The sequence below is a fragment of the Miniopterus schreibersii genome, assembly GCF_964146895.1.
Source record: "Miniopterus schreibersii genome assembly, chromosome: 2".
In the NCBI taxonomy this organism is placed as follows: domain Eukaryota; kingdom Metazoa; phylum Chordata; class Mammalia; order Chiroptera; family Miniopteridae; genus Miniopterus; species Miniopterus schreibersii.
The window spans coordinates 8,649,914-8,794,092 of NC_138102.1; the positions used below are offsets into that span (position 1 = coordinate 8,649,914).

Consider the following 144,179-nt stretch of genomic DNA (forward strand, 5'->3'; position numbering starts at 1 on the left):
CCTGCTTTGTGCCAGAGCTGCTGTTTGGTTTGTGGGAAGGAGCTTTGGGGCCAGAGTCAGGACTTTGATTTCAGTCACAACACTGAGCTGTGGGGAGTGACCTTCAGGAAGTTATCCTCTCTGTGCCTTGGTGTCCTGATCTGGAAAATGGGAATAATCATCCAGGGTTGCTGGATGGGTGCAGAACGTGTAATGAGCTCTCAGTAAGAACCACGCTCATTCAGGCTGCTTGTATTGATTGCACACAACCTCGATGGGTTTCTAGTCCACCTGCTTTTCAGCCGAGGAAACTAAGTAGAAGTTAAGTAGTTGGTTCAACATCATAGTTAAAAAGTGGTAGGCCACAGTTTTGAACTCAGGCCTGTGGCTCAAAAACTGCAACCAGCTTCTTCCTGCCACTGGCATCTGAAGGTTAACATTGCAGATTTGACAGACATGGAACTCTGCCTTGAAATCTTAGAGACAGGCGTGGGGGGTCCACACCCCCAGTGGGGATAGATTAACTGCTCCTTTCCCCGTATTATCTCCTATCCTAAAACTGTTAGCATCCATGAACAGGAACATGAATTGCCGCAATAGTCGTCATTTTGAAAATTGCATTTTACCCCTGGATATGGCTGGATAGGCTCTGATCTAAAATCACTGCACTCGCTTCTCTGCGGGCCCCGCGTGATGAGCTCTTTACAAGACGTACCTGGTCCAGTGATGCTCTCATTCAGATGTTACCCACTTACTTTCTCCTCTCTGTCCAGCATAATCTGAAAATGCAGCCTCTTCTATGGTCACACTTCCCAACAGCCCAGTGACAAGTGTGCTAATTACCTAAGTGCTCACACAGACAGAGGTTTTCTTGGGAAAAAAGTACTTGTCATTCTTTTCAAGTGGCTCATTCTGTTCGAAGTGGAGGCAGGAAACTGCAGGCGAGGAAATTAAATTCTGACAGACGGCACCCTCTCAGCTGGGGCGCTAATTGAAATGGAACCTGCGCCTTTGACGAAGCGCCATCAGAAACGACACAGAATGTGTCCCCACACGTGAGAAGGCGGCCGTGCTGACCTGCAGCTACTGAGCGGGGCCCGCAGGCCGGGGGCCCCGGGGGACCTGGGGCGAGGGGGTGGGAGAGACTTCCAGCTCTGCGAGGTGGCAAATGTCGGTAGCACATTTATATGAAGTCCCTGAAAACTGAATCACAATGCAAGCTCATTTTACCAAGGTGATGCGGTTCTTGCCTAGACTTTATTTTTCATAGAATAAATCATAGGAGAGACAGCGGGATTCCTGGAGATCTCTGCATCGGAGCTGCCTTCCACGGACGTGCCGACTCCCCAGCCGCCTGGCAGTCGGGAGGCGCCCAGGGCCTCACCATACACGGCGGGCACCTCTGGGTTAGAGCAGCCCTGTCCCTTCCTGCGACGGTGCTGTGAAAATATCATCATCTTCTACACGTGCTGTGACGTGGGAAAGGCGGGGAAAACCGCTGTCCCAGAACTATCCCAGCAGAGCGGCACATCGATGTTAAGGACAGGTGAGCGCGTAAAGGTGCCGCCTCTTACACTGGTGTAGTTCTAGAACTTTGTTCTGTTATATGCAATATTTGAAAACAAGTAAAACACACATCTAGAAACTTGTTCCAAAGAGGAGCAAAAATGAAGATGTTAATGTTGGGGTTTCTGTGAAAAATTAATACGATCTTAAAAGTAGCAACATAGTTAAATGAGTTATAAATCTATACTGTGAAATGTGATCCTAAAATAGATCGATACTGCGAGGTGGGGAAAGCAGGGTGCAAAATTGGATACAAGACACCAAGTGTGTAAACCAATTTAGGTAGCGCCCTCAGAAAACAAAATCAGATTACACACACACACAGATGATATATGTGTTTAAGAGCGAGAGGGTTATAATTCTAGACTTGTTCAAATACTTTTTTTAACCAAAAACAATGTGATTTATAAAATGGCTATTGAAAAAAATCTTGATTATATTCCAGAAATCTTAAGAAAATGTGTCTGAAGTGATCAATTTTGTTTCTACTCTACACACCTGTACATTACATGTTTGGGAATGCAGTATAGACATCTTCTATGATTTTTAAAAATTGAAATATATAAAAGATGTCACAAGACTTTCTTCTTATATAGGTGACTAAATGAGACTGACTGCCTTCCAGCATCATCTGAGATTTGAGCAGGTGTAAGCCGTATATGACCAGGAGTGTCATCATGGGAACTCTAATAAAAGGGCACAGTTCTGCACACGCATGTGCTGGTGTGGATGGCCTGCTATCTGTGCTGGGTCTATATCACCCCTGGCAGCAGAAATGCCAACAGGCAGCCATGAATAGAAGCTGTGTTTCCCCCCTTGGAGTTTATTAATCATTAAGCTCAACAAGCACCTTTCAAATGTCTTATAATGCTTATGTTTCGATGTTTTAAACCATTAAAAGTGTTTGAACTGTCCTGCCTAAGAGAATGATCCCAAGATTCTTGGAGGAAACCAAGAAAAGAGCTATAGTGAGCATATTTGGAGCATGACAGTGCCTGGCACATAGTAGAAGTTCAATGAACAGTTGGTAGATGACTGAACACACCCAGAGCCCCTCGTTTAATGCAAACAGGTTGCAGGAGAAGAGTGTTCAGTATGTTCTTGTCTTAAATCGCCACCGACTCTCGTAAGCAGCTTTGCATTCCCAGGATCATGTTATCATGGTCTTCAAGTTACTCAGGTCCAGCTCCTGAAAGCTCTCCTGAAAGAGGCGGCTCTGGGTCCCAAGCAGAGGGCTGTGCCTGGCACACGTCAGGACCCTGCCCTCCCCCTTCCCAGGACCACGTCCCCACGCTTGCAGACGTCACAGGGGGAAGAGCTCAGGCATCCAAAGCCTCCCCCAATCCCTGCTGACCACGTGGCCACTAATCTGTGTTCCAATGATCAGGAAATAACAGCAGGCAAAATTTCTATGGCAGGTCACGCTGACAATTCAAAGCACTGATTTCCTACAGCTTGGTCTAGTGTTTTCATTAAAAGGAGTATTGTATTTCTGCCCAATTTCTTCTCTTGAAAACTCAGAGCAGGGAAAGGGGAAAAAGTTAAACAGCTCCATTCTCAATGCAAGTAAGAGGCTGCTGTTACAGTGAACTGCTAGCAGTTCTAGCAGTTCACTGGGCTCCACACTGCAGCATCTGAAGACAGATGGCAGAGAAGGAAGCCGACCTTGGAGCCCACAGAGGAGACAGTGTGACTGGTCATACGCACTGGGAAGAGTGACCACTGGGGCGAGCGCCAGGCTTCTGCCTGCTTCGGGACACAAGGGAGACCCCAGACTCTCAGCTCTGTCCTGAGCAGATCATGGGGAGATAACAAGGGTCATGTAGGGTTTTCTAGGTTCTATAGTCTTCCTCTAATATCATACTAAGTCAACAGACAGTCCTAAAATTAGTGACCCAAGGAAGAAACTATATATATATGTATACTTAAAAATATGAAAAGAAAACTAGAAAAACAGCTTAAAGAGCTATGATTAGAGTGCATGAACTTGCAGTTTTTTGTTAAACATCTGATCTCTCTTTGATGTTTAAACTACATATATATATAATTTGATAAAATAAAGAAGGCATTTACATAAAGGGAAAGTGTCTTTCCAAAGTTCTAATACTCGATTCTTTGTAATTCATATCACAGTGGTTGGCACATAGTAGTTAGTGAATAAATATTTGCCAGATGCATGGATGGATTTGACTATAAATACGCAGGGAAAATAGCACCTGGATTTTACATTAAATCATATAAAAGTAGGGCGAGTTATTTGACAGCAGAAAGATAAAATGCTTCAAAAAGACTCTTTCATATAAACCATAGGTGAAAATTTAAATTACAGCCAATAAATAGTAATAAGATAAAGATATATATAAAGGAAAACTTAAGGTTTTAGTTAGAAAATACTTATAAGAGTGCTGTTTACCTTTAGCCTAGAATTCTGAGCCGTATCATGTAGCCATATACTGCCACCTAGTGGTTACATCTGTAATTATTGCCTGGTTTTGGCAACTGCAAAGGGACTTCGCTTTGAAGCCACACAGAGCTATTTCTACATGCATTCTTCCATCCATCCACCCACTCATCCATCCATCCCTCCTTCTCAATTCATTAAATAAATCCTGAACAGGAGTATAAATATGAAAGAAAAACAGGCAATAAAGCTAAAATATTTTATTAATAATTTATTGTCAGTAAGAAAGACTGGCTAATGGTAGTTTTCAGTAAAAACCTTTACAAGACCATTGCATCACAAATATACAGACACTATAAAAACTGTGTCATGATGGTTTTGGTTCTAAACAGGTATGCAGAAGGTCCCCGTTACACTTTCCAATAATGAAAAATGTTTATAATTCTAAAATACAGCAACCCATTTAAGACGTGTCATGGATCAGGTCTTTTCTCATCTTATGTACAACTGGAAATGCATGACTACATTGAAATGTACGAACGAAATGTCAAACTTCAGTGAAAAAGGGCATAGAGCGAAACCCTGGTTATAGTAAAAGATCAGGGTGCTAGGCAATGACACTAACACCACCCAAATTCGGTCCAAAAAAAAACAACACCCCACAAAATGTCCTGAAAATCGAGTTAAACCTATGGAAAATCAAATCTGTACATAAAATTTACACACAAAAAAAGGGGACAGGAAATTTAAAATAATCAAATCTATATAAATACATGAATCATGCTAACAAGATGGTAGGGCTGATTTTCGTTGCATTATTTTAACACAGACAAATGCAAGTACAAAAAAAAAAAAAAAACTTCAGACATGGCACAGCCGACTATACCTGCTCCCGTTACAGTAGGTTAGGACACTGGAAATGGCTAACACGTGGGGGCATGGCCCTCGGCGCAGCCATGCCCATTGCAGCTCACCGAAGGAAGCGGTAACAACACTGCAGAGAACAACGCAGACCACTCATATAACCTCTCGGTTCACTAAAGTCCAGGCACTTCAGGGGGAGTTGGAGCGTCAGACTTGCGTGTGCTGCTGGGAATCCAGTGGAGGAATTGTCACCTCTTCGAAGTGGCCGTCGTCCCCACTCTCATAGTCACTCATCATGACCTCGGACTCCACTTCGCAGCACGCCGACACGTCGGAGCAGGAGGCCGTGGAGTACACAGACAGGGGCAGGTGCTCGACGGCGGGCCCGTCACAGTTTCTGGGATACCCGGGAGGGTAAGGGGCGTAGGGTTCTCTGCGCGTGATGCTCTGGCCGGTGCCTGTTTTCTGAGGTTCAGACATATCGACAGGATAGAAATTGGGCAGGTACTGGTTCAGGTTGAACCGCTGCCGGTTTCTCGATGAGGAACCCAAGCTGCCTGTGGCAGGCATGTCTCTGGGAGGGTGTATGGATTCGAACTGGTCGCTGAACTCCGGAGGCAACGGTGGCAGTTCGTCCGGCGCAGGGAAGTCTTCTGGTGGGGGTGGGAAATCGCTCTCAATGTCATACCCTCCGGGGTAATAGTCTGTGTCGATGGAATTGGGATCTGCTGAGTACAGGGGTGTCTGCTCATCGATGACCTCGTAATTGGGGAATTCCTGTATGTCTGGCAGAGGAACAGTTGGCATCCAATCCGATGTGTCCCAGTGGTAGCCTGGGTAGAAGAAAAAAGAACAGAGTTTAATGCGTTTCCTCCCAAGACTGGGCCACGGAGAAAGTGCTCGGTGCATCAAACACACAAAGGTGCAAAGGCTCACACGCGTGCAGGCTCATCATCTGGAGACCCCTAGGCTTTGCTTTGAACGCATCCCCCAGCCCCAACCCAGTACTGAGACCCTCTCAGAACTAGGTTCACTTTCTAAAAGGTGGTCTCAGTTTTATGCAAGTGCCTGACATTCAAAGAAGCACAGTTTGAACAGAAGCCGTGTGCTAGCATCTAATACATGCACTTTCCCCCAGAGGATTCCAGCCCTTGGCTTCCCTCCTGTGATGCAGAACCCATGGCTCTATATGAAGATGGCCTCAGTCTTAGGGCATCAGGAAAGAAGTTCTGTCCTTTCAGAAAGAGGTCTCCATGTAGTAAAATATCAAATGTCGCCTGATTTGCACTAACTACTTGTCCTTAAAAAATACTCACTGATGCAACTCTTTAAAACAGTAAAAGTAATCTTTAACATGCTAAAATTTAAAAAATAAATTTCCCATATAATAATGTAATAAGCTTCATATTAAAAAATTACACTATTTTTCATTAGCCCTAAAAAAACAATGAACTGTATTAATACAGGTGTGTATTGAAGCATGCTTCCAAATCAAGCAAAATGCAATCAAACACTGAAACACAGCATGTTTTTGACAAACCACATCCATCAATTTGTTACTTTAAAAAAAGTCTACAGACCATTTTAGACGAGATAAAAGTATAATTATTTTTTAAAAACCCTCCCAATGTGGGGATATTTTTCTTCTGCCTTAGGATTTTGAAATCCTTTGGCAGAGAGGGAAAGGCGAGGCAATGGCGTTTAGAATGCAGGGCACAAACAAGGAGGTGCTTGGTTACTGTGGCATCCACCATCCACCATCCACCATCCACCGAGCAAACAAGGGAAGCAAGTCAGCACTGGGGTCAATCTCTACCAACTTTTTTAGCGCATATCAGTGAATGACTGGCATGCATAAGTCACCTCTTGATTTGCTGAGGTCAGGAGCAGCCAAAGACTCTTTTGGTGGCAGAATAGAGAAAAAAGAAAACATTTATAATTAAAACAGAAAGATGGCTGCAAAGGAAATAAAGACAAGTACATGATACAATGCAAACCGTTTATGAAGGCCCAGTCAGCCACCAAGCCTTCAAGCCATTAGCTATGAAAATTCAAAATGCCTGAGACATTTATGCAGCACAAATATAACAATGGGACGTGAGAATGGAGAAACAAGATGAGCGATGATGAACTAGCGACTCTGCCCAAAAACGCAAACATTATTTTCCTTTTCTTTTCCTTTCTGGCAATCTAAACCTGAAAGCACAGAATTTTGTTAGGAATAATTAAAGTATATAGACTGTCATAAAGTGTAAATTCATTTAAAAATTAAAATCACACCTTCATGTTACTGAGAAATATCATGAAAGCATTTTTGTCTAATACCAGGTAGCACTGGGTCACTTAGGTGATAACCCAAATGCATCTAAAGCTACATAACATACTGAATAAAAAAACACTATAGCCTTCCAATGTATATTAAAGTCAGACACACTCAAGAATGGACTTAGACACTTATAAGTAACTAACAGTCAATCTCTCCAACCCCCCACCTGAGTATGATTTGGTACTTATACTGTTCACCTTTCCTTGGAGGGACCATGAGCTACACACTTACTGCTCACGCCACCCAAATCTGGAATTACACTCACTCTTTCCCGCTCTCATTTTATACACAGAGCCCCAGCATGAGTGAGAGAAAGCAGATGTAAATCCCAGGCCCAGGGGGGCTGTTTAACCCGGCTAAGCTTCAGGCTCTCATCTTTGAAATGAGGGAGGAAATCCCTTAGAGTTATTACGAAGATTAAGGAAGATAACGCAGGTCGAGCCCTAACTGCTGGCTATCATCAAAATTCTTATGGTGACAGCTGTGATCATGATAGAAGTTTGGTTACCCTTAGTGATTTTCTAAATGCTTCCTATGACTTTCACAAACCCACGTAAAAAAGTAATTTGAAATGAAAAAAATTTCACTGATGGTTCTCTTCTAGGAATTTAAATCAATAACTGAAAAGACCATGGTGGCTCTAAAAATTAGTAAGCCACTATTTAGTTAACATGTATCTACAAATTAGGTTTTTTTCAATAGTCTAGTAAAAATGCAGTAATTCCTTTATAAAAAGAGGATTGACAACCTCTGTTAATAAATAAGCACTCAATAATTCTTAAAATTTAAGCCAGCTCTCAATTTTAAATTCAATTTACATTTCTAAATATGCCAAAAAAATATTTTCCAATAAACGAAGTTGCAGTGAAAAAACCATTCCAATTCTGCTTCTTTAAACTCCATCTATATTAAAAACATTAGGTTCTCATCATGTTAAAACTAAAATTCACTTGGGCAAAATACAGATATTGTTTCTGATTCACCAAACAAAAGCACGGTCCTTCTTAGGAAAATAAGCGTCAGGCTCATCAGTAACTGTGATCGGCAACACTGAGGCCTCTCGCCTGCCTCCCGCTATCAAATGTGACCCAGAACCATCCCTTCTCTCCCCTCAATCCTGACATACATGTCCCAGCAAAACGGGACCTCGAAGTCTTATGTACTCTTGGTGGCCTATGCCCCTGGTTCTGAGAGTACGATCCCTAGGCCAGTGACCTCAGAATTCCCTGCGCACTTGTTAAAATGCAAATTCTCAGGCCCCCCCACTCAGAAGCTCTGGTGCTGGGACCCACCTTCAGGCTGGCTTTTAACAAGCCCTCCGGGTGAGCTGATTAATCCTGTGCAATTTGCATGATTACACAAACTTCAGTACACTAAGGGCTAATTTAACTTAAAGTAATTTTAAGGGAGGTGGTCAATACCCTTCCTCACAGTCTTGGAGAGATCTATGAAGATCTCCCTTCTGCCAAGCTCACCCATCTTCCTCACGCGCACGTGGGGAAAACTCCAAAAGTGAGGCATCAGCTGTAGGGGTTTCTAGGCACTGTGTGTTCTTTCTCCTGTTCATATGAACAGGACTTTTTTACACTAAAAATATTTTTAGGTGGGCAGAATTACTTCTAAACTTCTTGCCCTATAGAGGTAAGTTGTCGGGATCCTCTGGGTAACATGGGATGTCCTGGAAATTCACTACGAATGACAAAAGGTGACAGAAAGACACAACGCAGACAAGAATATTCCTGTGATGGACCTGGACTGCGACTACACACACGTGCACCAAATAAAGGTCCCAGCCCCTCAGAAGCAAGGTTACTTCTGACACTGCGTGAGGCGGGACGCACTCCTCTAGGACAGCCACCGGCACACACAGGCACACGCATCGCGACTGTACCTCCGTTAGTCGCCGTGTCAACCACAGCGCTGACGAGGCGTATTACAGTCACTACGGAAGCTTGCAAGAAGGGACAAAGGGAGGAGTTAGGAAAATCTTCAATTCGTTAGAACACAGTACATTAAGGTTTCTCTATGTCATTTCTACCTTGAAATTTAAAAATGTGAAGGAAATACATCAACATAACTACACAAAACAGTTATGCACGACTCCTGGGCTCTTTGCTAGGCCCCATCTCAGAGATTTTTCTAATCAAGCTAAATATTTGTTATTATTAATCAAGGAAATAGAGTAACCATATCATATTGTAATTGAGGGGGAAAATTTAACTGTATGTTTTTCTACAATTACAATTATGGATCCAGTCATGACAAACAATCCTTACTTTAACAGCTCATGAGCAAAAGACTTCGCATCTGAAGAGTAAAATACTTCCTAAGACAATTTTCTGGGTCCATTTAATGAACTCATACGTTGTTCCAGGAAAAAGAAATATAAAGAGCTACATAATAAGGTAAAATATGCAATATAAATACCAAAAAATAAAGAAGAGCTTTGTCTCTGTTCTATGTACTCCCAGCCCAAATTTCTTGCCTTTTTGTGGACAGGTTAACAGCTGGTAAGCAAACCCACCAGCAGAAAAATGCAGACTGTCTGCTTGGCTGTTTCCTGTGTAAATTCCTTGTCATTTGTACATTGGACAGTTTTAAAGCGTTTATGCCAAGAGAAGGGGGCGCACATGTGGTAGGGAGAGGGATGCTCTTGAAGATGCCATGTCCCGACCCTGGGAACCTGTGACTGTTATCATCCCCGGCAAGGGAGACTGTGCTGATTCCATCATGTTAAAGATCTTGCAATGGGAAGGGTTTCTGGAAGTATCTGTGTGAGCCCAGTGTAATCACAGGGTCCTTACAAGGGGAAAGCCGCTCCCAGCTGTGCTTGGAGGGGAAGTGACTGCAGAAGATGGCCAGCAAGATGCAGTGTCGCTGTCTCTGAAAGATGGGGGAGAAGCCACGGGCAACCTCCAGAAACCAGAAATAGGAAGGAAGCCGATTCGCCCCTGGATTCTCCAGAAAGGAAAGAGCCCTGCTATACCTTAATTTTAGCCCACTGAGACAAAGGTTAGCTTTCCAAGCCTCAGAGCTATAAGATAAATTTATCTTGTTTCAGCTGCTGTGTTGGTGGTAATCCGTTACAGCAGCCTTCAAAAACTAAAAATATAAGTACAGACTCTTAATACAGACTTAAATTTGCAATTGATAATGAAAAAAATATGATCAAGATTAAAATACAAACTCCTGAGTCTATCTTTTTTCCCCCTCATATTATATTATCTGGCAATTAATTTTTATAACTAATTTGACCATAATTTATTAAAAGTATTTAGGAGTTTTTAAAAGAATGTTTCAAGGGAAAATATTAGAAAAAAAGAAAATTCTGAAATGTATATAAAGAGCATTTAGAGATCAAAATATAGATTATATAAACTGACAGCTGTAACATTGTAGAATTAAATCTAATGAAAAAATAATTCTATTTTGTTGTGGCTGGTTTAATAAGCAAAGCTATGTTCATCTACTGCAACACTAAATAATAAACAGGCACATTCATCATACATAACATGCTTGAAACCAGAAATGAATGGAACGTGCAATGGTCACCTTTAGTTTGGAAAAGTTTGGTTTGCAATATATTACGGGCTACATTACTCCAGATTTAGAAACAAATAATTAATAGTGGGTTATTTCTTTCCACCAATAAGATATTTGAAATTTTAAACACATTATATTTTTATGCAAAAAGAAAATTACAGTCAACCTTATTAATTCTGGAATTTGAAAATTTCCACTAAAAACTCAGTTTACTGAACACTGACTATCTTCTCTACTGTTACGTGTTGTTATGGCGAAGCTGGTTATCAATGCAGTTACCCCAGGGAAACCAGATACACGTGATGGCATCACAGACCCCACTGCCAAGCCTTCTTCATTAGAAAGATAAGGAAACTTACTGGCCATCTCTCACACTGTGCTCTCAGTCAGTACACTCTGATCCAAATGGGAGCTGGGGCCACAGGGAGTGGGGAAGAAACAGATAAAAACCTTGTAATACCAAAGGTGCCACTGAAGTGAACGCTGCAGACCATCCCCTCTCCTCTTAGGGGGGTGGGAGGGGAGGAGTGAATGAGGGAGGGAGTTGATGCTCAACAAAGTTATTAGGGTTTTCTTTTAAAAACCCACAGAACGTCTAACATTTTCTGTTGTGGAAAAAAGTCAATACAAGGTTGGCCACCAAGGTGAAAATTATCCCTCAATTAATTACATTTTCTTCCTTACTACCGGTAAGTTGCTCCAGTTCAAATTCCAATCCACTGCGAACATTTCAAATAGTTTCCCCAGCAGATGTTCATGCACATCTGTACTAGGTGTTATCAGTGGTCCAAAGTGAAACGTGGAACCATCGGGAGACGTAACAAGGGCACCAGGTGCGTCCACAGTAGTATATACGTAACACCACGCGATCAGGATTATGACCAACAAGCAAGCGACCACAGCGGATCACAGTTCTGCTCACTCACCGTTGTCATCACAGGACTCGGACTGAAAGGAGCTGAGGGACTGCACCTCGGACAGGCTCTCCCGGGCACTGTACGGGTGAGAAGGCTTTTCCTCCAGAGGCTTCTTGGAGAGACAGGGGTCCAGATCCACTACTTTAGCTAAAAGGGAGAAACGACAAACAGGAAGCTCCATGAGGGTGTGGCCTGTGTCCTGTTCACGGCTGTACCCTGGCACAGAGCAAGCACTGCCAAGACTGAGGTTTATTGAATAAAAAGCAATGGAAAGAAGGTGAAACATTTGGGAGGAAAAAAAAATCAAACACAGAAATCCCAAACAAAAAACCTATAGCATTCTTGCAGATTCACAGAGTAGAAATTCTCAATACACTTGCCCATGGAAATCATTAGACCATATGGGGAACTAAAGTTTTGTTTTAAAATTGTACATAGAGTTCTTTTGAAAGCATCAAATATATGTTAGGCCACTGATATAAATACAGGGGTGAGCAAAAAGAGGTTTACAGTTGTGACATTCTTTTGAGTCAATAAAGCTGTTGCATAATCATCACCTGCATGTCTTTTTCCACACAAACTGTAAACCTACTTTTGCCCAAGCCATCTTGTCTTTTCTGGCCATGTTTTAAAAAAATATCCTTATCATACAAATGCCCTCCCAATTTTTTTAATCATAAAAGCCCCCTAAATTTATAGCCGAGGACCCATATCAATTACAGAAATGAAATGATCTTTCCAGATTAACCGGAACAAGACCACATTCAATTCCTTAATTAAAATACCATCATCGCCACGATGTTCAGCCAGGGCTCAGGGCATTTGGAAGAGTTTTTCAAATCTTTCCGAGGTCTACGGAGCACATTTATCACTAACAAAGACCACATTTGGACTCGAAACAGCAGAGGCCCTGGCAGAACTTCTCATCTAGCTGTTCCTCTCAGCGACACTCCCCTGAGATGGGAAAAGTGGTTCCTACCGTCATAGTCGAAGTCCCAGTTAGGCTTCTGGATCGAGTCGCTGTCAGAAGGGGAGTTAGATGGGGGTGGTGGCGGCAAATTGGGGGCGACGCTGCAGACGGCCACTGCTTTGCGGTGTCCGTGCACGGACTCGGGGTTAAAGGTGCTGAATTCGGGGTGCTCTGGGATAGCAGACCCTTCGAAGGAATTCCGGTCCAGATTGTTCCTGGAGTCGCTTGGAATGCTCGGCGTGTAGGAGATGGGGCGGACAGGCACCTGGGGTGGTATGTCGGAGTAAATGTTTTTATTCAGTTTTGAATCAAAGTACGGCCTTTGTATGAAAGCTGTGCTGGGTCCCAAGTGCTTGTCCTCCGGCTCGGCCTGCTGTTTCTTCTTCCGACTGACCATCTTGCGGCAGAGAACAAACACCACCGCCAGTAAGAAAATCCCGACGACGAAGACGAGGATTCCTATGCCTTCGGCCAGCCCGATGTTCCACGGGGTCGACACGTACTTGTTGGGAGCCGCGTCCTCGCAGTGCTTCCCGTGGAACTCGCGGCTGCAGTTGCAGTGGTAGGAGCCGTGGGTGTTCTCACAAAGGGCCCCGTTGCGACAGGGGTTCCCGGCACACTCGTCAATGTCGCTCTGACACCTGCCGAGAGAGCCACGGATGAGGAGAGACCCTGGCGATGCGTGTCAGACTCTGACAGGCCTACTGAGTCTTAGAGAGGAAAGGCTAATCTAATGTCCCCCCCTTTATTAAATAAGTTTTTTATTGATTTCAGAGACAGAGGGGGGAGAAAGAAAGAGAGACATCAATGATGAGAGGGAATCATCAATCAGCTGCCTCCTGCATGCCCCTTACTGGGGGATAGAGCCTGCAACCCTGGCATGTGCCCTGACCCGGACTTGAACTGTGTCCTCCAGGTTCATGGGTCAACACTCAGCCACTGAGCCACACTAGCCAGGCTTTAATCCCTTCTTAATAACATATTTCAAAACAAAATCAAATAGATGACAACCCAAAAACACACTATTCACAACGATAACTACAACAAGAAACCTCCTGTGGAGTAATCAATCATTTGTTTCCATACTCAATGGGCATTTGGGAGATAAACATGAGGTCAAGCCTATTTAATTGCCATTTTCCTAGGACTCAGCAGATCACTAACTCATTGGTTGAACATCAATTTGTTTCTAATTCTGATCCAGAAATTTATAATGTGCATTTTGGTAAATGGTTATGCTGTTAACTGTTCTAATAGGTTAGGTTAAATTTCTAAGAAAAATCTTCCTCTAGGGGATTATGACAGTTCCATAAAACATGTGAAAGGCAAGGAAACTCTGTTTTCCATTTTAAATGTGTCTCCCTACTGAAAACCTCCCACAGCTCCTCACCCTCACAGAATGGTTCACATCCATGTCCCTACCACTCTGCCTTTCCAAACGGGCATTTTTTGCACCTGTGTGGATCTACCTGACACTTCTCAAACCCTTCCTCCTTTAATAAATATTTCTACATACCACCCCCTACACCGACCAGGCATTAAAATTTGACAACTGAGACATTTTTGTCCATTACATTAAGTATTAACAGATTAGAATTAGGAAAGTCAATTTATGAATTAAGACCATGTAACTGGTGACAAACTTCAGGACGACAACCACAACTAGAGCAAAACCACATGGGAATACCTACACGCAGGTCACACTTATAGCTTCCTGACAAGACTAAGGGTGAAGGCTCATCGGAATGCCCAGCACTAGGCACTTACGAAAAACACTCACTGCGTAATTTTTTAAACTGAACTGGTAAAAAGTCTAAGATGAAATGGCATCTGGAACACAATCTATCTCTTTCAAGGTGTAAAACACTGCCTCATTTTCTGTCCTGGAAAATAATAATCACCTCTTAGGATTATGGTAAGGATTACAAAAGATGAGAGAGCTGGAAAAGGTTTCTAGAGGCTACAGAAGAGTTACAGTGTATTATGAAAAGACGTCGTTATCATCACTTTCAAAGACAGCAGACCATAGGTGTCTGCTTTAAAAAAACATAATAATCTCACTCATTCCACAAACATTTACTTCCTGCAAAAACCCACACGCTCTTTTTTTTATAAATAATATCTTAAAAGCAAAGGAAGTAGGTTTTTTCCAAGCATTATAACATGATATTCACCTGCTCAAATTTTTATTTTAAAGAGCAGAAAGATAACTAACATAAGAAGCTAGTACGAGAAGTGTCGAGTTCTGAAGCAACGTCATCCCAATTAATAAAAGTTTCGTGGCATCCGTTCATCTTTGTAACGTTACAGAGAGGTGGAAATAAAATCCCGAGAAAAGCCAGTTACCTTTCTCCCCTGAAACCTGAATCGCACTGACAGACAGCACCATCCAGGCTGTCAAAGCAGGTCCCACCGTTTTTGCAGGGCTCGTCCTTGCAGTACGGACTAATCTGGCACCTAAGGAGTAAGTGACAGGCATAAACCCAGCAGTTCTACTGCCAATAAACACGGCAAAGCAGGAACATTAACAAGTGAATGGAGATGTTTCACACAGAAGTTAAAACGGAAAAATGCACACACCTCTGACCGGTATATAACCCTCTGCACTGGCAGATGAAGTCTCCACGGTCCACGATGCAGGTGCCACCATACAGGCAGGGGTTGGAGGAACAGGGGTTGACGCTCACCTCACAGTAGGGCCCTATGTGCAAGGCGCTGCATTTGCAGTAATAACCTAAGTTAGGAGAGGGGAACAAAAAAGTCCCGTCACTCAGTAGCTCACAATGTAAGTCTTAGGGAGTCGGCTTTTGCTTTGAGGTGAAGATTTAGTTTCCTAAGACCCGTAAAAGCCAGTAACAGTCCCATTCCCTCCAAGTAAGACATCGTCTGTACCAAGCCGCTGCTGGTAACAGAAACACAGAGCACTAAAGACAGAACTCATAATTAGCTTTAGTTCATCCTAAAGTATGTAAGGTTACTGGGCCAAGCATACAGAACAGGGAAAAGGTTACTGTGCCCGAGTGGCCGCTGGATTGACAACACGTAGTGCTCAACATCCCAATTTATTTGTGGCTCACAAGCTTTTAAGGATTAAATGACACATTAAATGAAAAAGCTTTGAAAACCATAAGCTACCATTTTAAGAAAGGTGATCTGCGAATTTGTGTAAAGGAGCAAAAACAATGTCAGATTCTTCATTCTGTGAAGACTGACAGGTATGGTGGAGACGGTTTCCAACGACTGGTCTTTGGGGAAGACGCAGGGCTGCACGTCCCCACCGCCACCTCTGGAGCTGGTCATGGCCATGGGATTTTCTTTGGCCACAGAAATGTGGCACTTTGGGCTCGGTCAGAGCTTTAGGAGCCACTGTGTGTGGTGCCTGTGTTCCCTTCTGCCTGCTGCTACAGCGGTCTCAAGAAAACTCGACTCTTGGTCCCAGCCCTGATGACACAGTGAGGGCAGCCTCCTTGTGCACGTGACAGGAGTACACTATAAACCTTTGTTCAGAGTATTACCGTGGGGATAACCTGGCCTACTCTTTGCATCTAGTATGCATAGACACGTTCCAAAGAAAAAAGGAGAAAACCAAGTCTTTTGAAATCTCACTTAATGAAAGGGTTGCTCTGACTTCTGCTCTGTTCATTACACAAAGCTCTATTTACTGGGCAAGACAACTGTCATTTTCGTAACCGTGTTCTGTTACTGATAAGTGGACATACGGGTCCAGGATGCAGAAGCCAGAATCCTCCACTGTGCTAGGGCTTCAAGGCAGGTATGGCAGCACTTCAGGAGGGGTCTAAGGCCTCTGGCACCCCACCTATAGCTAGTGGGTCAGCAGATAAAGGGGGCACGCAAGAACAACTAAATGGTGCCAATTCTAAACCCCGCTGGGTCAGTGTCTGTGTTTGGAAGGAGAGGTCAGAAGGAGCTGTGGTTTGCCCACGGTCCCTGGTGCGGAATGAGACGTGGCTGCAGGAGCTCAGCAGGCAGGCAGCTCCCGTCAGCCAGGCCGCTCTGCTCCCCTGTTCATAACACATACAGCCCGCTTCCAACACTGATGAACGTCTGACGATGACTTGGATAGAGAGAAACAACAGAAACGCGCAGGGCGTCCCCTAAGCGCACACGTGTAACGTTAGAAACCAGCGACGTTGCGCAGCCTACCTCCCGCGGGTGATGGGTTGCACAGGCCCCCGTTCTGGCAGGGGTTACTGGAGCAGTCTTCTGTAGCTGTGAGTAAGCATCCGGGAGACACGTCCACCGACTCCTCAATGAGGGCATAGCTTCTGGGCTTGTTATTTAAGGGGAGCTCCTGCCCATTCAAATAAATGGAGTCCATACAGCCCCTGAATCCATTCCCAACTTGGGGGCTTCTCCCATGCCTCGTGCCTTGCTGACGGATGTGGCCACCAAAAAACACATGGTTATCCAGGTTCAGGGTTTTCAGAGTCCCCGGGGCGGTGCCTGACGCAGTGTGAACCTGGTCCAGGACCAGTCTAGCATAGTTGCCGGTCACTTCCAGGGACACTGCGTGCCACAGCCCATCGTTGACCTGGATGCTCTGAACAGACACGATGCCAGGGCCACTCCCACAGTCAAACTTGTACTGCAGTCTTCCGTTATGAATCTACGGCAAAAACAGCAACACTTCATGTTACTCCACAGAACCTCTGGTTATAGCCTCTGATCAGAAATTGGAGGGAGAGGTATGTGGGGCAATTGACAGACTGTTTGTTCATTGAACACATGATAATGGAGCTCTGGGGATATAAAGTTCAAGTGTGAACTGCACATCCAAAAAGCATCATGAAGTGACTAATAATTAACTACTAACTGAACAACCACCAAAAATAGCATCGAGTAACATCAAAAGTCAAAAGTTAATCATGCTGGAAAAAAAAAGGCAGGTAAGATAATTATCACTTCAAGCTTATGCAGGATCTCTCTACAAAACCAACAAGATGTAATACTGCTTAGAGTTTCGATGTTAACTATCACAGGTGCCTAAACATGTTTGTGAAAAACAAGTAACTCTCTGAAGTTACTGCACAGCAAACAGAGCCGCCTCACCCCACAGCTGAAAACCTGTGGAGGCATCAGTGAACTAGTTACATGAGGAATTCAACCACTTTACTTACTTGAATTATTTGTCAAACAGGGACAATCTGAACACAAAGTGGAATTAATATTTTTAAAGTCTCCGTAACCTGAGGTACAGAAACCTACCTCCAAGATGCTGTAGTCAGTTCCTCGTGCGTACATCACAACCGCGTGAGCAGAGTACGTCCTGAGCCTCATGGTCAGTTTCATCTCCAGCTTGTTTTCATTTTCCTTCAGACGGTATTTCACAAAGCTGTTTCCAGAAAATGTTACAGATGAACTCCCTGCGAATCACAGAGGGGGAAAAATGAATCAGAACCAAGTATAAGCATATTTTTTAAAGTGTGATTTCATCCGCCCAGAGGCTGACCCAAGTCTTTATTTAAGATTAGAACGTGATAAAATGCAATGCAACGGGACATGTCTAGTTGCTTAATAAACAGCCTAGCATAACTGGGTCTCCATTCAGAAGAGATGAGACTCCTGTATTGTAAAGAAATGAATTCTGAAACTATGAAAAAGCTAATTATAAAAACATTCAATGTAAAATTACTACAAGGCACTTAAGGAAAACATTTATATATCCTCAAAGTGGTTTGGGAAACCTTCTGAAACAAGATATAAAAACAATCCGAATTCTACAAAATGATGAAAATGTATGTACAACTGACAACACAGAAATTAAAAAAGATACTATTAAACAAATCAAAAGATCAACACTATACAGACAGTAGAATGCAGACAATGTTAACACTGTAACACACACAGCTCCACACGTGAAAATAAGAGACAAACAAAATAACCCCGATGACCAAGCCACTCACACAGGAAAAAATGTTCACAGGCCATGAACAAGTGAAAAGACAACATTGACAAGTAGCCAGAGGAATGCAAAGTAAAGTAATTAGACCATCATTCCATGCCCATTACACAGGTATTTATTATTCAAGTGAAAATCTTCGATACTGGCAAGAGAATGGGGACTGAGACCTTCACACAAGACTGGGAGAAATAAAAATTGGTATACATTTTTGGGAAACTGACACAATGGTTTGTTTAAAAATTAAAAATGTAGTTAGTTTTTGACATAGTAAGTCCTAGATTCAGAAATGGATGCACCAGCACCAATACATAAGGATACATACATAAGGATTCTTTTTTTAGCAGAAGGAAACATTTCAAACTATTCACTTGGGTGAGTTATCATTTAACAGGAAGGGGAAATTACTAGTTAAGCTTTATTCATCTCTACAATTGACATGTTATAGTAAACTTAATTTTACAATACTTTTCAACTCCATTTGAAAAAATGATTAGAAACACTGAAAGTAACTTTTAAAAATCAAAATATGGCCCAGCCGGGTGTGGCTCAGCGGTTGAGCATTGGCCTAGGATCCAGGAGATCGTGGTTTGATTCCCAGTCAGGGCACATGCCCGGGGTGCAGGCTCGATCCCCCAGTAGGGGGCGTGCAGGAGGCAGCCGATCAATGACTCTCATCATTGATGTTTCTGTCTCTCTCTCCCTTCCTCTCTCTGAAATCAATAAAGACATATTTTAAAAATTAATTAAGAAATAAAATAAAGTATGCCTAATCACTGGACTCTTACCTGGGCACTGACCAAACTTGCCACCTGGACAGACACAGGTATACTTCTCCTCTCTGGGATCAGCGACACATTCCGATCCCTCAGGGCACGGATTGTCTTCACATCCATGACGGATAAGCGGGCATTTTCCCTCTAAAAAAAAAAAAGAGGGGAGGAGAGAAAGCTAATTAATAGGAATTTCAAACAAACGGATCTTTAATGTGTAACTTTCAAAGACTGTACATAAAATCGTGTGCACACCCGAGGATATTTTTTCCACTGATTTCTAGAATGGTGGGGGGGGAACACACAGATGTGAGAAACACTGACTGGTTGCCTCCCACACGTGCCCCAACCAGGGCCCAGGTGATCGAATGCACAACCCTGGTACGTGCCCAGGACTTGAACCTGAGACCCTTTGGTGCACAGGCCGGTGCTCTAACCACAGTGGCCAGGGCATGTACCACCTATTTTCATAGCCTTACGGGTGTTACCTTTGCAGAGACACACAGCCGTCCTGCGGTGGCGGGGGGTCACAAAGCTCAGTCTGGCCGTGCTGTGCGTGGACATCACATTCTCATCCACGGACACCTTTTCATCGCAGAATTTCCGAGGGCAGTCGAGCCCTGCGCAGAGCTTCTGGAACACGTCCAGTACCCTAACTCCAATGATTTCCTCAATGTCAGTCACGGACGCATTGATCCTGTGCAGAAGCTGCCTGGAGGACACCTGGGCGCCGCCTGACTTCTCTACGAACAGCAGCACGTCCAGGTGGGGGTGGGGCTCCGAGGGCTGCACGCTCACGACCTGAATGTCGCTCCTCCGCACGCCCAAGGCGTTGCGCAGGGCGCGCTGGAAGTTGCGCCAGTAGTCCCCGACAAACTCCTCGGGCGTGAGGTTGGCGAAGCGGATCGCGATGCTGTGGTTCAGCATCTCCTGCGTCACTTGCCGGACGTGCACCGTGATGTCGGCCGCCGCGGTGAATTTCCCATCTGTCACGCTGACGTTGAGCAGGTACTGCCCCAGGTCCAGCTTTTTGTGTGCAATCAGCTTCCCCCCTGCGCTGGAGACGGAGAAGAGGTTGTCCATCTGGGGGTCGAGGCTGTAGGTTAAAGTGTCGTACACGTCCTGGTCTGTTGCGTGAATCTTCCCGATGACGCCGCCCGCGTACTCCTCCCCGAAAGCAGTGATGAAAATCTCCAGGGGCAGGATCGCGGGGGGATAGATGCTCTCTTCAATGACCATGATGTCGACGTAGGTCAGCGATGACAACTGAGGCTTTCCGTTGTCAGCCACCTGGGAGAAAAGAAAAAAAACATCACCACAGTCTGCGTCATTGTTTACAGCTTCTTAAAAATGTATTCACGTGTTCAAGATCTTAAAAATGACCAATTATCAGGTACTTATTTCTCCACGTTAGGAGCATATCAAGGACAAGGACATGTGGTCCCTTACAGCCCTTCCACGAATTGGTAGAGTCCAGCTCCATCAATGCCTACGATGAACTAACCAAATGAATCAACAAGCCCCCAAAGTGCCATGGAATAAAAACGAAGGCATGGCAAAGAACAAAAAAAAAAGACCACAACTCTACACACTTTTTGTTTTCTCAGGCAATACAAGCTGTTCACATACGAGACCACCAAGGCAGCGCTTCTCTGTGAAGCCACAACAAACCACGAGCACAGACGTGGATACCTGCACACGCAGTGAGTAGCGATCCCTCACTTTCCTCTCCAGGGCCGCGGACGTCAGCAGGACTCCTTGCTGGTTCACTTCGAACGCGCTGTCGTCGTTTCCACTCTCGATGGTGAAGAAGAACGGGGGGCCGTTATGCGAAGAGTCCTTGTCTGTCACCACCAGCTGGAGCACACTGAACCCCACGGGCTTATTTTCCTGCACAGGTAAAAAACAAAAAATGCACACAGCTCTCAACAAAACCACACCTTTAGGGTAAGAGACCCATGCAAGTTTACTATAGTATGAAATTTATGGAAAGAAAAACCTTATGGCTGGTCTGTTTAAAAGGGAGAGAGAGAGAGAAAAGGAAGGGGGGCTATGATGGGAACGAAGGAGGGAAAAGGGAGGACTGGAAGGAAGAAGGCACTGTGGTGGGACATCAGAAGGTCAAGAATCAGACTGGCGAGCGCATCTTAAAAACCAAAGCACATAAGGAGATAAAACGCTTGGTTGCATCTTGAAAATGCTCCTCCTTTAGTATTGATGAAGACCCCTCTAATTTCACTCATCTCATTTTTCTAAAATGCAGTGTTAGGAAAAGAAAGACATTTCAGGTGAATAACTGAGGCCAATGAAAGAGCTCATTTCAAAAGGACTGCGTGCAAGGATCCCTCGGGGCCCCGAGATTACCTGGATGATCACACTGTAGTTTCCCTCGGAGAAGACCGGAGCGTTGTCGTTGACGTCAGACACGTCGATGTTCACCGTGGTCGTGTTGGCTCTGGGTGGACTGCCATTATCCGACGCCTGAACCGTGAGCGTGTAACCTGAAATCTTTTGGGGGACAAGACAGAGAGATGGCATGTCCCTTTTCACAAGGCCGAAGACCAGGATTTAGTCAGGAATGTACTCCTGACAGCCAAGAAGGGCCGATCTGAACGCCTGTCATCCTTTGCCATGTCCTCACGTGGGCGTTTCCCTAACCTAACCTACAGCAAGTGCGCTGCCAATAATGTAGCTGCAAAAGGGACTGTCTTTGCTCAACAAAGATGCCGACGGTGATTAGATCCTCTGATGCTTCTCCAATACGCACTCATTCTGTAAAGTGTTCAGACTTGAAAAACGTATGGATCTATTTCTTAAGACAGAAAAGTATCTCTAAGGCTGTGATAACAAGGGCGGCAACCTTCCCTAATGTCCCTCCCGGCCAGAAGGAGACGGACATTAAGCGGTTTCCCACCCCGCGGGCTTAGTGATTTCAACACCTCAGGCCTTTCCACATCAGCCTCTCCCATCAGTTTTACACTTGGATTGTGGTCAACTGTCTACAACTCCAGAGATTATCCCTTCATGACTTCCTATTAAAAAAGAGGAAAAAAAATGGAGTGAAATAAGGCAGCTTCTTTTCCAGGGCAGTTCCCTGTTAAGCTCTCCCTTCCAGAACGAGAGGTGGAAGGAGCCGGAACGCTGCCGAAATCCCGGAGTATGTTCTGCAGCCCTTATCTCAGCACCTGTGGTTTTCCAAATGTCTACTATTATTTAAAACCCAGCTTCTGGCTCCATGAAGTGCCTCAAAACACTGGAGCCAAGAGTCATTTCTTCCTGACTGTAAACTCTTATCATCTAAACTTCATGTAAGTATGAAGCACATCTCTCATATTCTTACTGTACTTTTTTTTTTAAAAAAACTTGTTTTTATTGATTTGAGAGAGAGAGGAAGGGAGAGGTATAGAGAGAGAGAAACATTGGAGAGACAGACATCAACTGGCTGCCTCCTGCACGTTCCCTACTGGGGATCGAGTCCACAACCCAGGCATGTGCCATCCCTGGGAATCGAACCCGGGATCTCTTGGTTCATGGGTAGACACTCAACCACTGTGCTACACCAGCCGGGCTCTCGCTGTATTTTCCTATTGTCATTGCTTTTCCAGTACTTGTATTTCACTTGTCAGTTCCGAAGGACAAGGCTGGCTGCACCCTCTCGGCACTCCCCACCACGCTGGCAGGTATGAGTACCAGGCACTGCTGGCTACTGATCTGGTAATCGGTGAGCAACTGGAGCCGAACTTTTTCACTTACTGTTTCCCGGTCTAGAAGTTTGGTCACTTTCACTTCTCCCCTGGCAGGGTCGATTGTAAACGGGCTCCCTTGATTGCCATCTATGATTGAATAGTGGATGTGGCTGTTTAACGGTCCATCGGCATCATCAGCCATGACCTACAAAATAGGACACTTTTGCTTAGGAGACAGTGAAGGAAGGGACAGAAGTCTTGAAGCGAATTTCTGGTATCAACAGCTAGTTGTCGTAAGGCAATTATTTATAATAGCGTCAGTAACTAGCCTAACAAAAGACATTGCCATACCTTCTAAATATTTTCAAGTAAGGCCACGACAAAAAAGCTGGATCAATCTTATTAAAAACAACAACAACACACAAAACCTCCTGCAGAGACCTAGGAGGAGAAAACTGTAGGCAAACACACGCACCGTGATGACGGGCTGCTCGAGGACAGCGTCCTCACTGATCACTGCCGTGTAGGTGTCCTGGCTGAACACCGGGGTGTTGTCGTTGATGTCTGTCACATTGACGTTCACAGTTGCCACATCACTTAGTGAAGGACTGCCTCCGTCAGTGGCTTCCACAGTCAGGTAATATTCGTGTGAGCTTTCATAATCCAGATTCTCAATGACAAATATGGCCCCTGTGCGGAAAATCAAAATTACTCCCAGCACTTTACAAATGCCACTGCTTTCTCGTGACTGAAACAGATGCTTTTAGGTAAATTTAACTTTCACTTCAAAGGTTTACTTACCACTTATGTATGTTTTCTAAAAAATTCAACAATTAAAAATGATGACTTTGCCCATCCCTGATCCTTACTTATATCTATTTTCCTGATATTCTCTGTGATATTTAAATCACTTCCCCAATCAATACCATCAACATCCCTGCTATAAAAATGATTATATTTCTCATCTCTTCTAAATCAGACTTCACCCCGATTTAATAAAATAAAAATATAAAAATTCTCTCTTTGGCTTCCAGTTTCCTTTCCCTTCTCATACTTTTCTTTTATAGAAATACGCATCCTTTTAAAAAAAAAAATCTCTAGAATAACTACTTCTCATCATTAAAAGAATTCCTTTTTAACAACTGTTTAACATCTTTCCTTTTCATCCCCTTACTGTCCATACTACTTAGAGCCCCCAAAATAAGTTTTATGCTGTGTTAAAAATAAATTTTAAAATAGCATCCTCGCACACTTACTCTTCACCTGAACTAGTTACATAGAATTAAATACCGTACAAAAGGAGCAACTTTTCACAATGTTCTAAGACTTACAGCTATTCAGACCACAGGTTAACAAGACTAGGAAAGTATTTATGCAGCAAGAGTCTAAGCTCCTATGACTTCTGACTTTGTTGGCAGTCATCCAGCCAGTGTGATTCGAAGAACTACAACTGTTATATGTAACAAGCATAATAAAAAAGTCAACTGGGACATAACTGGGACAATTATCAGATGTCCCCATAGAAACTAAGATCAAAGAGGTGGGAACTGCTGTTTCGCTGGGAAGCTACTTCCCAGGAGTTCCACAACGGGGATGACTCTACTATCTTCCAGTCTTTATCTTCACTAACTTAATGCATCTCACATCTTTACTAAATCACTGGAGTGTGATACTTTCGTTTTCTATTTAAAGTTAACTTGCTTATAGTTATAATGGATATATCAGAAATGTACAAGGTGTCTCCCAAAAAAGTATACACACTTTAACAGCTGATTCTATTACATTCTGAAAAATGAAACGTATTTTAATAAACACTGCCTTTATAATTATTCAAGCATGTAGACATTTTTTTGGGACACCCTGTATTTTATTATGTAGAACTATAAAGTCTTCGAAACCACTTTAAAAACCCCACTCAAAATAACAATACAAAGAGTGAATTTTATCTTTTTCATCCAATTCAAAGGTTACCAATTTGATTACCAATTTGTTAGTAGGATTATCTACTAACAATCTATGACCAGTCCCCTTTGTATCAGGACGAGTGCCGGGCAATCTATACTTTTTTACAGAATAAAGGGCATCCTCTGATTTACGTGGTAAGTTACCTGTTTTAGAATCTATGCTGAATTTCCCATGTTCATTCCCACTGATTATCGAGTAGGTGATCTCTGCGTTTGCTTCAATGTCCCGACTGGCTGCATACACCTGAAGGACTTCTGTCCCAATCACAATGTCCTCAGACACCGAGGCACCGTACTCCCGGTACTCAAACACGGGTGGGTTGTCATTTATATCCAGAACTGACACAACCACAGTGCCAGTCGCTGTCAACCTCCTTGGCAAACCCTGGTCCACGGCTCTCACAGTGAGGGTGTACACCGCCTGCAGCTCTCTATCCAGAGGCTTCTCCAACTGAATGATCCCGGAGAACTCATGAATGGAGAACTGCCCGTCGGCGGAGTTAACCAGAGAGTAGGCTACCTTCCGGTTCAGTCCTGTCAAGAGATGGCACGATGTCAGGATGTTTTATTTCAAAGAATTTAAATTATATTTCTGGAAATATAAATTAAAAGGAAAAATGCTGAAACACATTTTAAAAATCCTTATGATTATGATCTTAAATAAGTAAACTTTTAGATTAACAATTTACTGAGTTCAAGTACGTATATTTCAAAGTTATCCAGCTTTTAAAGACTATGTTTTATACGAACTTATGCTATAATACTCAGTAGATCTTTTTTTTTTTTAATCTTCACCTGAGGATATGTCTATTGATTTTATTTTTTAAAGAGAGAGAGAGAGAGAGAGAGAGAAATATGGATGTGAGAGAGAAACATGGATCGGTTGCCTCCCGCGTGCACCCTAACTGGGGACTGAATCCAAAGCCTAGGTATTTGTCCTGAAAGGAATGGAACCCGCAACCTTTCTGGTGTAGGGACAACACTCCAATCAACTGAGCCACTTGGCCAGGGCCCCTGGTGATCTTTTAAAGTCTATTTATTATTTACCTTCAGTGACAAAGATTTATTTGAAAAGTGGCATTTCTGCTAGTCTTCGAATTCTTCCGTATCAGTGTGACTGAAGTTATTTTTACTCTCTCATCAAAATGCTATGGACAGCCTACACTTTTATTTCTCCGCAAGATTTTGAAAGGTCTGTAAAACTGTAACAATACAGCATTGGCTGCTGTTACGTTCCTACGATACTAAAATATCTTAATGTCACTAACAGCTTAGTCACAAAATAATACTTCATTAACTCAATGGGAAATGAAGTTCCGTTAATAAAGTCACTGAGCAGAATTTTAGGGACACCCGATACCTTATAATAGCAAGTTTAGTGGGCACAATTCAGAGGCTTCAAATACTCATTTTAAAAGTGAATTCATTATTCTAAGTATTTCATTTTTAATTCTAAGGAATGAAATAACACAACAATGATGAGTTATTCGACATGCATGAGGTAAAATAATTCAACAGTCCAAATCTGGGAGGTGTTTTGCAAAGGAGGTTCCTAGGATCTGAGAGCACAGTCTGAAGACAAAGTGCCGCCCAGGTGGTACCTGCATCCGCATCTGTGGCCTGCACTCTGGTCAACAGCGTCCCTGGCTCCGTGTTCTCGAACACGGTAATGGTGTGAGGGTCAGCAGAGAATTCGGGGGCGTTATCATTCACATCTTCTAACGTGAGCACAACGTTAGCCTGACAGAATCTTCCCCCTCCGTCTGTGGCCTTGACTAGAAGATTGTAAACCGCTTGCTCCTCGCGATCAAGGGGGGCTAATGTTTTCAGTTCACCTAGAAACAAACAAAAATAAATGGACTCACCTGAAATTTGGGATGTGAACTGCAATACCAAATCTTAAGTCTTCCCCTTTTCGCATACAATTGCAAAATCTGAGCAACAGCTTTCCACTGGAGAGCAGTTTTATCAATTAAAGGGTCAGCAGCTGTGAGTACAGCGAGTTCCAGGTTTCCAAGCCCTGCCAGGTCCCAGAGATCCCGAGGCTAGAGCCTCCTGCGTTATATATATAATGTCACGAAAGCAAAATAGCTACCTGATTTGTCTGATTTAAATTTTTTTAAATAACTCAATATTAGATTCAGATGTTCATAATTAGTTCTTTGGTGGGGAAGAGCTTAATAGAAAACGATTACTTGACCCCAATTTTAACGAAAGACAAATTATAACTGGAAAACAAGCCTAGCAATTTAAAGATGGGTAACATACCATGAGTTATTTTAATGAATATGCTCATAATAATTTATGATCACAAATTCGTGAAAACAAGCTATATATAAAATGAACAGAGCAAAAGTGAGAAGTATACTTTAACTTCTGAGTTCTGTTTTTTTTAAAAGGTGATATAAACTATTTTAAATCCTTGGTTGTTGATTTTATTATCTTACCCCAAATTTTATACATCAAATTGCTTTGAGATTTCTAAAAGATGATCATTTTATAGCATCTGAGTACATCTGACAAGAACAAAATGTAATTTCAAATTCTGAGAGTGATCTAAAACTACCCACGTATACAATTTTGTTGGAACACAATTAATTTGGCCCCGAACTCCGTGATTACCTGTGTCTGGATTCAGTTTGAATTTCTCTGCACCTGGACCAGATAGTGAGTATGTGATCTCAGCGTTGGAACGGATATCTGCGTCCGTGGCGGAGACCTGCAGGATCAGCTTCCCGGGGAAAGCATCTTCTGGAATTGTGTCTGAATATAAAGTCTACGAAGATTTAAAACAACATTGTTAACATAAAACACTGAAAGCCAACATGACTGCCAAGGGAATAAATCATTTAACTTTGGCCACAGAAAACACAGGTAACGACTAACGTTAAAATCCAAGGAGCTTTCAAAACTGTTTTTCTTATAAAACAAGGAGCCAGGGAACAGTTAACAACTCCATGCTGCTGAAAGAGTCTGACTGGACATTTAACCGACAGGTTCTAAACACAGTAATTTATATCTTTGACTTGGGTTCATATTTACTTTAAATTCCTATGGAAAAATATAAGTAGTGCTGCTCCATATTTACCTAAAGATTGGGAGAAAATAGATCCGTTACATCAGATCTATTGATTTCCAATACAGAAATGTATCGTTTGCAATAGTTCTTAACACATATCCAAATGAACACCGTTGAGAAAGAAAAGAACTTCCAGTCCTGGGAGAAAACAAAGATTTCCCAAGGCCACGTGGCGGGAATGATGCTCAGGCCAGGGCCCTTCCCTCACCTGCTCTAGCCTCTCTCTTCATACCCAACCGGACTCTCCAATGAAGGGTTGCTTCCCATTCCAACTATTTAGAAACCCATGCCATAAACCAAAACGTAAGACAGGTAAGATTTTGTTGAATTTATTTTCTTAATCCGAACTCAATTTTAAGTGAACTACATTTTATGACTCATGAAACGAAATAGTTTACAATACTGACGATGTCAAATGATCTAGTGTCCCAATTTTACTATTCCCAAAGTTGACAGGGTACTACATTGAAAAAATATTAAAGTGTTGAAAAACACACGTTTAGTTTCTATAACACAGAAAATACCACCACCAGCGCAGTTTCACCTGGAGCCATCACGCATCCACCCGCATCACCACACGGAGACCGCCATCTCGGAGCCAGGCACCATCCAAATGCTCCGCCTTCGGTCTCAGTCACATCCTGCTCGCCACCCGCCTCCTCGAAACTCCTCCTCTGCTCTCAGCCACCCACCCCGACAGCCACCCTGACCCTGACAGCCACCCACCCCGACAGCCACCCTGACCCCGAGTTCTCTTCCCTCCGTCTCTGCCTCCTCCCTCCCCTCTCCCTCGGGAAAGACCTTTCTGCTCTTTCCCCTTCTGGCTCCTACCCTCTCAAATGAATTCAATAATCAGTTATCCACAGAAACTGTCAAATTCACACATCCTTCCCTGATAGCCACCCTCAATCTCGCCATCTCTTAGACGTCTAAAAAAACATTCAGCTCAATGTCCCATGACCTTAAATGGAACAAATTGGAAGTGGGACCCAACACGCTTCCTCGAAAAGCAACTCCCCTCCAGGCTTATCTCTGGTCTCTCTCCCTCACTCCTGCAGAAAGCATTAAAGTCAGTCTTGACATGACACGCTAGCCAGGCCGTCACCTCCAGGCAGGGCCAGATGCTCCCAGAATCTCTGTCCTTTCCTTCCTTGGCCACCTCTCCTTACTCCCCACTATCCCCCTGCTGTCACTATTGCTCCCCAGATGGACACAATTCTACCAAACTCGCCTTCCTTAAGGACCTCCTGGTTCATGTCCTCTCCACGTTTTAAATAGAACAGGATTCAGAGTCCCCATCTGCTCTAGGACAGAGGCCCACTTCCCCGGAAGGACCTTCGCAGCCTCTCACCCAGTTGATCCTCAGGCCCCACTGCCGTTCCTCGTCCACCCAGTTACCCCAACCAGCATCTCCCAAAGGAGAGTGTTCCCGTCCTCAGAGACAGTGCTCACTCCTGCTCAGGTCCCCAGGCTGCACCTCCCCGGGCAGCTCTGCTCTGGCGTGTCTGATCTCATGTGAAATGGTGGCTCCAGGGTTACAGGAGCCGCACTGTGAACCTCGTAGTTTCATGTGTTAAGAACAAGTGCCTCCCAAACTGTGAAAGCAAAACTGAGCTCTGTATAAAGAACTGCCGGCCAGGCACTTCCTCCAAAATCACCTCATCCCCAAATAAAGGGAATCAATCTCTCTCTCAAAACTTTACAGGGCATTTTTAGAGTTAAGCACAACTGTAGTCCTGTCCGTAACTTACAGCATTTTTGAATGATGTTTTTAAACCATCAGCACTCCCTGAAACAGTTCTGATGCTAATCCATCTCTTGTCCCATTTCTCACTCACCTCTGCTTAAACAGTAAGAGGTCACAATGTGAAACACATCTAATGACACCACGGCATTGCAGGACAGTCCTACCAGAAGTTAAGAAAGAAATCTGAATTTGCAATCTAGAAATGTAAAGGAAGCGCGGCCTACCTTTTCACACACTGGACTGTTGTCATTTGCATCAAGAACTTTCACTTCAACTATAGCTTTTGATGAGAAGGTCCCATCGGTTGCCGTGACCGTCAGAAGATAATTGTCCCGTTTCTCCCTATCTAGAGGGTTTTTCACATAGACCTTCCATTCATTCTGTGTATTCTCAACAGCAAACTGCCCCAAAGGATCCCCTCCTATTAAATCAATGGAGAAGATGACAGTCAAACTTGTTGAAATAAAGGAAAAAATAAGTAACAGGAGAAATAAATGATACAATAGATTTATAATGTTATGGTTTAAAAATAAAGTTTTTAAAAAATAAATACTTTTAAATTTGGTATATTAGCTCTCCCATTAAAATTTGTATTTAAATACAGCCGTAAGCCAAATAAAATATAAGGACTACTAAACAACACTTCAGCCTACACTGAAACTATAGTTCTTCTTTATAATTACAATATATTTATTATGCACTAAACATAAAGTTTAACAGAAAGAGTCATAAAAATAGAAAACAGTCTAATGAAACAACCATTTCCTTTGCTCAGGCCAAGAACTTAAAATGTAGCTTAGCTGATGCTATTTCTCCCTATTTTCTATATACTTAACTAAAATCTTCCCCTTCACCTTCCGAGTTCCATACAATATATATCTCAGGATTTATACTTCTCATATACTTAGTTTTAAATTAAGCCGTTCAGTTGAAATTTTTTTACCTGTTATGTAATAGGTAACTTGTCTGTTAATTTCTTCAGAATCAGCATCTGTAGTACTCAAAATGGCAATGACACCGCCTGGTGGGTCATCTTCACTCACAGTCCCCTTATAAATCTCCGCAGTGAATCGCGGGGGACTGTCGTTGACGTCGGTGACGGTAACGTCCACGATGGCTGTGGAGGACAGCTGGACCTTTTCCCCGTGATCTGATGCCACCACTTTAATCTGGTAATTGTCTCTCTTTTCATGGTCAAGCTCCTTTAGGGTTGTAATCCAGCCTGTCTCCATGTTAATGGCAAAAGACTCGATGACTTCCACACTCTGGGACTGATCTAGACTATACATAACTTGGCCGTTGGTCCCCGAGTCCAGATCAGACGCCCTGATCTGGATGACTCTACTGCCCCCTGGCTGGTTTTCAACAATAAATGCCTCGTATGGGTTGGACTCCAAGACAGGGCTGTTATCATTTGCATCTTTCACTTGGATGCTAACATCCACAGAAGCCACCACCTCCTGGTCATCGTGAGTGCTCCTGGCGAGTATGGAAAACTGGTACCACTTTGTCGTCTCGTGATCAAGACCCTTCTCCAGCTTCAGCCTCCCGCTCTGTCTGTCGATCACAAAGAACTCATCCCTGTTGCTTTCAGGAGTATTCCCTTTGACCAGGCTGTAGAGGACAGTCCCACTGTGTTCTGCTCGGATGAGATCGATCTCCGTGCCAATGGGCATGTCTTCTGACACTGTGTAGGTGTAAAACGGTTCTGAGAATTTGGGAAGCTGCGTTTCAGGTGGGAGTATTTTAACATAGACGGGTACCACAGACTCCTTTGGGGGAGACCCGTTATCCACAGCTCTCACAAAGAAAGCGAAGAACTCGTTTTCTAAGCCGATTAAGCTTTCCTTTGTAGTGATGATGCCAGACAGTTTGTTAATTTCCAAATTCTCTTTAACACTCTCAGAATCTGCTTCCATGGCGTAGGTGACATCTGCGTTGGATCCCTCGTCGGCGTCACTTGCAAGAACTTTGATGACGGATGTCCCTTTGGGAGCATTGGATCCGATGTTGACTTCATACCCAGTTGCTCGAAACTGGGGTGCGTTGTCATTGTCATCGGTGAGGATGACATTAATGGTGCAGAAAGCAACTTTTCCTCCAGCATCCTTTGCCATTAAACGGACTGCGATTACTTTCTCCGCTGGGATTTCTCGATCAAGTTTTTCCAAAGTAAATACCTGTCCCCTCTCATTTGTGTAAAATCTGTCTTTAGCAAAGTCATTTACAACATGGTAAGTAATGTGGCCGTAAATACCGGCATCCCCGTCGGTTGCCTTGACCTCGATCACCAGGGTGTGTACGGGAGCGTTTTCAGCCAGCTCCACCTCGTACTCATTCTGAAGGAAAACAGGGCTGTGCAAATTGCCTCCAATTACAGTTACATGAACCTGAGCTGAACTTCTAAACACTCCATCCGAAACAGAAATGTTGAGACTGTAAAATGGCTTCAAGGTGTGTCGGCGGAGGTTTGAGAGTGTGATAATCCCCGTTTCACTGTCAATGACAAAATTCTTATGATCGTTTCCAGACAGAATGGAATATTCCAACTTGTCTATGTCTGAGCTGTCCGCATCATAGGCTTTCACACAGGTCACAAAATGCCCGTGGGCGGCATGCTCACTAATCTTGGCCTCATAAATCTGCTGGTCAAAGAGTGGCGGGTTATCGTTGAGGTCCGTGACGTCCACTGTGACAATCACTTCACTGCTCAGTGGAGGCATGCCACCATCGACAGCCCTCACGGAAATCTTGTGCTGCTGGAACTGCTCATAATCCAAGGTTCTGACTAGTGAAATGAGACCAGTGCTGCTATCAATGTGAAAATGATCGTGACTCTTGCTATGATTCCCAAACATATGGTAAGAAATCCCCCTGTTGGGTTCTGAGTCAGAATCTGTCGCCCTAACCTGAACCACAGACGTTCCGATGACAGAAGCCTCGGACAGCGTGGCAGAATACGACGGCCGAGCAAACACGGGGGGGTTGTCATTGATGTCCTCCACTACTATGTCAACAAACACTTCAGCGTGGGCCCCAGTCAAGGAGTCAGTGGCTCGGATGCTCAGTTTATATGCTGGGTGGGACTCAAAGTCCAGGGGAGCTATGACGTTGACCACGCCGGTGTTGAAGTTAATGGTGAACTGGCTGAAAGGGTCGCCGTCAGTGATGCTGTAGAGCACTTTCAAGCCCTCCGGGCTGCTGGCCTGCACGTGGACAACAGGGCTGTGCACCTGGATGTTCTCCGGGATCTCGGCGCTGTAGAAAGGCTTTTCGAACACAGGCATTGCTTTATTCATCACAGTGATTGGAACGATAACTTCGGCCGAAAAGGCTGGGTTTCCTCCATCTTTTGCCACCACCGTGACGAGATACTGTTTATTCAAGGTGTCGGGTTCGAATTGCTTTTTCAGTGAAATTTCGCCTGAGGGCCCGATCTGAAAGTGCTCGTGATGTTCCTTCAGGTAGTAGTGCACCTCCCCGTTTCTGCCACTGTCTCTGTCCACGGCAGTAACGTAGCGAATGGTGTGGCCCACCGCGGCGTCCACCTTAACAACGGCATAGTAAGGGAGGTTGACAAACACTGGCGCATTGTCATTTTGGTCTTCGACGGTGACCTTCACCACCACGTGGGCCACTGCTGCAGGCTTATGTTCCTGTGTCACCTCGACGACCACATCAAACGCCTCCTGCTGCTCCCGATCGAACGGGACGCCGGTGGTGGACAGAACGCCAGAGGTACGGCTTATTTTAAACCTGCGATCTGGGTTGAGGATGTGATAGAACAGAGGCTCGTTGATCGGATTCCCAATAGCAGTGATGACGGCCAAGGTTCTGGCCTCAGTGGAATTCTCTTTCACGACTGCAGAGTAGAAATCTTGGGTGAACTTCAGCTGACTTTCTTTGCTCTCTTTCACGTTGATCTTCACAGAGGAGAAGCTCGCGAACCTGCCGTCAGAAGCTCGAACGGTTAGCTCGTAGCGGCTTCGCAGCTGAGTGGTGTTCTGCACCGTGACGGAGCCGGTCCTGTGGTCCATGGAGAACTTTTCCCCGATGTTGCCCTCCGTGATGGAGTACATCAACTGCGAGAAGGCGCGTGAGTCGGCATCTGTCGCGTTCACCGTGATGACTTTTACTCCTTTGTATGTTGGCAACAAGAGAGATGCTTCATACAGCGACTTGGAGAACACAGGCGGGCAGTCATTAATGTCAATTACGTGTATGGTCACATTAGCCGCGTATTCGGCAAATAACCGTGGTGTTCCCATGTCATGCACTTGCACAGTAAAGTGAAAGGTACTTGTTTCCTCATAGTCCAAACTGAGTACTGTATGAATAGCACCAGTGCTAGAATCAATAGCAAAATATTTGTGTATAGTTGGTTCAACAATGTGGTACACAAGCAAGGCATTCGACTCTTTATCAGCATCCGTGGCCCGAATCACTAACGGGACGTTCTTGTCCGTCAGGACCACGCTGTTGACGGAAGCGGATTCGCTGATGAGTCCTGTGTGTTCTGCCTGCATAAAAACCGGACAGTTGTCATTCTCATCCTGCAGGTGCACTCGAAGCGTTGTGTTCGCAGACAAGCCGGCCATATTCGTTCCCTGTATTGTCAATGTGTAAACGGGCAGAGTTTCAAAGTCCAGGGCTTTCTGAGTGATGATGCTTCCAGAATGTGGATTAATGTCAAAAGCATCAGCTATGTTTCCATCTTTGATCTCATAGACCACCGATGACTGACTATGGGCTGTAACCATTCCGACAAAACTCCCAATGCTGATGGTTTCACTAATTTCAACAGAATATTCTTTAGATGTAAACCTAGGAGAGGCGTTGTCAGCGATTGTGACAAAGATATGCACAGAGGTGATCTCACTCAAGGGCGGGCTGCCTTTATCTGTGGCTTTTACCATGAGGTCGTATTCCACTTGGTTACTGCGATCCAGTTCTTTGGCAGTTTTGATAGAGCCCAAGATGGGATCAATTGTAAAAGAATTTCCAATATTTCCTAGGAAGGGGAAGAAAAAAAACATGTTAGAGAAAACCACAGGGATCAACAGAAGTAGTATTTGGAAATACCAAAGCGAATGAAGATAACTTTAAAAATCGTATTCTGAAATTAAACAGAAATTCAGGGATTACCAATATGTGAATGGAACTTGTTTCATTTTTTAACTTGTTTCATTTTTATCCACGTAAAAAGGGCAGACTTTTCAGAGTTTTGTCCATAAATAATGAAAAACAAGAAACAGAAGAAATATCACTCTGTACTGAACACCAAATGCACTCTTTTGCCTGAACCAGGGATGTGCTATGGAAGGATATGGTTACCCTTCCATAAAGTAGTTGAGTCCACAATTTTCCAAGAGTCCTCAAAAACCCACTGGAACATATTTATATTTTCAGCACTTATCACTTGAAAATACTCAAGATTCTTTTTACTTATAAAAGGGAAGACTTCAATTCATAAAGAAAATTGAATAAACTTTAAGAGAATTGCCCTATTTTAAATATTCAGGGAATTGATAATAAGCTTGTATATAACCTGCCCCACTCCACAGGTTTTGAAGATTTCAGTAACATTCTGTTCTGAATCTTCTTTAGGTCAGTGTATCCCCTAGGTCAGTGGCTGTCAAGTGGGGGTGACCCTGCCTGGAAGGGGACATTTAACAATGTCTGGAAACATTTTTGGTTGTCACTACCTGGGGGAGAGGATGCTACTAGCATCCCGTGGGTAGAGGCCAGGGATGCTGCTGAACTTCCTGCAATACCCAGGACGGGCCCCCCCACAAAAATTTGTGGTTCAAAAAGTCAGTGGTGCTGAGGCTCGGAAACCCTCCTCTAGCACAGATTGTTTTACTTGCTTTTCACTGGACCTTTTCCACCTGTATGACACGCATGTATTGAGCTGCAATTGCAACTCTGCAGTATTCCATTGTTGTGCATCATCGATTGAAATCCTCCTGACGAAAACCAGCAGTTGATGAGAGTTTAGCAGTTAACTACCTACCTTTTGGAACAGATTAAGGCAGTGAGAGGGTACGACCCACCCAAGAACCCTTCCTTCTTTTCTGTTTTATAAACAAGAGTCCAGATCCATTATCCAAGACGTACAACTGAATTTATTTTTCGTGAATGAACTATTACATTTACCCCAAACAAGGCCAAACTGCTTTCTCAAACTGTTTTGCTCCAGGTTTGCAGTAGAGTGTAGCACTTCGTAGAACAGCATTACTTAGTGTGATTTACAAACCAGGGATTAACCACCAAGCACTCCTCTCTCCACATCATTACTGGTAAACGCTTCCTCTACAGCCTTCATTTCCTTCCTTTAATACATCTTCCAAAAAATCCATGATAATTTTTTCTGCGGCTAGACCCAGCCTGGTTTTCATTAAGCCTGCCTGGCTCGGCGTCCAGACCCCATGGCCACGCCTCAGTCTGCAACGGGGCAGAGGCCCAGGCTCTCTCCCGGCTCCAAAGCTCTAAGCTGAACCCTGGCCCATGAACTGGGTCACGCTGCCTCCGCCAGGCCTTGCAGACACCGTCTCTGGCTTGCCTGTATCTGAGTCAACAATCCCAGATTCTCTCTGTGTCTTAGTCAGTCATCAAGGTCCTATCTCATCCTACCCGTGCATCATTCCACCTTCCCAAACTGGGACTGGCTGCCTGGATCACGGAGGAGACTCTGAAAACCTTTGGACAGCTACCTTCATCCCCAGCTCCTGGACTTCCCTGTCTGTCCTAAAGAAGCCGCTGACCTACCAGATTTTATATTCATTCATTTATGTGCATTTCTCTCTTGTCTTGGACAGTGAAATCTTAGTGCTTCAAATACGCAGAGCATCACATTCTTCAGTAGCCTGACTTTGATAAAGACAGCTCCGGTCCTCGCACTGATAACAAGAAGGTAAACAGGAACCTGGCTGTTCAATTAATATATGGATCCCACATACACATAAACCAAGGCAGAAAGCACCAGATTTGCAGATGAGAGAGCAACATGGTGTTTATGTGGAAAAACACTGACGGCTGCTGAGTAGCTTGAACATGCCCGTCAGATCTAGTCATAGGCACGCTCACCAAATAGTGAAACTCACGTATGGCATTTGTGAACGAATTCTGAAGTCTGTACTTGGTTGGGGGCCTTAACTGGAGATACTGGTGATTTCTAAATAGCCTTAAACTGTCCTCCCTGTTGGAACAAATTTGCACATGTGTGCTCATTAGCTATGACTGTATGACACACAGGCACAGGGCATGTCAGAGAGCTGTGCACAGGAGTCTGTGTTTTCCCACAGTGGACATGCTGTGGATGCTGACCGCCTGCCAGTATAGCACCTCTCTAAAGCTTCAAGTGCAATAATATTTAACCTAAGTTTGGGGAAGAAAACCAATTCTGGTCAATAAGCATATTTACTGAGTGTCTTTGATTTCTAAGAGTTACAACAGTTTTGAAGTTATGACAATCTACTTTAAGAAAATAAAGACACCACCATCCTGCCTAGAGTATGGTGTTCATATGTCTCCAAGCATATAACTCAATTGTTACTGAAAATACCCTTTCATTAATTCCTTTTCCTCTAAAGACTCCTAATCAGACCCGACCTTTTGCTCAATAAATGGCTGCTAATTAAACATGCAGTGTTATGGTCTGAATTTATAACTAGTCTTTTGAACTTTCTAAAAGTAATTGGACAGAAATTAGAAGCAGGTGATTATGAATAAACTGTAAATGAAAAGGTGGCATGACCATTTTATAGTCCCTGCTCTTCTAACAGATTCACACACACAATTCTACAGCATTTAAAGGGAGTCGTTTCCTGTCAAGTAACCATTTAGCACTACTTTTCTATTACCAAATCTAAAAGAACTATATCTTCGTAAAAGTCCAAGTTCTATGCCAGAATAGGCCCTTGATATTATCTATTCTCTGAGTGGAGATACAGTTCCATTCTTGGAATACCAATTACTAATTCCGTCCCTTGTTACAAGCATTTAAAGAATGCACATGCCCTCAGTCAGGCACCAACAATCACATTTTAACCACCCAGTTGTTGAAAATTATGTGAAAGCTAAGGGAAAGTTTAGCATTTTCTCCTACACAAGCCCAGCCAGTTTGTCTGTGGGGAAATGATTTTATTGAAAGGCCCAGGCATGCACAGATGGAATGTGCTGTGTTTTTAATGGCCAAATTTCTGAGCCAGTGGGAAAACCTTCAACTTTAGGCAAGGCACTAACTACACAAAAACACATTTGAATACTGCAACCATGGGCAGTGTGTGAGTAATGGACTAAATTTGGTTATTTTCAGTGAAATAAATGAAACTTCAAATATATTAAGAAATAAAAATAGTCTGACCATATAAAACACATCAACTAAGTTGTTTTAAAAAAATTACTCTCCAGCCTGGCCGGTGTGGCTCAGGGGCTGAGCCACGAACCAAAAAGTCACGGTTCAATGCCCGGTGAGGGCACATGCCCGGGTTGTGGGCTCAATCCCCAGTAGGGGCATGCAGGAGGCAGCCAATTGATGTCTCCGTCATCAATGCTTTTCTCTCTCCCTCTCCCTTCCACTCTCTCTCAAATCAATAAAAAATATGTTTAAAAAAGAATCAGCATTGGAAACACTTCAAACAGCATTTGAGAAAATGCTGTTTAAAAGAAAAATTACTCTCCATTTGCTTGGCTTTTGAGTATATGATCTATAGCTAATTTATACCTCTTCCAATTCTAATGTCTCAGATAGATACAATTTCTAAATATGTAGAGGTGGGGACTTAAAAACAAAGTCAAGTAAGTGGATGACCTCAATACTCTAAGATCATTATAAAGGCAGGACAGCGAGAGAGACATTGTACTAACCATAACCCTGAGAAAGACAGAAAAATGAAAGCTGCCTTCTCGATACGGAATCACTTACTCGTATTAGTTGGCATGAGTAAGGAAAGTCGCAAAGCAAGGCCATTTCTGACTGTACAAATCATATGCTCTACGGCACACTGACCCCTGTCTCAAGCAAGGGCAGATTTCTTTTGCAAGAACATACCTGTGTGGACCAATGGTAACCCCCACACCTATCAAGTTCAAGTATGGATGCGTCTTGCGCGGCACCTGGCACCTAAGATGAGCTAAATGAGCCCATGGGATGGACGAATGAATGGCTGAGTAGCGGCATGAGACGGAACAGAGAACAAAAACATTTTGCTTTGCCACGGTGCTTCCTGGTGATTTTCCTTCCTGTAACCCCCAGCAGGACTCTGATCTCCTGCCTCATCGCCCCGAGAAGCACTGTCCACACTTCCAGCTGGCTCCCTGCCCCGGCTGCCTCTTGCCCAGCTTTGGCCCCTTCAGCTTTTCAACATGTCTAAGTCCAAATCCCATCCCCAGGACCTACTGCAACAACCCATGAATGAAACACACAGTTCAGCCTGCATGGGGGTGACAGGCGGCAACACCAAACCTGGGAGGAGCAGAGGCCCGACACCCTCTGAGATCTGGCTGGAATGTCCTGCTCTGCCCAGGAGAAAGCACCCCGAGGAGAAGCAAAGCATCATACTAACAGGCCAGCACTTTCCTAAGAGCGTTTCCTAGGTTAAGAAGGAAAATGACTGTGTGGTTAACAAGTTTAGAAATGCTGAAGTGGTCAAATCAAGTTTTCCTTACGGCAGGACTGCTCGGCCATGAATTACGCCAATATTTTGAGTTTCCAAGAGCCTGACCCAAACTTAGTTAGGATTCTCTAGCCTAGCTTTCCGAAGAGTTAAAACTTAAAATTTTTCTTTCTTTCTCCTAACATGTAAGGTTAATTCAAGTAATTTTGACAATGATACACAGAAAAGTTTTAACGTCAGAACTAATTTTAGAAACGAAGAAACGTGCTTTTGAACAAGTGCCGTGTCATAAAGGTGCGGAGCGCTCACAGGTACCTGACTCGATGGAGTACAGCACCTCGGCATTGGGCCCTCGGTCCCTGTCCAGCGCTGTGACCTGCAGCACCGCAGAGCCCACGGCGGCCGATTCGTAGACCCGCCCTTCGTAGGAGGAGCTCGTGAACCAGGGGGCGTGGTCGTTTGTGTCGCTGACATTCACCAGCACCCTGGCAAAGTTGCGCTTCACAGGGACGTCTTGATCTCGTACCTGAAAGAACCGACACATTATCAATCCCGCGGGGATTTTCCTAACTGACAGCCAGTCTCCAGCGAAAGCCTCCGGGAGCTCAGGGTGGCAGGGCAGGGGCAGGACGCCTACCATGACGGTGAGGACGTGCTGGTGGACGGCTTCGTGATCCAGAGCCTCAGAGGTATAGAGAGAGCCCGTGGCAGGGTCCAGACGAAACTTCTTGAGACTCAACGGATCGACACTGCTCTGCAGTGTGTAGATGAGTTTGTTTTTCTCATCTTTATCCACGGCACTGATCTGCAAAATTTCTGTTTCGGGCACTGTGTCTTCAGGAATAACAACTTCGTATTTCGATGTAGAAAACTGAGGACGATGGTCATTTGTGTCTATTACTTTGATGAATACCTATAATGATAAAATGATTCACATAATGATATTCCTAATTATGACATTTTAGTAAATAGAGAAAAAAATCAGATGCACATTGAAAAAACAGATTTTTTAGCAAAATGAAATACAAACATGAGAAAAGCAACAAAAATCTAGAATCAAAATATCTTTAATGAGAACTTTCTAAATAGATGAGACTAACTTTGGAGAGAAAGTGTAACACCTTTCACATTTCCTTATGAAATGCAGAGGAGATATTCCTAGATTGCTCACATAACACTAACGGAATTTACTCTACCAGGATTTACAGAAGACTAATCTCCTATATCAGAGTTGCATCTGTAACTATCAACCTACCGAGGTACAAGGATGCCACTAGACTGTCGCAGTATCTAAATTTCTGGTTCTAATCTGAGATTCCAAATTCCTATCAATAGATTTTTTTATATTTATTTAAAAAACTGAGAAATGTGCTTTAAAATTCTTATACTTCTGTGATCATAAAACCTATGTATAAATAGTAAACACACTTATTTCTTAAAAGCAATTAAAGTACAATGAAAAGATAAATTCTCTTGGCCCGGCTGGGTGTAGCTCAGCGGTTGAGCATCGACCTAGGATCCAGGAGGTCGGGGTTTGATTCCCGGTCAGGGCACATGCCCAGGTTGCGGGCTGCAGCCGATCAATGACTCTCTCATCATTGATGTTTCTATCTCTCTCTCTGCCTCTCCCTCCCTCTCTCTGAAATCAATAAAGGTATCTATAAAAAAAAAGATAAAGTCTCTTAACTATATTAACATAGAATAATAACCTTAGAGAAAAAAAGTTAATGTTAAAAAACTCGTTCCCGAGTAAAATCTTTTTACTTGACAGTAGGAAGATTAATTTTCAGAATGCAAAGAAAGAAGGACAGTGAAAATCACTAATGATTATAAAAGATGGTTTAGTTATGAACAAGAGATCTGGGCTCCGCTGGCACATATGGAGCAACAGGGCTGTTTACTGGTCCAAGTAGCACAGGTGGCCAAAGTCCCAGGAATGCACAGGTAAAGCTATTACCCACGCTGCTGCAGGCATATGGACCTGAGGCCTCTGCAAGAAGACTGTACCAGTGCTCAGAGAACACTAAATCAGTGATGGATTGTAACAACAAACTTTATGTGAATACTAAATGCAGTCACCAAAGCACAGAAAGGCTTTATGTGAAAGTTATGTAAATATTTAAAACTACAGATGCCTCGCTCTTAAATGTCAATGGTGATCTAGAAGGGATGGGTAGAAAGGCAATTTCTATAAATTAAATCATCATATATTTATTTCCACTATAAATTTAAAAATTGTTTTTCTCGTGGAGTGTTGGTCAGAAATAGTTTAATCCTGCTCCAAGATCATTCATCGCAAATAAACAGGAACAGGTAAAGTAAAAACAGCCATTTCTGATAAGGTCATTCAACTGAAACATCTACTGGGCACTGATATGGGCAACACTGAGAGTATAAAATAAATGTGCCAGCCCCCTGCCCTCACAAAGCTGTCAGCCTCATGGGCAATGTCTTGTACATACAAAGTCTAATGCAGTTTCCTACATGATCAAGTAAGTCTTTAAGAGTCCAGGGAGGGGCTGGGACATTCAGAGAGCTGTTCAGGGGGAAGTAAGGCTTTGCTTGCATAGGTTTGGGGCTGGCAGATGACAATGTATAGCTATCTGGGTAGGAGGAAGAGCTCGGTCACAGACATGAAGGCGAGGGTGGAACAGAACACCTTATCTCTTAGGGACTGGAGAGAAGCACTTGGAACGGGGACAGTACATGAAGGCGCAGTGAGGAGGTGGGATCGGGTATGCGGAGCCCGACCCCAGGGCAGAGGCTGCAGGGTTTCCCATCCTGTGTGCTCAGAACCTCCTGATGAGAGGACATTCCCCTTTACCCTTCCTCCCAGCCGGGCAGACCATTCTGGCAGCCGGCGGTACAGGATGAATTGCAGGAACAAAGAATGAAGACAGGGAGGTGACTCGGTGTCAGGGGGGGACCAGAGCCCACACCAGTGTCCATGTGCAATCCAGACACTTTGTGAGCGCTGACTGGTGATGGGGTCTGCGGGGGTTAAGAGCAAGCCCCCCCAAGTCATCTCACTTAACCCAAGGCGGCACCCAGACGAGAAGGAAGCACAGAGGGTGACAGCCACTTGGCCATGGACAAGACAGGCAGAGAGCCTGAGATTCAAACCAAATGGCCTGCTCCAGAGTACGCAGTATGGATGCTGGAGAGACACTGAAAGAAAGCATGAAGGCAGAGCTGTTTCAAAGAGAGAAAACAATGTCAGCTGGGTTTGATCAATTGCCTTGAGGTACGAGATAAAGCAAAGCGACCTGAATTAACACCGGTCAGCATCCTAGGCAGAGAACAGCAGGACAGCAAGCCAGAGAGCTGTTTCAGCAGAGCACTGGCACCCCCGCCCCCCGCGGAGGACACGGGGCGGCGCAGTGCCACAAGCTCTCTAACGACAAGCCCATCTGACACCTGCGGCTACTGACCTCGGCGCAGCAAACCCGCCGTTGGTTCCTGAGCTGCGCCCACGAACGGGACTCTCCCTTGCACGCTCCTGCACCTACCGCCCCGTTCTCACCTGTGTCCCTCTGCAGGTGCCACCTGCTGCTCCGCTCCCTGTTCTCAGACCCGCACCGGGAATCCACACCCAAGCACTGAGCGCACGCAGCAAGTACTCAACAAATTACCAAAACAGCCCACACTGAGAATCACAGAGAATTAATAAGAAAAAGCCAAATTTAAATTTAATTGAGAGGGTTTTAATATTTACATTTGAAATCCCAGTATCTGGCCATCTCTTAATCATCAGGAACAAATAAAGATGCTAAAGGACTTATTAGAACAATGTTATCAGTTATTTTACACAGCCCGAGTTGGGGCAGCCAAGGCTTTAATCAGCTTCAATGAAAATGCCTTGGACAATTCATCCTCAACAGGGATAGCCTTACACTAACACAGCTGAGTAAAACATGAGAAGATCTTGATGACATAACAAACAGTGTGTTGTTTTTACGTCTTTCAAAAATTTCAAAACTGGTTAATTACATGCAAAATCTAAATTGGGGTTTGTAGTTAATTTTCTTTCCCTAAATAAAAATTCTTGGTGTGCATGTGTGTTAACTGTATCAACATAGTAACTTCTGATTGGAGAACCTCAGGCGGCAGAATGAACTGTTCATATGCCTGCGGACCCTGCAATCACAATGTTGTCACAAATCCTCTGACAAACACAACTCTCATCGTTCCCTTACCTGAGTCAGTATAGTGCTGGTTCCATCTGTGGCCTCCACTGTGAGGTTATAGTTTGATTTCTGTTCGGCATCAAGAGGTTTGGCAACAATGATGGTTCCGGTGCCCTTGTCCACGTCAAAGTGACTGTCATAATTGCCACCTGGTTTAAATTAGGACAAATAAAAAAGTAAAAACAGGTAACAGGAAGAAAACCTGCCAGTTATCTTGTGGCTTTCTAATTCTTAATGGCAGTAAAAAAAAAAAAAAAAAATTTCTGACACATTCATCAAACTGATCAAGGTGATTCCAAGGAGCTTTCATTTTGAAAGACAAGGAAAGAAGGGCGATGAGAAAGGCATTGCTTTTAGTAAGGCAAGGTGGAGACCTAGCTGTCGAGGAAAAACTGAGTGAAAGAAAGTAAGAGAGCAACTCTAAAGGAGAAAAACATTGCCGACACTGCCCATGAATAACTGCCAATTTGCTTTCTATGGAGTCCTAAATATCTCTTTCATTTATATCTCAGTAGCCATACAAGGTATCATTTAGTAACCACAGTTGGCCGTTTAAAAATTTAATTTTTTTTTGAAGTTGGGACACTTTGGGCATACTGCCCTAATAAAAATACCTATTAAAAACAAATGTTACTTGGTAAAAAAAAAAAAAAAAAAAATAGTGGTAGTTAACAAGAGTTAGTCATGACTCATAAACTATCTGAATTTTTTTCCAATGTTGTCAAAGGGTAATGAAGCAAAAGTTTCTGTGCTGCTTACATTATCCAAATGCATTGCCAATTATATTCTAGGTAAACTCTTTTTTCAAGTCCACTGAACTTGAGATACTTACATCAATGAAATGGAATGAAAATGTCTGAAGGTCAAAATGAACTTCTACTAAATCTTACCAAACACGACACAAAACACGCACACACAAAACAAACTCTTCAGCTAAAACTAAGGGTCTAGGGAAGGATGAGAGTCTTTGCAGTTAAAACGGATGACCATGTGCACACTATGGAAAGCAAAGACAATGAAAGGTAGTCACTGGAAATGAAACAGCTCTAAAAACGGATGCTTTTATTGTAGATCTCATAATCTGAGGCAAATTATGTGATCTCAGCAGATACCTTCTGCTGTACAGTTCAGGTCACAAGTCATCTGAAAGATGTAAAACACGTCTCTAGCCAGTGTGTCTCCTGGCACAGCCAGAAAGAAGCAAGCAAGCATGGAAGAGAGCAGAGAAAAGGCAGAGCCATCAATCAGACCGGTCCAAAGGCAGGCAGGTTAAACGGGAGGGAGAGGCTGCCCATCTGGAAACACGACAGGAATTAACAGAGAGCCAACGAGCTATTTGACTGTGGCTGACTATGAAAATAATCTTTTTTTTTTCTTTAAAACTAATTTGTAATGGTTTCATAGGTATGGATGAAATCCACAATTTCAAACATTGACCAAAATTATGAAAATAGCCTGTCTAGTGTGAAAGTTCAAGAGGAAAAGCCTGGACCACCTGCCTATGGTCCCTCAGCCTATGTTCTACCAGGCTCAATTTGCTGAAATAGCATTTGGGGGTACAGTGGCTGAGGGCTGGATGAGGGAATAGGGATATGAAGCTCCAACTAGAGATGACTCACAATACATGCTTTTGATTTTAAGTATCCCTATAATTAAAATAGTGTAAAGAAACAGAATAAAAAAAGCTAAGATGTCAAAGTCTAACGTTAGAATAGGGTATTACATTCTATGTCTAAGCTAAATTAAATGACAAAAAAAACCGAACTGGCTTAGGCATGTAATTTTTATCACAGGATAATTTAATCTAGTGATTCCGGCTTCATACTGAAAATGAGGTAAATAAAACTTATAAAGTCACAGTTGGCACTATCGTTTTTAAGTTATAAAATTAAAAATTTTAAACTTATTCCCTATAAAATACCGATGTGTGACAATCACATGGGCATAGTTATTTCAAACATTAGATGATATTCACTGAAAATACTAATGTGCCATATGTTATGTATCAAGAAGGAAAAATTAAAAAGCTGTACTTTTGGACTGGAAGTTGTACTTTTGGACCAAAATGTTTAGGTTTCTCTGTAACTCCCTGATGTACTTAAAAAAGCCTTATCTTTATATTGAGATGGTACATATAGAGCACTTATTTTAAACAAGTTTAATATACATTGGATATTGTGATAAATTTTGCAATCATCATACTTCAATTTAAACAAATTGGCCTTCCTCCCCTTCTTAAATTGTGAGATGTGCACAAAAATCCGAAAAGCACTAACAGGTTCTCCTCAGTGTGACCCACACAGGGACAGTGACAACCACGAGAACACTTACCAATGATGTCGAACCAAAGAGGGGTGCCAGGAGGCTCAACAGATATCACCCCAATCATGTGAGCAACTGGGTCGCTTTCCATGACCGTGAAGGTAAAAACTGACTCTTCAAAGGAAATGGGCTCAGGGGACGGTTTGGGTTTGGCGATCCATTCAATATGGAGTCGAGTCGTTGACCACTTTTGGGGGCGACCATTGTCAACTGCTTTAATCTATAAAATATGGGATAAAAACAGCAAATGAGCAGAAGTAACATCCCATAACCGAAACACAGACTGGCCTGGTCTTAGCCTGGGCCCATGTCAAACATTCGATGTCTGTATTTGCGCAGTCCCAGCGTTTAATGCTTGGTAAGAAGAGCAACCTCTTCACGCCACACTCAACAGATAACAGCTGAAAAGAGAAAGACAAACCCATACTTCGCCTTGTCATACCGAGGCCACTTACTGAACAAAGCTATAAGAGAAAGAGACATAAGGCTAGATTAATAATCAACATATCTAAGAAAGAATTCAAAGACCAGATCTTAACTCACTGAAAGAATATCATATTCTCCAGCGCCAGAAAACTTCTTGGATGAAACCAGCCCGGTGTTCGGCTCAATGAAAAATTTGCCGTGCTCGTTTCCTTCCTCGATGCTGTAGGAGATCTCCGCGTTGGCGCCCGCGTCCCGGTCCGCGGCTATGACGCGGTAGATGGGCTCGCGCCTGGCGCTCCGCTCCCGCTCCGCCCGCTCCCGCTCGGGGAGTCTGATTTTGTAGAACTTTTGCAGGAACTGAGGCTTGTTGTCATTTTCATCAAGGATTTTCACAATCACTCTGGCAACAGTTGACTTGGGAGGGCTGCCGTTGTCTGTCACCGTAACCTGTTTTTTAAAGGCAGGAGATCAGCAGATGTTTTTCAAAGACACTATATAAAAAGCTCTACGGGTCACAGAGCTCTGACCCAAACCCTGTCCTCTGCTTCTGACGACAGCCCTGTGCGGAGGCAAGGCCACGGCTCTCGTTTCAGACAGAAACTCGGGGAGGGGGCAAGGGCTAAGAAAGAGCTGGCTGTGACCCCTAACTTCTCCTTACCAGGCCACTTCTCTTCCTCACACTACCACTTTTTAAAAGACTTATTTTAGAGAGGGAGAGGGTGAGGGAGAGGGAGGGACAGTGATTTGTTGTCCACTTACTTATATATTCATTGGTTGATTCTTATATGTGCCCTGACCGAGGACTGAACCTGCACCTTGGCGTATCGGGACAGCACTCTAACCAACGGAGCTACCAGGCCAGGGCCCTCACATCACCATTACCGTACTGTGAACATCACCAAAATGTTAAGCCATCAAAAACTTAGTATTTTTAAGCCAAGGAAGAGATAATACATTAAGATTTTGCTTTAAATATCTAAAGAGTCCTCTTAAAAATATATACACTGCATACACTTAAAAATAAAATCTCCACATAGTACATTAAAAAACTATTATTTTTAAGTTTCATCAATAAAATAAGCTAAATGATCCATTTAAAATGTATGTTAAGCAGCATGCCTTTTAATACTAGTAATCATTTTATTTTGTATTTTGTTTGGCTCTTGCACAGAAGTTTTCCATGTTTAGTAGGGTGAACATAAACATTTAAATTTAAGACCAATTTATGAAATAAAATTTTCAGTAAAAGAAATGTAAAATAACTTTTATTCTAAGTAAGTTACTGTGATCAGTTTAGGAATAAAAATCGAGGATCCCTGAGGATGCACTGGGGTGTGCGTCTAGATGCGTAAGAAACAATCCTACCCTGAAATCCAATGTCCACTTTTACTTCAGTGTGTAGATTAACGGTAACGGCCTTAGTAACAGTTACCCCACCCTCACCCGCATCCTCCCAGATTAATTACCGAAACACTAAAAACTAGAGCCCGCTGAAGTTTCCCACAGAACCGTTTTCTGTTTGAAGCTTGGCAGGTGTAAATCCTGTTATTTATGCAAGTTTGAATGGGTCCCAACCACAGCTGTCAGAAGTATTTAAGTAAAATAGTTGCTTTCCTTCAAGTACACACAATTTACCTTCCCAAACTCTCAAAATAAAAATTACTACAGTAATTTTAATGTCTCAAAACATTTCCTTTTGATCAGTTTTCATGCTATTTGGGAAGAAAAATTAAAGAGAAATACGAGCAAGCGTTATGCTTTATAGAATTCATCATCAAACTGTTCCTAAGCTTGGGGTTCAACGATCAAGAGCCAATAGCACAGTTTTGAACACGTGACTAAAAAAACTGGCTTCTTTAAGATTTAGTAAGATCTTCGAAGCCGTCAGTATCTGAGACCTGCTCCCACCCACTGACAGTCGCTGACACGAGCGGCTCTGGGTGAGGCACGCAGCTGGCGGGGTGCAGCAGGAGCAGGTGTGGGATCTGCTGCTCCAGACAGTCTGCCATCTGTCTCTTTTCTTCGGGAACCATATTGTCCCCTCTGTCAGTCACACTAGTGACTGAATGAAAACGGAAAACTCTGATGTATCATTAAAAAAATGAATTCAAGGGAACTATACAACTTATGACTAAACAGTTAGATGTAACACATGAAGAAATTACTAATTGTAATCGTGGTTGTGAAACAGCCTTTTCTAGATAGGATATACACACACACACACACTATAATATATATATATATATATATATGTGCGTGTATATATAGTCTACAAAATGAAATATTTTACTGAAAAGTTAGAACATTTTGACTAAGCATGAAATGAAATTAAGCAGGTGGCATTATGAACAGCAATAATATAAAAAGACAGGACTTAAAAAAAAATCACAGTTTAGAATTTTCTCAATTATGCGTACCGAAGAGATAATTCACAATTAAACGAAAGCACTGGTCTTTGCGAGGTCTGGCTGCACTACTCAACACCGGCCACTAACGTGTGATGGGGACACGTTAACAGAGGTCACAGGACCGTGTGCTCGGTTCCCCTCCCCTACGGTGGCCCTCTCGCGGCCCCTCCCTGGTGCAGTGTGGGCAGGGCACCTGCAGGAGCGTCAGGCTGCGGCCACATTCCCTGCTACCTTCCCCTGCCAGGCATCTCCTGTCCACCAAAAACAGGGCAGGCAGAAAGGACGAGGGGTCTTTCTTCTGCCAAGGACTGGAGGCATTTTAAATACCCCGAGAAAAAGATGCCTCATCAGAAGAGAGCATCTTAGAAAAGTCAGTCAGACTTTCAATCTACTTTTATTTCAGAAAATTTTTAATGGCAGAAATTTTATATAATTCAGTTTAAAATGCATAAGCAATGCAACTGTTTAAGGGGAAAAAACTGGAAACAGGCTAACTACAGTTTAAAAAGTTGAATTAGATCTACTCACATAAGTCTATGTCAAAAGCATAATACTGAAGAAAAAGAGTATAAGACATACAAAAAAATCACTAATGTAAATGAAAATGAAATTCAAATAACTGTTTTCAGTTGTGTTTCCTCTCTGTGTATGTGCATGTACAAAGTACAAAAATTAGAATGACAGTGGTCTTGTATTCTGGGACAGACAGGGATATACAGGGGATATAAAATATATTCACAATGTTTTATTTTCCTTCTTATTAATGACAGGAAACTAATTAACAAAATATTAACAGCTATGAATGCGAGTTAATGTGAACAAGACTGCTCTTTCCCATGATATTTACAACTAAATTTTTAAAGTAACTAAAAATAAATGCTCACTTCTAATATGTGTTCATCTTGCTGCTCTCGATCTAGTTTCCTTGATGTAGTTGTGATGAGACCTACAAAAAAATAACAGTTCATTAATCCTCACAGCAAAACAACCCATAACCTCACATAACCACACTGTGTACACACAAGGCTGAGCAAACCTCTAACTTATTCTCAAAGGAAAAAATGATTAATACTGTACAAGAACAGTTAATCATTTCACTTTGTTTAGCATACTTTACACAATCTCATTTTAATAATTCTTCAACACAACAGGCATATGAGAGAAGTATTAAGAAAGTGAAAAGCTCAGATCAGTTATATCATTTTGTTGAGTAGTTTCAACATGCACTGTCAGGAAAGGTTTTTAGAACACGGGATGAAATGATTCAGAACCTCAAGCTCATCCGTATCTCCTTCAACTGCTGCAATCTCTCTCTCTCTCTCTCTCCTCTCTAAAAATCAATTAAAAAAAAAAAAAAAAAGCATATCCTCGGGTGAGGATTGAAAGAACAACTGACAGAAGTAACTTCTGTAAGACAGTGAAAAGGGCCACTGGAAAAATACAGTGTTGACGATGTTTCCTTACCTTTGACTCATCTACTCTCAAAAATGAAGAACTGTTACAAAAAGAAATGTGATTTTCCAGGTAATGCTGCTCAAATAACAATCATTCAATTCCCAATAAGAGAAGGGGAAATAAATGATCCCCACAGAAACTCCTTTCTTTCTTTGATTTTTCTATCAAACTACAATGTCCAATTTCTCTCTCTCTCTCCAGAACGCTGACAGCTACCTGGCAAATTGTCAACATACGTTGGAACCTAAAAGACCATTAAAATGGATTAAATTTATTCTTGGACTTCACACAAAAAAACAACAACAGCATTCCCCCAGCGGCCAACATGCCCCCCACCGCCTGTGCGGGTAACGGACCCGTGGGTGCCGCGTGGCCCGACCACCCGTCCTGAGGGTGGGTCCAGCTGGGCTCAGCAAGACAACTGCCAGGCCAACCTGTCCCCGCCCCGCCCCGCGGCTTCAGACAACTCCTACTTCATCACTCTAACCGGTTTTCTTAGTATCCTGTTTTCACAAAACTACCAGTTAAAGGCTCCTCAAAATGCTTCTCTAATTTGTAAACCAATGGTTTGGGTTCCCATGTAATTTGAAGTGTTTATTTTTCAATAAAGCAATGCTCTCTTTTTAATGAGAACAAAAGGCTATTTTGTACGTTAGAATCTGAGGTTTTCTCAAAACATACTTACAGACTTTTTAAGAGAGGTTTAAGGAAAAGGCTTTGCCACGCTTAATGGTGTGAAAATGTTGCTTTGGCACGAGTCTGATTTTCATTAGTTAAGAACCTTTTAAAGTTAAGGTCTTTTTTTTTCCTATCAGCAGCTGACCACCCCTCCTGATTGCGGTTTTAAGTAGTTGGAGAACGACAGGATGAGCCCCCTCTAGCTGCCCCAACGTGCCCATCGGAGAGGCATCGCCAGTGGTAACCTGGCAAGGGCGAGCTGGCCACGCTCCCAGCGGGAGACCCTGCTCCTGGCAGGCGATGGCCACAGCGAGTCCCGGCGGCTCGCACACAGAGGTGCCCCTTCCCGGCCGACACGCGGCACTTCCGACGGCTGGTCGCATGTACCGACAGCCTCGCCACCAACCGCCGAGGACACAGAGCAGGCTGACCATCGCCTAGGTTCGGAATTACTTCTTCTACAGGCTTCAAATGAACTCTCCTCTGTTAAGTCAAACGCAACCTTAATTCCATCCAAATGCCGTGAAGTCTCCTGTCCCTTTACCATCCGTGTTAGCCCAGCTCCCCTATCCACGCCTTCACCTCCCAGCTTACCCGTGGTTTCTGAGGCCTCCTTCCCTGACTGGCTCAGCCTGGGGTCCCACAGCCGGGCCCTCCAAGCTCTTTCATTCCCTCTGTCATAACAACACCCCCGGTAGGACAGTCGCTCATGTGAAAGTCGCCTTTTATACAGTGCAAAGCCGGTGGGACCACACTTTGTCTTTCGTGTAAATCTTGGTTACACTGCTGTATCTCTATTGCTCTAAAATAATACTTAAATGTGTGAGCATGTGAATGCCTTAAAACTATGAAAGAGCAGAATTTAAAATATGTAAATAATGATACAATTTTACAGCTTATATATGTATCAGCTAAAAGAACCATTTAACATGTATTCACAGGCAGCATGTGTCAGGCCCTGCGGCAGGTAGCCTAGGTGACAGTGGCGTCCAGCGGACTGACATTTAGAGGCACAGATGGGAATTGTGCGAGGCAGACACAGGGATTCGCGTTGGGCCACAGTGCAGAAGAGTCCGGGAAGAAGAGAGCGGCAGGCCTACCGGGAAGTAAAGAGATTGGTGCCCAGTCCTAGGAAGGGCCACTGATGTCCAGAAAACCACGGAGAAGCCCGCGCAGCAACAGCTGGAACAGAGCCCTGTGTCCCTGAAGCCAGGGCAGAGGGTTTTAAAGAGGGAAGCCCTCCTCCACCTCCGCAGGAGCGGGAGCCAGGGAGGCAGGGAGGAGGCTGGCGGAGGCCCTCCTGTAAGAGGAGCCCGCTTCCCTGGCCAGCACCCAGCGGGCGAGTGGGGGCTGCAAACTGGGGGGCAGGACCTCACCTGGGCTAACCCACACCAGCCGCCAGCCTAGCGCGGCCAGTGACACGCAGGTGACACGTGAGACAGCTCACCAGCGTGTGCGCTATTTCAGACAGACAGACAGGCAGACAGCCGGCCCTCTCCAGATTTACACACTCCCACTGAAAGGAATCCTGCGTCGCTCCTTTCTCTGCCCTAATGCCAGCCCCAGGGACAGGCTGTGCCTCCTCCACAGCTGGCACAAGGTAGTGAACCACGAGAAGCGGGACATCAGTGCTTCTGGGACTTTCATACAAAATCAACGCTGAAGAGAAAACGAAGTTTCCTGATGAAGCGGGAACAGGCCAGGCGGGCGGTGGTCCACAGAGGCAACACCACCTTACAGAAACCTACCTGGGAGCTCACCGTCCCCCGACGCGGTCCGGGCAACCCCCCCCCGTCCAGCCAGAACGCGCGACGCATTCCAACCTCCTCTCACGTCGCAGCCCCGCGAACCCCTGCCCACCCCCACCTCTGCGATAAACATCATTTCAAAAATGTGTCTTTCCTAGATACCTGGCACATGTTATTAACCTTGAAGGTATTAAACAGCCTACCATAGGGCATCCATTTCTCTCATTTTAAACATCTGTGCTCATCTGTAATGTTTATTACTAAATCCCAGAAAGACATATGCTGATTAGAAACAGGACAATGTTTATAAACTGCAGTGTAGCCTTTAAGATGCTCAGGTGTCTGAGCCAAAGAGAAGTGAAATTGTTCCAAGGTCATCAGTAAGTCACTGCCAAAGCCAGGATTAGAATGTAGTTCTCCAGACCCAGAGGAGAGGGTTTTTTTCCCTCCCCATTACACCACACACTGCTTAATTGATTGCACTATGGTATTTCAATGCTCCATAAACTCCGAGCTGTGGCTTATATAAAAGTTAACGGGTTTGGGGGGGTGACAATAGTTAATCAGTATTCATTTAACAGGTCCAAAAATGCAAGTTAGAAAATAAAACTGTGAGTGAAAGCAGGCAAATGCACACGCAAGTGCTGGCTTCTGTAACTTTGTGCTTTATCTTTCTTTTCTGCGAAGCACTGTTAAATTAAAAATAGAAATGAAAAGAGAAAACTTTCTTTCCTTGGCCTAGAAAAACATCCCATTCTGTAGACCAGCGATTTTCAGCCTTTTTCATCTCATGGCACATAAACTAATTACTAAAATTCTGTGACACACCACAATAGATATTATATTTTTTGCCAACATGACCAAAAAAAAGTTGTAATTTTGATTCTTTCACACCGGATGGTTATGATTGTGTTGACTATCATCATTTTTTTTTTTTATTTGACAATCTAAGGGGAAAGAGGTCAGTGCCCAACTAAATGGTCAGGTATTGCATGTTTTAAAAATTCTTACAGCTCATCAGTTAAAAATTGCTGCTGTAGATCAACACTATTATAAATGTGGGTGGGCTGAGAGAATAGATACCGTATCTTCTCACCAATTAGAAGTTCAAATTTACCCCATAAATGTATATAAAACTAAGAAACCAAACTTTCCTATGTTTTAAGAATATCGTTAATAACTATTCGTAGCCTTTCTAGGCCACTTTAGACATTTAGAGAAGAGTTCGTTTAAGGAGAGAGAGAATGGTAGGTTAACTGTCATGCTTCACTAGAAAATTGTATTCTTTGACATTTCTTACAAATCAATACCAAAAACCATCAACAAACTGCTCAGTTTAAGAGATCAAACAGACTTCACAAAGTAGAATGCACATACAGGCGAGCAGTAAAGGATCAGTAGGTAAAGAGAATGTGCCCCAGGCCCCACAGGTGAAGCTACCTCTACGATGCATTCAGCTACTTTGTGCCGTCCACTAAGAATACAGGTGATTAGGACAGTCTTGTTTTCAGAGTGTTCAAGAAACAAGGAGGTGGGTAGAAGACAAAGACTACGTTCAAGAAACAACAAAAGAGCGGGGGGGGGGGGATGCAGGGTGGAGGGGATCAATGGGGGAAAAAGGGGGACATCTGTGATACTTTCACCAATAAAGATAAATTTAAAAAAAAAATACAGGGACTAACCAAATGTATGGAAAATAAAGGAGGCAATATAACTGATAATCATTCTAATTTTTAAAGTAAATTATTAAAGTAAGCAAAGCACAGTGAGACGGGGAAGCAGGAGACAGTAACTGTAGATGCCACGTAGCACATGATGTCACTCTGTCCACACTTCACCATGGGACGGTCTAGTCTACAGATCTGTACCCAACCAGCTTTAATAAGTAAAAATGTTCTCGGAACAAGGCTGTTTACTGGAATTTACAATTTCACAGCTGAGGCCCTGAGGCCTGCACAGTAGGTGGACAGAGGGCTCCACAGTCCACAGGCAGGCAGGAGAAGGGCAGAAACTAAACCAAGGGCAGCACTTTCCTGTCCAAACTTTCTAAACCCTCTCTTCCAACACGTAAACCGGAAATCGTGTCAATTTAGCTAATTTTTAAAATCTGTAACAGTCAACTGGAAAGTAAGTACTAAGCAGCAACCACACGCTCAGTATAATGTTTGGTTCTATGGTGGTTACAATAAATGAATGCAGGTGGGCCTGAGCCCGGACTGGATCCCCACCGAACACAGGCAAGACCAGCACCCGCACTGAACACAAAGGCAAAGCAGACCTGCGAAAGATAGTCAGGGAGGCTGGGCATCGCTACCCCTGGCCCCATTCTAAAAATACAGATGGCGAACGCTCAATTTTTCCTACGGTTATCACTCAGCATCCATCCCCTTGGAGCTTTAGGCCATGAGCTCAGAGATACTCCACAGCATTGCGCTGTCTTTATTTAGGTGCTGTTCTAAGACTCTTCTAACTGTGGCCCGTCTAGAGCTCTTCTGGCAGCTGTGGCCGTCTGAGCAGCTATTGTCTGTCACTGCAGCCCTGGTGCCAGGAGGATTAGGCCTGGAGCCAAAAATGGAATTCTATTCATGGACCAACCAGTCTGGAAAGGAGCTCAGACCTCATGCAGTTCAAACTTTCAGTCCCAGAGAAAACCCTAATAAAATAGATCAAATGACCGAAGTGAAGTCACACAGGTAGTGGCTGGGCGGGAATTTACACCCAGAAATCCCTAGACTTCTCTCTGGCTTTAATTCTATCTTAGTAGCTGTTTCTTATTGGAAACTGATGGCATTAACACTCAAGATACACATAAGATCAAAAGCCACGTGTGACTTACTGGAAATTGCCTTCATCATTCCTATAAATGTCAGATGTAGCAGCAAAGATAGAGAGGGGAAGAAACTCAACCCATTTTTAAGGTTAACCCCATGTTGACAAAAAAAGTGTAACTGCACTTAGGCACTTAAATGCAAAATCTTAAAATATTGGTCTTTAAATCATTTTAGCAAATGATATTAAGCAACATGTTAAAAAAACTAGAATACCACTTGAATCCTAAGGATTCAACATTAATAGAATTTAAAAGAAAAAGGTATCATTTCAACCTGGATAGAGAAAAGGGAATGAATAAAATGTGACTTCTTTCAGACTTTTAGGATAACACACTTCGCTATAAAATTAATAAGCAGGAGAACAGGTAAGAGAAATCTATAGATTCTTCCTTATAATATTTGCATATCTTTGGGAAAAGAGTACAAATAGGTAAACTTATTTTTTTAAAAAATGAATTCCTGCCATTGTGAAGTGACTGGACCTTCACTTCCTTCCTCTGCAGCTATCAAATGTTACCGGAAACCCTTGGAAGTTGTTTGCAGCTGTAGCTATTTCCTATTGCACTTTGTTCAGCCTCTGTTCCAGCCACAATAAAATGCCACTCACTCTGATTGAGAAAAAAATAGTTACAATATGATACTGGACTCTTCTATGGATGACTATTCCTATTAGCTACTATAGCATTTTATGGCTTTACCATGCTTTAGGAATTACTACATAGAAATTATATATACATATGTGACTAAATCTGTCTGGAATCAAATAACATTTCCTATATTGAACATAAAATAATTCCATATTCAATATTCTACCCTACATGTAAACAAATAAAAAACAGGCCACTGTACAAAGTTGTCCTCTACAAAGCATAAGAAGCTAGAACTTAGTAATTTCAGCATTAATTTCTCAACTCAGATTAAGGGACTAAAAAGATGGATAAGACGGTAAAGATCTGGTAAGTATACATACAGTCAACTGTGAGAGCTGGAGTATTATTAATACACCCGATGAAAACGTAACAGCTGAACTTCCACTTCTAGCCAGGGGATCACACTCACCCTCCAACATGAAACAAACAAAAAACCAGACAAAATAAATGAAATAATGGTTTCTGGGACACCAGACAAAGAAGGATGGTAACTCCTGAGAGATGGAAACGAGGGAGGTGAGACCTACTGCCCTGAGACAGTTTCCAGTTGCTCCCTCCGAGGGGAAAGCCAAGAGAAATGGAAGTTCACGTCCGCACAGAGACTCACTCTCAAATGTTCACAGTAGCTTTATTTGCAATAGCCAAGAAGTGGCCAGAACACAAATGTCCATCAACAGGTGGCTGCATAAACAAACTGTAGACCATCTACACAGGGACACACGGCAATGAAAGAAAGGAGCGTACAAACGATGGGACTCACTACAATATGTGTGAATCTCAAAGAATAAACATGCCCCCTGCAAGAAGCTTCACCACAAAGAGAGTGCACGCTGTGTCCATCTATCCATAATTTTAGAAAATGCAGACTAATACTCAGGGACAGAAAGCAGATTAGGGGTGGCCTGGGGACGGGGGCAGAGAGAAGGGGGAACACTGCAATGACTATGTTCACTGCTTGACTGTGGGGATGGTTTCACAGTTTCATAGCTATGTCCAAACTGAGCAAACTGCAGACTTTAAATATGTGCAATTTACTATATGTCAATTATACGTCAATAAAAGTTTTCAAAAATAAAAAGCAATACTTGCTTTGTGTCCTAAACATGGAAAATACCAAACACACAGATAAGAGAATAAAACATTGGTCTTTTCTCAAGTTAACACCGCAGAATTATCTGCCAAGTAAAAGCAGCATATCACTCCTCCAAAGTTAAAATTGAAAACACTGACTAAGAAGAGGCTTTGTGAGGGTCACTTCAGTTTCCCGAGGCCACTTGTGGACAATGAAACCGTGAAGCACACTGGTCCCCATTGTTCGGGACGCCCCCCCTTCGCTGTCCTTGACATACCACAAACGAAGCTGTGACGCGCTTGCCTGCAGGGGCTGGGGCTGTGGAGGTTCAGACAATCTAACATTCTGCACCCTTATCTGTCTCCCACCCTGAGCAACTGCACAATTTATATTAAAAGAAGCAAATTTACCCTAACTGATATTGGATGTAATCAAACAATAAAAATGTTAGACAAAATTCTGGTGTCAACAAAATTGTGCGTGTATCAGGAAAGGGAAATGGATCGAGTCTCTTCGGCCTGTACACCCTGGAAAACAACAACCGCCCATCATCCTGCTTATAAACAATATAATGAGAACCATCTGAGGAGCAGAAAGACAGTTCCTGGCACCACATTCAAGCACACAAACTTTGGCGAAAAGATAAAAGACGTTCGAAAATGTTCATTCAAGCTTGTCATTTAGAACCCAAAATTCAGATGATCACATCCAGTCCCAGGAAGATTTTGTTTTGTTTTTTAAATGTTTTGCCACATTATGACACAAGGAGAAAGGGGTGCTGTGGAGATTTCTCTTCTCCAAAGTGACTTCGTGAGGTCACTGGACTCATGTTTATACAAAATGTTCCAAGGGACTGCATGGAGACCCTTGAAAATAGGTCACTGTTTATAAAAATCACAAATATCACCCTTTAACCCTTACTCTGGGAGTTAAGGTTTTTCATCAAAGGTAACCATTCTCCCAGACACCCGTTAAACTGTGTCTCTTGGCCACTAACTTGCCACTCCTTCCAAGTGTCCCCCACCGTGAGGCACGGCCCCACTTCCTCCAAAGGTGTGTATTAGAGCCTGTCCCGCACTATCGATCGCACACCCACCTTTCTCTCTGCTCTTTCACCCACGCAGACCAACGTCCACAGCATCTCTTAGCATGCTGCATGCAGGGCAGAAGCTCGGCATACGCTTGATGCATAAACACATGATCTCAATGGCAATGAATGTAGGCTTTCTCCAGCCTGCCGGACAATCCCCAGGGTCCTAAATTTATCTTCCCCACTGAGGAGCAAGTTCGGCTCATTTTACTTCATCAGATTTGTTTATCCAAAGGAGATGCACAAATATATTACCTTCTGTATAGTTAACAGAGCAAACATCACATATGCAAGTGAGAGAGGCTCTGGAATCTTTCCCACAAGCGGTTCTGAGCGCGCTGCACTCTGCACACAGGTGCCTTACTGACCAGGCGTGCACACACAACCACTGATCACAAAAATGCAGGCGCCTGGAAGCCAGTTTCCCCAGGATCCCAGAGGTAAAGCCTCACTATCGCCCAACCCTCTTGATTTCCAGCCCAGTAATTTTCTCCCTCAGCCACTAATTATTAAGGAACATGATTTAAGATCTCCAGGTGGTGTTCTGGGTCAGTAAATCATGGGAACTTTCTCTACCAGACTGTCTTTCATCAGCTTTCCCAATCTGGCCTCCCATAATCCTGACCTACCCATTAACAGTAAGTCTGCTTTGAAAGTTTCCAGAAGTATTCTTTGAAGCATTACACTTTGGACCCTGAAGATCATGCCCAAATTTCCTGCTGAGTTCAGGGAACACAGTCATCTAGAGACAGACCCTGTGAAAGTGTATTCAGAATATTCTATAACAATGCCCATGCTAAATATGGTTATTTGTTGATCATAAGAGACATCAGGGGACTCACGGAGCGATCAGACTTCTTTACTAACCATAGAGTCTATAATATACTTCACAAATATGCCTGCGTAACTAACTATAGTTATTCTGCACTGCCATCTGCCTTCAACCTATAAGAAAATAAACCCTCTTTGCAATCCCCGTGAATCTTCTGCTGTCCTGGCAGCAGGATGCGTGTGGCTCCTGATGATAAGATGTCTCTGCAGATATGTCTTCCAAGCGTCATCAGGACAGAGGGATGTAAAGGGAGTGGCAATGCCACACTAATCCCATAGGCACTAGCCGTAACAACGCAGCAGTGATACCATTATTTCAGAGGCACTGAGATAGCCAAGGCTTCAAGGCTCCCCACCCACAACAGCTCTAGCACGGAATTTCCTTAAGTTTCTTTCTTCTTTCTCTTTCTCCTCAAATATACATTAAGTCCAGACCTGTATTTGCTCCGACATTCCAAAGGCCATTTATGGCTTTCCTGCCTGTCTCTTCAAGAGAGAAGTTAGCCTAATCTAAAAGACACCGTAAGAAAAAGAAAAACATGCTAAAGTCTAATCCATCAAACATTTTTTAAAAAGGGGTTGTTATGTTACATTCTTGAACTACCACCTCAAGGCTTTGACTTTTAGATTTCTCTCTTTCCCAAGGCCTGTGACACCCTGCTCCCTGCTTTCAGGCAAATTGTTCCTTCAAAATTCTTATTAATTTCTAATCTTTCTTCTTTTACATTTTATAGCTGATTTTTTAGCTCTTAGTTTTCTTTCAGCTGATTTCACAAAAAGAAGGCTGAACGTGTGCAGTAAAAAGAGTATGCAACGACGTTGCTTAAACAGGCCTTTTATTAATCATTCAGAGACGCTGTGTCAGGTCTTCATGTTCTTGTATAATCTCTTAATTCCAGCCCTTTTCCATAGGCTCGGGGTCCTGCGCCCTGCCCCTGAATGCTTCCAAAAGAAAAAACTCTCAGGCCCCATTTCTCTTCTATACAATTAAATTCTTATATGGCTCAATCACTCTTAAAATTCAATTGCTGGTTTTCTATGACTCCATACCTCCCTCCTATGCTCCATCAGAGGAGCACATCAGACTCTTGCCAAACAGGTGACTATCTCAAAGTAAAAGTAAATCCTAATACACTCAAAATCCATCTTAGATTTATGTTTACTTTTAACTATCAAAAAAGACAGTCTCTATGAATGCCAGGTTGAAATATGCTGACAAAAGGTTTAAAACTAACATTTTAACATACCTTTCAAGACAGATATTACACACATGCGCACTCTCTATTAGGAATCTTTTTATAGACATTTGGGGACTCGAATATTGAACTCAAGATTCTTTCCACCTTAAGGATTGCTTTCTTTTAAGTTCAACAAAGGAAATTGTGAAATAAAATGATACCAAAAAAAGGAACAACAAAGACTGCTAAGGATGCTGAGAATGTCTTTTTTTAATTTTGATTTCTGTATATTATTTTCTTGACATACATCAAACAGAAAACCCAGTAACTGAACAGGCGGGCTCCCTAGAATAAGGAAGGACATAAGCAAAACCATGACAGAGGCATGCAAATTACAGTGACTCACCTCCCTGAGAATTCCTAATGAGATGCTATAGAAAAGTACTGAGTCACCGAAATGTCTGGGCTCAAAGGCCAGCTATCTATTTGATAAGAAGTTTTATTTTCTTACAAATAAACTGTCCTCTCAACATCCAATGGCGGTTCTCGTTTTAACTCTAATCAAGAAACCGCAGAGCAGGAGTCCAAAGGTGACGCGCCGGGCGCATCAGTGGTCGCCAGCTTCCGTCACACAGGCGGCAGCTACGGGGAAGCTGTTTGCAAAATAATAAAAAAGCAAACCAAGGACTGAGAAGGTAGATGTACTGTCCAATGTAAAAGAACAAAGATTAGATGTTTGTAAGGACTTTGGAAGAGGATTTTAGAGTCAAGAGGCTTTCTGCTTAGAAGTGAGGGGTGAGACATTGAGAGGAGAAAACAGAGGAAGACTTGAGGACCAGTTCAAGAAAGTCACTGCTCCCCATCTGAAAACAGCTGACTCCTGGTCCCTACTGCTGCAGAGACTGCTTGTGGGGAAATTCCAAACAACCTAACAACAACAGAACTGCTGCGAACTGTGAAATAAAACTCTTTTGATATTCTTCATAAGAGGTCGTTAAGAAAACTGGAATACTTCACAGCTGTAGAATTTGCAGTAAATTTAAGATATATCACTAATTTAGGAGCTATTACTGAAACAATGGTTGCTTTTTAACCTGCAAGTGAAAAACTCTACTAATGAGCAAAATCATAAAATAGCTTTACAAAAGCAAATTCAAAGAAAAACCACATTTGGATTAAATTTTCATCTGGCAAGAGACCTGTTTGGAATAACTCAGACAGAGAATAATTTATTAAAAACTAAAGAAAAGCAGAACTTAAACTTTCCCGTCGGGAGAGCACACACAAGAACATTTCACACAGTCCTATTAACACGTACCTGTCTTAGGGTGTATTGAAAAGAAGCCCTGCGGATTTCCACTCGTGATTCTGTACGTCAGCTTGTCACTAGAGCTGGAGTCCGGGTCCAGTGCCTCGATGAGGACCACGGACACATCCTTGGGGGAGTTCTCCATGACTTCTGGGTAGTAAACGGGCTCCGAGGCCCGCGGCGCGTTGTCATTGACGTCCTCCACCTCGATGTAGACCTCGATGAACGACGAGAGAGGCACAACGCCCCGATCGGTGGCGTAGACCGTCAGCCAGTAGTGGGAGGTGGACTCGCGGTCCAGGCGATCTGAAGTCTCTATGACGCCTGGGGACAAAGAAGGAAGACATGAAGTAGTGGGCCCACGGCGATGAAAACAGCCACGCTGAGAAAGTGTCAACCGCAGTGACGACTCTGATTTACTGGGCGCTATGTGTCACAGCTGCGTGATCTGAAGCAAGTTAGCTAATCTCTCTGACTGTGTCCCTTCCTATGAAACAGAGACAATGACAGTCCGTTCCCCTGAGGTTGATTAAATGACCTCACACACACACGTAATGATCAGAACGGGACTTGGTACATCACGCTGGCTATTAAGGTATTTGTCATTATTAGGACTGGGTGCCAGGTGCTATGTGAAGCGCTTCACCAGTATCATCTAAGTCTCAGAACCACCCAGTGAGATGGATGGGTACTCAGAGATCACCTAATGGCCCGATACTTTGCTTTTCAAAGGATGAAATTCATGGTTGGTTAAGATTTGGTGACTTTTCTACATTGAATCAGGGAGCCAGAGACAAGACCAGAGCCATGGCCCAGATCGAAGTCCCCACTATCTAGCACCCTTGCTCCCCAGCTGTGCTCGTGGGGCCCCTGCTCCAGTTTAGTGGAGGCAGCTGGAGCCACGCTCCTCCACAGAGTCTTAGTTTGGCAGACACACCCTGCACAGCAGCTAAGAAACAGAGGATAGCCTTTCAAAGTCCAGAGTAAGGGACTGCTCAGGTCACTTGTGGACTGAAACCCTGGGTTTCTTTTAATCATAAGCACATGGCAGGACAACCAGTGTGCTAAAAATATACATTCTCCCCCTTACACCATAAGCTCCAAAAGGGCAGAGGCCACATGTTTTTCAAATATTAGTACACCCAGCACCTTACCCAAAGCCCACTAATTATTCCTTAAATGAATGAACAAAAATGAACAGATACCTTAACTGGAGTTGGTACAGAAAAGTCCTCAATTAAGACCCAAACTAGGACACATATCTCATTAAGTCAACTGGGAAAAAGGTGGAATTATATAATTACAAAGAAGAAGGTGTGAGTGTATGGTTTCAGCCCAGCCACTGAAATTAGTCAAAATCTCACTTGATCCCAGGATTAACCTCTTCTCAGGATGATGAACAGTGAAAATATCCATTTCTCTTAGGCAAATCATGTCCTTCGGCGTTCCCAAAACATATCACTGCATTTTTTTCTGGTGCATTAACCATTCCGAACGAGTACTGCTTTTAGGGTTCAACACAACGGTCCATGTTGGACTCTGAAAATCCTACAACTCTTGAATCACTGAAATTTCCCATTTAATGCAATTCTCCTTCAAAGGTTGCTAAGAATTAATGAAGTGAGAGTAATTATAAGCTTGTGAATAGCAATAAACATTCATTTTATGATAATCTAGTTCACATTTTAATATTTAGTAAGTTTGCTATTTATAAGTTATAAATCTTTTGGGGAGTGTTACATATTACCTAATATGCAAAATAAATGAGATTTTTCTCCTATTAACTACCTCAAATAAGCAAATATTTAAATTTATAAATGGATCTGGAATACTACTCATAGAAACATGGAATAGAATCTCAGAACTCTTAAACAAAAACGAGCTAACTGGTCTATGTAGCAGAGACAACCATCAGATAAACTCAAACACATTTTCCTTCCTCTCTGGTCCAAGCATAGTGTATGTGCTCTGCTCACTAAATTAGTAAGAGAGTATGTTTTAGCTTGATGAGTGCCCTTAGCAACCAAGAGAAAATAATCTTTTCCAGTTTCAATTTCTCCTCATTCCCATCAGCGGAGGGATAGATGAAGGCAGTCGGGGAATACCAGACGTTCTCTCCCCTAGGATCGCATGTTAACAAGTGAGTGCACACAGGCCCCTCTTGTGTTCTGCCATGTCATTAAAATGCAAACGAATTCACCTAGCAGGTGAAGGATTATTACAAAATTTCAAGAAGGCAGGCACATGGTGCTTGTCTTCACCTCCTTCCAGTTCTAATCCTCAAACAGGTCGTGCTGCTATCATCCACTTTTGTAAATTGTGTCCCTCGAACCGTGATTTGTAGGCCTTAAATGACAACAGTAATTATGGACCCAGATTTGTTCAGCTTCCTGTATGCCAAGCACTGTGATAACTGTCTTACAGGCATTACCTTATTTAATCCATCCAACCTGCCTACATATCATGGATGCAAACCTGGGATTAAGAGAGAGGAGGAATGCTCCTGGGGTCACAGTAAATGGCAGAGCTGGAGTTCAGACACATTCTGGCTGCAGCGCCAGCAAACGTCGTCAGTCCTGCTGTTGGTGAGACAAAAGTGTAGCACACAAAATTGAATGTGAAAACTCTGAGAAGTCTAGTTGAACCTCGTATTTTGTCCATTTCTTAACATGTCAGTATTCAGAAGGAGTGTTAATTGTTTGTGCATATAGAATAGCTTTTCCTAGTGTCTGGGTGGAAGAGAAAACTGAAAATGAAAAATGAAATGAAAGTGTACTGTGAGGTTTAAACCACTGGCAGCCAGCTCTTTCTTTTCCATCAAATTCCACTCTGAGTCTGGTGTGAAAGTGTCCAGACTGCACGGAACAGTTGTGGGTGGGGTGCCTTCTGCTGCGACAGGCCCTGGGGGAGCAGCCACAGTCTTCTTGGCATGACCTCCTAGACAGGTTAAGAGGGGGAAGTTTCCGAATTTCAGGTAATCTCCGGAAACTAATGAAGGTAAAAGTGAGAGAGCAAAGTGGCTCTACTCAAATATGGAAGAAAACTAAGACTGTACTAATTAGCAATTTAAATACTAAATATGCATAGCAAGATGCTTAGAGGTTCATATTTCATTAATTCATAGACTATATTTTCATAATGTATAGTGATTGCTATGATAGTTACGTTGTGATGTATTTTAATTACTACACGCTCATAAAAGAACAAGACTATTTAATGAAGCTTACAGGTGACTATAAAATAAATTCTGACTGTCAAAGGGGAATGAGGGAATACTGAATAATTTCTAACCAAAATGCTCAAAGTCATATTAATGAAGTATACTTTCTGAATTTATGATAATTTAATAATACAAATACTTACTGTATGCCAAGGACTTCACTAGGGGCTTTACATGCATTAAATCACTTAAAGAACACAAAACTGTATGATTTTCATCCCAGCTTTATGAAGGAGGAAGCAGAAGCTTAAAGTAATCCACTTGCCTAAGCTTTAGAGCGCAAGAAACAAATCCATGGTCAACACTGACTTGGTTGAACTGGGATCTGAGTCAGACTGATTCCAGAACTCAGGGTCTTCACCATCGGGCCAGACCAGAGATTTTCAACCTTTTTCATCTCATGGGGCCCAAGCTAATTACTAAAATTCTGCAGCACACCAAAAAATATATTTTTTGCCAATCTGACAATAAAAAAAGGTATAATTTTGATTCCTTCACACCAGATGGCTATTTTGTGTTGGCTGTTGTCATTTTTTTATTTGACAATCTAAGGGAAAGGGGGTCAGTGCCCCTGACTAAATGGTCAGGTACTGTTTTGTGTGTTTTTTATATATCTTTATTGATTTCAGAGAGAGGAAGGAAGAGGGAGAGAGACACAGAAACATCATTGATGAGAGAGTTGTCATTGATCGGCTGCCTCCTGCACGCCCCCTACTGGGGATTGTGCCTACAACCTGGGCATGCTCCCTGAACAGGAATCGAACTTGTGACCTCCTGGTTCATAGGTCAATGCTCAACCACTGAACCACCCCAGCTGGGCAAGAGAGCAGGGTTTTTTTAAATATATCTTTATCGATTTCAGAGAGAGGAAGGGAGAGGGAGAGAGAGAGAGAGAAACATCAATGATGAGAGTCGTCATTGATCGGCCGCCTCCTGCACGCCCCTCACTGGGGATCGAGCCCTCAACCCAGGCATGTGCCCTGACCAGGAATCAAACCTCGATCTCCTGGATCCCAGGTCGATACTCAACTGTTGAGCCACACCCGGCCGGGTCAGGTGCTGTATGTTTTCAAAATTCTTGCGGCACATCGGTTGAAAATCACTGGGCTAGACTGTCATCGTTAGCCGCAGCATCACTGTCACACACCCCACAGCACCAAGGATGCTGGAGACCATGGGGGGAGGGGGACGACAGCCATGATGAGAGGCTACAAGTTTTCAACAGCTGAAATAAGAGTCCTCCCCGCACTTAAAGGACACTAAAGGAGAGAAGATCCAAGGGCTCTGCTTGGCCACAGAGTTGCAGGGTCTGGTGCCTAAGCACTATTCTAACTGTAGATCCTAATTCTAGGCACTATACCAAAAGCATAAAGCAGGTGGGGAAAGGACATACATATGCAAGGCTTTGTGTGTTCTGCTTTTTAATCTGTCTGTTCAGTCACAAGATATAACCCCCCTTGACCCCCAAGCACAGGCTGAAGCCCTACACTGAGCTCCCATCTGGAACCCAGGAAGAGAAGTCAAGTTTAGGAGAGGCTAGAAACAGACTAGACAATCTGCACAGAAAGACTAGCATCTGAAAGTCAAGAACTGTAGACTGGGAACCCCTTAGAAATCCTCAGGGCAGCTCTCTTGTTGTTAAAGAAAGTTGGAATGTTTTGCCCAACTTCAGGAAATTACACATACAGATTCCAGACTCCAGAGCGAGGCACCTGCTCAATCAGGGCTCATCAGAAACCCAACCATTCTTCACACAGATCCAGTTTTAAGTCCTAATCCCTACACTTCTGTTCCCAGTCCCTCCTAAAGCCACAACTAGCATTTATAGCTGGATTTCCTCTGTAACTTCAGCATAAACTTAACTCATAAAACGGAAACAACTTTTCAAAATTGTATTATGAAGATTTCTAATTAGTGCCTTTAACATAGGAAACCAACACAAACTTGGCACCTGGTCATCACTGGACATGAACCCATCAACCCACTGGGTTCGTTCTCAAAACTCCCTCACTCCTCTCTCACTCAATCCATGAGCTACCATCCAACTTTCAGTAACTTACTTTTTTGCACACTGAGTCATAAATTCACTTTTCCTGAAGCAATTCCCTAAGAAACCAACAACACCTTTACCTATTTAAGCTCTAGTTTTAAGTATATTTCTCTTTAACACATACCCACAATAATACTGCATCTTATATACACCCATATACAAACTCTGAGGCCTCCCTCCTTCAAATATCTTACCTCCTTTCCCGCCATCTCTACTCCTATTTTTCATTTCCTCTTTTACTGTCTGAAACTACAGGAGGCAACTAGGTGACAAGCCCAGGCTTTCCAAACTCCCTCCAGCCAGACAAGAAGAACATCAGTGTTGTCAGAGAAAAATGCAGTGAGAAGCAGAAATGACACACCACCAGGTTATAGTGCACAAGCAGTAGTTAGGGTAGGAAACTGCTGCGTGATTCTATGTATTGTGCTCTGTATATTTTGAGCACAGAAGTATACACAAGCTTGCTATATGGACTTCCCAGTCATGTTTATAAGGAATCATGTCTTTGCTTTAATGAAACATTACAGAAGTAAATGCCTAGCTTTCCAATCTCAAGAACACAATGAAGACATTCACAGGAAAAAGTCGTTAATAAGATGAAAAAATGGAAAGAACCCGAAATCGGGAGCTATGAAGTAAAAATGTTTATCATTCCAAACATACTCTCCAGGAGTCCAAAACCACCACCAGATGTCACTATGGAAACTGGTTTTAAATGTGAATACAGTGGAAAAACCAGACAGAAGGAAGAAAAAACACAGTGTAATTGTTCAAAGGGCTTGGCCAATGTCGCTGAAAATCTAGCTCAGGACAAAATTTCTTTCTAAAAGTATTCATTAATGTTCATATATTTAATTACACAGGGACTCGTGTTGTCTTCCTATAGCCTGATGATTGAAAGGTTATAAGGTACAATATTAGGTGCTCCAGTAAGTGGTCCAAAGGTTAATAAAGGTTTCAACAAATAACTAATTTCTGCTACCCACCACTGATGTCTAATGCTGTTAACTCAAATTGTCCCTGAACAGGAAAAGTCAGCCTCCCTCCAACTGACACGGGTGGAGCAAGATGCTTTCAACATAGCAATTTCTAGGGCAAAAATAAAGTTATATGTAGCCACCTCTCTGCCAAAAATAACTTAACTGACTCAAATTTCCATGGCCACAGAACACCTTTCTTCCTGGAATTTTCCTATTTTCTTTGTTTAACAGGCCTTGGCCCCCTATCAAGTCCTGGTGCCAAAGCTTTCAACAAAATCTTAGTCTTTCTTCAGCTACTCCAACCCCAGAATACTCATAATCAGCAACGACCTGGCAACTTACAATTTGCTATAAACCCTACCCACTTTTCTGATATACCATGTTACATACAGGGGGGGTGTGTATGTGTGTGTGATATATAAAGTGAGATTTCTGGAATTTAACCACTCTTTAATAAAATTACTACATTAATTTAACATGCAATATTATCTAATACATCAAAATCCTTTAATTCCTTAGGAAATATAAGGACAGTAAAATATAATATAAACATGTTATATTTAATGTTTCTGCCATCAGTTGGCAAAATTACGTTGCTACTGTTGACTAAATTAGAGGAATAAATGAGATAAGAGTCTGTGTTAAGTTGAAGGCATTTAAGACTCTAAAATGGCTATCCAGTCCACTTAGAAAATGACAGAGAAACACTTTCAGCACTCAAATAAAAGCTTTATATTTCCTTTCACCTCAAGTATATAAGATGTTATTACTGCCTTTGCTGGTGTTGATAATCATAAAACATATGGAAAATACAGTCATGTTTAATGGCTTATTTTGCAGAGAAAAATTCTCTGCAAAAACTTCTAGTACTTTAAAAATAGAATGAAATGTACAATTAATTTTTTAATGTTTCAGGTATGTGTAATTAAAATTTTAAAATGCTTGAGACCACAAACATAAGGTAAATATCCTATGCTTTTGATAATTTTAATAAAGATATGTAGAATAAAGTCAACTAAGAAGCATTCCTCAGGGGCTAAGCGAACAGCTAGGCAGCTACTCATATACCGCACAGTTCAAGAAACACCTACCTCTCTGCCCTCTTACAGCTAAAAACCAAGTAAACTCCGTTGGAAAATCACCTCTCCAGTTTAACCAAAGGCATGGTACCAATTACTACCATGAGGCAACCTCCCCAAACCAAGACCTGCCATGAGTGTCATTCTGGGAGAAACATTTGAGACTGGGAGCAGAGCAAGCTCAGTGAAACGATGGTGATGACATTATCCAATAGCAAATACATATACGGAGCTCACGACATGCCAGACATGATATTAAGCGCCTCTCACATACTAACTCATTTCATCTTTACAGCAACTCTAAGAAGCACTATGGTCATCCCTGTTTTACAACTGAGAAAGCAGCTGGACGACGCGCCCCAAGTCACCGAGTTCAGCAGTGGTGGCACCGGGGCTCCATCGCACAGGGCCGGCTCCACCCAGCCAGCCGCCGGGACACCTCCGAGGCTCTGGCTGTGCCTCCTAATGGCGAGGGCATGACAGCCACTGAACACAGGCTGCAGCTTCCAGAGAAAAGCTCCTAACTTCAATGGAATGGAAACTGTATTTACCAGACAGGAAAAACTGGTTTTGTTGTTTCCCCAACATCTGGGGATCTGGGTAAGGTATCGATGCGGCAGAAACCTTGCTGTTCTGTGCCATCAGGACATTAAGCACATTCCATAGTATCTAGAGAAAAGGGGGCTGGTTTAATGTACAATGGTGCCTCAGATACAGCTTTAAAATAAGATGTGCATATTAATCACATAGAAGAATGTCAGTGATACACAAACTGAGCGAAAAAATGTAAACCTTTATAAAAGTGTACAAGTAGGACCGTAGTTCTGTTTAGTTCCATTGCAAAATTTAAAAACCCCTCAAACACACACAGGGTAAAAAAAGGCCTAGGATAAACAATGTGATGAAGGGGAAATAAAGAAAGTCACCCTAATAAACTAAATTTTTTTAAATCTGTAGATTTCTAGAAGAATACATTTTAAGCCATATTTAAAATGCATACAATAAAAAGCCAAATAAAAGGTACCATCGAGTGCCTCAGAAGTTTTGTTAGTATAACCTTCCTGTTTTATTTTCCCTTTGAATCTCAGATATAGTTCCATTCCCAGTATGTATCTGTTTCGTTCAATCTGAGTAGATGTTTAACAACAGATATTCTGACAGCTTCGACATTTTAATATTCCAAAAGTACTTATATATGAAGCTACTTACAAAGTTTTGGTTCTAGGAAATTCTATAATTATAATGCCCAGAATTAGGTCATAAGTTAATCATTAAAAGGAAAGTTTTTTATAATAGCAACTGTCAATCTGTTTTTTTCATTATTCAGACTGCCTGTTTAAATCATTTTAATTAAAATGTAGATCTGTCAGCTCTTTCAATCAAAATTGTTGCAATAACTTTAAAATTAGCTGAGGAAGCTTTCTGACTTACAAACTCACTAGAACTTAACATTAATTAAGTTCATAATCAGATTTTAAGCATCATGTTTCAAGTCCAGGGATTGCTTTAACTTTGTGAAAAGTCATTCCCATAGCAAGCTCTGCGAAACCACCTTTTCAGGCTCTGTGAGAAATGATTCCAAGTTCTGATTTCCATGTCAGAATAATTAATACTGTTAATGAGGGTTTTCGTGGATAAGCTCTCTTGAAGGGGATCATCCTTGGGTATCAAAACTATCATCTGAACACATATTCACTGGATAAAACCACATACACAAGATAGCCTTTGGGGACATTGAAATTCAAAGGAAACACTTCCCATGTCAGTGGCAATGTTCCTAGCAGTTTGTTTAATATTTTAGAAACTAATGTTCATCACTTTTACTGCCTTGTATTTACTGGACACACACTTAGCAAATGCTGCAGATATGCCCCGCTGTTTAACGCTCACAATTATTCTGTAAACTTGGTGGTCTTTCCTCATTTTCCATATATAAGTGCCGAGGGTTATACCTGAAAAGTCCCTAAAGTCACTTACTCATCATAACAGTAATATATTAATCATCAAATTAATTATTGCATTCCCTTACCAGTTAGCCACCCAAGAACTTTACATTACTAACTTGTTTAAGACTCAAAAGTTAAGTAGTTGCCCTAAGTTACCCAACTAGTTATCAAGTAGCAAGATGCAAAACCTGGCTACTAGCTCCACACAGTCCACACTCATAACCACTGTTGCTCTGCTTTTCCTACTCCTATGGGTTGGGTGGCAGAGTGTAATTCAACTGATATGTCTGACTCTCAAGTCTGATTCTTTCCTTGTAAGCCCAAAAATAAATCCACCACTGTTAATGGGGGAAAAAATCAAACACATCAACAAAAGTTTACCAGCTCTAGCCCATGGTGGGAGGAATGACATGACTTAAAAGTATAAATGCAACTAGCTGTGGGCCAAACAGATCCCTGTACAGAATTCAAGAATGCAGGTAACCAAGTCTATTTAGAATAAAAAAGGAAATAGGATATACAGTAAAACAGAATCTAACATTGTTTTATATTCAGGAGGTTGGTGTGATTTATCATACCAACCTTTTAATGTAAAAATGCAGACTAAATGTATGTCAAATGAAACCTAACACGTCTATGGCATTGCGTAATACTGAAATCACTGTGAGACCATCATAATTAAGCTGCAAATTCAGTTTTTATCACTAACTTTAAAATACTCAGGGTGGGTGGTAGATCCAGAGTTCTAAATCACAAGCCAGTTGTAAAAGTTGTGTGTCAGATAAAAACTGTCTTAAGGAATATTCCTCTTTAAAAAAGAAATCTGGTGACTTTTTAATCTAGTCCCCCAATACCTAAATAACAGTCTTTTTAAAAGCTGTACCCTATACTACCCTCTTCATCAAAAAGGATTTAATGTTATTCCTAATGGCCTGGGTCTTGCTAGAAATTAATCTGGGCCCTCACATTATTGGTTTGTACCTTGTCTGGTTCATTCAACAAACACAGGGTTCCTTCCTACTATCTGCCAGGCATGGGACAAGGCGATGAAGAATCCAAGAAAAGTAAAACAAGGTCTCATGGGAAAGATAGTTAAATAAAGAGTAATTTACTCCCTGGAGCAGCAGGGAGAGAAGGAAAGAAAGCACACGTGTTTCAGAAGGGCAGCCTTATATTTTAACAACCAGTTTACTTTAATAATTACTTCCCATCTGTTTTATAAATATCTCTTACACAAAGGTCAAATAAACCCTTCTTAGGTGATAAGCCCCAGCCTGAATTTTATGATGCAACACGTAATGATGTCATTTTAAAAAATAAATTATAATTCCATTTTGTGAGAAAAGAGAGGATGTATCTAAAAACGGTGGGTTATGGGAATGAATTTTTTCTTCTGTGTCAATATTTTCTAATTTCCTACAAAAAATACATCTGCATTGCATAAAAATATTTTTTTAAACCCACATGTAGAAAGGATTAATCCAAAGTGCATTAACAGAACTCGAGAAATTCCAGAAATGTAAAAGCAGCCTTTAAAGGTTAAGAAGTGACTTACAGGTCTCCATGAGCCGAGTAACAACGGCCTGAAACATCTGTATTGCAAAGTATGCTCTAGCGTGAAGACAAGGCGCTATTCAATTATTAAAATGTCAGTCGAAATGACCGAGCTCGTGCCAGACTCCTTGGTACAGAAGGGATGGACCGATCCTGCCGCCACGGCCACGGCCACGGCCACGGCCACCGCTCCCTGGCCCCTGTGTAAACACAGCTCTGCCGGGCCGCGTCTAGGGCTGGAGCGCAGAGGCCGGGAGAGGGGCATGCTGTCCCTCTTCTAAGGCTTATTTAGGCTTCTGTGAGACAGATTCTAAATCCACAAGGCTGCAAGCAGTATTTATTTTCCTTAAAATAAAACCTGAGGCCCACATGCAGTCCAGCTATGCAAAAAGGAAGGTGTGTTTTACATGAACTGAACACCAGTTGAAGCAAATAAAAACCCCACTGACTTTTTGGCGCCGGTGGTAATGAACCTGTATAACACCCCTACCCCTCTCCTATCCACTCCCAAGTGGCATTTCTCTTGAACTTTTGATCAAGTGGGAAAAAATACCAGTTTCTCTATTAAATTCTATTTTAACTATAAAGCAAGTTTTTCAGTTTTAAAAATCCAAATTATTTTACAAATTGAAAAGGTGTAATTTAGAGACAATATTCAATTACTTTTAATATTTAATTTGCTGCCAAACCCAATACCATAAGAATTCAGAAACTTAAGTTAGGTGAAGCTAACCTAGTTATGAACTGACTCACTGACTCTAACGGCTCAGGAGGAACTTCAAGTATACCATGTTTTGTGCTAACAAACACTGCAAATTAAATCAAACACCTACAAATAATGACCTAAAAGCATTGCAAAATTTGATTATTTAAACCTTACTAAGAATCTCTGTTATGATAAAACATCAATTTGTAAATACATCACCCTTTAATTTACCTATCTAAATTCAGATTTTCTTTAATGAAGAAAGGAATGAGTGACAGACCTGAATGTAGCTGAAGGTTACTAATTTAATACATATTTTAAAATCACAAAAGGCAGGGCACCCCTATATTTATCAGTGGATTCTAAAACTAGAGAGAAATAATCAAGACTGAACAAATCTAGAAAATCCAGCATTCACTCACAAACAGAACAATCACAGCCAAGATTTCTCAGTGGCACTGTGATGTGTACATAGGGATTATATAATCTGCACTATTTTAAGCAATCTGGAAATTTTTCATGGAGTACATACTCTGAAACACTGAATTAAGGCACCTGGAGAAAGATTCTTGCTAATTCATCAGTTTAGAATATATGAAGATATAATTCTTACTTGAGATAAGAGCCTACATAAAGAATAGATTGGTGGGTCTTAAATTACTGTCACATGTCTACATTGAAAAAACTAAAGGCAGGCCCTGGCCAGTGTGGTTCAGTGGTGGAGCATTGGTCCGAGCGACGAAAGGTCTGGGGTTCGATTTCCAGCCAAGGGCACGTACCTGGGTTGTGGGCTCTTTCCTGTTCCCCGGCCCCAGTTGATGTGTCTCTCTCACATCGATGTCTGTCTGTCTGTCTCTCCCCCTCCCTCCCTTCCCATCCCTCTCTTCTACTGTCTCTTAAAAAAAAAAATCAATGGAAAAAATATTCTGGGGTTAGGATTAACAAAAGAACCTGAAGTAAAGAACTGAATTAGGGAAAAACCGAATACACAGAATAAATAACTTCAGAGAAAAAGCAACTTGCTTTTAATGATTTTTCAGAAGTAGTTAAAACAGCAATACGATTTCAAGGGTTTACATCCAGAAGAAAGTCTATTACCAAGGAGGAAAATTGGTTTGGAAAACCATCAAAAATGAACAGAGCGGTCAGACGAACAGAAAGAGCACTTTGCTCTTCTCCTGGTCGCTAAAGATCACCAGCCACCACAGAGGCCCCCGAGGAGCCAGGCTTAATGCTTGAACCGGCTGAAATTCGGGGCAGGCCAGTGGGCAGGCGGGAAAAGGCGCACCGAGCAGCGGGAGGGCAGGGCTGCCCCTTCCCGGGCCTGTCCCGCGCCCCCCCCTCACCGTGGGCCGCAGGCCCAGCGCACCGCCTGCCCCGGCCCTGCCTTCTCCCGCCTGCCTCACGCTCCCACCCTCACGGCCTGTTTGCACCTGGGGCCACTACAAAAGTTGTCTTCACATGGCTGGCTCTCCATTCCTGTCATTCCTGTCATTCAAGTGCCCGCACACATGTCCTCCAGAGAAGTCCTTCCCTGAGCCCTCAACCACCAGCAGCGCCCGGCCCGGGCTCTTTCCTCTGCAGCACGTCTGGGCTGAAGGCAGCATGTGCCCACCTTCCCCACGCGTGCACCAGCCGCGTCCTTGCAGGAGGAGCCCCCCGAAGGCCACACAGCAGCGCGCACCCCAGCAGCGCAAGGCCTGGCCCTGCACAGGCTCCGCAGGCGGGGGCCGCAGCGGGCGGGCAAGGCCGCCTGCCATCCCTCAAATCTTGCCGCTGTGACATCTCCCCGAGCGTCACTTTCAAAGTCCCCTGCTCCAGGGACCAGGCAGTGCTCGAGGGGGCGGATGCACAGTCTCTACGGCACACTTACTCTCCCCCTCCAAGCCCGAGCTCCTTTCCCCCCAACTTCCTGCTGGGGTCCAGGACAGTCCAACCAACTGGCTTTTCTCCCTAAGGGCGCACCCATCAAGGATCCTCAGGGCTCACTGTCTGGTTCTCTCCCTCTACTCATCTGGACTTACCAGTCCTTTTAGGGATAAGAGATGGCTTTGAAAGGGGTTAAAATTCCCACAGTGACCCCTGAAATGTTCACAGAAAATTAAAAACCACCAAAAAAAAAAAAAAATCACTAGCTATTTCACATAAAAATTTAATAAAACTGAATTTTCCAGTTGTTGTTAAGAGTCACGACCTAGTAAGATTACTGTATCACCCATTCCCCTGGGCCAACATAATGCATTACAGGCATTATGTAATTCACTTATGCAAAGAACTGAATAAGGAAATTAACAGTTTAGCTAGAACTATAGATATAAGCTAGAATTTGTCATGTTTATTGTATTTAAGAATGTATTAAATACACAAGAAATTATCAACTTCATAAGAGTCTTACCTACCCCACTCCATTAGGTGACTATGAACTATGTGTATTTAACAATAACAAACTGTATTATCTTCTTTTTAAAAAAAAAAATGTCAGATGTTTTTAATTACACAATTTTTCTTTACAGTGTGATCTAGACTAGCTCTCCTCCAGGTCCCGTACGTGCAACCCGACTGAGGTCCTACTGCGCAGTCCCTGCTGGTGCTGCCGAGCCTGACACCAAAGCGACTGCTCCAGAAAGGCCAGGTGCGTGCCCGCGCCCGGGAGCGGCGCTTCTGTCCACCTCCTGTGGGCTCGGCTGTCCCGCAGGACTCCCGCCACCGGAGCTGAGCTTCCCCCAGAACGCGCCTGCCTCCCACACCTGACCGGTCCAGGGCACGCAAAGTGGAACCGACGCTTGGCCCACTTTCAACAGAAAGAAAGGGCCAGCCAACTTCTTTAGGAAACTTTAAATAATTACCATGTATGTCTCCAAAGCAATCAACATTCCTTTCACAACTGAATGACCACATGTTAATCGTTAACTTTGTGGGGTAACAGGAAAAAAAAAAAAATCACAGGTCCCTTTAACCTACCAGTCAGTATTAATGACAGCACAGTGCAACATTTTCAGACAAATAATCTGAATAGGGAAACTAAACTAAACAAAAAGTTAACAAATCTAAACAGCAAGGGTAACCTTTGGGTAGGGTAACATATTAAACAAAAGAGGTATAGTTTTCATTTACTATTTTGAGTTCAATTTCAACTAACTAAAAATGTCATAATCTCTTATTATTTTTGGCAACTTCTTTTATGTCCCAAATCAAGTCATGAATTTCAGGAATTCGGCAGGCCAGTCCCATCTGTGCATGAAACACTGTATCTGAAAAGAAGTCAACCGATGTCTACCCCCATAGGCAAAAAAGGTAAAAGATATATATAGTCACAGTCTCACAGCCAAAAATGACAGAGAGGTAACCAAGAAGCACATTCCTGTCTTATCTGGCCTGACTTTGGCTCACCTCACCTTTCTTTCATTACAGGAAGGGGACTCCAAGGGCATCACCCTTAAACCAAACAAAGCATTCCAAAAAGGCAGAGGCAGTCACAGGAATCTCTTCTCACGGGGAGAGAAAGCAAGCTCTCCATTTCATGAATGAGCAAGCTGCAATGCAGCATTTCTGTGTCCTTAAACACAATTTTAAATAGCCGATGGTACATGAGAGTGCAATCAGAGAACGTCAAATGACTACAATGAGAAAGTAAGAAAGCAAACTTCCTTAGTTTATAGAAGGAACATAAAACATATGAAGGCCTAAAAATTCCAACTTCAAAGGGAAAAAAAATCTTCATTAAGATTTTCTTAAAATCACAGCAGATCTTACAACCAGCAAACAGTGGCCTGGGACTGCTTTAGAGCTTTTAGTCATTCCGTAGGTAGGGATTATGCATTCAACATGTTATTTTCTGCAGTTAACTTCTCTTTTTAATACATCTTAGAGGTTCCTTTCTTTAACGTCCTGAAGCATTTAGCCAGTAATTTTCGACCTGTAAAATGCTTTCTATATATGGGAGTCTGCAATTAAAACAAAACTCCACTTTCCATAAAGCATGTATTTGGTTACTGTAAAAAAGTGAAGATTTTTTTGTTAACTCCTACAACAGACTATTTTATTTCCTTCAACAGAAGAAGCATTATCTTCTCTACTAAAAAGAAAACAATGGCAGACCCTGAATTCTCTGTTCTACTTGGTGGGTTACACTGTCACATGAAAGTTTTGCTTGTGTACCTGTAGATGAAACCATTTCTAAGCACACAAGTTGTGGTAATCTGCTGCAAGGAAGTCTACTTCCCTTAAACAGTGTGATCACAATGTCACTAAAACATTTAATCCCTACTCTAAATTCTTTGACTCTCACTCCCTTATGAAAATCCCTAAAGCTGGAATTCAAATATATACAGGAAGTAAGCACTGGGGAATAAAGCCCTGAAGAAATGTAATCAACCAACTATTCCACTGAAACAGACAACCACTGTCTGGTTTAGAAAAATAATGGAATGTCTACTTCCACATGATTAAAGATGCATCCATTCAGTACTGTGCCTTTAGAATTAGTCCCCCATGGCACAGTAAGGCAGAAAGTTTGTGTACCATAATTATTCGTGAATTTTTTTCACCTGAACTCTCCAGAAACCTGTAGATTTTTTTCCAGCAAAGTTCCTCACATCTTTATCATTTTATTGGTAAATGAGACTCTAAATGCAGTTTTTATGAGTTACTGCAATTATAAGTATGAAACATGAAGTTAATAAAGAATAAAATATTTGTCAGTTTCAGAATGAGTGTTTTTTCCAAGGTTCAATCAAATCATCTCAGCATATTTAAATCAATGTATTAGCTACAACATCTGGGTCTAATCTATTTACATGCAGCACTCTGCCTCAGTACAAATCTAGTTTTCATATTTAATTCTTAGATCTACTGCATAATTAACCTAAAACTTTTATCACTTTGCTCTTTTTTAAAAACAGTTCTTTGCCCAATTGTTTTGAATAAAAACCTGTCTTTTATTTATTTCAGTCTTTCTCAAGTACTTAAGTTAATCGCTGCCAAGGAATTGCCTACTGCCAGCCTAATAACAGAGCTTTGATAATCTCTTATCAAATCATCTCATGAATACGGTAATTTGTTTTAATTCATTCACACTGCTGCTGAGTATGTATCAGCTATGAGCATGGTGAATTAATTTACACTGACCATGTAGGGAAGAAAGAGAGGAAAACCGTATTCTTGGTTTTAACAATAAAAACATTTTTTTATTTGAAAAGCCTCAGAAGCAGCTAAAATTAGAAATTCAAACTGTGGACCCTGAGAAAGAAGATACCTACTAAGAAGGCCTCTTGGTGGCTAACTGGGCTGAAAGTTTAAAAATCAGAGCCTAGCGGCCATTTCTCCACAGGGGCCTCTAAGGCAAACCCCCTGCAGGGAGGAGCCTGCACCAGCGCCGACTCCTGCACTGAACTGCCTGCCGTCAGGGCCGCCCCCACGGACAAGCTCCTGGGATCCTGCTTCAACCAACAGGCCTGCACAGCTGTCCCCCGATCACATCTCCACCCATCAGAGTCGCTCCATCCTGACCACTCGGGACAGTCTTTTGGACCAATCAAACTGCAAGCATTTGGAGTCCTCATTTGCATGAGGATGGGCCAACCAGGCACCAGGGGTGGGGACTTCTGTCTGCATAAGGGGGTTCCCCAGTGGCTCAGAGAGCACCTGCCCTTTCCACCGAGGACTGGAGGCACGTTTCCCCAGCAGGCCTGACAGCCTGAAGGTGTGGCGCAGACGGGCAGGGCGCGGAGCTGTCTCCTGGGGAGGGCCTGCCCGCAGGGCCACCCCACAGCTGCGCTGCGGTACAGCCAGCCCTGCTGCTTCATCGTTGAACTGGGACACTCTGGAGCGATTCCGTGCTGTTCTCAGCCAGCACGATCACCCCTACGCTGTTTCAGACTGAATAAAGTTTCCTTCTTCACTGCACCCCCAAACTGGGGATTCCTGTTGATGCTGAATTAACGCCGATGACCGTCAGTTGACAACACTAAACGTGCTTTTATAGAATAAAAAGTATCTAACCAAGCGAAATAAAAAGTTCAACCTGCATTTTAGAGATATTTTTTCATAGGACCTTTATCTGGCGCCTAAGGAGACACTCATTTTTAGAAAATTAAATAACAAAGAAATAAGTCTTAAGATGCCAATGGGGACAAAGATCTGAAAAAGCTAAGTTAAATCAGAGAGTACTGTCTCAAAAAGTTAGTTTATAAAAATAAGAATTTTCTCAACACAGAACCAGAACTACAGGCACAAAGTTAACAATCACTGTTTTGCTTATGAGAGTTCTCTGAATGGGGTAACTTTTTTCACCAACAATGTTGGAACCTTTTTGGTTTTTGTTTTTAAATCCATATATTCAGTTGCAGCCAAGAATGCAGAGATGAGTCCTCTCCAACTACAGATGAATCTTTTTCTTGATGAAAATGTGGCTATTTGTTTTGTGTCAAAAAGCTTAAATTTTTACCCGGCCGGTGTGCCTAAGCAGTTGAGCATTGACCTATGATCCAGGAGATCAAGGTTTGATTCCCAGTCAGGGCACATGCCGAGGATGCCAGCTTGAACCCCAGTAGGGGATATGTAGAAAGCAGCCTATCAATGGCTTTCTCATCACTGATGTTTCTCTCTCTCTCTCTCTCTCTCTCTCTCTCTCTCTCTCTCTCTCTCGCTCTCCCCTCCTCTGAAATCAATAAAGACATATTTTTTTAAAAAAAAAAGTTCAAATTTTTATTTCCTTTGATCCACTAATAACACTTCGTGGAATTTATGCTAAGGTGCCAGAGAAATACACCAACAAGGAAATAATTTATTAAAAAGCTGGGTAAAATTATGCATATTAAAGTTTATCTGTTACGGCCCTCCATACTCTCTAAGTAAACTCAAGAATCATAAAAGACTCTGGATATATTAAAACACAGTCAACAGGAGAATATGGGCAGTACATGTTTACTTTTATTTTTAACCCAGCACCTGGAGCTCTGGAGGTAGGTGTGTGTGTGTACAAATTGCGAAAAATCCCAATGGTGCTCTAAGCAGTAGAGCTTTAAGGAGTTTCTTTTTTCTTTACAAAAGTCAACATTTTCCCAGACTTCTACAATGGTTATACATTAACTTTTTTCATTGAAACATAAAGCTCACTTTTAAAGTTAGGGCACTTGTCTGCCAATTTTGCTCAAATGCAACGGAGAGTCAACTCTTCAAAGAAAAGAATCAACATTAAGTAATTTCCAAACTCTCCTTCCTAGACCTTAAAGGGGATTTCTAAAGCCAACACGCCCCAGCAGAAAATAAATTTGCAACTGAACGGATGCTCCCACAGAGATGTGGCAGATGCATCTTCGGGGGCTTTGGCAACAATTTCCTCTTATTATTCCTTCACTCCCAAGCGCTTTTCAATTCGCCCAGAAGCCTGAAGAAGTTAACAGGTCTTAAATATGTACTCCGCCGCCTGAACTGATTGCCCTTCATAAGATAATCGTGAGGCCCCATGCGGCCCTTTCACAGGGGCCTTAACAAACCCCCCCTGCCGTGCGGTGGCCCCGGGGCAACTCTGTTTTCAGAGGGCCGGGCTGTGACCTAATCAACGGGGTTCCAAGCAGGACAATCCCCACATTCAGCAGTCCTAAGAAATGCAGGGGGAGGGGGCCGGGGAGACCAGGCTTTCCTGAGGAATGCTATTTACCTGTCACGGCCACGACTCACCAGGCAGCAGTTAAAGAAAATCTCACGCTGCTTCAGCAGATTCCCAGCCAGCAGCCGGCACAAAACAAACATATTTACTTAGGCTTCATTCACAACTTCTGATGTGAAACTGCTGAAGCCCAAATGGGAACAGGTAGATAGATGTGTGAGCTACTAGCAGTGGCACTATGCACAGGTGTCCACAATTTTTACTCATTTAAATGCCGCGAAAAGTATCCCGTGTGCGTCCCACAACTTACACAAAGAATTCCCATATCTGAAATGTGACCCTGAATCAACACAAAGGGCAAGTCTACAGAAGAGGGACTAGTTTATTACCCTTAATTCCAAAGAGAAGCATGGAAAATATGGGCTTTGAATGAATTGCATAGGTTAACAATTTTGCAAGCCCGAGGGAACTTGTCTGTTAATTACTACAGGCTTTGTTTCACTTGGATATGGTGGGCCTGATCTAATCAAATCTTTTGGGAAATTACTCTGAAAAACAATGTCTTAGGGCAGCGATTTTGAACCAGTGAGCTGCAAGAATTTTTAAAACATGCAGTACCTGACTATTTAGTCAGGGGCACTGACCTCTTTTCTCTTAGATTGCCATATAAAACAATGACAACAGCCAACACGACAATAGCTGTCCAGTGAGTGTGAAGGAGTCAAAATTATACCTATTTTTCGTCAGATGGGCAATAAATATATTTTTTGGTGTGCCACAGAATTTTAGTAATTAGTTTATGTGTGCCATGCGATGGAAAAGGTTGAAAATCACTGTCTTATGACATCACATGCTTTCATATAAAAAAGAATGATGTCTCATTGGTGAAATAAATTTCTATCTTTAGATCAGAATTATGCTACCAACCTCAAATCGGCCCCAAAGAGCAATGTGAATGGGACAAGTTTAATAGCTGATGTTTATCCTGAAAAAAATAAAAGACTCTTGATTCACTCAGATTTTACAAAAGCTATCAGTGGACAATATTTAACTGAAAACACAGTTCTAATTTAAAATGAACCATTCAGTTGTTTTCCTACATCCATTAACACAAAGCAAGAGAGAGCAAGCCCAAGTGAAATGATTGCAAAATGAGTTTCCATCGAGCTCTGACACTAGTTTAAATCACAGGAATTGCTTCAGTGTAATATTTTAAAAGATATGCCAGGATCTACGCTATCAGCATCTTTGACAAAGAAATTTTTGCAACACCAGCAGAATGGTTTTTATGGTCCTCACTGAATGCCATTAAAGGAGAGTACCTGGCTCCCACACAACACTAAGCTCAACATGCACGCCTTCTCAACTCTTTCCACCTCCTCTTCCCACAAGGTGTGCAACCAATCACGGAGGAACAGGCCATGGGGCATCACCTCAACTAGGTGACTGAGCCTTGCTTTACATGGATAAATTTTCCTTAAAGTAGTTGAGCTCTACATAGATCTCCAAACCTGTGCTGTGGTTCTGGGCACATGAAATGGGGCTAGTCCCATTAGAGATATGCTTTAAGTGTAAAGTACACACCGATTTAAAGACTTCATGTGAATACGAGAATGTGAAAGCTCTACCTCATTAATTCTTTATATTGATTGCGTGCTGAAATGATACGTTTTGATATGTTGGGTTAAATAAAATACATTAAAATTAAGATCACCTGTTTATCTTTTCTTACTGTGGCAACTAGAACACTAAAGTGACGTATGTGGATAGTACTATCGAGCAGTGACACCTTGACCTGTTCAACTAACTCCTTTGAAGATCTGAAAAAGAAATATAAATACTGATAGGATTTACACAATGGTGCTGCTATAAATTGTGAAAATCAGCTTACCTTTTTCATATGGATACTTGTAACTAACAGAATCTAAACAACAGCATTTCTAATAAATGTTGTTATGGTACATTCCGGGGTATGCAATGTTTTGTTGTTTTTCGTTTACACAGGTTGTGCTGACTAGGTGCCCATTACCTCTAATGCCAACACAGAGAATCTAAGACTCCTAGTCCCGTAGATAAAATGATCTTCTGTACATTATTATCAAGATTCACTATTAAAATATCAAATTTTAGGTTGGCATCTCTAGATTAAGTTTCTAATGAAACCTACACTAAACTTCTGCTATGGAACCTTAAATTTCATCCCATGAATTTTACTGAAACGAGACCATTCATTCTGATGTTTAATGAGCTCTTCTCAAGCAATAAAAAAAAAATTTAAAAAAATTATGCTTTACCAAGCATAGTGTTGACTTATCTTTTTCATCTCAAATGGTGATTATTTTTGGCTTCCTTGTTTTTTCTAGTCTGTCTGAGGAGAAGAATACTAACAGGGGTTTACTTATATCTTCTCTAAAAAACCCTGTGAAAGATAGCCCCAAGTTTCCTTTTCCAGAGTGTCCAAAGACACTAACTTCCAAAATTCCCAGAAGAAAGCATCGGGATGCTTAGTGAATCAATACGGTTATGACTTTTTGTTTCAAATCCTGTTTTGTGTTTTCAACTCACCATAGGGCATTTTCCTGGTTATTCTGGTGCATATATGTCCCATAACTCCAATACAAGGTAAATTTAGTGTAATACTAAGTGGCATTAAAATGTATCTTTAAGTTATTTTTAATACCTTTCCATTTAAGCTAAAATTTGAGCAGAGATATCAGGCATGTGTATTGAAGCCAAATGACCAACATGTTCAGGTTTTGTGTTCCTAAGGGCAAACTGATTGACTTGGGAAAAAAAGGTAAAAAGACAGCAATATTGCTTCCTGGATTAAATTGCCACATTGAAGTCTTATGATTTCTTTTGTTTATGCCTGAAGATTTTCTAAAACTCCTGAAGAGAACAGGCAATAGAACCTAGAGCTGGTCTGCAAATTGATGGAGCTCACTTTGCCAGGCAGCACGCAGTGTTCTAAAATGTATCAGTACCATTCATGTGGCCATGGCAGAGGGCTGAAAATAGGGCTGATACACACAGTAAGTGTTCAATGAATGTCAACCATGATTATATACCGACCATGGTAAAGAAGAAAAATTCACCAGTGATAAGAAGACATAACAAGGTTAAATGACCACAAATTAAAAAGAAGTCTTCAGAAACAACAGAAATAGCTGGGTAACTTTTATCAAAAAAAAAAAAAGAAAAAAAATCAATTAGGCTAAAGCTAAAAAAAATAAAATACTTTGAGTAGACTTTCCCAATATCAAATAAATAGACAAATGTTCAATATAGCACCAGATATGCTGAGGAGAGATGGTCTACGTTAACGGGCAAGGCAAGTTAACTGATAAGACTGGCCCTTGAAGGGTATATGTGAAAGCCTCTCAGACTCACTAACACTGCTGTTAGACTGGCTAACTGCCAGTTCAACAAGTACAGGCATGTGCCCCTGAATGGCAATCTTCCCAAGTCCATGTGTTCCCAGTAACAAAGGCATGAAAGACTGTGCCTCATGGCATTACATCCTGTAGGGTGAGCATGCACTATTTATAACCATAAACATAATGCAAAGTAACACACTATGTAAAATACAAACTAATAGACAATAAAAACTTGACAAGTCCAGCCTTCTGAACTAAAATAAGCCACAAAGTTAAAACAACAGGAACTAAGAGGTTAAGAAGAAAAAGGCAACATGGACAAACACCTAAAGTTTAAAATCTACTCCATTTTCATAATTCGGCAAGGTGGACGCCATGGAAAAAACACACCAGATATTAACTGAACATTAAATATGTATACACCAGCCACTCATGAAGTTAGGAACACAACTCTTAGGCACTCTTAGAACATAAAAATGGTTCCCTGCCAAGACCAAGGAGAGCCATGTGCCCTCACTTTCGTGCCACATACCAGATGGCTGGTGAGCACAGCTGCCAAAGCCAGGGCACCAAGGTAACGATGTAAGAGAACATGACTTTGAGTAACCTGCTTCGACGGGGAAGTGCAGATTAAGGTAACTTCAGCTACCCTGGGGGTTAATTTGGTTTCAAAGGTTAGCTAAAACCCTAATGACCATCTAAGATTTTGTTTTGATGAGAAAAGACTCCAATTAACATTCTATACAGTTCAGATACGCAGTGTTTTTTTTGAGATCCTACTTTCACAGCTGAAAACACAAGTAAGATACCTGTTCACCTCAACGAGAGCATGATTCACCCGCTACTGATGACCTCACTGGAATAATCTTCAGGAGGTGAAATGCCACCACTTTGTAACTCTAAAATCCTGTTCTCCTAAATGTGCTAAAGAGCAACATGCCATTCTGAGAAAAAATGATGGAAGAAGACTCTTAGCCTCTATACTCCTTCAAAACGAAGCCTCAAATCTAGGATTCAAGTCTCCAGCCCGCCCCAACCCACAGCAGCCCAGAGCCCCACTAGTAGTTTCCCAATGGGCTCCCTTAGAGCATCTCAAGACGGTCCTTGAAAAGTGAGAGGCAGTACAAGGTGGCGTTTGCACCCAAGGCTCCCAAGTTCGGCCACTTAGTACCCAAGTGCCTCAGGCGAGTTACTTAACCTCTCTGTGAATGTGTCCTCTATCTGGCAGGTGTAAGGATTAAAAATTAATACGCACAGAGTGCTTGGAACAGCACCAGGCTGTAACAGCGTCTGTGGTTTATTACTATACTGATGTCCATCATCATTACCATCGTCACCACTGAAAGCATGAGGCGAAAGAGACCAGACCTGAAGCTGTCTCTGCCCTACCCTGTCCAAGTTCTGGCCCTTACATCATTCAGGATGATACAAAAGCACTGCACCGCCTCACCTCGGTCTGCTGGACGACAGAATACCACCCTGCGTCAGTTCATGCAGCGTCATCACCCACCCCCAACCCCAACCAGGATGCCATCAATACTGAAAGCACCAACTTGTTAAATATCAAGCACAGAACTAAAGAAAAGCAGATCCTGTTTTCTCTGAAAACAAAGCGGAATTTCCTTAGGATTGCTAATTAGACCCTACTTTCACCTAAAAAGCCTCCTGCTTCAAAGGAGGATCCCCCCCAGACATGATTACTAGGCCCCGCCTGGACTCAGAACGCCCAGGCACAGAAGAGCAGAGCTTCACTCCCAAACTCGGCCACAGCGCACAGGATCCTAACAGAATTCCTGCCCGGGCCCGACTTCCAATCCCACTGTGGCTAGGAAATCCATTTCTTCCCTCTCAACTTTTCAAGGACCAAAAGTCAGAGCAGGACAGCAGCTGCAGCCACATAGGGAGGAGACAGCCACACAAAAGTCCTTTCACCAGCACATTTCTGAACTCCCTCCAGGGGCCTCCCACCAGCATCTACTTAAGTTCCTGCTGCCAGGAACTCTGGACCCAGCTCCAACCCAGGTAACTGGTCCCACCACAGTGGCGCACACTTCTAATGGCCACTTACAAACTTTCTCGTCACGGTGCTTGAGCCCACTGATATCCTCTGCATTCTATTTCCTGGCATGAGAGAACAGGCCCTAGGGAGAAAAACACAGGTCCCTGATTGTATGTAGAATATCCCACTTGCAGCTGAGGAAGGCTGTTTTAAAACTTGAACAATTTAAATAATTCAGAGTTCTGCCAAACCAGACAGAAGCCCCAGGAACATTCTCCCTCTCCCTGGAATGCCCTCCTGTTCCCACTACACAAACGCGTTCGTCCTGTATCCCCCTAATTAAGGAAGGCCAGGAGCCAGTCTGCAAACGGGTAGCACAGCAATGGCTCGGTGACGCTCCCCGGCAATGAGAAATGGCCAGATTCTCTCAAGAAAAATGGGGTCCTAATTCCCCTCCCATATTTCACCACCAGTGATTTATCTTGTTACCACAGCTGCGCTTCCATATTAATTCACTCCACGTCCTTTCATCAAAACATCAGTTTCAATCCTGAACCTCCGATTGGGATTCTAAAAGTAACACAGCACTAATAAGTTTAGAATTTGCTCTTATCTTAATGAAAAACATGGTCTCCCTAAATAATTGTCAGAGGGGGAAACACTCTTATTGGGCTGCACTGTAAAAACAGCCAAACGCTGAAACAAAGACCAAAGGGAGAACACACTTACAGGCATCCCATTAACACACACATCGGGGACAGACCTGCACAGGTTCCTATTAGCAATTCGAAAAATCTTTGGCCCGCCATTTTTCTGGACATATCCTTAGTTTTAAAAATTAGCAAAAAGCTGCACCTTTGCATTGGTGCTCAAGTAATAATGAACTTGGATGGGTATCCATCAGCCAAGAACACCAAGCAGAACTGATTCCACAAAACTAAGAACAGAGGCTGCTCAAGACTGTCCCGCTCAGCTTTGAAGCTGACGACAAAGGAACCAGGACACATGTGAAGTGAGAATGGGGTGACTGCTGACAAGCATCAAGTCAGGCAAAGCGTAAACGTGCAACTTACATGCCTCAAAGACACCTGCCCCACCAACCCTCCGGTTAAATCTGCTTTATGATCCTCACTGTCGACGCTGAGACAAAAAGGAGAATCAGTGACAGCACTGGAGATTGGCTCTCTCACAAGACTGACTTTGCAAATACTTTTCATATCCCGGGCTACCCTTCCACACCTGAAATGGACGAGCGATCACACACATGGGCATGGCTTGTCAGAACAATTCCTAACACCCACCCAGAGGCTCTCCGGGAGAAGCATATGATGTGAGGGATTATCGGGTGAGTCAACTGACTGTCACACCCACACGGCAATTACCAGTTAGCTCCCTGCAAAGCCAGTTATAAAATACATACAAAATCCAGATCTGGCAGGACTGTACATATTTTCGGTAGTCCATAGCATTTCTATCTCTAAAAAAAACTACTTTTCAGGGGATATTTCAAATGTAAGCAGATTTTATTTTTTTAAGAAAAGAAAGGATCTTGCCCAGCTGGTAGTCCGGGTTCAATTCCCAGTCAGGGCACATGCCCGGGTTGCAAACTCAATCCCCAGTAGGGGACGCGCAGGAGGCAGCCGATCAATGAGTCTCTCATTACTGATGTTTCTAACTCTCTCTCCCTCTCCCGTCCTCTCTCTGAAATCAATAAAAACACTTTTTTTTTTTAAAAAAAAAAAAAAAAGGATCTTAAAAACAGTAAGAAATAAATTCAGATTTCTGAATATGTTCTCTGTCCTATGAGAAGTATACAAATAACACACACATTTGACAATGCTGAAATAGGTAGAACATCCCTAAAACTTCGTTATGATACTGAACCAACACTATAAAGTTAAGTAAAAGGCAAGAATCAAACAGTAAGGTGGGCAGGTTCTTGGTGTCCAGAGGCAAAGCACTCCTGAGAGGGCCCACATCAGGTAGCCCAATAGAAAAGGCATGACTAGGAGAGAAAGTAAGAGCCTGGCAGAGGTGGGCAGTGAGCAGACACTGACGTTGCAGGCAGGTGCTAATAAACCTGTGAGCCAGGCCAACTCAATTCACACTGTGTCAGCGCTGGGTCCTACGGGGGCCCCACTGGTGTTCCTGAACTGCTCCTGGTTTTCTTCATCTGACAGGCTAACACACTTCCAACCCGTCCTAGAAATTAGTCAGGCAAACCCCAAATGAAAAAATTAGCATATCTAATTTTAGTATTTCTACTGCACAAAACCTACTGACTTTCCCTGAAGGAATTCTACATGATGGTATCAGTTCACTTGCCAGGATTCTCTGAAATAACTTGGGCTTATAATTCTACTGCCAAAAATACATCTTGTAATAGATACCAAGCCAATGTGTAAATATTATTATATCACTTTAATTTCAAAAAGCATATAAGTCTACTGTACATTACATCTTTTGTTCTGTAAAGCAAGGATTACAGAATAGGTGACCTAGAAACTGCCAACTTTACTCTCACCTTTAAATCTCAGTATTTATACAAATGCAGAACAGTCTCATATACACTTCCCAGCCTCACTGCTCATAATCCTCGGCCTCCCACGGAGTCCCCCCTGGAAAAGTCTGGCCCTGCCACGGAGCTGGAAAACTGCTGCAGACCTATTTCAGGACACGCCGTGTTGGGTGGGTTGTTTCCTTTTATTTCTTTCTTGGTAGTAAAAATATCTCGATCCCTTAAATTTATAGGTGAAAAGTACTTGTTTCTAAATGAGTCTTTAAAAAGCAACCAAAATACTCTTTTCACTTGAAAGAAGAAACCCAAAAGGCAGTGTATATATAATTTAAGTCATCAAAGAAATGTAAATTAAGGTTTTGGTTCTATTTTCTGTCTGAACTTTAACTTACAACAATTCTTTATAGGCTCTCAGAACCCACTCTGGAAAAGGAAAGAAAAGGTAGGAATAACTGTCCTGAGAAAATACAAAACACTTCATACTTCAGCTTTGGTTACTAACTTTTGGGTATTTTTCTCTATTGACCTGAAAAGTCTAACTAATTATTAATGTTGGAGAATATGACCAAAAAAAAAGATCTATTCTACTCTTCAGGTGAGTGATTACTAATTGCTGTTGATTATGCTATTTTGGGGGTATTTAGATGAGTGGTATATAAGGTATGTGTGTCTGTGTGTATAAAATACTAATACATGCTAGTAGTATTTAATTCATTAGAAAAAGAATCCCTTGAATAAACTAGAGCACATTAAAATATTATAGCATCTAAAATAACTTACTTCTAGAATACTATATTTTTCATGTGCTATGTACCTATTAGACGTGGAAGTGGGGACTGGGGTAGACATTGTATACCCAGTGGTATTAGTAAAAAAAAAAAAAATTGATGTAATAAGAAAGCATCCCTTTTTAGAAGGGAATTATTAATAAAGGAAACACAATAAGAAGAGTAAATAAACTGAGCTCCATCCATGGCTAATTGATGCTCTGATTACCCAGTTTCCTTCTGTTTCCACTACCATTCTCAGAAGGCAGGACATATAAAGCCAAAATAATTATTAATTTAATCATTCAGTCTTTTAACATTTAATGAGCAGCTTGTTCATGACAGGTACCTTTGGCTAGATGCTGAGGATAGAAAATGCATGTGCTAAAAGCCTGCCTTTAACGGTGGTTTGTGGGTAAATTATAACACCCAAAATTTATGTGTTGAAGTTCTAATCCCCATACCTCAGAATGTGACTGCACTAGGATACAGGGCCCTACACAAGATAAACAAGTTAAAATGGGGTTCTTAGGGTGGTCCCACACCCAATACAACTGGCGTCCTTATAAGAAGAGATTAGGACACGGACATACAGAGGGAAAGTCATGTGCAGACACAGAGAGAAGACATCCATCTACAAGTCAAGGAGAGAGGTCTGAGAAGAAACCTAACATACCAACACCTTGATCTTAAACGTCCAGCCTCCAGAACTGTGAGAAAATAGATTTCTGTTGTTTAGGCCACCCAGCCTGTGGTACTTTATTAGGGCAGCCCCAGCAAGGTAATACAAAGGCTCACGTTCCATCCAAGGAGAATGACATGACTGCAGGCAACAGCTACGAAAAGCAGCTAAATAAAGAGATATGTACAAAGTACAAAACAGTAGCCACTCCAGTGTAAGTTGGCTATTCTGGATGTTCTGGTCTGGGGACCTTTTCAAGGTGGAAAAATATCCTAACAAAGCACTGCTACCATTTCCAAGACATTAATAGACTCTAACACATGCTAGGAAGCTTTCCCATGTTATTTCATTTTATCCTCAAGTAGATCTTGCGGTAATTTTGAGTGTGCCCATCTTACAGGTGGAGCAAGTCAGTCTGAAGATAATCAGCTTGTCCAAGACGACCCAGTTAACAACCGAAAGAGCCAAAACTCCAAGCCAGGTCTTCTCAACTCAACATTCAACTCAACTCTCAAAGAAGACCTGGAGGAGGCACCAAGCAAGGCAGACGATGCAATGAAGTTTTAGCAGAGTCTTCTCTCTGCGTTGCGTAACTCGGCAGGTTTGCGATGGCCTCTGAACGGCACGCAAGGGGGTGGTAGTGACTGTGCTAAGTCTGCAAACACACTAGCTAGAAAACTTTGCTAAGGTTTCTCCAAGTTAGGCAAAGCCACAATGATGTTTCTGATAAAATGAGGTCAGTATCAGTGGTCATGATTTCAAGGCGTCCTTATTTTTTACTCATTTTAGGGCAGCTCACCCAGGTTCCTCTGGTTCCATCTTCAGGACTTACTACACACAGAGACACCTGCAACAGGACAAAACCATGCACACCCACTGCTATCCTGAGCCCTAAGAGGCCAGGGGGGACTACAGGCAACTGGGAAGGAGCCAGCACAGAGCAGATATTCACTGGAGAGAAAAATGGGAAGGGAGCTCGAACAGAGAAATAAGAACTTATTTACCTGTTTCTTCATCTATTTTAAAAACACCAACACCAGAACCGTCTCTAATGGAATATCGGACCTCCCCATCTCTTCCCATGTCCTCGTCGTGAGCTGACACCTTCATTACTGATGAACCAATAGGGACATCTTCTTTCACTAGACCCCTTTCCACGAAGCTGGAAAACACTGGTGGGTGTAAGTTCTCGTTCACATCAATGACCTCAACTTCCACGTAGCAGGTGGATGACAGAGAAACTGGCTTCCCTTTGTCTTTGGCCCTCACTGTGAGATTATATACTTGCTGCTTCTCAAAGTCCAGCTGCTGTACAATCCTAACTGCTCCGCTGAGCTTATCCACATCGAAGTTTCCGTCTCCATGGTCCAGGAGGCTGTATCTCACTTGACTAGACTGCCCTAAGTCGGGATCATAGGCCTCTAACCACATGATTATGGTTCCTTCGGGAAGGTCCTCTCGAACTTTCACGTGGTAATTAGGTGGAATGAACTTTGGGGGGTTGTCGTTAACATCCTCCACTGAGACTTTCAAAAGTACTGTGGAAAACAGCTGGGGCTCTTCCGTGGCTTGATCCCTGGCTTCGATCTTTAAGTAATGCACCTGCTGGACTTCGGGGTCCAGAGGCTGCACGACTGTCACGACACCGGTCACGCTGTCGATCGAGAACTTATCTGTGTCTGTGAGGATAGAGTACTTGACCTGTCCATTTGGCCCCAGATCTTTATCTGTGGCTTCAACCTGGATGATTTCACTTTGCATCTCCTTATCTTCACTCACTTCAACAAAATAGCTCTCCTGTAAAAACTCAGGGGGATTATCGTTGGCATCCAGAACCCTGACATCTAGAAGCCGCCAAGCGGCCTTCTGTGGTATACCAAGGTCGGACGCCGTAATATTCAGGGTGTATTTGTCTGCTGTTTCACGGTCAAGGGGAGATAAAATTCTTAGCATTCCAGTGTCCATGTCAATAATGAAGCAGCTGTCCTCATTTCCTCCGGAAATAGCGTAGACCAGTTTCCCATTGAAGCCAGTGTCGAGGTCAGTAGCATTCAGGAGAATGACACTGGAGCCCACAGGATGGTTTTCCTTCACCTCAATACCCGCTGGAAGACTACTTCTAAACTGTGGTGCGTGAGCATTGACCGAGTGAGAATCAAAGAAAACGTCCTCCACCTCTCCCTGGTTGTGCAATTTATTTGCCTGCAGGAGTTTCTCTGCCAGCATTTTGGCGACGCCCGTCTCTTCACACTGCAAGCGCACTGGCTTGCGACTGACAGCCACCGTGATGTTGACGTACAATGGTGTGGCAAAATTTTCCCCGTCTGTAGCTGTAATTCTCAGACTGTGAAACGACACCTTTGCCCCTAAACCCTCCATCAGTGACTGCTTTAGTGACAATACCCCGGAGTTGGGATTTAAGCTAAACAAATCTAGTTCATTTCCAGCTTCAATCTGATAGCGGACCAACTGCAGTTCGTCAGCATCGATAGCAGAAACAGTAGTGATTTGCTCTCCCACCCCTAGATCCCTGGGAATTGTTCCTTCACAATTTATTTTCTCAAACAAGGGCGTGTTGTCATTCAGGTTATTGAGGGTAAGGGTAGCAAGGACTTCAACTTCCCGGCGGTACGGCAAGCCCCAGTCTGACGCTCGAATCCTTAGGGTATAAACCCGAGGCATCAGCTCATAGTCCAAGTTTTCTGAAGTGCTCACAGCACCCGTGAAATGGTTGATCACGAATGGCACGGGGTTTAAGTTTGCAATACTGTAAGTCACATACCCGTTCTCACCCTCATCGGGGTCTACAGCACTCACGCTCATGACAGTCGTGCCAATGGGCACATTCTCATCAAAAGAGGCCTTGTACGATGTCTGGGTAAATTCGGGGGGATTGCTGTTAGCGCTTAAGACTTTGACCAAGACCCTGGTGGAGGCTTTTTTGTCACTTGTTGTTACTTCAAGTTCAAAATGAGATGCCTGCTGTCTTTTAATTGGTTCTAAAATGGAAATGAGACCGGTGTTGTGATTTAAGCCGAATTTAGCTTTTCCAGGTGCACTTTTGAAAACATACCTCAAATGAGAATAGCTAGGCGTGGCTTTTACCATGACCACAGGGGTGTTGGCAGGAGCCAACTCGCTTATTTCTGCCCTGTACACGTCCTTCTCAAACCTGACTGGCCCAGCTTTGAACCGTGGGGAAGTCACATGAATCACTTTTACAGAAAACTGGGGAGGAGTTCCTTTATCTTTCGCCTGGAGGGTCAGATTGTAGCCAAGAGGATGACTGTCCCAATCGATGGCCCCAATCGCTTTGACTTTGTACTCTTTGCTCCCGGAAGGGGACCTCACGATTCTGAACTGTGGATGGGAGTCGCCGGCCACGACGCTTACAGAAGCAATTTCCCCACTGGCGCCCCGGTCACAGTCATCCACCGTCACGACCGCATAGGCGGGGTCCTCGTCCAGCTCTGACGGCGACAGCGTCACGGCCGTGATCACGGGAGCACACTCGTTGGCCTGCTCCACGTGAACCGTGAGCCTGGCCATGCTGCTGATGCCGCTGCTGCCGTACAGTTTCATGCCGCGGTCCACGGCGAGAATCTCCATCTCATAGAGCTGGGTGTCCCCGGAGTCAAGTCGGCCAGTTAAAACGATCACACCGCTTGTCGGGTGAATCGCAAACATGTCTGTTCGGTCTTTAAAACTGTAGTAAAATTCTCCGTTGGTGCCTATGTCTGCGTCGGTGGCACTGACCCTGGCGATGCTGGTCCTTATGGCCGTGTTGTCGGGTAAAGACACACTGTAGGAGGTGGGCGAGAATAAGGGTCGCAGGTCATTTGTATCCAGCACCTGCACGCTGACCACCGTCCGGGCTTCAGCGTTGGTGTTTTTTTCAACTGCTTTGACGATCAGCGTGTAGTGGTCTCTCACTTCTCTGTTAAGAATCGCCGTGTTTCCTCCTTTGGTCCTTACTCTTAGAAAGCAGAAGTCCCCAAGAACGTACTCTTCGGCTTTGAATAGGTTTTCATTGTCTCCCGAGACAATTCTGTACCTCAGTTCCCACGATGGATGGGCAAGGTAGATGCCCATCTTTGTAGGGTGGCCCACGTAGGTTTTGGCCGCAGAGTTCTCGTGCACAGTGACATTGTACTGGGGCTGTGTAAACTGCAGAGGAGGCTGCTCAGGTGTCTGGCTTCCAGCACTGTCTCCAAAATGCTGTAGGAGCAGCAGCAGAAGCAGGAGCACGGCCCAGTGTCGCCCCATCGCGCCGCTCTCAGGAACCTGAAACACAAGGGGGAAAGGAGAATCATCACTTTGGGGAAAGAAAACCAAAACAATGTCGTTTTTTCTTTTATAGTTTGTTTCAGACCTTACATTTTAACAAAGCGTTTTCCATCTTTGCGGAATATGAATAAAAGCAGTGGTTTTAGATTTTTTTCTGTTTTCCAATATAAGTACCAACACTTCTTATTTGTCTGGAGATATTAAGTTTAAGAACACTTTTTTCACATTTTAATAGCTCAAGTTAAAGAATCCTAATGAACATCAGATGAAAGACTGCCAACTATAACTAAAGTGTATTCTTATACTTAAATCTTCAAGGCAAATAAAGCAGTTATTAAACAAGTACATTGTTTTCATTTACTTACATACAACAAATGCTCAAAAGCTCCCCAACTTAATGCTACTACTGCATCCTGAACATAGGAAGCTTCAAACAATTAATTTAAAACAAAACAAAAAAAAACCTGACAATGGTTTTATACAACCTCCCATAACGATAACTTGTAATCTCATCTCAAAATTTATCCTGAAATTGCCTGGCCGGAGTGGCTCAGTGGTTGAGTGTTGATCTATGAAGCAGGAGGTCACGGTTTGATTCCTAGCTAGGGCACATGCCCAGGTTGGAGGCTCGATCCCCAGTAGGGGCTGTGCAGGAAAGCAGCCGATGATGATGTTTCTCTCTCTCTCTCCCTCTCCCTTCCTCTCTCTGAAATCAATAAAAACATATTTAAAAAATAATTTTATCCTGAAATTATTTCTTTACATGATTAAGTTCACTCCCTACATAATGTAAGGGTTTACTGTCTCAATAATATATAACAACTAAAGTGTATTAAAATAATTATATCATTCAAGTGTAATACCAAGGTCATTTTTGAACCACCCCGAGACCAAAAAAAGTCAGTTTACAGAAGGAAAACCTGCAGCTCATGATGAACAGAACTTTTCCTCTCTAAGCCAGCGAAGCACATCTCACCAACCACATTAATGTTTTATCACCACTGTTGTCAATAGCCAGCGGTCAGAGTGTCTACTGTCCTCGGGGCACTGAACAACCTGTCACCTGAGCACAAGACACACACACACACAGAGCCAAATCAGCCAAGGTCATGCAGGTAGAGGGTCCAATCAATGCAACAGGTGGCAGGCACCGCAGGTCAGAGGGAGAGGTCGGGAAGGGAGGCAGTCCACGGGCTGAGGTCTGGCAAGGGAACAGGACGATTATCTCCGGACCATCTGTTCCCCTAAATGCCAACAAACTCACCTTGTAACTAAATGTAGCTTCACACAACATGCCAGCACAGAGAGGAGAGGGCGGCACTGTTCCCTTGGCAAAGGGACCCGCGAATGAACGTTCACGAAATGTGACTGCCACCCACGGTGAGGGACAGCAGACTGGAGGGCGGGATGAACAGCCAGGTGGAAATGAGTAAGGCAGCATTAACTGACACATCTTAGCTCGGCTGGCTACTCATTTCATCAGGGAAAAACAGAGAAGACCTGAGAGCAGCTTAACTGATACCGAGTCACGTTCAAGTTGGGCACCCAAACTCGTTCCTTAGATATCATCATAACCTTCAGCTCCGCAGAGAAAGTAGGGAAATTAGTCCGATTTGTGGCCGCACGAAGAACGATTCTCATTTCAACAAAATAACAGAACAATTTCCTCCCAGAACCATTTCTTAATTTGGTCAACAGTTCTAAAACTCAGGGAAATTTGAATATTTTGTAATGATCCAGTACTTTTATCAAAACAAATGAAAACTTCAATTCCACCTCCAGGGACTGAGAGCCAGCTATGGGACAGACCATGCAAGGTTCATGGAGTTACAGATGATTTTAAAAGACAGAGATCCCCATCCTGAGGCATTTACAAACTAGGAGTAAATACGTATATATACAAAATGCTTTCAAGAGCAGCTAAAAAGGTGATGTGAAACAAGCACTGTCTTTGCTTTAGGAAACATATTATAAGTAGTATCCACTTTACAACAAAGTATTATACCAGGATTCTACTGTAAGCAATTAAAATATTTTTTCTTAATCCTACCCATAAAATATTATGCATTAAAGAGAGTAAGACAGCATTCTATATGTTGGTGTGTAAAGATGTCCACATATATAGTAACTGGAAAAGCTAAACTGACCCCATGTATGTTTGCAACAAAAGGGAAGGGAGATGAATTGTGTGCAGAATACATCAATGTGCTTAAAAATGAAAAGAAACATTCTGGACACAGATAAAAAATAAACTGTTAACTGTGATAACTTCTGGAGAACAGGCGGCTGGAGAAATGTTTACACTTTCACTTTTCTATCCGAATTTTTTGACATAAGCATATGTTTTATCTTTATCATTTATTCACTCTCTCATCAATTATCTAATTCAGTCAATGAATATGTAATGAGCAACTACTATGTGCAGGGAATAGTTGTAGATACTGGGGATACTAAAGTGGACCAAACAACCTACCAACACATTTCCTGGTGATACATTTCCTGGTGAAAAACAAGCAAACGGAGTATATCAGACACTGACGATTAAGTGCGAAGGAGAAAAATAAATAAAGCAGGGCAAGAGACTGGTCATAACCAGAAGGGAAAGAGGGATCCCTAAATCAAAAGGACCAGGGCTTCTCAGCACTATTGACATTTTGGGATTTTTTTGGGGGGGGGGGGCGGGCTTTGAGAGCTATCCCGGGCATTATAGGATGTTTAGTATTATTCCTGGTCTCCACCCACTCAAAGCCTATAGCATCACCTCCCCACCAATTTAAAAGTATCTCCAGATATTGCCAGATGTCTCCTGGGGCTCAAAATTCCCTCCAGTAGAGAAGCCTAGTTAGAGAATCAAGAGACCCCTGTGGCTAGGGAGCATGGGTGAGGGGAGGGCAGTAAGGAGGACCTTTTTTAATGTCTTTTAATTTTAGAATAGTTTCAGATTTGCAGAAAAGATAGTTTCCCCTATTGTTAACATCTCACTATTTAAATCCTAATGCCCTTTTTCTGTCCCAGGATCCTACCCAAGATCACCGCACTAAACTGAGTCATCATATCTCTGGTTCCTCTGGACTGTCAAGTTTCTTGGATTTTCCTTGTTTTTAATGACCTTGACAGTTTGGAGAAGTGCCGGTCAGGTATTGTCCCCCAAATTGCTCGCTTGGCTGAAGGAGTGCTTGCCAGGTTTCTCCACAATGAAGTTACTTCCCCTCCCTTTCTGTACCATTTAGAAGGAAGCCACTATGCTCAGCCCACACTTAAGGCATGGAGACTTCTGCTTCATCAATTACTGAGAATTCTCCTACAGGGGAGATTTGTCTCCTCTCTCCCATCTGGGTATGTATTCAATCATTCCTTTAGATCAGTATGAACTCATGGATTTTGAACAGACAGGGAGTGACATGCTCTAACATAAGTGAAAAGGGGGCCTCTGGTACCTGTGCTGGGAACAGAATGCAGGGGGCCAGGGCAAAAGCTGGAGGGAGACCTGTTCAAGGTGACAGACCACAGTGGTTTAGCCCAAAAAATGGTAATGGTGGAGGTGGGGAGAAGTGATCAAATTGTGGATCTATTTCAGGATTTGCCGATGAACTGGAGAGGCAGAGGGGAGGAGAGGAAGAGAGAGGCATCAGAGAAGATTCCAAGGACGGTGTGCTGAGCAGGAAAAACGGAGCTGTCAGGTCCTGAAAGAGGGGAGACTGAGGGAAGAACAGGTTTAGGGAGTAAGATGAGTTTCGTTTCAGACCAGTCAAGGTAGCAATGCCAGCTGGAAAGATAAGTGGGCAGTCAGATGCATGGGAGGGGTCCCTCCTGGAGACATAAACGTGAGAATGATCAGAATAGAGAAGCTGGTATTTAAAACCACAAAATTGAGATCACCGGTGGACCAACAGATGGAACACAGATAGAAAAGAAAATGACCCCCACTGCTCCCCAAGATTTAGAGGACAGCTAAGGCGAGGACCCAGCAACGGAGACAGCAGCTGAGGTAGAAGCAGGGAACAGTGGTGTGATGGAGACATTAATAAATCTTTTGATTTATCTAATACCAATCTGAAGCCTGACATTAGAACTTAGATAAGAATGACCCATAAGTACTGGCTGGTGCCATGCTGCACACCCCACCCTCTGCCACTGAGAGGCCCTGGACACCCCCTTCACCCCAGGTCACTAGGGAGACACCCAACATGTCAAGTTACTGCAGCTGTTTGCTGGCCATGGCATCTCAGCCACTCGGTCTGACCACAGCCTCAGCCACTACCCACTTAACTTCTCACAACTGGATTCCCAACACCTTGGTCTCCTTTCACAGCTCACCCACCACACTTCTTATGGGGCACATCGCAGCTGCAATGAACTTTCTGCACCACATTATTAACGAACACCCTTAAAAGCCCCGAATGTACCGGGCAAAGTTGGCTAACAGAATGCCACTGTAGGGAGATTACATTATTAAGTGCAGTTCTTTGGATCAGAAAAAAGTCCACTTTTTAGGAGATACTGTTAACTTTACAGTAATATAACCAACAACTATGAACTTGGGTTTCACTATAAAATGCTATGATCAAAACACAAACAACAAACAAATGAAAAAACTATGGCTGCTACTCTATGCATAACAAACAATAAAGATGAAAGGAAAGAAATAAGACACTAGCCCGGCCGGGCATGGCTCAGCAGTTGAGCGTCGACCTGGGATCCAGGCGATCGGGGTTCGATTCCCAGTCAGGGCACATGCCCGGGTTAAGGGCTCCATTGCCAGTTGAGGGCCTGCAGGAGGCAGCCGATCAATGACTCTCTCTCATCACTGATGTTTCTCTCTCTCTGAAATCAATAAAGATATATTAAAAAAAAAAAAAAAAAGTAAGATACTAACACCATTCCATCTAAAAAGTCGAAAAAGTACATCACCTAGCATGCAGCTTATGAAAATTTAACTCCAAAGCCATTTAGTCAAAGGCTACACTGTGATATCTAGAAGGTGATCAGCTACTTAAACTCACAGTAATTCAGGGTTTCTTCCAGCCTTCCCCAAAGTGAAAACAAAGAATGTTCACCCAGTGCAGCCTTTAGGGAAAAGGGCCTCAGGTCCAAAGCTTAAATATCTTTAGTATAGATCTCTGAAAATCCATAAATAAGAAAGAAAAATAATTTTTCTAATAGATCTCGGATACTAACATGCTCCTACTTCTGCATTAGGCAGACCTTCATGTGGAGAGTTCCCGTCAGTTACTGCGACTGCACGTTCTCGGCAAACAGAACACAGCCCCGTGCTGAGGACACAACTGCCTATTTTCAGGCTGAAAGGTGAAGACTCAGAAGTGTTTCACGTGCTTGGAGGCAGGACATTACGTGGGCCACAGCGTTACCCGATGCACAGATTCTACTCGGTGTTGTGTATTTATGATTTAGTCATTCTGGCCCTCAATGCAATAGGGAAACAGTACTAAACTTTCCATTCCACATTGAAAAAAACACACACCACCACCCGAGAACTCTGTTCCCTCCTCATGCTCTCCTGTCTCCCATTCCCTACCAGCATCAGCATCAGTGACCGGGTCACTAGAATGTAACTGATGACTGAAATTTACAGCTTAATGTTGGGTTTCAAAAGTGTCACATTTTTAGAGTATTTTTTAAAGATGTCTAAATTGCAAGGAAGGTAACTGCATTTTCAAAGAAAAATGTCTTGAAGTTGTAAACAAAAACAAAATATAAAATTAAATGACTCCTGTTTTTTTAAAAAATATTGTATGTTAAATAAATGTTTAATGATCTCTAAAAATCATTTAATAGGAGTCGAATAAAAGCCTTGTATCTTACTAAGACAGCCTATTTGTTACTCAGCTATAATCAATTCACAGCTTCCAGATAACATTTATAACAATAAAAAAAATCTGCATTTTTCTAATTACATTGTAATAGTCATAGACAATACTTCTAAAAGCTTTCGCTCTTACACAGAAAAATTAATGGGTAGATCTTTATGGTCTGGGTACATACTAAATCTTTTTAAGCTATCTTAATACATTTTTCAATAAAACTGGGTGGGGGCCCAGCCAGGAACCAAGAATTGAACAGCAGCCTTAGGCTTAGTGTATATATCACATAACTACTTCTGGTAACTCTATATGTTGTTAGTTTTTACTGTTGCTGCAATAAGTCTGATTACTCCAGCAATAACTTAATTCCAATACTGCCTTCAAATGATCAACAACTGATTCCAAGTTAACTGAAAAGTCTTTAAACTACTGATGCTGACAGTGAATTAGCAATCTCTCTCCTTGGCACATTGTAACTTTCAGAACATAAATGTCAGCATTTACATGATTTAACTAATCCCAAATAATTTTTTAAAAGTTTTCTCGCCCTGAAGAAAACTAAACAGACTTCCTAATCTTTAAATAGCATCCATATAAAATCTACTATGTAATTTACCGGCTGCCTGAGCCTATAAAACATGTCTGTGGGCATTATGAAGATGGCTATTGCTGGCGGTTCTGAGCTACCGTGACATGAGAGACGAGACGGGCCACCAAGGGCTGTGTACATTTCTGGCCGTCTGTGGCGGGCCAGGCGTCCCTGAGCCATTCCCCTCTCCCCCCCCACACCTAGAAACACGACGACACTCTCCCACCCACACTCCAAGGCAAACTCCCCGCCGAGCAGCTCAATAACCAGGCTGTTCACCTCGCTTTAAGATCCTCCTACCTGATGCATTTCTCTCTGCAGCAGGAATCACTGAAATGAGGCTCGGGCCGGGCAGCCAGCAATTAGCACCGGCCGCTCCTCCAGCCCGGCTGAGCGAGGCTCTATTACAGGCCACGCTCCCATGCTCCTGTGTGCGCGGATACACATCCAGGCACCTCACTCAAAAAATCGACGCGGGCTGTGAATGACCATGGGCAGGAAGAAAACGGAAGTCATCGGGCAGAAACTCCCTCCTCCCGGGTCTCGAGAAGGGGCCACCGGGCTACAAACAGAGGCGCCACTCGCTGGGGCCCTGGAAGCTGCCTCTTCCTCGGCTCCTCCCTCAGTGTCCCCCACCCAAAGGGCACTCAAATGACCCCTCCCCACATCACCTTCTGCAGAGCCTACAAAAACGCACAGGTTCATCCCGACTTAAAAATAAACTTCCTTCAAACTAACACCCTATTTCCCTTTCCTATCCTGGCAGAGAGTTCCAAAAAAGCAGTCTCGCAGCCACCTTGACTTCCCCGAACTCCCTCCTCTAAAGGCGTGACTTCTGCCCTCAGCTGCCCCAGGCAACCTCAGGGCCACCCAGCAACAGGAACAGTTTCTTCTGGCACCACAAGCTCATGCCAAATCAAACGCCTTTTTCTCAGTACTCATCCTCTTGAACTTAGTGTGGCATCTGACACTATCCATCCCTAATCCCCAACAGCCTTGCGTCCTCTATGTTGTCACAGACTGCCCAAAACAAAGAAGGGATCCCTAACATGGAAAGGATAAATGACCCAATTTTCCTGTCTCTCTCCAACACTTTTATACTCCACACTGACTCTTCCACCTTGAAGTCTGGCATTACAAACTTCTGTCTGCCAACTCTGTATACATGCACATATCATGACCCTTAACGGTCTCATCCACTATGCCTTAATCATAAAGGATCGCCGCAGAATCCTGCACTCCAGCCCTGAACTCCCTCAGATGCCACGGGACACTCGGCCTGAGATGCCATCGGACCTAAGCTATACAGCTTTTTCACCCACTCCCCCTGCAAACCCAGGCATCCCCAGGAGACAGTGTGGACCCTGCTGCGCACCGCCATAATAAAGTAATGTTGCAACAAAGCAAGTCAGGCCAATTTTTTTGTTTCCCAGTGCATATAAATGGACTATATTATATTGTAGTTCATTCAGGGTGTAATAACATTATGTCTAAATAAGCCATGTACATACCTTAATTTAAAACATACTTTACTGCTAAAAATATACTTTACTGCTAAAAATACACTTTACTGCTAACCGCCATCTGAACCTTAGCATAATCTTTTTGCTGGTGGAGGGTCTTGCCGAAATGTTGATGGCTGCTGACTCATCGGGGTGGTGGCTGCTAAAGGCTGGGATGACTGTAGGAATTTTTTCGAACAAGACAAGAATCAAGTTTGCTACACTGACTGAGTCTTCCTTTCACAATTTCTCTGTAGCATGTGATGCGGTTTGATACCATTTTACCCACAGATCTTCTTTCAAAATTGAAGTCAATCCTCCCAAACCCTGTCGGTGCTTATCAACTAAGTTTATTTCAACAATCTTCTAAGAATCCTCACCAGGAGTAGATTCTATCTCAAGAAACCACTCTCTTTGCTCATCCATAGAAGCAACTCGTCAGGGTAAAGTTTTATCCTGAGATTGCAGCAGTTCAGTCCCATCTTCAGGCTCCACTTCTAATTCTATTTCCACCACATCTGTAGTTACTTCCTCCACTGAAGTCTTGAACCCCTCTCCGAGTCATCCATGATGGTTGGAATCCACTTCCTCCAAACTCTGATTAATGGTAATATTCTGACCTCTCCCCGTGAATCACAAATCTTGTTAACAGCATCTAGAATGGTGAGTCCTTCCCAGGAGGTTTTCAACTTACTCTGCCCAGATCCAACAGAGGAATCACCAACTATGGCAGCTATAGCTTTATGAAATGTATTTCTTAGTAATAAGACTTGAAAGTCAAAATTACTCTTTGATCCATGGACTGCAGAATGAATGTTGTGCCCGCAGGCATGAAAACATTAATCTAGTTGTACATCTCCATCACAGCTCTTGGGTGACCAGGTGCACTGTCAATGAGCACTAATAAGTTGAAAGGAATCTTTTTTCTGAGGAGTAGGTTCCAACAGTGGGCTTAAAATACAGGATGGGGCAAAAGTAGGTTTTCTATACAGTTGTCTGTATAGAAAATAATACAATAATAAATAATACAAGAAACTGTTTCGCATATTCACAACTGCAAACCTACTTTTGCCCTACCCCATATATAGTAAACCATGTTGTAAACAGATATGCTATCATCCGGACTTTGTTTTTCCATTCATAGAGCACAGGCAGAGTAGATTCAGCATAATTCCTGAGGGCCCTAGGCTTTTCTGATGGTAAATGAGCACTGGCTTCAACTTAGTCACCAGGTGCACTAGCCCCTAACGAGAGAGTCAGCCTGTCCTTGGAAGCCAGGCATTGACTCCTCTCTAGCTGTGAAAGTCTAGATGACATCTTCCAATATAAGGCTGTTCTGTCGACATGGAAACCTGATGTTTGGTGTAGCCACCTTCATCTATTACCTTAGCTAGATCTTCCGGATAACATGCCATAGCTTCTACATCAGCACTTGCTGCTTCACCTGCACTTTTATGTTATGGAGACAGCTTCTTTCCTTAAACCCCATGAACCAGCCTCTGCTAGCTTCACACTTTCCTTCCGGGCGGCTTCCTCATCTCTCTCTGTCTTCACAGGACTGAGGAGTGTTAGGGCTGCGCTCTGGATTGGGCTTTGGCTTAAGGGAATGTTGTGACTGGTTGGACTTCTACCCAGACCAGTAACACTTTCTCCATATGAGCAATAAGGCTGTTTCACTTTCTTATAATTGCTGTGTTCACTGGAGTAGTGCTTTTAATTTCAAAAACTTTTTTTTTTTTTAATTCACAACTAGGCTATTTGGCCCACCTTTTGTCCTAACTCAGCTTTTGACATGTCTTCCTCACTAAGCTTAATCATTTCCAGTTTTGATTTAAAGTGAGAGATGTGCAACTCTTCTTTCACTTGAACACCTAATTTCAATTGTTGTGTCTCGGGGAATAGGAAGACCCGAGGAGAGAGAGGGGGGAAAGGCCTGCTCAGTGGAGCAGTCAGAACACACATACTTATGGGTTAAGTTCTCGGTCTTACAGGGGCACAGTTTGTGGTGCCCCAAACAATTATAACAGTAACATCAGAGATCACTGATCGCAGACCACCATAGCAAACAGAGCAATGAAAAAATCTGAAATATTGTGAGAATTACCAAAACATTACCCAGCAACAAGAAGTGAGCAAATGCCATTGGGAAAATGACGCTGACAGACTTTCCTGACTCAAGGTTGCCACAAACCTTGAATTTATAAAAACAAAACAAAAAAACCCCACAATTTCTGGGAAGTGCAATAAAATGAGGTATGCCTGTAGCAGGGGTTCCACTGTTTTTTCCTATTTCAGGGAAGTTTCACCTCTTCCAAACAAAACCACCCAAGTTTGCAATCTAAGAAATTAAATAAAAAAGGAGGGGCTAGGAGATACAGACCTATGACCTAGCCCCAACTTTATCACTAATCAACTCTGAACTGAAGGAAATTACTTAATCCTTGGATGCCATTTCATCATTTGAAAAACTAGAGATTGGACTAAAATCTTTATAGCCTCCTACCCTCCACAGATACATATTCCTTCACCCCTTCCCCCTCTCTAAATACACCCACACTGTCTGAAAATCCAGGATTTCTATGTTGTTTTATTCTTAATTGCCAAACCTCCATGTCTACCAAGTTATCTAGACTTGACTTTTTCTTTCTCAATTTCTCAAAACTGTTCCATTTCCCTTTCTGCTGCTGCCACCTAGTTCATATTTGTATTTGTTCAGGCACAGCATCTGCATAGCCTTTTGGTTTTCCTGCTTTCTGGCCCCCATACTATTAGGCCTACACTGCAATCAAATTAAGCTCATTAAAGCTTCTTTGTAATATTATCCCCAAGTTTATAAATATTCAGTGTTTCCCCTTAGCCTGCTGATTAAGTATATTCTTCTAGGCCTTACATTAAAGATCTTTGATAATCTGACCACTACCTACTTTCCTAATTTAATCTCCCAATCTTACTTCCTATTTCAAACCAAAATGGTTTAAACCCACCCTGCTGAAACCACAGGCTTGAAACCACCCTGCTGTCCTGAGCTAATGAAACCACCTAGTGGTGAGGGCTCTACACTTGTAACATCTCCACCTCATTACCTTCTAAAAAAACGATGCAAACATTACTCTTCTACTTTCTCCTGCCTTTCACTCCTCACATACAGTTAGTTTCACCTTTTTCTTCCATATTTTTTATTTCCTTCTCTTAATCTCTGCCCCATAAAATCATCCTGCCCATCTTGGTTAGCCAATGTAAGCCCTACTCACAGACTTTCTGTTCTACCCACACAAAGGAAAGAGATGATTCATAATCAAGTGAAAAGAGAATTAAAGAAGCATTGATGATAAACCAACTAACCCTCTTCCTAAAGATAACACGGCCAGTTTAGGTCTCAGGTCTCTCTTCTCACCATTTATCACACCACAGTCAAGCACCAGCTAATCCTTAAGCCTTAAGAAAGACTTGACAACTAATTAAGGTTTCTACAACTGCTTTACAGCACCTCATTTCTGTCCCTTGAATTGGTCCCTCCTGACTGGCTCTTCCCTGAGAGCTCGCCCTATCCTAATACCCACCTACCCAGCTCCCAGCCCACTAAGGTGTTACGATGAACTGCCCTGACCCTGATGGGCCTCACAGCACACTGGATATAACTGAGTATTTGCCCTTCTCCCCCACTGGACAGTAACCTCCTTGAAGGCAGAAAACGTGGTTGGCTCACACTGTCCCCTGTGTCTGGCCCAATCAGTATTTGGCGCAGAGGAGAGCCACAGTTGTTGAGTTTGTGAACCGACAAATCGGTGAGAATTAAGAACAGAGAATGGAAGGCAGAACTGAAGGAGAGAGGAGGGGAAGGAAGGAGGGATAACATGGGATAATAATACATTCACTGCTCCAACATTAACAGAAAATCCAGGTGCAACCGCCAGGCCAGTAACACCACTGCAGACGGCTGCCCTAGAGAGGGCTCTAATTTCCAGCAGCTCAGAAAGAGGTCACCACCCATCTCAGAACGCTTCCAAATTGGCTGGAGGTGATGCTAGATCACTGTCTACCCTGCAGAGCTTATTATGAAGCTCTACACTTGAAGAGTCCATGAAGGGTAAGAGCTAAACAATGACTGATGTTCCTAAGTGGTTTGCAGAAGACAATTATAGATCTATCTCCATATATAGAATAAACTATGAAATTAAACATGAATTTTGGCGATATACTTAAATCTGGGACTTAAAAAAGATGAATTTTTTAAGAAGTTTAAAATGTGAAAAATATCCAGATTCTTCATCTGATCAAATACATTTCTGAATTAAAAAGCTCCTCTTGGATACGAGAAGAAAAAAAATGGCAACTTTCTGACCTTAATTAAATGAGTTAACAGCATCACTCATTTCAAAAACTCCTGTCCAGTGCCTAAGGATAAACTAACACTTGCAAATTGAACAATTAAGTGAGACAGAAAGATACAGTTTGGCTTCATCATCTATATAATTTGGTCAAAAGAGCGCTTACCTACTGCAATTTCCCACTCATAAAGATTAAACACACACCTAGCCTTATGGCTTCCAGCTATTAAATCAGGTCCTTTAGACCACAAATTAGGCCACTGAGACAACATTTAATGCAACAATAATGAACTAATTTGATTCAGCTTATTGGCTCTATGTAGCATCTGCCAAACTTGGGTGAACCCAGGTTGTGGTAGGCTTGGTAAGGGAGTGCTTCACCTGCAGCATTCAAAGAAACGATTGACTACTCAAAGATGGCTCAAGAGCTAAGTCTATGGCGGGGGATCAAAGGGATGAAAACTGTTAGTGTGCACATAATTTTTAGATTCCTCTTTTGGCACCTGTCCATAATATGGATTTAAATGACCTATTAACATGATAAGAACCTACTGGGATACTGCTAGTGATTAATTAAAAGATACAAATGAATATACAGTTGGCCTGAATGATTCTATGAAGTCTCCTAACGATCTCAATTCCTTTCAGAGTGACAAAGAATCTGGCTCATCTGAGAAGTTCCTTTTTGCAAGAAATGGGCACAAAGCCCGGCCAGGAGTGGCTCAGCGGTTGAGCATCGACCTAAGAACCAGGTGATCGGGGTTCGATTCCTGGTCAGGGCACATGCCTGGGTTGCGGGCTTGATCAATGACTTTCTCATCACTGATGTTTCTCTCTCTCTCCCTCTCCTTTCCTCTCTCTGAAATCAATAAAGATATATTTAAAAAAAGAAAAAAAAAGAAGAAATGGGCACAAAGATGCACCGTTTATTCAAACCAAACCTTCCGCCAAGCTCGTTAGATGCCATGTTTGGCGTAGAGTTGTATCAACTTTTTAAAAAATTATGTAATGTATTAAGTAACTTTACATCCAGCTTAAAGCTTATACATACCAAGGAAAGAGGAATAATAATTGTGGAACCCGAGCTGTCCTTCCAGAACACTAAGCCGAAGCCAAGTATCAGAATTAACCTATATAACTGGAGAAACAAATTTTCATGAGTAACTTTACTAACTCGAGGTGCTGGATAACAACCCTGACTCTAAGAGTGATGTGGAAAACCACCACTATACCCAGTTTTAACACGTGCTGATATCCTCTTAAACTACTGAAACCTACGTCTGAATATATGACTCTGCTTTAGTAAAGATAAATAAATAACGAGATAATTTGCCTTTTAAACCTTTTCCTGATTGTAATAGTACCTGTAAATACTATTTAAAAAAAAAACAAAAAAACTACTCTACCAGGCACCGGGGAGTTGCTTAACAAAAGCCACTTAATGAAACCATAGTTCAGAAGCATGAAAAAAAAATCCCTTTAACTGCACAGAAAATATTTATGAGTTTACTCTCCTAATGCATACAATCGCGTCCTTGTTTTCAAAGCGCTGCAATCCACATCAGTGGGAACAAAAAAATCTTAGAGAGACAACAGAAAGTTAGCTAAAGAACCAGAATCTTCCTTTAAAAACAGATCTCACAAGTCGCTTCCCGAAAAAACAGAAACCAACTGATACGCAGCACACTGTGCAAAGGTTTAGCCCGCAGTTTAGCAATCGCACCCATCTGCATTCAACCGGTGCGCACCGAACCCTCAGAGCAGCACCCCCGCAGGGCGCAGAACATCTGGGAGCGCGCGGCGACTCCATTTCAAAAGATGCCCTCTCTCGCCGACGGGCCTCCCTTTCCATCCCCCCTCCACGGTGAAGACTCTCACGAGCTGGGAGACTCAACCTGGAGGAGAGGCCGGTAAGCCCCCCGCCGGCGCGAGCGTCCCCGGAGCGCGGGGCGCGCGGGCGAAGTTTCCAGCTCCCGGGCGCAGCGGAAGTCCTCGCCCCGGGGCCGCCCGGGACCCCGCGCGCGGCGCCGCTTGGATTCCAGCAATGGCTCCAGGACCAGAGCCGGGCGGCCGGGCCGGCTCGCAGCAGCACCCGGCTCGCTGATTCCCATTCGGTTCACGTCGCGGATCGTCCCCCGCCCGCCCGCCCCGCCTCCGCGCCCCGCCGCCGAGTCCAGGGCCAGCCCTGAACTTTCCAGCGGGCAGGCGCCGCGGCGCTGCCACCCTCCAGCCCGGCTCTTTCTTTCATCCCCTTTCCCAGAGCTCGGGGCGGGCGCACGGGCCGCAGGCGAACAACCTGCGGAAAGCGCCCAAGGAGCCCGAGCCGGCCCCGCGACGCAGCGAGGTGCCCGCCTCCCCCGCGCTCGCGGCGGCGCCCCGCGCCCACCGCCCTCAGCTCCAACTCCGTTCCTATCAAACTTACAGCAAAGTTGGCCCCGGGTGGCGGCGGCGGCGGAGGCGCCAGCGCTTTCGGGGGCCGCACACCTCGTCGCCTCAGCGCGCCCCCGAGCTGGGACCGGGTCGGCCGCGCGTCTTCCCGGGCCCGCGGGTCCGCATGGTGTCGCCGGCCAGGTGCCGCCCGCCAGCCACTCGCCACTCGTGCTCCTCGCTCCCAGGCCGGCCGGCGCGGCCTAGATCCCTCCGCCCGCGGCCACGCCCGCGAGCGCCGGCGCTCGTTTCTCCAGCTCGGAAACCCGAGCCGACTTTCTCCGGCCGCAGGACTCGGAGCGCGCCGGTCCCGGGCGGTGACACCCGGCCACGGGTCAGAGCTCCCCCGGCTACGGCAGCCAACTCCTAGCGAGCAGAGGAGCGAGTACCCAGGGTGATCTTGCGACACTCCAAGGGACAGTGTGGGGCTGGCTCTGGTGCCGATGTTAGTTATGGCCAGCACGGATTTGTGCAGAGAATTAATTTGGAATGCTTCTTGCTGGGAAAGGGGAAGTTCAAAAAAAAAAAAAAAGGTCAGCCAAAAAGCTTCCCACGCCTCCCTTGGGATTCTCTAGAACCTTCAGGGAATTCCTAAGGCTGCATTTGAATGCCTCGGTTCCGGGTCTGCGGTAGTTTATGGGGGAGGGGGTATAAAATCCTCCAAAAGGTCGGAGAGGAAGGCGGCTCCATCGGAATGACTTCCTCCGCCAGTCTACATTAAGATCTAGGAAAATGAAAGCTCTTCCTCCGCGACCTCTGTGTGGAGCTAGTTAGACCCCATAACCTCCCCGACCCTGGCCAGGAACCCCGGCGCCCGCCTCCCCCGGCCCACACCCCCGACTCCCTCGTCGGCGGGACAAAAGGCAGCTGTGCCGCCTCGTGCGCTTTCCCAGCCGGTAAGTCGCACCCCGCAAACTGAACCCATTCTAACTTGAAACTACAGGTTCCCAAGGGAGCGAAGGAAGCCCGGGGCCTGCAGACTCCCCCCGCTCGGGGAAGTCCCCACGCCGGGGCGCGCAGCCCGGCGTTCCCGGCCCGGAGCCCATGCTCAGCGCCAGCACAGCTCCAGGCGCGCGGGCGCCGCGCAACGGAGACGCCGCGGAAGCCTGGAGAGCTCGCGGGTGTTGGGCAATAGCCCCGGGAGGAGGGCGGACGCGACCTCGGAAAGTTTCTGGGGCTCGAACATTTTAACTCTGTAAGGACAAAGAGATCTGATTTCCCCGGAACCGGTGGAGGGGGCTGCAGGGGGGACTGCGAGGCAGATGGGGGCGAGGGAGTCTAGGGTTAAAGAGAATTTCCTTCGTTCAGCGTTTAATGCGGTCTCCTCTTAAGCCATTTTCAAGAAGGTGATTGAAAAAATAAAGGTGTCTGGCAGGCTATGGCTGGGAAGGAAAATGCCTGCAGAGTCCTTGTGCTGATTCGTATGTAACACTAAGAGTGCGTGGTGTATTCCCTGCGCATTATTTAGAATACACACAAATTCGCACACACAACAAACACTATCATCCCAAACACTTGGCCATGGCCACAATGCGCAAAGTGCTCCTGGAGTTATAGCTCAGTTTCATACATGGAACACCACGAAAGTAGATGACCTGATCTCCAAGCTCAACCGGTTTGCGCCCTTTGCCGAATTCTCAACAAATCACAGCCACACAAGACACACCAACAGCTGGGGCGGGGGTGTGCAAAAGTAAAAAACCACCATCCTGTAACATAAAATCACAAGATTTTTTTTTTTAATGGCACGAAAGAATTCCTGGAGAAAATTACCATTCATTAATAAATGATAACATTTACTCGAGCTAAAACATCTGTTTGGGAATCCCCATGTTCCAGACTCACTGAGAAAACCCAGTTGCCTGGAAGAAGTTGCTCTGGGTCGCCACAGAAACGCCGAGAGCCAGAGATGGAGATTTCAGACTCCTGTGCTGCCACGTTTTTACTGGTCCTTTAGCCCCAACGGATCGAACTAGAGGTGCCTTTTTGCAACCATTCAATTACCTTCACACGAAAGAGAAATGTAGTTCAAGCTCCACGTTTGTCCTTTCAATAGTCGACCCTCCCTAACCCTGTTCCCAAAGGCTCTTGGAAATTAGGGGCTTCGATCGGAATGACCTCACAAAAAAAACAAAAACGCTTTCCTTCGGCACCGCCTCTGAATCCAGTCCACTCAAGCTAGTATTTGTCAATTACAAATAGAATGGGCCGGAGCGGGTGGTAATTAAGGCCGGGGTGGCGGCCACCGAGCTCACGCCCACGTCCCAGGAGCAGGTCCAAGTTCGCGGTCCGCAAGGAACCCGGCGGGGAGCGCGCGCCGTGCCCGGGGTGGGGCCTAGAGGGCGCTGCGCCACAGCGAATCCCGCTGCCTCGGATGCGCCCTCCCTGGGCACCATTTCTATAATAAGTTACATTCAAAATAATGCACAAACAGCATAGCTTTTCAAGTTCTTTTGAACAGTGCTATGTATGTATTTTATGAATTCCAAAACCTATGCATACCGATCTTTCATTCGAGAGCCAAGCACAGCCAGAGAGAGGGGCGTACAGCTCTCCAAGGGGAGAGCCTGTAGGGATGCACACGCTTCCCTGCTCCAGCTTAGGGCCAAATACCCCAACGTAATTTAATTTACGTTGAAACTTAAATACATAAGGCTTGCATTAAACAAAGAACTCACCAGTCCAGCCGATTCCTCGGTGCTCCGCTTTAAAGTCCTCGGCAGCTCCGTAATCCCCACGCGATTTGGATATTTGCTAGAAGCCGCGTCTGAAGTACCAACTTTGCCTCCCTGGGATCTTCAGCATGTCCCCAACGAGAGCGCGATCCACCCGCGCTGCCCGGACCCAGGTGGCCGCATCTCCCGGAGGCTTCCGTCCTCGGTGAAACTTGAGGACCAACAGGAGGCGAGGTGAGAGTGCGCGGGGGCTGGGGAGAGGGCCCAAGAGAAGCCAAGTTTGTCCGGACTTGTCCAGGCAGCGAGCCGCCGAGTTTGAGAGTTGCGGCCGGGAGCTGCGGTGGCTCACTGCCTCTTCCCCCACTCCCTCGCTCCTGGAGGAACTGGGGGAGGGGACGTGACGTCAGCGCCCCGCCTCGCCCCGGCCCCACCGCCTGGAAAGGATTCTCCGGCGGAGTCCGCCTCCGGGACAGTAGCGGCGGCGAGCGGGGCGGCTGCCGGGGCTCACCTGCCGCGGCCGCGCTCCCCCCGCCCGGGCAGCGGCCGTGCGTCTCCACCCGGCCGCGCCCCCGGGCTCCGCAGACCGCCGGCGATCCCCGCACCCAGCCCCGAGCGGCCCCGGCCCCGGCCGCGCGCGCCTCTCGGGCTCCCCGCCTCTCAGCCCCCTCCCGCAGCGGTTCCCACGCCTGGGGACGCGGGGGATGCTGTTCCCCTTCCGCAGCCGAGACTCGCCGCGACGTGTCGCCTGCGGGTTTTGCAGGCAGGAAGCTCGAGCAGCCTCTGCAGACCGGCCCGGACGACTTGGACTCTGTAGCCCTCCAACTTCTGGGGGCGATATAGTCTCAGGACTTCTGGGGCTCCGGCGCTGCCTGCGGCCTTCGCGGGGCCTCTCGCGGGGCCGTGGTTGGATTTCCAGATCCTTCCCCGAAGGATCCTACGTTTCTAGACCGCACTCCGAGGCGGAGGAGGTTCCGAGGGGTGGGGGAGGAGACGGGGAGGAGCCAGGGTCCGACGACTGCGGGTCTCCCGCGGCCACGGGGCCGTCCACGCCGCGTGGCACAGACAGACGCGGGCCGGCGCCGCCGATGTTTCAGGGGCGAATGAATGACTGCGGCCTTGCTGAGCGCCCAGGCCCCCGGAAAACGGCTTCTGCGGCATTTTTTTAAAAAATCGCTAAAGTACCAAAATAAAATATCTCCAGAATCGCGAGAAATTCCCGGGGAGCCATTTCTGTGAGTCGGTGGACACTGTTCTCAGAAAGTTGGCTTTGAAATTCCAGGATCCCTGGAGCGGGGGTGGGGGGGGCGGGGCGCGGGGCGTGAGCGGCTTCCCACCCCCGCACGTGCAGCCGGTGGTGTAAATCTAGGGGTCACTTTAGTTGATCCCTGCCTTTGAAAGGCAAAGAGCAAAACCCGGAGAACACGGCAAACGAGACAAGAAATTAAACAGGAGAATAAAAGATTAAATACTGGAGTACTGTATGTGCTTGAGGAAGTCATATAACTCATCTAAATGTGAGTTTCCTCACCTGTGGTAAAGGAATAATGTCCCCTCCATAGGTAAAAATGTATTCGTGTATTTGTCCATTCAGAAAATAGGTATTGAATGCCACTTGTTCGCCCAGGGGATAATATTCATTATTGTCCATTCAAAAAACAGGTATCAAAAGCCACTTATTTGCCTGGGGGATAGCGTTCATTCATGCAGTCAGCACTCTTACAGAGCATCCTATAAAGTGTCCAGCAAGCATGTGGTAGTTAATATTCGTTTTCTTACCCACCCTCGCTCTTTGTGATGCCTCCGTTTTCTCATCTATGAAATTAGGATGAGTTGAAGGGAGGTTGTCACAGATAATTCAAGGTACTATTGGGTTTGGAAGGCGAGAGAGCAACGGGAGGCTAGGGGCCTGGAGAGCTATGGAAAAGGAACTTAGACGCCCCCCACTGCCGCAGGGCCAGGGGGCTGCCCCCAGGTACCTGGTACTAGGGAAGGAAGGAGGCCGTCAGAAGAAAGACTGGCTTGAAGGCCAGCCTGTTGGCCAGAGGACAGACTGCTTCGCTGCTTCAACCACACAGCCTCGCTCCTTTTATGTCAATAGTTGAAATTAGAAATTGACCGTGTTTTACAAGTTGTATAAATGACACAAGTAAATCCCCCTCAGACACTGCTGTGCAAGTCAGTTGGATTTGCTATACTAATCTTTAGAGTTATCAAAGCTAAATCTAATTATTTCTATTAAAAAGAAAAATACGCATGAGAGGAACTTATATGTAATAATTGATGGAATTAATCAAAATCACTGCTTTCAAGAATAAAGTGAGAGGGGCAGAACACTTTTAATGAAACCTATAGGCCTGCCAGGTCCGATACCATAGCCACAAGTGGCTATCAAATTAAATTAAACTTCAGTTCTTTAGTCTTACTAGCTACTTGTTAAGTATTCAATATATGCTTGTAGCCAGTGACCACCATGTTGTTCAGGGCCCATTAAAGAACATTTTCATTATGATCAGCACTGTTAAAGACTTTGCTATGATTTTCCAAGACTACATCAAGTATCATAATCTTAATGCATCAAACACTGAGTCACTCCCAAAGTAAAAACAAAACAAAATAGAATCACAGAAGGATCCACTCATTCCACAAATATCTATCAAGTACCAACTATATACTCAGTGAAATTAGAAGGACTCAATATTTAATGAATTAGGTATGTTTGGTGATTAAGAAATATGAACATGACTTGCCTTGGCCAGGTGGCTCAGTTGGTTGGGACCTTGTCCCACACACCAAAGAGGTTTGGGGTTCGAGCCCCACTGGGGGGAGAGTATGGGAGGCAACCCATCGATGCTTCTCACAGAGATGTTTCTCTCTCTCCCTCTCTCTCTAAAAATCAATTAAAAAGTAACAAATAATAAATGATTTTTTAAAAAAGTAAAAATAGATAAAAGGCTGATAGTTGATGTAGTTAAATTGAACCATAACTATTGCTGTTCACGGGGCAGGTGATTATAGCCTTCAGAGAAAGGCATAATCTAAAAATTTTAAAAATAAGATCCTGAAGTTTTTGTTTAATTGCATCAATTAAACAAAACAATGTATTTATGTGAATTGCATCAATTAAACAAAACAATGTATTTATGTGAATTTATAAATTACAATAAGTTTTGAATAAGGTTGAGCTTGTCTAATAAAAGTAAATGAGTCTGTGGCCTGATTGCTTTCAACTAAAAAGTACATACAGTACTTGGAATTGTGTTCTTAATGGTTGTAGCACTGGTAATATGCAGAAAATGAATTATACACACACACACAAAGAAAGAAATATTAGCATGGCTTAACATGCCCTTTCAGTTGTTTTCAATCATTGCTGAGTGCTAAAACTGGGGGAAATACTTCATTTAAAGCAAGAATGATTTCTAAGACATTCTTAGGAATTGTCCTAGGACTAATTATAAATTGGCTGACTGACTGCCAGCATGCTATGCTCTCCGACCCTTTTCACTGCTTTCTCATCTGCCTGCACCCCTTACTACCTACCCTTCCTGAAGCTGACATACTACTCATCCCAGTTCCCCAGGTTTTGGAATTATTTCACCCTTTGCCTTGAACTACAGCTCTCCTCTGGATTCTGCTTATACTCTCCAAGGGGGGCCATTAAACAGACAACTAGTCAATCTGATAAGAGTAAATAGTGGTTAACTATGAGTATGAATATGTTAATATTCCTGGTCCCTTCCAAGTTCACTAGAAGAAGGATTTTCTTAAAGCTACACCTGAAAGATAAAATTTTACCCTTAATGGTGAAATTCCAGATGCCATGGCCAGTTGGGAAAATATTTGGAGGCATTGCAAATCACCTACTGGATGGCTATTAACAACAACAAAGGAAAAAGTATACCTTCACTTTAGGGACAAATACATAGTGGAACAGGCTGGTTGTGAATTTTTTTTTTTTTAATCCTCACCTGAGGATATTTTTTCCATCGCTTTTCAGAGAGAGTGGAAGGGGGGGAAGGAGAGAGAAAGAGAGAGACAGGGAGAGAGAGAGAGAAACATCAATTGGTTGCCTCCCACCTCCCACACTTGCCCCAACCTGGGCCAGGGATTGAGCCTGCAGCTGAGGTATGTGCCCTCGACTGAAATTGAACCTGGGACCCTTCAGTCCTCAGGCTGAGGCTCTCACCACTGAGCCAAACTGGCCAGGGCTGGTTGTGGGCATTCTATCCCTACAAATATAAGATCAACATTCCCAATAGATCTTGCTAGAAAAGTATAATTCTTGTGATGCTTTCCCAGCTCAGTGATGGAAGGATTCTACCTTTTGAACAGTAAGCAATGAATCATGCAGACACATAAACATATTTTCTCAATAGAGGTAGTAGAAAGAACATTACACTTGAGGTCAGTAAATCTGGTTTGAGTTTCGTTTTGCCACATAAAATCTAATATACTTGGTTATTACTGAGTTTGAGAAGTCTTACTTTCCTCTATAAAGGTGCATCTCTCAAATGATCTTTGAAAAATATGCCTCTCTGATTGTGAGAGATATCAGTAAAAGAGGAAGGTAACGACTACAAGGCCATCATTCTACTTGAATTTACCCACTATTTTGCACTCGACCACTCCCAACTCAGTTATGAGACTTTGTAGAACCAATAGCAATAAGTAACATTGGTTTAATGCCTATTATGCTCCAGACTCTGTTCCTATTTCTTTATATGCAATACCTCGTATAATTGTTATAAAATCCTATAAGATAGTAGCAATACCCTACGTCCATGTTGCAGATGAGAAACTGAGGTTTAGGTAGATTAGGTAACTCACACTAAATGGCCTTTTGGATTGAGACCCAAGGATAGCTGTCTCCAGAGTCAACACTTGTCAACGTGATACACTAGCTCCTTACACTCATTTGCACCCTTTATGAACCAAGGCAACTGTTGTCAGCAATGCTGTGGTTTAAGAAGCAACCTAAGAGGAGAACAAAAAATTATCAAGCAATGACTGGAGGAAGATTCTTTTTTCTAGAAGCTACACTGAGTATGGATTTTTTTTAAAACTGTTTAAAAGTGGGCCCTTTAATCACAGAGTGAAAGCATCGCTGGTTATGTTTAGAAGTATGTATGTAGCACTGTACAGCCATCATTTGTTTGGCTTACCTATTTTCCTAGGTAGATATACATGCTCTTAAACACATTTCTTTTCAATTCAGAATCGCCGTCTGGCTTTTAACTTGTTTAGTCTGAACAGCAGAAAAATACACACCAGTGATTCTCAATGAATTCTGACAAGGACTATCTCACAGGACTTCATGATCAGCATTTCAATTTATACTTTGCTTTTCCCTTTGCTGGTCTGGATGAACTAGTGTTCCTTGATCTCGCCAATTCTCCTTTCTCTCTTTCATTTATTCTTTCTCATGACAATATGGGAAATTCCCTCTATCCATATGTATTTATTTTTACTATTAAGAGCCCATCTCTCCTCCTGGTAGAAATTTTTGGTCATAAAAGCTAGTCTGATAGGGAAATTAAGAGCATCCCATTTAGGAAATGAGGATTGCAATAGATGCCAACATCCTTTGTCTAACAGGTCATCTATCTAAGTCCATCATGGTAGTTCTGTGCTCCTTGTCATGAGCATGTGGACCAATTGTAGCCAATGAGATATTAGAGCAAGCTTGCTGGAGACCTCTGAAAAAAATTTTCTCACCCCAGCTGGTGTGATTCAGTTGGTTGGGTGTTATCCTGTGCACGGAAGGGTTGCCTCTTTCATTCCCAGTCAGGGCACATGCCCAGATTTCAAGCTGGATCCCCGATGGGGCGGCCAATCAATGTTACCCTCTCACATCAATGTTTCTCTCTCTCCCTTCCTCCTTCCCTCCCTCTCTCTCACAAAATCAATAAACTATTCTTTAAAAAAACATTTTTTTCTCTCTCCTAAAAGAGATCCACAGGAGACATTATGTCTTTCAGGGGACATGGACAGGTTAGGATGCCATGCCTGGGACTGCTACACTTGCTGAGGATTAGACCTGAACCAGGGAAGGCAGACGAGGGCTCTCAGGGAAGGGAAGCAACCCTTTCTGAAGGCTGTCTTCACTCAAAATTTCTTTTTATGGGAGAGCATAAGTTTCCATCTTATTTAAGTTGGGTCATGTCAGCATTTGGGTTACTTGTACCTGACATCATATCATCTCCCACAGCTAGGTAATCCTTTTTAAAATGTACTCGGAATTATTTGAAAAAAAATTAATGAGGTACCTCCTCAACTCATTGGTCAATAGAAATTGAGTCTGAGTCTAATGACAAGAAGGAAGGGCTCTTGGAGCGTTCCCTTAATGGTGAGAAAGGAGTTGTTAAATACAAAATGATCCAGTCTTGCAAACTGCTCCCCTCCCCCCCTTTTTTTTGTTATAACAAAGATGAAAATAAGAATATGAAATTTTATTTGTTCAATTAAAAGATTTTTAGACAATATTGTGGTGAAAGCCTGGGGAGGGGACAAAAGGAGGGCAGAAGCGGTCAAGGGGGGGGGAGGGAAACATCTGTAAAACTTTCAACAATAAAGATAAATTTTTAAAAAAAGAAAAAGATTTTTCTTCATTCCTACTGTTCTTTCCTCTCAAGTGTCCAAAGCCTTTCTAGCATATTTTCTTTGTAAGGATCTCCCAGAAGTAATTTCTTAGAATCTGCAATGAACATAAACCCCACCCTGGCTTCAAATAATTAGCAGGGCATAAAGCAGTCAGCCGGAGGGCCCTCTGTCGGCAAATCCATGGCGTTCGGGATTTGAATGTTTGTGCCTTCGATTGCCAATACTGAATGCCACACCAAAAAGTGAAATCAGTTTGTATACCATGGCCCGCTTTGTCCACACTTTGCCCTTTATTTAAAATAGAATTACTTTCAAAAATATTTTTAGATTGAGATGTGCTGTGGTTGGAGATAAGGTTCCCCTTGAGTCAGCTTTGTTGTTTTGTACATTTAGGAAGGAATGTTTGCCCCTGTTCTTTTTCTCAGCAACAATTTGTAAAAAGTCACTTCTCCTGGGTGGGTATGAGAGACAAAGGACAAGGTAATCTTCCTCTGATTTCTTCCACTGCACTTGATATTTGTTCTGGAGTAGAGTTGAAAATAAAAGTATTTATGACACTTGGCAAGAGAGTAAGGCAGACTTTATTCAGGACTATTGCGACAGATGTGGGGATCACTGCAATGGCATTTTGCAGCAGAAGAGAGAGCCTGGGCTCACCTCAAAATACAACAAGGAAAAGTGGGGATTTATAGCCAAGGAGCGGGGCGGGGGGGGGGGGGGGGGTCAGTGGATAAGAAATTACTAAGAGGAAACCATTAGGAGTAAGGGAGTAAGAGGGGATTCTGGCTAAGCCCATCTGACAGGATTCTTGCTGAAGACCGGCCAGGGTGATCAGATTTGGTTAGATATCCCAGGTAGGGGACTCTGGCTAAACCCGCTTAATAGGATTCTTGCTATGACTTGGTGATGCCGGCTGGACAAAGAAGGGCACCAAGTTCAAGGCCTGTAGGCAGAGCCTGCCTATAGTTTGGTCAAGGAGGAAGCGTTGGCCAGTAACACTCTCCTTCTGTTCTTTCTATTCTCCTGTAACTGTTTTGGGCTTCCTTTCCCCCCCTGAAAAAACAAACAAAAGGAAAGAAACAATTATTAATCAAACATCTGAGACCCTTTGAATCTCAGCTGTAATATTTGCAGGTTAACATTATTAGTCTAGGTCATTGGTTTACAAAAATAGCCAAATTGTTTAAGGAGGTTGAGGTGAAGGCAGAGTGCTGTGGAAGGAGTGAAATCAGAAGACTTAGGTGAGAGTTCTTGCCTCTAACATTTACTAGCTGTGTGAACTTGGCAGGTTACTGAGCTTCTTAAACAGCAACTTGATTGGCTGGATTTTAAGAGGGGCCCCAGCCATTACCATCTCTTGACATTCACACCCTGTTAATCTCCTCCCAACCAGGGCCCAGGTAACAGTAGAAAAAGCCAGAATTTATGGTATGTGACTTCTGAGATTAGGCTATAAAAGGTGATAACACATCTATCTCATTATTTCATTATCTGTTCTGAGCCAAAAGCCCACTTGTCGGAAACTGAAAGCTTTTAACAGCCACACGAGTAAGATTGAAAGTGGATCCTTCAGCTCCAGTCAAGCCTTCAGATAACTGCAGCCCTAGCATATAGTTTTATTGCAGCCTCATGAGGGACCCATAATAACAAAAAAACCTGGAAAACACACAAATGTCCGGCAATAAGAGAATGAATAAATAAATTGCTGCATCTTTATGAAATTTACACAGGGAAAATAAATGTACAATTATTGTTACATGTAACAATATGAATGATTTTTAAAAATTTAACATGGAGTGAGAAATAGATGTAGAAATTTGCTCAAAATACAACAAAACTAAACAATATGTTGCTTAGGGAAATGTTCATAAGATATAGCATTATCATTTTTAAAAAGAATAGTAGTTGCTTGAGAGAAGGCTGGTGGATGGGGTAGGGAGATACAATAAGGTACAGGAATATTCCAGTTCTGAGATAGGGAATGGGTTCCTAGTTGATTATATTCATTTTGTGCTTATTAACTTAAAAACATTTTACCCAGGTTCTTTTAATAATATATTACTATTAGAAATATTTAATACCAAAACAAAAGCCAAGGAGAATGCTGTAATATAGAGATCAACTGTAATCTAAAGTTATCAATGTGTCCATTGAATACCCTTTTGACAGGTACTTGAAGAGGAAGGTAGCAAGAATGGATATAACCTCAAATAGAGAAATGAAAGGAAATAGAATAACCTTCTGCACATGTGTTGACCTGAGAATGACTGTTACAGTGGGCAGCAGAGAAACGGGCCATAGATCAGAAGAAGGGAGATAGGACTGCCTTGATAAGAGTGTGATCCATCACAAAAAGCCTTCCTAGGTACTTAAAATTATGAGAGTCCTGCTTTGAGTGAAGATGAATTCGTGGAATGAAGCGGGCAAGGCCACCAGGTGCCCTTGGAGAAAAACATACACAAAAGTTTCAGCATGTACAGCTAAGATATCTACTTGGGCCTTTTTGCTAGCCTGCAGATGGATGTAACCTTGTAACATGAGCTTGTGTCAGCTGTTTTAAATGAGTGTGTGTGGGGATGAGCAGAGTTCAACTTTTACCTGTATTCTTAGATCTTCAGTACAAAACCCCAGGGCCTAACAAGATTTGTACATTCACTTGTTGGCTGTAGGGAATTAACCCTATTTGAAGTGTGCCATCTGTTTCCAGTTGGGACCCCAACTGATACAAGCAGGCCTATTAATTAACTCTCTCACACCAGCTATTGGCAATCCTGGGTGGGGTTTCCTGGCAGCCATGAGCATACTATTTGCCTATATTCCTTGTAAACAAAGGTGTTAGCACAGAGTAGTGATTCTCAAAGTGTGATCTCAGACCAGCAGCACCAGCATTTCCTGAGAACTTGTTAGAAATGCCAAGTTCAGGTCCTGCCCAAGGCCTACTGAGTCCAAAACTCTCAGGGTGGGCTGAGCAAGCCACTCTAATAGACCCTGCAGATGCTTCTGGTATGTGTTCAAGTGTGAGAACATTAGCATAATGGAACCTAATGAAACTTGTGAACACTGACAAAAAAGACACCTACTAAGAAGGTGGCTAACTTGACTCAAATTTAAAACAAACAGAGTTGAGCAGCCATTTCTGCACACGGGCTGCTCATGCAAACTGCACTTCACAGAGAAGCCTGAGCTGCCTGCCTGCCCTGGTCCTGCCCTGGGCCAGCCCTTTAGAGGAGGTCCTGGAATCCTAGTTGAACCAAAAGAACTGAGGCTGTCCCCATCCAATGGGCTGCTCAGATCCGACCAGTTAGAGTGGCTCTATTCTGACCAATCAGGACAGTACCTTTTAGACCAAACTGCAAAAATTTGGAGTCCTCCTCATTTGCCTGAGAAAGGACCGATCAGGGACCAGGGTCCTAGAAGGCAGCTCCCCTCTGGCTCAGAGAAGGCACTATCCCTTTGGGTGGAAAACTAAAGGCTGGGCCCCCCCCTGACTGAGCAGAAACACTGAAGGGTCTTGCCTGAGCAGAGGGGAGCAGAGCAGCCCAGCACAAAGCAGATCAGCAAGTCAGGGGGCAGAGCTGCCTAACCTGAGCCTGGCCCAGGCCTGCCCCACAGCCCTGCTGTGTCACAACTGAGCTGTCTTGCACTGGATAAAGTTTCCTTCTTCACCACACCCAAATTGGGGGTTCCTGTTGGTGTGGAATTGGCCCCAATGACCACTGGTTGACAAGCTAGTAGCAGCCAAAGTGCTATTTTTTTATCTTTAAAATAAAAACTTCAAGGCATACGACATGACGCTTCGATGCACATGTACATAGTAAAATGATTACCACTGTCAAGCGAGCTAATGCACAGCTCTGTCTCCACACACGCTTACCTTCGTATGTGTGCCGAGAGCACCTCCTGAGCACGTCCCAGCACACACCACAGTGCGTTAACCACACTCCGCCTGCGCTGCGTACATCAGCTCTCTGGAGCTCACCCCACATAGCTGAAACTTTGTGCCCTTTGACCCGTACCTCCCGATTCCTTCGCCTCCCCACCCCTGCTAACCATCATTCTACTCTCTGCTTCTATGACTTTGACTTTTCTAGATTCCACGTGTAAGTGAGATCATGCAGTATTTTTCTTTCTGTGCCTGGCTTCTTTCACTTAGAATAATGTCCTCCAGTTTCATCCTTGTTGTTGCAAACAGCAAGAACTCCTTCTTTTTAAAGGCTGAATGATATTCCATTATGTAGATGGGTTACCTGCCAATCTGTGTCTTTTATTTAGTGGCCCTTACTGAAAATAAAAGTTGATGGTGAGATGGTGGTACCAAAGACAGGCAACACAAATTCTGAGTTTTTTCCCATTTTCTGGAATCATGTTAGAAAAGCGCACAGTCTGTGTCTGGATGACTAAGATTCTCTAATACTGTACAAGTGGAAGAAGGTATGAGGGCAATTTAAAGACGGGGGGCGGGGATGCGTTTCTCTAGATGAATTTAATGCGGGTTGAGTCTCAGGGGATCATTACACCATCGTGTTAAGTAAGTGACTCAGGGCTATTTCAACAATGTCCTACATAGATGACTTTATTGGATATTAATGAACTGAGCGAGTCTATTGAAAAGATTTGTGTTAATGGCACCACCATCCAACTCTACAGCCCATAGCCTCCCCAGATTTGGTAGAGAGAGAGAGAGAAAAAACTTCAGCATGTGGTAATTATTCTAGTTGTAGTAACACGGCAAAAGTAGACCAGGGCCTAGTAGTTCAAGTTCAAGAAAGAACTTGGTGACTTATTGGGGAGATATAACTTACTATGTTAATTTTACGTGTTGGTGACAGTGGAGATAGAAATGCTTTTTATGTGCCAGCAGGATTCACCATCTGAGAGGAGGCATTGGGGGATCTCAGCGACTCCCCCTACCTTTCAGTGCTTCTTGGAGAAGTGATCAGCCGACAGTGTAAGCGGACAACACTGTGTTTGGGAGAATGTTATGAGAGCTCAAAGAACTGTTCTCGAAAGTCCTGTTCATCTCAGATAATAACTAGAAATGATCCTATGAAAAACTACATTTTTGTCATGGCCTCATAAATTACTTCCAGCATAATATTCCAAGATTGCTACCACCGTCACCTGGCCAGCTCCTAGGAATTAAGGTCTTCCTGGGGTTCAGTATTTAATGTCTACTGCACAGGGCACAGAATCTACACAGACAACCTATCAAAACCTTATTGTTTAATCTTTAGTTTAATAGAAATGACTGTTTCTTCACTTTTAACTTTACTTGATTTTTTTTTTTTTGGAAAGCCTTCTTAATTGTGTTCCTTAATGCCTCTCGGTGGTAAAGCGTATTCTGGTTAAACAGTCAGCCCTAAAATGCATTTACATGTGCTTCCTTGGGCACGGATTCCCTGATATCACAGTATTTTGATATGAAATGAAACATTCTGAAAATGAATTGAGTACTTTGACTAAAGAAGCCTAAATAACTGGCTTATCTCTGTTTGTTTTTGGTTCTGTTTTGAACTTGTGCATTTGTCATCTGTGATCTGTTTACTTTTCACTGTGAAAAGGGAATGCAGAGATAAAGCTCTAAATTTTGTCTGAAATAAAGGAGATAGATATGTCTATATCCATTTCCCAGAAATGTTCTAGTTCTGAGATGTCCTATTTAAGTAAAAATATGTATAATCTGCCTTTAGATTCTGTGTGTGTGTGTGTGTGTGTGTGTATTTTGAGCAAGTTTAGCAATGGGAATATATCCTGGGGTTTTTTTGGGTCCAAATATTTCCTGTTGAATAGTTATTTTTGAACAGTGGTTTTATTTTAGTACCTGTTTTAAGTATAGTGAGTGATTCTATTAAGAAGGCTAACTTTTTGGTAGACTTTAGCTTAGCAATTCAAGTAAACCCACTTCTGAAAATCTTCAGGATGCACTAAATTCTTTCTTTGTTAAGTTTAATGGACTGAAATGGATGATGAATTAGCTTTTGAATTCCACTGTAGAGGCAACTTCTATTTGGTGCGGCATTCTATTTTAAAACTTTTTGCTGCAAAAATGTAAGCAGTTTCATAACTAGCTATGTGGGAAAGTTTCAAAGAGAAGCAGGAGGCGTCTAATTCACATCACAGTGTGTAGACCACCTAGTGTCCCCACGACTCGTGCGGTCCTCCACAGGCTGCGCACCCAGGACACAGGGCAGACCCGGCCCCGGGAGACACCCCAGACACGTGCTCTGTTCATCAAGCAGCTTTTCCATAACCGTTGTGGCACTGGGGTCATCGCCATGACATGATCTGCCAATTCACTTTTGGGCAAGATTACAGAGCCAAGTGAAGAAAGCTACTTTGAAACACCCACTTTAAAAAGTGGTGAATGTTTTTAATGCATTCTGTGAAATCACCTACCAGTCACTTTGTTCCAGGCTTAGATCTGACCCTTACTGGGGTAAGTTCATATTGTGCTGTTCTGTGCAAAGACTTCTTTTAATCAGCTACCCAGTCACCATTTGTAGGAACTTGATGAAAAGATTGTTTTGCTGAAGTAAACAAGGGATACACTGGAAAGCACGTGGAGTTTGCTGCTACTTGTGATGTGGGACAAGTTACTTACCAGCTCAGAACCTTAGTTTTCTTATCTAAAATTGCACATAATGTTTACCCAATAGGTTATTAAAATTACATGTGTAAATACATAACAATGTCTGAAATACAGCAAATCCTTAAATATAAGTTTCAACTTTCTCCCCTTTTTAATGCATTTGTTTTCTATTAACTGTTGTAAAATGTATTCAAATTCTATTTATTTAAAGACCTAAAAGTCTGTTTTATATCTTTAAAAGGCATAGATTAGAAAATTGTCATGTAGGAAATTTGATCTCCTATCGTAAATACAACTCCTCAAGCTGAACTCTGATCAGCTTTCTTCTGAAGGTTTGGGTCTTTAAACTATCTTTAGCCCTGTTATCAGTGTTTCAGATAGGGCCATTTGGATGCAAATTAGCCAGAAAATGAACTCCAAAAGAAGCATTCATTTAGAGACCAATATTGTCGGACTCTGATCCAAAGAACTTCCTCACCAAATGGGATCACACAAAGGTCAGTAGTAATAAAACAAAACATAAATCAAAGTAGAATCTTCCTCTAACTCCACAGCAATACACTCAAATATCACATCAATCAAAATCATTTACAAATATGCCATTAAATAGTGTAGCATCTCTTGGTTCTTCTTCGAGTTTTATAGCTTATGCCAATTGAAAATACTTTATGATCCTTTGAGATATAAAAAAGAGCTCCATTGTTTGGTAAATATCTGTCACTTCCCTACCTTAAGGACATTAAAGAGCAGGCATACTCCGGTTACCTACCCCAAGGTGCTAATTACCGTCAGTCCTTTATTCTTCTGTACTGGTGGTTCTCAAACTTTATCAGGCCTCAGAACCGCTAAGAGCTTGTGGAAACCCAGATTGCTGGACTCCACCCACAGTGTTTCTCATTCAGTAGGTCGGGTTGTGGCCTGAGAATTTGCATTTCTAACAAGTTCAGCTCTCCCACCCCCACGCCCTGTGGTGAAGAGCCCGAAAGGAAATGCCTAAAGCTCTGAGGGAGTAGAGAACCCCCCTGATGTCTTCCTCTCCCTTTTCTCTGCTCTCCCAAGCCCCAGTCTTAGAGCTATAGTAAGCCACTCTCTTACTAAACGAAAAATAGATGTTTTGCCTTGTAAATGTCTGAGATTTAGGGGCTGTCAACCCAGCAAAAGCTGACTAATGCATATCAGTGCGTTGCAATGTTGTTTAAATGTTGCTTAGGACATTTGGAAATGACCTAAATATTCATTAAAAAGAATAAATAAATAAATGATGGGATATTCAGACTGGAATAAAATATAGCAATTAAATTGAGGGAACAAAGGCTATATCTATCAATGTATAAATATTAAAAGCAATAATGAGGGTGAAAAAAACCCCACTGCAGGAGGCTGCACACAGTATAATATAGTTTATATAAATTTTAGAAAATGCCAAATACTATTTGTATTACTTATGGATATATACTATGTGGTGAAATTATTATAATGTGAACAGAATAATAAATTCTAAATTCAGAAAAGTGGTTAATCTCAAGGGGTAGAGAAAAGAATGAGATTGGTGGGGAGTGACGAGCAGGGAGCTTTTGTGCGTCTGTCAAGTTTTGTTCCTTCAAAAATGAGAACCAAATGTCAGGATTTGACAAGGCTGGGTGATGGGTGCATGGATGTACTATTCTGCATCCCTCATAGGTGCAGTGGGTCAGAGCACAGTGAAGCAGATCTCTCAAAGAAAAGAGCTTTTGTTAGCAACGTTTTATTGACAATTCATTGGGTCCAGCAGCCTTAGGTGTGAGACAGACGAGGGAGGCTGGGATTTTGAGATGCTTGCAAATTAAAAACACAAAACAATAGAAATAGGGGTTCAGAATGTTTGAGGATTGGCCTTGGATGTGAAACACAGACACAGATATCAATCCATGTAGTGCCGATCAATAATCATGCAGGTCCAGTGATTTTCTTTCTTTCTTTCTTTCTTTCTTTCTTTCTTTCTTTCTTTCTTTCTTTCTTTCTTTCTTTCTTTCTTTCTTTCTTTCTTTCTTTCTCTCTCTCTCTCTCTCTCTCTCTCTCTCTCTCTCTCTCTCTCTCTCTCCCTCCCTCCCTCCCTCCCTCCCTCCCTCCCTCCCTCCCTCCCTCCCCTCTCTCTCTCCCTCCCTCCCTCCCTCCCTCCCTCCCTCCCTTCCCTCTCTCTCTCTCTCCCTCCCTCCCTCCCTCCCTCCCTCCCTCCCTCCCTCCCTCCCTCCCTCCCTCCCTCCCTTCCCTCTCTCTCTCTCTCTCTCTCTCTCTCTTTCTTTCTTTCTTTTTCTAATGCTGATTCACTTACTTGGTTGGAAAGTTTGGTTTGATCTGAATCCAGGAGAACTGTTTGGATAGACTTTGAGAGATGACCTGTTAACCCAAATAGTCCCTTTTTTTTTTTTTTTTTTTTTTTTAATGAAGTCATGAAAAGAGAATCACTGGGGTGTATGTGATTGTTTCAAAACTGTGCCCACTTCCTTTCCTCACCCTCAGGAGAAGGCGCTGGTGTAAGTTGTTTCTAAGCCCTGTGGTGCATTAGGGGGATCTGGAGTGCTTTTAGAAAGCTGTGGTTCAAGCCAGCTCGGCCTTCTTGGAAGGTCTGCAATAGCACTGAGCAAAAACAATGGTCAGGCCGATCCAGGGAGGCATATAACCTGGGTCTGCCACAGCCGATCCACAGTGCAGGCGGCAGAGGACAGGACTCTGGGGCATCCTGTGCCAGGAAGTAAGGAGGCTGCCAAACTTGGGTCTTGTCAAAGGGACACAAGGGCCAACTTGAGAATACCTGTTGGCCAAAGACATGATAATTTCAGGGGCAAAAAGATTAGTGAGTGCCAGGGATTGCAACACATCAAATGCATAAAATAAAATGTCATGAATTAATAGTGATATTCCAAAAAATGATGGTGATTAGCAGAGGCAGAGGGTGGGGGGAGGAGGAATTGCGTGAAGGTGGCCGAAAGGTAAAACTCCCAGTTCTAAGTACAGGGGTGTGCGTGCGTGTGTGTTTGCACGCGCGTGTAATGTGCAGCGTGATGACTCCAGTTAACACTGCTCTATGGTACATTTGAAAATTACAAATGCAATGAAAATTAATTAACCAATTTAATATAATCTGAGACTGTTTATTTTGCAACCTGTAATAAAATAATGAATCCAGGCAGTGATATTAGAGATTTTTAAAACCATGAGCTGAAAGGTCAAGCAGAAAACTTTGCAAGGAATGGAGCTGGCTGGCAGCACCTGAATCACTGGGCAGTCTCGCCAGTAAAAGCGGAACAGACAACCGACGTGAAGTTCCTCCTGAGCAGGGTTCATGCCTCGAAAACCGAACCTCAGTCGAAGCATCTTGATCCACCAGTTTGTTGGCAATAGGAGGGAAAGAGGAACATGTCAATAGATACTCTGAGGATGCAATCTGCCAAATTCAGAATGAATTCCTAAAGCCATTTTCAACGAACACATGGCACGGAAACATGAGCGTGGGCGCAGGGAGATGGTAAATATTTAACGAGGCTTAAAAAACATGTCAGCCAAACATATTTTTAGGGTCTTGTTTGGATTTTGATTCAAACAAACCAACTTTAAACTACATTTAAAGGGAAATCTGAGAAAATTGTACACAAACTGGGTGTTTGATGATATTAAAGATTTGTTGCTAATTTTATCAAGGGTAAAAATGAGGGGATGATTTTTTTAAAAGTCCTTATCTGTTAGATATACACACTGAAGTATGTATGGATGAAATGATAGCATGGCTGTGATTTGCTTTTAAAAATTGACAAGAGGGCCAAAAATCTTTTAAAAAATGGGAGGAACAAATGACAAAATATGTACAAAATGTTGCTAGTTTGTTAAAGCTAGACAGGAATATGTGGGGTGCGTTATACTATTATCTGTACTTTTGTGTATGTTTGAAAATGTCTATGATAAAGGGCTAAAAAATTAAAATTATTTAAAATAAATAAATAAAATTAAAATTTTTTGTTTTGACAATTTTATTTAAATAAAACATTCGAAATAAATAAAAATATTTATTAAAAAAATAAAAGGTTAAAATACATGAACAAGTTCTTTTTAAATAAACACACACGCTCTCCAGCTGATGTGGATGAGTCAGCCAGTTTGGGAAGTTTAGGTCGAGAGGATGCTGGAGTGAAGGCGAGGCAGGTGTAGAGAAGCTGGAACAACCCCCCTACCACTCCTCTGGCCCCATCCCTCCCCAGACTGTTCTCCTTGCTTTCCCAGGCCCAGGGGCAGCACCCCCAGAGTTGGTCATTGGATTATTCTCAAGGACTCACCCTCTCAACAATGCAGAAAGACTCAGGATACTTGAGCACCTGCTTGACGTTAGGGCTAGTAGTTTTATTAACATTCCTCCTCCAGAAGAAGAGAAAGATTAATGAGTGTTCATATTTAGCTTCTATTTCCATGAGAAAGCTTGTGGAAAAAACATTTTGAGAAGCATCTATGGTAACTAATCCAGAAAACAAATCAAATTAGTCACTGTTGAGGGCTTGCATTACAATTCAAAATAAGATACATTTTTTATGATGAGTGGCATGCTTGAAGGTAGAACTTTATGGTGTGTGTTATGACACGCAACTTGCTATTAATTATTTCAAAGTTGGTTTAGCTCATACTCTAATGTGATGCACCAAACTGGATGTCCTACAACCCAGGTTTGAATTTGGGATCTTCCATTGACTAGCTATATCATTTTCTCCAAGGTACCCTCCCTGAGGCTTAACTTTGTCATTTCAAAGCAAAAGAAAGCTGAGGTCCTCCAAGCATAGAAATTTTGATTTTCCATGAATAAAAATGTACTCATTCCTTTGCATGCACTTTCATGTACCCCTAATGATAAACGTACGATGTACCTTTTATTCACACCTGACAGATGTGGAAACTAAGAATTTGAGAGAATAAATAATCTGATGAAAGAGATTCTCAATAGATGTTGATCAACAGAACTTCAGGTGTGCCCCCAATTTTCATTCACATAGAAATAGTGGGTTTTTTTGTGTGTGTGGTAGCATTTATTGTTAGTAGTTGAAGCTCAAAGGATTTAGACATATGAAGTCTTTTGAAGCTGTGAAATATTAGAAAACTTTAATTTCTCTAACCATTATGAAAATTTTGCATCTCAATACACACCATCATTTATAAAATATAATAAGAGCATTTTTACAGAATAGATTCCTTACCAACTGAATTTTCACGTGTATACATGTGTGTGTGCATGTGTGTAAAGGTAAGTTTCCCAAAATTTCAAGGGAATTAAATGAATCTATTGTGTATATTAGATATAAAATGTCATAAAATAAATGAAAGATTGGTAAAGTTAAAGAGATCCAATTCATTTATTTAGCAAGTATTTGGTAAGCATTTGCTATGGAGCCCTTTATTCTAAGTGACTTTGAATGTTTAGTGTGGTTTAAGAATTACCCGGACAGGATTAGTGTCAACTCCAGTCTAGGTGCTTTAAGATAGAGTCTGTTACCTGCCTGATTTTCAGGGTCGTTGCCCTACTAGACCACACACAGTACATTTTGGCCTTGTGATCAACATCCTGGCATCCATGAGAAAGTTCAAAATGCCAAACCACTTGCAGTGCATGACAGAACATTGCACATAACACAGGTACTTGGTGAGTAAACATGGAATTGAAGCTGACATGAACATATGCTCCTTGAGGAAAACAGTTGCCAGGTTTAAGGCCATTTCAGCAGGTGAGCTTTCAGATGGCGATAAATCATGTTAATATTATAAGGGCAATACGTATCTGGGTGTTTTTTGTGTGTTTTTTTTTTTTTTTTTTGGTGTGTGTGGGTTTTCTTTTGCCAAACTAAACTTGTGTTGTTCTAAAGATTAGACAGTGAGAGAAAGATTCTTGTTTTTTACTTTCTCTTTTTTGGTTTGTGTTCACATTGGCAGGTGAGCATTGACTATTATCATTAAAAAAATGGTAAGTGACCAACTAAATGAATTGAGTCAATCAAAAGCAATTAAAGATGACCAGAGAGCATTAATTTTTTAAATATGTCAACATTTTCATTTAATTTAATTTGAGAAAGGTTAATTAGTATGTCACCTACATTTTTAAGTGAAGGATTCTTAAGTTTTTGAAAACAGGCCCAAGACATATTCATGGAGATGATTATTTTTGAGGCAGCTTTCAAGCAGCAGCCACGGGAGATATGACCAAATGTTGTTACTCTCAGTGACATGCAGAATGACAGGAATACAAGGTAGGGCCTCTAAGCATGAGGAAGCTGCCAACGAGCTGGCATCAGGTGCCCTGTGGGTGAACAACTATGCGAAGAACAGGGGCCTTTTTAAAGCCGCTTACTTTATACTTTTTCAAACATTTTGACTATTGTATTTGCTTTTTAATGTCAACTCTTTTTTTAACCTCATTTAAAAAAATTTTCCATTATTTTATTTTTCAATTACAGTTCACATTCAGTATTATTTTATATCAGTTTCAGGTGTACGGCATAGTGGTTAGACAAACATACACTTTACAGAGTTGTCCCCCCAGTATTTCAAGTACCCACCTGGCCCCATCCATAGTTATTACAATATTATTGACTGTAATCTCTGTGCTATAATTTACATCTCTGTGATTATTCTGTACCGACCAATTTGTCCTCCTTAATCCCTTCATGTCAACTCCTTTTAAAAAAAAAATGTTTTTATTGACTTCAGAGAGAGGAAGGGAGAGGGAGAGGGAGAGAGAGAGAGAAACATCGATGAGAGAGAAACATCCACCGGCCGCCTCCTGCACGCCGCCTGCCAGGGGTGCAGCCTGCAAGCCTGCCTGGCACATGCCCTGACCGGGACTGGAACCGTGGCCTCCTGGTGCTGGGACAACGCTCGAGCAACAGAGCCACACCTGCCGGGCCTTCGTGTCACCTCTTGGATGACATGTTTATGTAAACATCAGCTTAAATTTTATGTGGAAGATGGACAAACCTCATTTTGGGGGGATAGTGGCTATTCGTGCTAAAAGTAATGTAAGTTACAGAAGAAGCAGAGGTAGACCCTGGAGGCGGCGCTCCCCGATACATTATTGGAGCTCTCAGTGGTTACAATGCTGTCCTTGTTGGCTAAAAATTCTGCTGTCTGTCACCTATTTAGGTCTGAATGCTCTGGTGAAATGGAGGGGAATTTGAGGGTTGTTAAATCAAGAGGTATGTTACCCTGTTTTAAGTTGCATGGCCATGAAAATTATGTCTTTACAAAACGATTTTTCTAATTTACAGTGCATCTTAATAAGCATTTTTCAGTTGGCGAATTCCCAGTAGCATGGAGCAGAAAGCAACAGTAGGTGGCTGATTAATATTTTATGTTTATCTTTAGTAACTAACATGTTAACATGTGAGGATGTGAAAAACACGACATGTTCAGAACAGACTTCCTTTGCTGTATGATTTCCTCAGGATATTTCACTTTTAAAAGTGTTTATATTAAAGCCTTTAAAATGCTGTGCAGCTTATTCAAATAGTGTTTGGAGCTCCTATTTAATACAATTTATGTGAGTTAAAGGTGGAAAATGATTGGCTCAACAATTTAAAAAAAAATTTCCTTCCTATAATCACTTGCTAATTTAAAAATATATTTTTGAGCCCTGCCAGGCTTGGCTCAGGGGTTGAGCGTCGACCTAGGATCCAGGCAATCAGGGTTCGATTCCTGGTCAGGGCACATGCCTGGGTTGCGGGCTAGTCGATCAGTTACTCTCATCATTGATGTTTCTATCTCTGTCTCTCCTTCTCTTTTCCTCTCAAATCAATAAAGATATATATATATAGACATATCTTTATTGATTTATTGAGAATTATTTAAATCTTTATACTTGAATATACTTTGGAATAAATTGTTTATGTCCAGGTCATTTTGAAAAAACTCAGAGTTTTTCCAGATTTTTCTTTATGTTAGCAATAACCATGTTATTGTTTCTGTCTTGTACCATCACGCACCACTAATTTATACTTTCCCAACTCCTCACGAAGAGCTTGGTGTGCCAAATCTTCATTTTCCTGGTGATACATCTTATCGAGTGAAAGGCATTATCTTTCTTAAAGGAGGGAATTTCAATCAATATCATCATTGAAAGGATTCAGGTAAATTTATTGATGAGAAAGACCATATTTTATAAATACTTATAAAATATTCCAAATATTTAACAACTGATAAGGCTGGGGCACTGACCAATCAGAATACCCATGAGCCATAAAGCTGGACAAAGTCCTTCAGGCTCCTTTGGGAGCAGACTTTAACCCTTTAGTTGTTGGGTCCTGAGAAGATGAGAAGAAGGAGGTGGACCGAGAGAGGCAGAGGAGAGGTGAGGAAGCTCCTGGGGGCTCATGATAGTGACTGTCTCCCAGGGTTTCTCAACATTGGCACTAGTGACATTTTGGGACCAATAATCCTTGTTTTGGGAGCTGTCCTATGCACTGTAGGAGGCTTAGCTGCATCTTTGGCTTCTCTCCCCACTAGGTTCCACTATCACTACCCCCTCAGTTCTGACAACCAGAAATGGCTTTAGATATTGTCAAATGTCTCCTGGGGAGCAAAACCACACCAGCTGAGAGCCACTGTTATAGACCATCCGGTATAGAAATATTTCAATATTTCAACAATTGTTACATTCCTACCATCAAACACAGAGCCTTGAATTGTTACCTGCCTTGTAGCGCTTAATAAAGGTTTGTTGAATAAATGAAGGATTCATCCAATCGGTCAGCACACTGGGAATAACCTTTTAGGAAAGGTTGATTCATGAGTCATCTATTGTACTTTGAATGTGGGTACAACTTGATTTATGACTAGACAGGTGTTGAGTGAGACCCTTCACCGAGTCAACCACAATATTGGACCTTTGGGGGCTGCTGAAACTTGAGGCCTAGGGTTCCTCCTCTGCCACTGTCCTCACTTCATACATTCTCTTTGGACCATTTCCTCCACTCCCATGGTTTCCACTTATATGCAGATAAATTCTATATTTGCATCTCTGCCCCTCACCCTCTTTCTGAACTTATGTTGCATCTCTGTGGCCAAGTGTCTATCAGGCGTTAAATAGGAAATGTAAAGCACTGAACTCAGCTCACTGCATCAAAACAAGCTCCAGGACCTCTTTTCTCTGGACTAATCAGATCATTATCACCTCATTCATGTGGTAATGTATAGAAATAACACTTTCTCTTGCGACTGCTACATGTAAGAAATAATCACTGAGTCTGTTAAACTAACCGCCAAATAGTTTGGATTTCATTCCCTTCTCAATTAGTCTTGTTCTGCGGGACTAATTCCAGTGTCCCGACTGGCCTTCCCGACTCTGGCCTGTCCTCTCTCAAATCCCAACTCCACACTGTTCCTGGGGCCATCTCTCTAAAAGGCCACAACACCGTGTTGAAATGCCTGCGTTTTCCAAAGCATAAAGCCTCAGCGATTTAGCGCAGCTTTCTTGGCCTCCCCAAGCGGATCTCCGCGCGGTCCTGGAGCCTCCAAGCTGAGTTTCCTGCTCCAGCAACTAGGAATAGCTGTCGCCTCACCGCTGCCTGCGATCAACTTGTCCTTCACGAAAATGGCCTCTTGGCCCTTTGTTACCTGACGAAGTCCCTGTCCTTCAGCTCAGGTGACACCTCTTTTCCAGGGAGTCTCCCAATTGCTTATCCTGCGTTCAGTGGCTCTTTCATTTATGTTCCTCTGGACCCTCCTGAATCATAACATTGTCACACTAGGTTGAAACAATCTGTTTAACTGTTAGGTGGTTTATTACTTGAGGGTCTGAGACTATGTCTTATACATCTTTATATCCTCAATCCCTGGCACTGTTGCTTCGGAAATGTTTCTGGGGGAAAAAAATAAAGTAGATATGCATCTAAAAAAAACACAACACTCAAAGGATAAACATGTAACACAGTGAGATTCTATATTTTGACACTTTATTGGCACTTTCTCCCACTTTGGACACAAGAAGTATTGGTGTGAGGCTGCTCCACATTTTTGCATTACTAAGAAAAACAGAGTTGCTTTGCAAATTTTGGGAAAGCTGGGAAGGAATGGGTGAAGGGGGAGAGGGGAAAGAAGGGGACAATGGCACTAATAAAAGCGTAAACTTTGCTAGTTGGATAACCTTAAACCAGTGCTCTCCAAACCTATGATTCTACCTCTACTGGGAAAAATTTAAAAAGCATAACAGAAGCCCAGTTATAACAGTTCTACTTTCTTCCTTTGAGAAGTGTGAACCAGGCCCACACCTCCTTTGTCACCACACCACACTCTAAAACAAAACCAACTTATTGAAATAAAAATTAAGTTTTGTGATCCCGTCCTCCGCCCCCCCTCCACTGCCGCTTCCAGAACTCAAGCTCAATTGAGGACATAAGGCTAGCAGATGGGCATAGTTTTAAAGAAGTTATACTATTTGGGATGAAATTCCCTACTCTGTTAATTATGGCCCTGAAGACTTCTTGTCACAAAAGCAAAACTTCACAACCCCTTGACATTAAGAATGTTGATATTCAGGCCCGAGTGCAGCTGTCTGCCCATGAGGCCAACAGATGGGCATCGTGTTAAAAAAAAAATTAAAAAATGACTGCATCACTAAGGTTTAAATTCTCTATCTAACCCAGTCACTGTGACTCTGGAGGCTCTTGCATGAAAAGTTGGCTTGTTACCTCCTCATTTGAAGAACCTGTTGGTACTTCGGTGCCTTTCCCGTCCCAGCCCAGCTCGTACTTGGAGCCAGAGGTCAGGGTGTTAAGAAGCCGTGGTCAACTCAATGAATATGTCTTGGAAGATATTTCTGTGGCTGGCTTGCTATGGACCCTAACCCTCACCTGGTGTTCCTCGGAAGAACACTTAGCAATAGGGCTAAAGACCACAGAGTGGAAAACCAAAAGATGATCATGTTTTCATATTGTTTCTAGACCTTGGCATTAAATTTGCAAATCAATGATGACCTACCGATAGTCTGTCAACAAACAATATAAGCGCTACTGAAGCTTTTATTTACAATGACTTCTTAAAAGAAACATTTTCTCCCAATCCACAAGTTTATTAGCTTGATGAATATCAAAAGAGATGGGCCGGTGACTGTACAAAAGGAATGTCGGCAACCTAAAGGAAACTGATTTCATCTCTGGAGGAGCCAAGTCCTATCTTCAGTGTGTGGTATGTTGGAAAGAGCATAATTTTTCATCCAGGCAGGCCTAAACTCAGATCTTGTTTCCCCGGATTTACCAGCCATGTGACCTTAAGTAAGTCACTTTATCTCCTGACCCCCAATTTATTCATATGTAAAACTGGAGGAACAATAACCCCCTGACAGATCTCTTTGAGCTTGGAGATTTGTTTAAGGTGTTATTGCTCATTAACTGCTACATTCCTAATGTAGATTCAACTGTTCGTCACAGGCTCACACCCGCCTTTCAAAGGCCCTACCCTCCGCCCTCAGGCGCTATGAACCTGGCCGCAGTTTCCTGTCTTCTCGGCGGGATGGGACCAGGGGCCGCAGTCAGCCTCCAGCTCTGCTTCAGCTCGGACTCTGCCGGTTGGGTGAGCTCTTCACACACGGCTGTTCCGGGCCCGCATCCTTTACTTTCTGTTTTGAAAGACAAATAACAAAGGGTTGTTTTTGTTTTTTGTTTTTTTTACTGTTTTTTAAATTGACTGTAGAGAGATAAAGAGAGAGAGAGAGAAACATCTATGTGAGAGAGAGACATTGATCTGTTGCCTCCCCAATGCACCCTGACCAGGGATTGAACCAAAACCCAGGTATGTGTCCTGTCCAGGATTCAAACCCACCACCCGTCAGTATACAGGACAACACTCCAGCCACCTGAGCCACACTGGCCAGGGTCAAATAACTAAGGTTTGAGCTTCACTTATTTATATGTAGATAAATTTCCTTGCCCAACACACTGATATTAAACTTTTATGGGGATGAAAAAACTAGCTACAAAGACAGTCTAAGGTTATTAGAAACCAAAGATATTTTTTCTTTAATAATTTTTTATTTTTCAATTACAGTTGATGTACTATATTATATTAGTTTCAGGTGTACAACCCAGGGATTAGACATGTCTATAACTTACGAAGTAATCACCTGATAAATCTAATACCCATCTGGCACCATTCATAGTTATTATAGAATTATTGACTATATTTCCTATGCTATACTTTATATCCCCATGACTATTTTGTAACTACCAACTTGTGCTTTTTAATCCTTTCACCTTTTTCACCCAGCCCCCCAATTCCCCTCCCCTCTGGCATCTGTCAAAATGTTCTCTGTATCTATGAGTTTGAGAAACCAAAGTTGTTCTTGGGATTAGTACCAAAATATTAATTGAAGATTACATGGATATTAACAGGGACTCTAAAAGATACTGACAAAGGACCTCCTCATGACATACATACTAATGCTGGACTATCTGCTGGGCAGCCCCAACATTCATGAGTGGCTAAATGCTATTCACTTTAGTTAATGAAAAAGTGAGTACAGAGAAGGGGGGAAGACATTTAGGTAAACTCTTTGTTCTTACTAACTGATTCTAGACAAAAAAAAAAAGCTGCAGCAAGCCCTACCCATCCTTTCCAGGCCTGGGTTGGCACCTCACTAGGGCAGAGAGAAAATTACTTTCTTGATTTCTACTAGTCACACACTCAGGGGAGGGCATGGGATAGGCCCAGGAGGCTTCGTTTAAGAAAGGGGGTTGAGAAGCCCTCATTTCTTTTTTACCCTCAGTTTTATTGACACACGTTACTGTATAAGTTTAAGATATACAACATAATAGTTTGACTTACATGTATTGAAATGATTACTACAGTAAGTTTAGTTAGCATCCATCATCTCATATAGATATAATAAAAAGAAAAAGAAAAAAATGTTTTCCCTTGTGATGAGAACTCTTAGGACTTACTCTTAATAATTTTCGTATATACAGGAATGTGGCAAAAGTAGGTTTACAGTTGTGAGTACGTGAAACACAGTTTATTTTGTATTATTATTGATTAATTATTATATTATTTTTCATATATTTTTTTCATATATTATTTTTCAGAGCATTAACTCTGGTCATCCTATTATACATTACATCCCTGGTACTTATTTATATCACACTGGCAGTTTGTACTTTTGGACCACTTTTCCCCATTTGAGTTGTATGCTATGAGAAGCCCTTGTTTCTGCTGACTCTTGCAGACTGGTTACCAGTATGATCTGCTCTCTGGACACAATTGCTCTCCCCTGTGGAACTGTGGAACTGAGCTCTCTTCTATCCATTTGTTCCTAGAGAACAGATGAGCAAATAAAACTCTCCATATTAAACAAAAATCATATTTAATACTGGTTTTATACCTCAGCACCTTCTCACTTCTATTCAGTGAACACTCCAGTCCAGGTATGGTATTTGAACACTTTCTAAGACTGCAAGCTTGTCTTTGGGCCCCAGCCTTTACTATTATTTTTTATTTGCTCATAATCCCTTCGGCATAACTCAATATGTATAATTTAATTTGAATTTTAAAAGGGGATCAGAGGCACTCAATTATCATGCATAAGGCCTAATTGTGAAATGAAGTTTCTCCCATCTGCTAATGGAATGATAGGCACTGGCAAGCTGCTATGGAAAAATACTCTATTTTGGAGTGGTGGGAAGGGGTGGGTGGGAAGTTGGGGTCTCCTGACTAATGAAGTGACTAAACATAGGTAACATTGGAATAGATGCTTTGATGGACTGAATTATTTTGGGAGGAGAGTGGGATCAGATTTAGAATTTACAAAGGATTTTCTTGGAAAATTCAGAGTGAATGGCGAATGAATGGAATTCGATTTGCCCAGCTTTGTCGTATCAGAAAGATACCACTGCAAATTATGTAGATTCCTCCTTCCCTAAATGGATAAGTTTTCTTTCTCTCCATCTTTCCTTCTCTGCAACTTCTCATATCGACATTGGCTGCACACTCATCCAGAACTTAACACCGGCTCTGAAATACTTCTTCGTGGTTGTAAAAGGAGAAGTTTGTCTTGAGTCTGACTCGGTGACCTCTCTCCGTGCTACCTTTATCCCATCATATATTGCACGTGATGAGAAAGGCTTCATTTGAGACTTCCACATGAAATGCATCGTAAAGATACCAAGTGTTCTGTTCAAGTGCATTCTCCTTTGGTGCGCTTGTGCTACAGAGAACCTCATCATTTTCAGCGAGAACCAAAGACATATAAAGATTTGCTTACCTAACTGTCTTTTCATCATTTGGGGCAATAACACCAAATAATAGCATTCTCAAATGCTTCCCAGGCTCCAGGCCGTGTTTCTCTGACCTAATTCATTGAACCCGAGTGACATTTAATTCGCATGACAATCTTACAGGGAAGGTACTGATCCTCTACTCATAGGGATGTACACTGAGGCCTGTGCCAGCCTTAAACTTGTCTAAGAAGCTGTCAGATGATGTGTTGTGCTTTTAGCTTGGTCCAGGAACAATTCTCTGGCAACCAAGTGCCTATAAGGATCCCTACCAAAGTGTGATCCAGGGAGCCCCGAGGCCAACATAGATTTGCAGGAAAATTAACTTAATCCTGTTCCTGGGCTCTGAACACATCTTTTCTCTTACTAAGAACAGTGGATTAAAGCAACTAAACAGGATACTTAAATCAGATCCAAAAGTCTCATAAAATGATTAAATACCGAACATGACCTATTGAAGGCCAAATACATCATAATTAATACAAAATGAGTGTCTGCAACACATTTCTAAAGTATGCTTTGCTTTTGTATCCACTGTAATTGGATTCAATTCAGTACTTCACTTTTTTTTTTTTTTTTAAAGAAGGGAATTGATGGGCTGAGGAACTGATGTATGTTCTAATGATTGTTTTCACTCTTAAAATCCAAGTCATTAAGTAAAATATTTAGTGAAAAGCATGAACAGATTTTATCTAAAACCGAACTAACTTAATTTCCTTACCACTCATCCACTGTACTGCTGCTATGTGAACCCTGGGTTTTGATCTGGTCTCTACTTGCACGACTTTGCTCAGGAGGGGAATTAAGGCTTGGTTAGTGAGGGTTTAAGTAACTCACACAGACTGACTCAGGTGAGTGAGCAGCTACAGGTGGAATTCAGAGCTGTGGGTTGGAGTGAGCAGGGATTTGTTAAAGATTTCAAAGCTTTGAAGCTGAAGACTTGACTTCTCATCATGGCTAAAGAATGAAAATATTTTTTAGCCAAAACGTGTATTGATTGATAAGATAATTTAGGTTGATCTTTACCAGCAGCCTCACCTTCTACCTGTACAAAAGTCCTTTGAAGTCTGCAATGTAAAAGCGCCAAGAAAAATTGGCCAATTGTGAATCACTACTTAATTATTCATGAGGTATAAGGTGTATGTCGAAGAAAGGAATTAAAAATGTTTGATGTATTCTGCCCTAGAGGCAAATATTATCCTGGGGCATATTTATCATCAGGGTAGAGAATATAAAGCACGAAGGAGTTGTATGTTCCAGGCCCTGAAAAGCAGAAGATGCAGGTTTTGTCTCTTACGGACTGAACAGTGCTCTGAGACAGGCATTTGCACATCTCTGTTGAAAGCAGGGCTACCAAATGGTGCAGGAACCCTGGAGACCAGAGTAGATTACTAACATTTGCCTTTTCTGATTATTCCCTAACTTTTGGGACATTTGCCAAGGTGAAGCTTCTCCTTGCAGGTGAACTTGGAATTCCCACTGTTTCAGTTTAGGGCATTAGATAGAGCAGGAACTACTTTTAAAAATTTTTTTAAAAAGGAATGTGGTAAAAAACACTGGAGAAACCCACTGGTAGGTTAGCCTTTATCAGTCAGGATGAGCCTACACAGGGCCTCAGGGGAGGGGACCTCACAGAAAAGAGGTGGGGACAAGCCCAGTAGAGCTGAAGGGGCAGGGTATCTCAACCCAAGCTGCCTCAGTGTCGCTAGGAGGGGTGACACTGCCACCCAATTGCCCTAGAGTGCAAAGCATTGAACCAAAGGGAACTATTCTTGAGCCTTAAGATCTAATGGAATTTGCCTTGTTAAGGTTGGATTTACTTGGGATTTGTCACCTTCTCTTGTTCCACTTCTTCCCTTTGGAATGGGAACCTCTATCCTGTGCCTGTCCTACCACTGTATTTTGGAGGCATATAACTTGTTTGATATCACAAGTTCACAACTGGAGAGGAATTTTGCCTCAGAATCAATCACATTTAAGTCTCACCCATATGTGGTTCAGATCATATTTATTTATTTTTATTTTTTGTTTTTTAATTTATCTTTATTGTTGAGAGTATTACAGGTATACCATTTCCCCCCCCCCCAATTGATACCCTCCACTTCCCTCCCACCCCCTTCCCAGGCCTTCACCCCGTTATTAACTGTGTCCATGGGTTATACATATAACTTCTTTGGTTAATCTCTTCCCACCCTCCACCCCCCTTCCCTCTTTCCCCTGAAATATGATCGTCTGTTACATGTGTCAATGTCTCTGGATCTATTTAGTTCATCAGATTCTTTTGTTCATTAGCTTCTTCTTAAAGAAGACCCTTCAACATTTCCTATAGTGCTGGTCTGGTGGTGATGAACTCCTTTAGCTTTTCCTTGTCTGAGAAGCTCTTTATCTGACCTTCAATTCTCAATGATAGCTTTGCTTGGTAGAGCAATCTTGGTTGTAGTTCCATGTTTTTCATCACTTTGAATATTTCTTGCCACTCCCTTCTGGCCTGCAAAGTTTCTGTTGAGAAATCAGCTGGTAGTCATATGGGTGCTCCCTCGTAGGTAACTAACTGCTTTTCTCTTGCTGCTTTTAAGATTCTCTCTTTGTCTTTAACCTTTGGCATTTTAATTATGAAGTGTCTTGCTGTGGGCCTCTTTGGGTTCCTCTTGTTTGGGACCCTCTGTGCTTCCTGGACTTGTAAGTTGATTTCTTTCCCCAGGTAGGGGAAGTTTTCTGTCATTATTTTTTCAAATAGGTTTTCAATACCTTGGTCTTTTTCTTCCCCTTCTGGCACCCCAATAATACGAATGTTGGGCCTCTTGAAGTTGTCCCAGAGGCTCCGTATACTATCTTCATATTTCTGGATTCTTTTTTCTTTTTGCTCTTCTGGTTGGGTGTTTTTTGTTTCCTCGTGTTCCAAATTGCTGATTTGATTTTCAGCATCCTCTACTCTGCTGTTGATTCCTTGTAAATTATTCTTCATTTCAGTTCCTGTAGCCTTCATTTCAAATTGGTACTTTATTATGTCATCGATTTTCTCAGTTATTTCCCTAACAGTCTGCTTAAACATCCTTATAACCAAAATTCTGAACTCTCTATCTGTTAGCTTGCTTGGATATATTTCATTTAGTTCCTCTTCTAGAGATTTCTTCTGTTCTTTCCTTTGGGACATCTTTCTTTGCCTCTACATTTTGGCTGCTTCCAGGTGTTTGTTTCTATGTAGTAGGTAGAGCTGCTGTGTCTTCTGGAATTGGTAGTGGCTTTGTGTAGTAGGTGTCCTGTTGGGTCCAGTGGCTCAGCCTCCCCAGTCACCTGAGCTGGCCCTTCTAGGTGCTCCCCTGTGTGGGCTGTGTGCACTGTCCTGTTGTAGTTGAGCCTTGGTTGCTGTTGGCGTCCCTGGGAGGAACTGACCCCCAGGCCAATCAGCTGTGAGGACCAGCTACAATTACAGCCAGGGAACTGCTGTGCTGGAGACACCCCTGTGGAGCAGGATTTACTTCAGTGGAGCTTCGGTGTTCACCAAGTGCTCCCCTTGAGTGTATCACTCGTGAATGTGATAGGGTTGTAATCCAGGGTGGTAGAGTCTGCCCACCAGGTGCACTGTCTCTGGGGCCTCCAGGGAGGTGCAAAGTAAGCCTGTGCCAGTGTCTTGCCCAGGGCCCCCCAGCATGAGCTACACAGCAAACCGTAGCTGGCTGCTACTTGCACTAGGCTTGGCGGTGTCCAGGAGAGGCCAAGCTATGAGCCAATGCAGCTGCTGCTAGTGCCAGGCCTGAGGCCACTTATCAAGCTGTATGGGGCCCGCTGCTGCTTGTTTGAGAGATTTTAGGAAAGTCCTAAGCATGAGGCTCGAGAGGCCACTTGCACAGAAAAGCCCCTGGAAATGGCCTGGATGAGATGCAGGTGGGGAGGGGCGGGGCCTCCCGGAATCACGGGGCGGGGCCAAAGGTGAGTCAGGTGCTGGCGACTCAAATACGGCGCCTGCCTGCCGGCTGTGCGGGGAGGACTCGCCACAGGAGCCATGGCCTCCGCCAGCCCTTCTGCCTGGGAGGAAGCTGCCCCTCCGCCTCTCGCCCGGATCTCAGGCAGGTTAGTTCCTCCCCAAGTGTCCCAGGTCCTTTCAGGCTGCTGCCCTGCGCTGGGCTCAGAGGGAGCGTCTGAGTGAGTCCGTGCCGGGCCCTTTAGAGGAGCTGCTGGGGCTCCCGCAGCCCCCACGACCCTCAGGGACAGTCCCCGCTGGTTTCACAGGCCGGAGTTGTGGGGACGTCTCTTCCTGGCCCTGGGGCCCTGGGCTGGGGGCCTGCTGTGGGGCTGGGACCCCTCTCTCCTCCAGGAAACCTCCCCCGCTGCCGAGATTCCCTCCCGGATTTCAGCCGCGGCACCGGGTGTGGGCCCGCAGCACGTCTTTGTGATTCAGCCCCGATCCGCCCTCGTCTGCTCCCCTCCTACCAGTCTCGGTTCTTCTTCAGGTCCCTGGTTGTGGGGCTTCTGTTCAGCCAGATTTCAGGAGGCTCAGAGTGATTGTGGTTCTGTAGTTTAGTTGTAATTTTGATGTGGTTGAGGGAGGCGGCAGGTGCAGCTGTTACCTATGCCGCCATCTTGTTGTTCCCAGATAATATTTAAATGAGCCTTCAGACCCTAGACTTTAGAGCTCATGCTAGAATGAGTTAAGGCTTTGGGAAATGTTAAGATAAAATGAGTGCATTTTGTACATGAATAGGACATAGATTTGGGGGGTTGTAGTTAAATGCTTTGGACTGAATTGTGTCTTCCTAACCCCAATTCATGTGTTGAAACACTAATCCCCAGCCTGGTGGTATTTGGAGATGAGGCCTTTGGAAAGTAATTAGGTTTAGATTAGGTCATAAGGCTGAGACCCTCATGATGGGATTAGTGCCATTGTAAGTAGAGATTCCAGCTTGTTTACTCCTCCTGTGAGGACACAGGGAGAAGGCCCTCTTCAGAAACTGAGTCTGTCAGTACCTTGATCTTGAATTTTCCAGCCCCAGAAACTGTGGGAAATAAATGCCTACTTTTAAGCCACCACCGAGTCTATAGCACTTTGTAATAGCAGCCCAAGCTGACTA

At 43.1% G+C, this 144,179-nt stretch overlaps 1 protein-coding gene across 3 annotated transcripts; it reads right to left on the minus strand.

Annotated features, from left to right (window-relative positions):
- Window positions 1-4,191: 4,191 nt before the first annotated feature.
- On the minus strand, window positions 4,192-112,177 carry FAT1 (FAT atypical cadherin 1). 3 transcript variants are annotated; one of them, XM_081130240.1, is made up of 28 exons: window positions 111,658-112,177; window positions 91,029-94,308; window positions 61,547-61,861; window positions 49,580-49,641; window positions 46,405-46,734; window positions 45,871-46,081; window positions 43,549-43,688; window positions 39,990-40,265; window positions 39,668-39,878; window positions 30,679-34,746; window positions 29,960-30,156; window positions 27,532-27,685; window positions 26,511-26,744; window positions 25,054-25,443; window positions 23,421-23,635; window positions 23,013-23,150; window positions 21,624-21,767; window positions 20,952-21,149; window positions 19,748-20,549; window positions 19,275-19,406; window positions 17,793-17,950; window positions 16,731-17,193; window positions 15,147-15,300; window positions 14,913-15,023; window positions 12,576-13,207; window positions 11,606-11,743; window positions 6,674-6,709; window positions 4,192-5,643 (listed from the first exon to the last, which is right to left on the minus strand). In XM_081130240.1, exons 2-28 carry the CDS (start codon window positions 94,288-94,290, stop codon window positions 5,018-5,020), a joined length of 13,797 nt encoding a protein of 4,598 aa, XP_080986366.1. In that variant the 5' UTR covers window positions 94,291-94,308; window positions 111,658-112,177; the 3' UTR covers window positions 4,192-5,017. The 3 variants fall into 3 exon arrangements, with proteins under 3 accessions (XP_080986366.1, XP_080986368.1, XP_080986367.1); XM_081130242.1 differs by lacking the exon at window positions 111,658-112,177 and adding an exon at window positions 108,975-109,156; XM_081130241.1 differs by lacking the exon at window positions 6,674-6,709.
- Between the last annotated feature and the right edge of the window lie 32,002 nt (window positions 112,178-144,179).

Bases quoted from the DNA above. Each gene is read 5' to 3' on its own strand.
- FAT1 (XM_081130240.1), bottom strand. From the start codon at position 94,290: ATGGGGCGACACTGGGCCGTGCTCCTGCTTCTGCTGCTGCTCCTACAG. The intron at 43,689-45,870 runs GTAAGTGTTCTC...AATTTAAACCAG, and splicing joins TCTTTGGTTCGACATCATTG to GTGGCAATTATGACAGTCAC. The intron at 26,745-27,531 runs GTAATCACGGAG...GTTTGTTTCTAG, and splicing joins CAAACTGAATCCAGACACAG to GTGAACTGAAAACATTAGCC.